Raw genomic sequence first — 103,709 nt, forward strand, 5'->3', positions numbered from 1 at the left:
AATCAGAGAGCAACACTGCTGAACAGAGAAGCCTTGGAAAGTATGACTAACCACACAAAGAACTCTTTATTAACAATTCAAAGGCAGACAGATGGCATCATTGCTAAAACCACATCCAAGGGCACACACAATATGAAAGTGCTTTGACATTCCTCAGTCTCATACAACGGGTGAAGGATTTATTTAATTCTGGGAACCATTCTTTTACTTGGTTTCATTAAATAAAGACAACACTTAGACAACAGATTGGAAGGAACATGGTCAGGGTTTACAGATTGTTTTTTTATCTACCTCATAAATCCTATCAATATTAATTTATCATTCATCATTTACGCAGAGTTCAGGCACTAATAGCAATAACCTCAGTTAAAGATTCAATGGGACTATTGATGAAAAACAATCCCACATACATACCAGTAGTCATGTGCTGCCATCTTTTCACTCGGAATGACTGGATAATCTGAGAATAATTTATAATCCTTCATAATGCGCGAAAAAAAGAGGAACATGAAAGTTACCAAAATGTTAAGCTGTTAAATCTCTGAAGGGACCCTGTTGTGAAAAACAAAAAGGAACATTAAGATTAGTTGCCCTTGGGAAAAGTTTGATTCTACTTAATACAGATAATTACAAAACTCTTGCCTAAACTGAATTCTATCTAACTGGACTCTACTTTCACACCTGGTGTTGGTAGAACAAAGTGGCTTGGATATGGACAGTCAGGTACACACTGCAGTCATCACACGAGAACACCAGAGGAGAAATTTCTAAAGAACCATTGAGCAACCCAGTTTACTGACAGGATGTAACCAAGGTTGAAAGTGATTGGAGAGGAAACAGAATGAATCCATATGGACAATGGATTTTAGTTCTACTGCTCGATTTGACAAGTAGCTCAATTGATCCACAGAGTCTGCTGATGAGTGGACTCCAGCACTCTGTACAGCAATGAGTGTAGTGAATGTGTACAGTATGGCTCAGTAGCAGTACAGTATTTACTGCCACTTTAAATAGTGTTCAGATCAAACTGTTTGGAATTAAAAGGACTAATAATAATAAATCTAAATGACAAAGGTCCTCAACCAACATGCCCTGCCACACGACACTGTCAGATTCCACACTGAGACTCTGGAGAACATACATCTTTTTCCATATCTCAGGAACCTGTGTGAACAGGTATCGATGATGCGGTTCACTACAACCTCTGGGGTACCAACATAACCTCCGGCTGATTATAAAGAATGTTCAAAGGCCTAGACCTCAAACCCTACACTAAGTGCATGGTAGTGTAGTGGTTAGCGTAATGCTTTACAGTGCCAGCGACCTGGGTTCAATTCTGGCCACTGTCTGTAAGGAGTTTGTACGTTCTCCCCATGTCTGCGTGGGTTTCCTCCGGGTGCTCCAGTTTCCTCCCACATTCCAAAGATGTACGGGTTAGGAAGTTGTGGGCATGCTACGTTGGCGCCAGATGCATGACGACACCTACGGACTGCCCCAGAACACTCTACGCAAAAAATGCATTTCATTGTGTGTTTTGATGCACATGTGACTAATAAAGATCTTATCTTAACTTATCTTCTCCTGAGCAGCAACGCTGCCTGCCTGTACAGAAACTTGGAAATGGAAAAATTGGAACAGGAGTAGGTCATTCAATATGATTGTGGCTGACCATCCAACTTCAATACCCATTTCCAGCTTTGTCCCCACATCCCTCCATTCCTCTAACCCTTAGAAAAATATCCAACTCCTTCCTGAATATATTTGATGATTTGGGTTCTTCTGCTTTCTGTGGTAGAGACTTCCACAGGTTCTCCACTTTCCGGGAGAAGAAATGTCTCCTCATCTCAGTCTTAAATTGCTCATCCTTTATCCTTAGACATGACCCCTGATCCTGGACTCCCTGATCATTGGGAACATCCTTCCTGCATTTGTTTGTCCATTCCTGTTAGAATGTTACAGTTTTCAATGAGATCCTCTCTCAGTCTTCTAAACTATGATGAATATGAACCTAATTGTCGCAATCGCTCTCATCTGTGGTATTGCCATCCCAGGGATCAGTCTGATGAACCTTCACTGAACTCCCTTCATAGCAAGAACATCCTTCCTCAGACAAGGAAGCCAAAACTGTGTACAACACTCAAGGTGCAGTCTGAGCACTGAATGATTCAGAGACATGGACAACCTACAATGGGCTCCTCAAAGCACTGGAGAAGTTCCATCAATACTGCCTCTGCAAATCCTCCAATCTATTGGCAGGATAAGTGAACCAGTTTTAGGATCTTCTCCTAAGCCAATATTCCCAATTTTGGAGGCTCTGATTATGCTCATCCACCTCCAGTGGGTAGGCTGCATTATCCACATGTCTGACACCTGACTGCCAATATACAGTAAGAGGGTTCCAGGAGGAAAAATTGAATGTTTCAAGGATGTTCACAAAGGTAATCTTGAAAAAATGTAACATCCTCGCCAGCTCATGGGAATCCCTGCCCTGTGACTGATCAAAATAAAGAGGGAGCACCTGGGAGGCACGAAACACCTTGAATCTCTTTGATGGAAGTGCATGGAGGTTGAGTGTATGCAGCAAATCAGATGCAGAGACTCCTAAACAACTCACCCGCCTGCAACACTTCTGGCAGAGCCGGTAGATCCTACACAGGCTACCTCAGTTCCTATACAACAGGAGTGGAAGTGTATCATCCTCAATCCCAAGGGACTACCTAAGAAGACATTCTGCAATGCTGACACCAGAGTACCACATTGAAAAGAGCAATTAATCAGCTACTTAAAGTGTCTGTGAGGCACAAAGGCTCCTTCTGCTGATGTTGGATTGGAAGATTGGCAGCTTACTGACTTCCACAGCTTGTCCTCAGTGCATCGACTTCCACAGCTTGTCCTCAGTGCACCGACTTCTGCAGTGTCCTCAGCGCACTGACTTCCACAGCTTGTCCTCAGTGCACCGACTTCTGCAGTGTCCTCAGCGCACCGACTTCCACAGCTTGTCCTCAGTGCACCGATTTCTGCAGTGTTCTCAGCGCACCGACTTCCACAGCTTGTCCTCAGTGCACCGACTTCTGCAGTGTCCTCAGTGCACCGACTTCCACAGCTTGTCCTCAGTGCACCGACTTCTGCAGTGTCCTCAGCCACACCGACTTCCACAGCTTGTCCTCAGTGCACCGACTTCCACAGCTTGTCCTCAGCGCACCGACTTCTGCAGTGTCCTCAGCGCACCGACTTCCACAGCTTGTCCTCAGTGCACCGATTTCTGCAGTGTTCTCAGCGCACCGACTTCCACAGCTTGTCCTCAGTGCACCGACTTCTGCAGTGTCCTCAGTGCACCGACTTCCACAGCTTGTCCTCAGTGCACCGACTTCTGCAGTGTCCTCAGCATACCGACTTCCACAGCTTGTCCTCAGTGCACCGACTTCCACAGCTTGTCCTCAGCGCACCGACTTCTGCAGTGTCCTCAGCGCACTGACTTCCACAGCTTGTCCTCAGTGCACCGACTTCTGCAGTGTTCTCAGCGCACTGACTTCCACAGCTTGTCCTCAGCACACCGACTTCTGCAGTGTCCTCAGCGCACCGACTTCTGCAGTGTCCTCAGTGCACCGACTTCTGCGGTGTCCTCAGCACGCCGACTTCCACAGCTTGTCCTCAGCGCACCGATTTCGACAGAGTGTCCGCAGCAGACCAACTTCTGCAGATTTTGCCTCTGAACTTTTGACAAAAGAAGGCCAACTCCATATCAAGGAAAGATTTAAGACTTTCCATTTTAAAGAGTTGGGGAGAATTATGCTTTGAGCTACCAACACCCAATCATACCAGGATGCAACATAATAAAACACTGAAAGACTGAGGGAGCTGTGGGGCATACTGCATGAAGACAACCTAATAAATCATCTCTATCCTGGAGGAAGCTGTATACATGCTCAGCATTATTTAAACTAAGTATTTATTCCCGATGACCAAAGAAATGGCTACGCTAGGCAACTGAATTCCAGCGCATGTCTTAGCAAAATATTCCTACAGTGCATTGTGATCAAAATACCACAATGTATGAATTTAATTCCTGTCTATTTGATTATTACCTCTCATCACAACTACAAGAAGCAAAGATTAAAGAGTGTTAGCCTGCTTAGAGAAATCCTTTTCTGTGCTCTGCAATGATTATTTTAAAGCATTATCATCTGGTCAGTTAAAGCAGCAGGCAGAGAATTAAACCCCCGGTGATGATAATGGTCCAGGATCAATTATTTGACTAAAGAGCCACAAGGTGGAGATTATCCAGTTCCCTTAGAGAAAAAATGCGTCTTTTTATAGCAATTTGTACATCCAAAATGGTTCACAATACATTAAACATGCAATGCTGTCTAATAGACAAAATGGAGAAGTCAGTTTGTACATTGCAAGATGCCACATTCAGCAGCCTCCCTGATCTTCTTTGAAATGTTGCCATGATACCTTTTTGATCCATCTGAAACCGCAGGGCGCTTCTTGTTGTCTAATGTTTATAACTCAACAATAATCATTAAAACACAGTCTGGTCTTTATTTCTTTTTTGGAAAACAAATGGGCATAAATTTTCTACATTTGTAATAGTGACTACATTTCAAATGTACCTCTTTGGCTGTCGAACTCTTTGGGAAGTTAAGGTTGTGAAAAACACTAGAAATGCTGCTGGAAATCTCAAATAAAAACAGTGGGTCAGGCAGCACCTGTGGAGAGAGAAAAAGAGTTAATGTTTCATGTCAAGGACCCTTCATCAGAACTAAGAAAGAGAAAACAAGTTGGTTTTAATTTGCAGAGAAGATGGGGAAATATAGATAGGAACAAGTTCTCTGATAGGGTGGGGCCAGGATTGCCATGGAGATAAGCCATTGATGAATCGATCTGGTTGATGGATTAATGAGGTCAGTTAGAGAGAGAGGAAACAAACAAAATGACACGTAAAAGCTGTGAGATGTAGGTCAGAGCTCCAGGAAACACTCATCAGATTAGGCAGAGAGAGAAAGAAACGGAGTATTAGAGGTGTATAACCAATGGCAGAATTGGCCAGCTCTGATACAAACAGAGAAAATGAGTAACATGAAATTGTTTTAATAGAGTCTTGAGCCTGCAACGTAACCACACAGAAGATAAATGCTGTTCCTCAAGTTTACATTGGGCTTTGCTGTGCAGGAAGCCACAGACAGTGTGGGAGTAGGAGGGAGAATTAAGGTGAGGAGCAACCAGAAGCTCAGGGTCACCCTGCAGGTTGAACGAAGGAGCTCTGCAAAGTGGTCACCCAATCTGCATTTGATTTCTCCATTGCAGAAGACCCCACAGTGTGTGCATGTAATGCAATGCAATAGATTGGAAGAAGTTGACTTGGATGTAGGTAGCAGAGGGTGGTCCTGTTTCTCGGAATGGAGGCCAGTGACTAGTGGTGTGCCGCAGGGGTTGGTGTTGGGACCCTTGTTATTCGTTATTTATATAAATGATTTGGATGCAAATGCACAAGGCTTGATCAGTAAGTTTGCGGATGACATGAAATTAGTTAATAGGGAAGAGGGTTATCGTAGATTACAGGGGGATCTTGATCAGTTAGGGAAGTGGGCCGAGGAGTGGCAAATGGATTTCAATATAGGCAAGTGTGAGGTGATGCATTTTGGAAAGTCAAACCAGCATAGGACTTGTACTATGAATGGTAGGGCACTAGGGAGTGTAGTGGAACAGAGGGACCCAGGAGTACAAGGGCATAGCTCGTTGAAAGCAGCATCACAGGTAGACAGGGGGGTGAAAAAGGCATTTAGCACGCTGGCCTTCATCAGTCAGGGCACTGAGTGCAGGAGTTGGGACATCAGGTTGCAGTTGTATAAGTCATTGATGAGGCCACACAGTACTCCATCTGTGTACAGTTTTGGCCACCCTGTTATAGGAAAGACATGGTTAAACTGGAAAGTGTGCAGAAAAGATTTATGAGGATGTTGCCAGGGCTAGAGGGCCTGAGTTATAGGGAGAGGTTGGCCAGGCTAGGTTATGGCTAGGGGCTTAAGAGGGATATAGGCCAAACGCAGGTTATTGGGACTAGTTGGGTGGGCACCATGGTTGGCATGGACTGTTTGGGCTGAAGGGCCTGTATCCGTGCTGTATTGCTCTGTGACTCTAAGTTAACTGCACTTCATTCAGTGAACCACGTGGTTTCCGTCTCCATTTCTCTTGTCATAGATGCTGCCTGACCTGCTGAGTGTTTCCAGCATTTTTTTGTTTTTGTACTTTCATTTAAACCCCAACCCATCAGGATATGTGAATATTTAATCCACAAACGTTATGGTAGAAGAGATTAATATTACCACGCAGTATTGATGATTTTGGCATCAAGTAACTAACAATGTATACACAAATTATTTTCAGCCAACCAACATCCAAATCTTGATTCTACATTTTCCAATGAACTCCTGCATTATTTCTGCATTCATGTGGCTTTATGTTCAGTGACTTTTCCCTGAACTTTCTTGAATTACAACTGAACACAAGTAGAAGCAGCCCTCGTGGCTCTGAGCCTGCTCTGCCATTCAATAAGATTATGGCTGACGTGATCTTGGCCTCAGTACCACTTTCCTACCTGATCCTCATAATCGTAGATTCCCCCAAATAGTCCAGGAAACTATACCTCAGCCTTGAATATAATAAGTGACCAAGTATCTCAGAGAAGAGAATTCAAATGACACGCTTTCATCAGGGGAAACATTCTCACTATCGATTCCCCTTTGAATCTGGTCTGTCTCAATAAGAATTGCCATGTAGTATTTTACACAGCTGAACGTTTAGTAAAAAATAATTTTGCTACATACAGTGTTACCCTTAATCAGAGACTGAGTGCAGGTCACTTTGCTGCACCACTGCATACATAATTTGAGAAATAGCTGCTTGGGTAACTGTCTATTTATTTCCTTGTTAAGCTATTTGCTGCTAAAAGCTTGACTGCATTAAAATTCATTTGTCATGTTATTGTAGCACAGGGTGACATAGGATTAATTCACTATTTACATCAAAAGGGTATTTGTTCAATAATAGAACACCAAACTGCAGCTGACAAACACACACTTAACAGCATTATTACAGGACCTGTAATTACTATGCTTCAACTGTTTAAGTATTTAAAATGATGTTCATTTTCCCTCATTGAAGAATAGTCTTAAAAAGGTACTAATGGATGGCTGTAAAACTGACAAGCAAACTAAGGAATAGATCAGAGTTGCATGAAATCATATAAGCTGCCAGGCTTAATTGAGCAATAAATCAACATTTAACAGATAACTGGTTTATCACTAATCAAGAAATGTGTTTTATTTAAGAAATTTTACACGAATAAATAAAATCGTATCAGTATCTTTTGCAATTACACTTGTTTGTAAATTATACATCCACATTATACCTTTTTTGCTAATAGTGGATCTTCTATCACTTTCACAGGAATTGATTTGTGTGTAGATTAAATTGTTTATCTGCAACTCAGTTTCTAAATGTAACATTTAAACTGAATGCCCATGGGATCCAAGATGACACTCTAAATTGGATTATTAATTGGCGAGCTAGTAGATAGCAGAGAACAGTTATCAATTCTATTAGTTTCAGTTGGGCAGCTGTAACCAGTAGTGTCCTCAAGGAACTGGCCTTCCAACCCCAAGCTACTCAATAAATTAATGTGTTTTAAAACAAAGTACAAAGCCGTAAATTCAAGGATGGTGCCAAGTTGTGGAAGCCGGATGCACAGAATATATATTAAGTTAGGTGGAAGAATTAAAAGCCATCAAATAATGGGTGGTTATAAGTGAAATTAGGTCTGTACTGGCATTAATAACAGAGTATTATTATTCACTCTGTAGACTAATTATTTCCTGCAGTTTGGGCAGTGTGCATCAAGATAAAACTCATGGGTGTGATTTTCAGCTTCACTGCTCCTGATACATGATAAATGCTGAACTTTGTCCGAAAAGCCCGGATACAGGCTCTGTGATCCCAGGACATTAGAGGTGTTTAAAATATAAGGAACATAGATATGACCAAGCTGATTGACTTATGACACAGACCTTCAGAGGACAGATTTAACATCTACAATCATTTTTGTTGCCTTGCTCCACAACAGTCAACAAGATCCCTGGGGAAAATAAGCAACCGATACCATTTCAATTAACTACTGCAGAAAGGAGGTGGAAAAGAAGTCTCACGGGGAATGGAAATGGCATTGTAAATATGGACTGAAATAGTGTTCAATCCAAGAAGATTTCTAAGATGCCAAGGGAAACATCATGGAAGGTACAAGCCTAGAGATGTTTAGTAGATATATTTTGAAAATGCTTTGACCATTAACTTTGAGAATCAGACAACAATTATTTCAAGGGATAGAGTTGTAGATATTCAGCACAGAAACAGGCCCTTCGACCAACCGTGTCCACACCAACCACTAACCATTCATTCACATTAGTCCCATTGTTTAAAATTCTCTCCACATTCTCATCAATTCCCCCCTGATTCTATCACACACCTACACAGTAGGGGCAATTTATAATGGCCAATTAACCTACAAACTCACACATCTCTGGGATGTGGGAGGAAACTAGAGTATCCAGAAGATTCCACATGGTCACAGGGAGAACATGCAAACTCCACACACGTAGCACCCGAGGTCAGGATTGAACCTGGGTCTCTGGCAGTGAGGCAGCAGCTTTACTAGCTGTGCCACGGTGTTGTCCTTGATGACGGCATGTAGAAAAAGGTTTCAAGAGTGCCCCCCAAAAAAAAGTAATTCACAAGTGTCATTGGGAAGGCCATCTGTTAATGTCGACACAGCCCTTAAATTGAAGGAATATTCCTCTCATGCAGTCCCTTGGGGATGACCTGCTTCCAGCTCAGAGGAGTGGAAGATGGCTGTATATGAAATATCTATCTACAACCACAATACTCTGACTGGAGTCACATGCAGACCACACAAGCAACTTATCTTTTGACAATCCATAAGTTATATTATCACTGTTACTGATTCTAGCTTTCTAATTCTGGATATTAATTTGAAATAATTGAACTGAAATCACCCCACAGACAGGCCAAAATTCTAATTCTTGTCTCTGGATCATTCATTCTTTGCGTTACTAGCCCAGTAAAGCTTATGCTGTTGAGGACAATTATTCAGATTATCATCACTGAATTGTTGCAGTTTTCACTGCTCACAAGAATAGTCGTTTCAATCCCGAACAGACTACAGCAAGCAAAGAGGCAACTCAGTAAAATAACTGGGAACACATTAGAGCTTACCTTTGTTAAGGTAACTTCCTGGGCATTTTCTTTTCATGGTAAACAGTTTGAAAGACAGGAGGAAGCCAGTCAGTCCCAAGTAAGAGGTTCAGGAATCTTCATTCCCCATGCAGTAAGGTCACCATCTACTGCCTGAAACATTTCTCTATGTACAGTTTTGGCCACCCTATTATAGAAAAGACGTGTTAAACTGGAAAGAGTGCGAAGAAGATTTATGAGGATGTCGCTGGGACCAAAGGGCCTGAGTTATAGGGAGAGGTTGGCCAGGCTAGGTCTTTATTCCTTGGAGTGTAGGAGAATGAGGGGCGACCTTATAGAGGTGCTTAAAACTATGAGAGGCATAGATGAGGTGGATGGTAACAGTCTTTTCCCCAGGGTAGGGGAGTCCAAAACTAGGGGGCATAGATTTAGGGTGAGAAGGGAAAGAATTAAAAGGGACCCAAGGGGCAACTTTTTCATGCAGAGGATGGCAAGTATATGGAACGAGCTGCCAGAGGAAGTGGGGTGAGGCAGGTACAATAATATCATTTAAGAAGCACTTGGATAGGTACATGGAGGGGCGGGGCTTTGGGGGATATAGCTGAACGCAGGAAATTGGGACCAGCTGGGTGGACACCGTGGTCGGTATGGACTGGTTGGGCCGAAGGGCCTGTATCCGTGCTGTATTGCTCTATGACGGAGTTATAAACTACAGATAGAATTCTTACAGTATGTCAATGCAGATTTCAGTGGAAATGCTTTACCACTGGATTACATAGAGGATGATCGAAGGCAACAGATATATTCACCCCAAGGTTATGATTGTTAATTCTGCTTTATGTGGTTTGTTTTACAATTGGATCTCTCCTCCTGTCAGGAAAGCAGCTTGACAATGAGAAGTCAATTATCTGTTTCCGACATGAGTAGAGTTCCTCCCTTTTCATTTCAGGCAGGTGCATTTTAATCCACTAATAATGATTAAAATGATGCTGATGGATTAGGCCCAGTGCATACATTTCTTACCAAAAATAACAACCTAAATATAGTAACTGTTGTTATACTTCATGTGGGGTGATCCTCTGCAATACAGCTGTAATATGATCTTCTATTATCATATCTAATCCTGAAATTTAACCCTCTACCTTGAACAGCTCAGCCTAATAGCTCTCAATCGTGCCAGTATCAAGGCCAACCCTGCCAATGAAGAACATTTTAACCAAATAAGCTTCATAAGATCTTCATCTCCAAATCAGAGGGTTAGTCGTTCTGTTGGCAAGGAAGTGATCACATTTATAAACACATCATAATTGCCAACTAATGCACACAATGCTAATTAATGACATTCTTTTATAAACTAAAAGTAAACATATGATCCATACATATAGTCATAAACGTATAGTCTCCAACCTGATGGTCTCAACATCGATTTCTCTAACTTCCGTTAACTCCATCCCTTTTTTTCTTCCCCCCACTCCTTAGTCTTCCCTTATTCCTATGGCTCCCTTTCCTTGCCTTGATGACCTACCCATCTCCTCTTCTCCCCTCCCCCATCCTTTATTCCATGGTCCACTGCCCTCTCCTACCGGATTCCTTCTTCTTCTTCAGCCCTTTGCCTCTTCTATCACCTCTCAGTTTATTGCATCTTCTCCCCCCCCTCACCTGAACTCACCTATCCCCTGCGTGTGCTCCTCCCCCTACCCCCCACCATCTTGTTCTGGCTTCTGCTCTCTTCCTTTCCAGTCCTGATGAAGGGTCTTGGCCCGGAACATCGACTGTTTATTTCCCTCCATGGATGCTGCCTGACCTGCTGAGTTCCTCCAGCACTTTTTGTGTATTGCTCCAGATTCCAGCATCTGCAGAATTTTTTGTGTCTCTCTCATATGAGCAGCAATTAGGATTTTGAATAGAGTCTTCCACCAGTGTTGATCCTCGTATTTTCCTGCCTGGTGCTAATTCCAACTAGTTGTTTCCTAAGTCACCATACCTTCCAACTAAAGATCGAAGACTTGATTATATTCTGCTGACGAGCCCCAACCAGGTTAGGATGAATATTTTAAACATTACAACCAAAGATTAATCCTTTGGAAACAAAAGAGTATTTCTCCACTCAAGATAAAATTGAACAGGATTATTTTTTATTTGGAGAATTGTGAGAATGATCCAATGGTTTATTATTCTGTAAACCTTGCTGCTGACCATTTAAGAATTTTTGTCATTCACAAAATACCAGCTTGTTTTTATTTGATATGAACTGTAGCACTTAAAACATGTAAAAGAAATTCAGTGTTAAAATTCAATGTTCATTCAGGCAAATCCTGTGTCTATGGATCACAATTACAATGTTCTTGACAGACGGTGATGAAACTTGTGTGAGTTGGTCTTTCTCACCTGCATCAGAACGGGAATTTCTCTGGTATGTTACTTCTACGTTCATGACCTTCGTAACCTATTACTTCTGAACACAATTCACCCCAAGTTCTAAAAAATAAACACCAAATTCCTGCTATGCATCAATGCAAATCACTACTGCTAATGTAACATCACATCAACTGTTGTTGTTCACACCTTTACAAAGCTGTTTAATCAAAACAAAAAATACATTTTTTTTACACTAAATATATTACAAACCAATTTTGTGCCACAGTACAGGTCTGGCTATTTAGGCCTGTGATACAAAGAAACTCCTTGCTGTGCATCTTTACAAATTTTGTGGATGCTCAGTCACTGAGTATATTGAAGAATGAGATCGAATGATCTTTGAACATGAAGCAAATCAAAGGATGAGGATCATGCAGGAATGTGTTTATGAAGCAAAAGATTATCTATGATTACTGTGAATTGTAGAAGAGGCACAAGAAGCCATTTGGTTGATACTGCTTCTGTTTCTTATATTCTTAATAAAAAGAAATAACCATTTATTTGGTGAGGCCATCAGAGGCAATTTTGTTTTACTAATTGTGCAAATTGTTTAAAATTAAAATAAACAATGCAACACGGACAGAGCTAAGGTCATGGTCCCTAAGGGAACATTTGAATTTGGTTTGATTCTCGTACAATGAAGAGGAAATACCATTATAACTGCTCTGCCCACAAACAGGAGAAATGGAACTTGCCCAAGGCAGACTGCCACTCCGTCCTTCAATGAAAAGGGCTTTGATGGAAGATTTTACCCCTGCCCCTCCAATACCAACTCACAGCTAAACATCACTGATCTCGACACACGTATTCAACAGCACGTTCCATTATTTTCTGAACATGCCCATTCAGAACACTTTTATTCAGAAACTCTGCAAAATGCAGTTTCTGTTTAACTGGGTTTAGTTTAGGGATTTCACTGTATTCAGACTATGCATATCAACATCAACCCTTGATCCCAAAATGATGTCTCAAAAATAGGAAAGGAACAGGAGTTGGAGGAAGACAACAAAACTGGCAAATCACCCGGCCACTGATACCCGTTTCTGGAACAGCAAGGAGATAGCTTCATTCTCAGGTGTCACCAATAGCATTGAATTTATGCTGACAGTTACTGCTACTGACCATGTACTGAACTTGATGCTGGAAATCTAATACAAAAACTGAAAATGCTGGAAATACCCAGCAGGATCAGGCTGTGGGAAGAGAAACAGAGTTGACGTTTCAGAAGACTGTTCATCAGAACTGGGAAGGACGGAAAAGAAGCTCATTAAATTGCAGGAAGGGTAGAGGAGGGGCGGATTCTCTGATGGAATAAAACTGGGTTAACCACGGGGGTTAGGCTGCAAACAAGGTTATCTGGGCAATGAGTGAATGGGGGCAGTTGGAGAAGAACATGAACAGAAGTATGTCGGAGTTGTGAAATGCAGAGCAGGAAGACATACCCAGCAGGTCAGGCTGGGCATCTCCTCCACTTCTAGAGGTGAAAAGAGAGGAAAAAAAGACAAACAAGCTGAGCCAATGTCACAGACTGAGAAATGAAGTTACCCGAAGTTGTATAATTCAGTATTGAGTCCAGAGGGCTGCAACATGCCCAGATGGAAGATGAAGCACTGCTCCTCAAGCTTGCATTGGGCTTCAGCGTAACTGTGCAGGAGGCCATGGCCTGATGGGTCAGAGTGGCAGGCAATAGGAAGCACAGGGTTGCCCCAGTGGGCTGCTCTTTAACAGAGAGGAGTCACAGGCAGTTCGTCTCCTCGTTAACAACAAACTCTGATTTATAGATTCTATACGCATTTATTCTAGTTTTCAAGGGGAGGTGGATTTATTTCTTCACAGAAACGGGAGGATTCACATGCATAAGGTACGCAAAGAAACAATGCAGGTCTGGTCTGCTTTGGTTATCTCATGTCTATTTGATAATTAATCGCACTAAAGCACTGTTGTCCTATTTTTCCGTGTAACTGTAAATAATGTGGAGTACGTAAGTACCAAGGTGTTTAAGGGAATACAAGGTAAACACTGAGGGAGTAAAGAATAGGTTATGTTGATGGGGTTAGATGAAATAGGGCTGTGGGAAACTTGTCTGGAGCATAAGCACAGTCAAAGGCCTACCTTTGTAATGTAAACATACAATTATATGCAGCTAGGTATAAGATTGTGCTCCTCAAATATTTTACTTGACTATACAAGTTCACTGTTTCTACCTGGCCAGTGTGAATGGAACAACCTTCTCACACTAGCACCGTATCCAATCATGACAACTTACTGGCAAAGCAGCATACGTAGAGGGATTTATGAGAAAGCAAGTGGTTCCAACAAGTTAATCAAAGCCTTAGTGAAAAGCTATAGAAAGCTAGTTTAAACATAAAGTGAAACCATTAGCAGCACAAAGAATGCAGCCAAGAGAAAGTGGCACGTGGTTTCTGAAACAAATGTACCGTGAATGCACAGCCACGTCAACTGCAATTTGACTCCTAATATCAGCTCAGTCATGACCTTCATAACATTCAGAACTGACAGCAGTTGTAGATCAAAGGCTGTATTATGTAACATAAAAATATGGCTGACCATAAACATCCCTGTTATAAACTGATCTCAATAAATTTGAATGTGATGAGTAGGACATTTGCTTCTTCCTTTCAAAAGATTTGATTCTCTCATGTATTTACATGGGGAATATTGAAGCTTACCTGATAGTCAGAAACTGTTAAAAGAGCCAAAACACCAAGAAACCATTTGACAAGTTAGTAAAAGGACCAAAAGGAAGGAAACCTCTCTCAAAATCTAGTGCAATACCTCAGATAACTGGTAAAAAAAAAACTGGTACAAGATTCCTGTACTAAAACAGAAATTAGGTAACAGCTGATCCATTTAAAGGTTACTGAAGCAAAACGGTAACAGGTTCCCTCTCCAGAGATGCTGACTGACCTGTTGCCTGTTTCTAGCACTTTTTACATAAGATACTGGACTGCCTTTGTTGTGAAATATTAAGCCCCTGTACATTTATACCCTGCTCTCACTTCACAGAATAAATGCAAAGCTCTGCAGATATTCAGAGGTCTAAGAAAAGTTGGCAAAGATAGAACCCCTTTGTATCCAAAAGAGAATAAATAAACCATGACCAGATGTAGATATTTTGAGTAATAAAAATGATACTATTTAAGACATTAATCAAAACATTACTTGTACATAAAGTGCTCAAACATATTTTACAATCATCTGCATTTACTCTACACTCCATGGACACAATTGGTGACTTTATGATAATTTAACAAATGAATGACAGTGTGGGAGTGAATGCTGCTAAAGGTGGAAAACAAAACTGAAGGTCTGGCAGCTAGAAGAAAATGAGTAAATTTCACTCACAGAGAGTTACAAACAGAAGTGTGAATCAAGGAGGAAGCAACATAAAACTTCAGAAAAACTGCTACGTTATTCACGTCTTAGTGGCACACACATATTCTTCAAAAATTATCCTTAATGCCCATAACATGCTCTTGGTAAATGTTTGTGTGTTCATGGATCTTATCCCATTTACATTCTCAGAACAAAGAGCAGAAGTTATTCTCAGGCACTACAAGTGAGATCGTGAGTAGGCATTATAATCTTGCGGATGCAAGGGAAATGGAGACAAATATTGCCACTAAGGGTGTGTGGTGATCAAAGGTGGGAGCTCCAGTTGAGATCAGAAATGTTAGCAGTGAGCAGCGAAGAGAGGGGGGTGCCAATAGATAGTGGAATGGTGGCTATTGCCGTTGTTACTGAAACAGTGAAGCTACTTTAAGTGAAAAATGAGATAACCATAATTAGCTGGAGGGAGGGGAGGTCATTATTAATGAGGTAAGGGAACAGTGTCTAAGTTCTGACATCTCCTGCATTCGGTTGTTAGCTGAAATGGGTGTCAAGAGTAATACATCATCTTCTACTTCATGGCAGCAATCTGGGATGCCAGGTTCTCCTGAAGGTAGTAGAGCAGATACAGTTCATAATGTTCACCGGATTCTGGGACTCGAATACTGTGCCGTTCTTGGGGATACACCTTAAAGGATTGAACAACATTAATTTCCAAATTATAAGAAAGTTCCAGCATCTTTAGTTGACAATCACACATAAAATTTCTGCAAATAACCAATTTAGAAGTTCCTATGTGTTGTCCGAACTCATGTGATTTCTCTAAAGTTACATCCGATATTTTTCTATTGATAATACATCACTAGCTTAGAGCTAGTCTGTTTATTGCAGTGATTTGTATCATGAAAAGGATTGTTATGTAAAATATTAAACAAAATAATAAAGAGGATTTTGCCCATGCCCAATAAATGAGTGCATTTTGGACCAAATCCTGTTTTTAGTTGGAGATAGTAGTTGATTTCGTTTGCAGTTTAATAGGTTACCTGCAAGTCGTACGGTCTCCCTGATCGAACGAGGAAGCTAAGGAGAACTGTGGTATGAGAAAAGTGGACGTTTTCATCAAGGAACCCATGCAGGAGCAGCAGGCGGTTTGGTCTATAGGTGTGAAGACAAAGAAAAGGTGATCACAATGTTTATCTGGAACAATTCACATTGAGCATGACAACAGTGTTCAGGCAGGCTGCAAAACTCCCTGCTATTATTTGTAACAGCCAGCAATGTTACTTCATGTATCTGTGACAAGAATCCAAGGCGATACCAACTTTAGTACTGGGCATATTCTTCTATTGACAACAAAATTATTGGAAAGCCAAATTTAAGTTCCAGTTGGAATACTGTTCAGACATGTATTGATCAGGGAGACTCTAATCACAGCTCACAATTCCATCAGTATCAGTGAGATATAGCATAGCACATTAATTATCTTATTCAGATCATCTTTCTCAAGCTAAATTACCAAACATTCTAGTGGATAAACTTGTTTGCATTGTATTCAGTCTTAATGATTGTCATTGCAAACTTCTGTTTTTTTAGGTTCTGAAAGGAAAAGATGATCACAATCACTTCTCTAATTACTATGTCAAAAAATGTTTTAGGCTAAAGATATCAAACTGACTTAAAATTCTTTTTCTAATTTCTACCTTGACAGACAATTATGCCAAGGTGACAGTTGTCTACTTTTCACAAAATGCTACGTATAAAAGAGATCATTTAAAGTTACTGAAGGAATGTCAAACCCCTGAGGTGACACATGACCACCAATATGCAATGCACCAGTATTGACTGCTTGATTTATCCTGCAATTTAAATGTGCTTTGAATTCTGAGTGTGCCTGGGGTTGGGATGCACTGAGAAACTACAACACACACCTGGGATTGCCAAATGGTGAAACTTACTCAAGAGGGAAGTGGTCCACTTGCATTGCTGCCGATCCAATATCATAACCACTCTCATTTTTATCTGGGAGACCCATGTAGCGTTCTGTGTATCCAGTATCATAGAAGATCCACAGTGTCACGGGGGCTCCAGCTATGGCTACCTGCATGAAACAAAGTTGTAAAACATAAAGTCCACAACTGGCAAGAAAAGCGCAGCTGCCGATAACCTGTTCATCTTCGAATATAAAAAAGGGATCAGGTGGCACTGCATAACTTCAGTTTGACTGAGCCACACTTAATGCCTCCTCAACTTGAGAACATGTAAACTATCACCCTGATGCAGGATCTCGTCCCAAAATGTCGACACATCCCTTTTGTCTCCGCAGATGCTGCTTGAACTGCCGAGCTCTCCCAGCAGTTTTATTTTTTTTGCTCCAGCTTCAAACATCTGCAGTATCGTGTTTCTCCCTGTAAACTATCATCCCTGGTCTTTGCCACAAACTCTGGACCACTGTCACTGCCTCAGGCCAAGTTTCATAACTTCAGCATCCTATGTAACCCCAACCTGAGCCTCTGATGTCATCATCAATGCAATCTCCTTCTACCACCATCATCCACTCTGGCCCATCTTCTGGTGAATGCCTCGTCTCTACCTTTGTCATCTCTTGACTTGGCTACTCTGATGCTTTCCTGGCTGGGCTCTTATTCTTCACCCTACATAGCTGAATCTCATCAAAAACTCTCCTGTTTTTATCCTTTTCCACATCAAACCCCACACATCCACCTGTTCAATGCGTTATGCTGACTCCTGGTGCCCCAAAGACTCAAAGTTAAACTTCACGTCCTCACTATTTATTCTCTCCCATTCTCTGTAATCTCTTCCAATCTCAAAACCAAATTCTCTAATGTCTTGACTCAGGCCTCTTGTGCAAGTCCTCCTCTCTTCATCCTAGTGTTGAGTGAAAACTCCTCTCTCACTCAGTTGAATTCTCTTACTGAATGCCCTTCCGCTTCTCCACCTCCGATTATTCTAAAGCTCCGTCCCTTTGACTGAGCTTTTGGACACACCTCTTAACTCTACTCATCTGGGCCAATTTGTTTTTTTTTCTTAAAATCACCCTGTCATGAAAGGAACAAAATTCTGAAAGGTTTTGATAGAGAGAAAATAATTCCTTTTGTGAGCAGTCAGTTTTGAAGGTGATTAACCCAAAACTGTCGTAACAGCACACATTAGAAGAGATTGGTTTACCGTGTACTGTTGAAGCACTTTGCTGGAGATCTCATTAGGATACAGATCTAAGGGGTGAAAGAGTGTGCTGAAGGACGAGCCTGCCGAAAGGGTGGATTCTGCTAGTGCTGTAAATATCTAAAGTGCTATATCACATTAGCAGCAGCCAGTGCTTTCTGATAGCTACAACTTTATCTTTAGTATGGTTAATAAGAACAATCAGAAGAAGGTGTACATGAACAGTGAGCTCAGCTTTAATAAGTATAAGAACACCATTGAGCATACACAAAATCAAAATGGAATAAAGGCAATTTTTGCATTTTAGTCACACTCTGACCTCAGGTGATTTGCAGATGTCCTCACTGACATCTGACACCCCATGTGGCTTTGTCAAGTTTTCTAAAGCCAAACTAATGATAGAACTGTGCAGGTGAATTCTCAGTAAGCACCTTAAATATATCTGGTCTCCTCACTAGGCCCATGAGGGATAGGTAACCTCCATACGACCAACCGTGAATTGCCACCCGTTCCAGGTCAATAAATCTGTACTTAGCAGCCAGATACTGTAGTCCTTCCACTTGGTCATCAATTTCTACTTGCCCCTGCATGAGAAATATACCCATTAGAACGTTAAATCCAATACAAATTCAATATAAATAATCACCGTACACAAAAAGCACAATTCTTATTCCTTCATGGGATGACATCAATGGGAATGCCAGCATTTATTGACCATACCTACTTGCCCCTGAACTGAAGAAGCAATTAAGAGTCAACCACATCTGGGCCAGACGTATGGGACAGATTTCATTTCCTGGAGGTCATTTGTGAACCAAAGAATCTAATGATTTCATAATTACTTTCACTGAAACTAGATTTTATTAAAGTACTAGATTTATTTATTTATTTGAATTTAAACTCAAATTATAGTCTCCAGATCAATAATCTAGATCTCTGGATACAAGTAACTTAACCTCTATGCCACTGTGCCCACAAATGTATAATTCATGAAAAATTTATCAACTTGCATGCCCCAGGCTACCACAGAACTAAGAATTTCAAATATAATTTCATTTGTATTTAAAATTAATACATATGTATAGAGTTGCCTCTTGCACTGTCTTTGAGGCACAGAGTGTTATAAGTAGAGTCCCTGGAGTGATTCCCTGCTCTTCCAAAGCATGTTATTTGCTAGCCTTCTCCAGCATGATCTGTAGAAATAAGTGAACCGACAAGTCATTAAGTTATTCATGAATTATTCTTACTGTCATAGAGCCAAAATATGTTATGCTTTGTTGCATGAGATGTAAATGAGATTTTAATAGTGTTTATTCGCAGAGTGTGGATATTGCTGGCAAGGCAAGCACTTATAATCCGTACTCTCTCCAAGAATACTTCCTCCCACCCTATCTCCTGAAAGAACTCCAGTCCATTCTCCAAGTTCTACCATCTCTGTCATTTTTGCTTCGACGTCAAGTCCTTCCACACAGGCACCTCTGAAACGTCTTCCTGAACCATAGCTTCTCCTCTACAATAGTTAACAGAGCCATTGACCGCATCTCATCTATTTCCCATGTTTCTTCTCTCACCCCCTCTCCACTTGGACAAAGCAAGGATGGAGTTCCCCTGGTCCTCACCTTCCACTACACCAGCCTCCCTATTCGATGGATCATCTTTTGCAATTTCTGCCAGCTTCAACAAGATTCTGCCACAAGACACATCCTTCACCTCCTCTCCCCTTTCAGCATTGCAAGAGGATCACTCCCTTCATGACTCTCTGGCCCACTCTTCCATCCTCATAAACTACTCTTACAACACTTTCTTGTGTAACTGCAGCAGACACAACACCTGTTCTTTCACCTCCTCCCTTCCCACCATGTAAGGACCCAAACAGTCTTTAAGGTGATGCAGTGATTCACTTACACTTCTTCCAATCTAGTGTACTGCATATGGTATTCACAATGTGGTCTACTCTACACTGAAATATCGCTTTAAATGGGGAGCAACAGATCTCCCTATTGCCTGACATTTTAGTTCTCCATCCTACTCAAACCCATCTATCTGTGGCCTTCTATGTCATTAAGTTTAAGGAACAGCACATCACCTCATCTTTTGTCTGGGTATTTTGCAACCTTACAGATTCACTAGCGAATTCAACAACTTTAGGTAACACTTTCTCAGACTATCAGAACTGCCCATTTCTGTGATATTGGCCCAGTTTTAACTATTAGCACAGACCTGCTGGACAGCCCTGTTTTTTGCATCTTTTCACATTCCTTTGTTTATATTCTTACCCTCTAACTGCCCTCACCTGATAGATTTTGTTCATTTTCTCTAACTGCTCTGATTAACTGTATAACCTCTACACCTATTCCCACAACAGCCCTGGCCTCATCCTTTCAGAGGTATTGCCTGTGTCCTGTTCACCTCTCCCCACTTTCTCTGTAACCTAAAACTTGATTTCTCACTTTCCAAGTTCTGATGAACAGTGTTGACCTGAAATATTAAATTTATTTCTCTTTCCACAGATGCTGCCTGACCTTCTGAGTATTTCAGCATTTTCTGTTTTCATTTCAGATTCCCAGCACCTGCAGTTCGATTTTCATTCAGCATTTATTGTCCATCCCTTATTACCCACTAAACTGAACAGCTTGCAAGATAATTTCTGGGGGCAATTAATACACACATTGGTGGGGTTGGAGCCACATGTAGGATTGATCTGGTATAGGGCAACAAATTTCCCCACATTATTAGTGAATTAAATGGGGTTTTATATAGTAATCCAACAGTTTCATGTTTACCATTACTGGTACTAGCTTTTTATTCCAGATTTATTTAGTTACTTGAATTTTAAATCCATGGGATTTGAACTCATTCCTCCAATTTAATATTCCAGGTCTCCAGATGCTGGTCCACCACCCAAACTCAAATTACCGCTTAACAATAGCTCCAGCATTAAAAACTAATTTTGTTTGGGTCAACTGTCATTTCCTCAAGCAGATATTTCCAATTTTTATATCAGTTTAAAATAATTTCCCTTTAAGGTTCATTTTATTTCAACTTCTACATTAATCTCATTATCATGTTCAGTTTTTATTTTGTACTCTAAAATGTTTAAAAGTTCTGCTTGTTACTCTCTGCCTTGCTGTCTCCAAGAAACGTTCAATATTACATGCTCAACCTACACGATGACCTCCCCCTCATAGATTAACACTAGAAAAGGTGAAATCTGCACCATAACATGCACAAGACCTTGAAAGCAGCCTTCTGCGAGATCAGTCGTAAGCTGCATCGCTTTGCCACCGATTGCAAAATTCAGACCACAGTCCAAAATACTGTAGAGACACACACACACAGAAATAATGCCTGTATAAGGAATTTCCACAGAGCAAATTCTGCCCTTGCTTCTGGACCTGTGCTCATGCTGAAGTTGTGCTTGCTGACAGGAGGTATACCAGCCAATCTTGATGATGGTTCCCCTTTTAAATAATCACAGCCAAAAGGTGATCAGACTTCTTCCATATCACTGCATCGGAGATGAGGAACTCAGCAAACAGGACTGCAGTAACTTGACTGTCTGATATGCGCGTACTCATTATGACATTGGAGGAGCCATCTGGCCCATTAAGCCCATGCTGGCTCCAAGTAGGACAGTCCCATCAGTGCAAATCCCCTTCAGTTTATCCCCTTGCTGCCCTACAACTGCTCTCTCCCCCATGTCCACCAATTTCCCCTTTGATTCATTAGTCACATGCCTACATTAAGGGATAGATTATAGCAGCCAATTAACCTGCTGGCACATGCTTTGGGATGTGGGAGGAAACCCATCTAGTTATTGGGAGAATGTGCAATCTCCACCCAAGGCAAGGATTGAATCTGGGTCCCTGGAGCTGTGAGGCAGCAGCACTAATTGACACATAATGATGTCAACAGTTAATTAATTGTTGCATCCTATTACTCGACTGAACCATGCTCTTATGGTCTGAATTAAAAAGAACTGCATTTACTGAAGTCAAAGAGGAGAACACTCTACCTACCATCTTGTATTTCAAGGCACCTTCAAACTTAAGGCCTCTGTGACAAGATCCCCTGGAATCTATAACAACCACAACATAGCCAAGCTCTGCCAGTGTATTCAGACGCAAGTATTTAACTCCCTTAAAGCGATTGTTCACCAACTGCACCTATGGGATTAAAAAAAAGAGCTTTGTCTCTTATGTAACATTTTTAACAACTCTTGGTCCAAATTGCTTTTACTGTATAATAAGTAATAAAGCAAAAACAGAGGTTTTATAAAAGGTTTTGAGAAAGTAAATACAGAGAGAATGTATCCAGGTGGGAAAGACATAAAGGCTATTGAGATGGTCACCAAGAAATCCAATAGGAAAATCAGAACTTCCTTACCCAAAAAGTGATGACATCATGGAACACAGTGATACAGTGTAATAAATACCATCGACACATTTAAAGGGAGGCTGGACACACATATTAAACACTATAATTAAATGTCATTTGCTCACAATCTTCCATTTACTGGACTAGTAAGCTCAGCATCAACTTCATTCTGAACAAGATCCTACATCTGACCATATGTTACTACTGGCATTCTCTTCCCCATCTAGAAGTCAACTTCCCATGAAATAGAGAGTCTACTGGGTGTGAATGGAATATGATAATTGGGAGCAATTAAAGGGAAAAAACAAAAGATATATAAACATCTTGTATGGGGGAATATGAACTCCTACAAAAACAAAGTCCTTCAGTGGAAATGTGTTTCTGTTTCGTTCAAAGTAGACGGCTGTACCGGAAAATGCGACAAAGAAAAGACGAGAGAAGAATCACAGAAATGGTTTCCTGCATGAGGAAATAAATAAACAATGAGCAAACTATTGGAAAAGGTGTACTACAGCAGGAGAGGGACATATCCCAACCACCTCAGAAGGGAATGGACTAGCCCACCAATTTTTACAAACATCATGCTAGGTCCATCAGCATCAACCATCCCAACAGGTGGAGTGCTGGTCCAACCCTACCAATGGAATGAGGGACCAGATCAATGGTTCACCCCTACTATCTAAACACTGAATTTTACTGAAAGCATTCTGTCTCAGGGCAGCAGGTCATGTATCATTACGTAGATCAAAAAGTAGTGAAAATAACGCAAATATAAAACAGATTTGTGAAAATTAGCTGGAAATATTCCTACCTGTGGGCCGCCATACGTGTAAAGGAGAGTGGGGTATTTTTTTCTGGGCTGTAGATTGTGTGGTTTGAACATCATTCCATGCAATATATAGCCAGACTTGCTGTGAAAGCTGAACATCTCTGGAGGAATGTACCCTTGAAGACAACCTGCAATACAGCCAATAGAATTGTAGGCAAAATAATTGTACCTGCTCTCATTTTGATAGCTAGGCTACTTATTTTGCACATCTAGAACTAGGCTAATCTACATGAACCTCAGAATATTACAGAAGGAGCCATTCAGCTAATGCAGTCCTTTCAAAGATGAGTCCAGTTTAACAGACTCCCAACCTCTTTCTTTATATCCCTGCATTTTGCCTTTTCCAGGTGTTTATCCAATTCTCTTTGACGGATACCGTTAATTATATGCAGCACACAATCATTATGTTCTAATTCCTAACTTTATGTCATCTCATGTTTTTTTTTACTGTGCATCTTAAATTGGTGCCATCTCTACTCACTCTTCAGCCTCCGGAAACAGTTTTTCTTTGAACCTTTTACAATTTAAAATAAACCTGTAATCTTCCTTACGTTAAGTAAAACAGCAGCAGCTTCTCCAGTCTAAATGCACAGCTGTGATCACTCATGTCTGGAACCTTTCCACTGTATGTGTTCTGTACCCTCTGCAAAGGCACCATCCTTGTTGGATATATTTGATGCCCCAATTCCAGTTGCAGACAACAGTTTATGTAGGTTTAGCACAACCTCCTGTATTTTGTACTCAATTTAGGATCCCATACATCTTATGCCCTGAAAATTTTGAAAAACAACTGCTAATGCGAGAAATTGGTGCTGCTTCTACTCACCCTTCAGCCTCTAGAAACATTTACTCTTTGAACCTTTCACAGTTAAAGAAACTCAAATCTTTATTCCAAGACAAAAACATCACCATCTATATTCTATACACACAAGCGTGATCACTCATGTCTGAGACCATTCTATCAAATACTTTCTGTATCCTCTACAAAGGCTGCTGAATGTTTCCAGTATTTTCTGTCTTTATGCCTTATTAATTGTTGTCAACTCTTCCAGTCATCCTAAAGGATTTGTGCACAAACATCCCCAAATCCCAATCTTCTTACACTCCTTTTAACCCTTTAACATTAAGAACATATTGCACTTCCTCATTCTTTTTGACATGGTAGCTGTACGCATCCTTTTATATCTGTGACTGCTCTGGTCTCCGTCTCCCTGAAAGTCTCTTGGTATTAAATTCTGACAAAGCCACTTGTACAGTCTCTTGAAGAGGACCTGCAGCTTCATAGGAACAAGAGGAAGATTTGCTGCATCAGGCTTAATCAATAGTCACAAAAATACCTGGTGACTCCAACATCGTGACCCAGAATTCTCTCCGTTTATGAAGCGGAGCTTCTTCTGATCCAGTTAAACGAAAGATGTGTACACAGTGCGGATGGTCCTGATTGCTGAACTTGGTTACAAACATATCAAAATTCTATAAGCAAATAGGAGAGAAAGAATAATAACTCTATTCCAGTGTAAATTATAAATATGTTCATTAAATCAATGCAGCAGTTCAACTATCTGCCCCATCACCAACAATCTATATGATGTATAAAAATATATATACTATTTATGGTTACCATATTTGTATAGCTTTATTCAACAACAGGTCTTCAAAATGAAGATCTCAATGAGAAGGGATGGAGTAATTAATGATGAGTTGTATCTATAATGTAACATCGATGCTGAGGAGTGGAAGCTTTACCTGGCTGACAAAACATTTGTGAGAGTAGCCTAATTGTGTCAGTCGCACAACCTCTGTGGGAATTTCATAGCTCACTACATAGAGATGGTGCTCCAATGGAGTGTCCTTAGTACCTTGAAAATAAACCAGGCGAGTAGCTTCATTCACCCATATCTGTCAAAAATGCACAGGTTGAGAAAACGTCAATCTAGATTGTTATTAAACATTAATGCAGAAACAAGATGCTATGTAAAGTGAAGCCTATTTATTAACAACATCAGACTGAGGGTTAAATGATGAGCTTACTGGCTATGTGCCAGTGAGCAGATTTCTACTCCCATTGTTCTATCGTTTAGGTCTGTTCTGCTTCATTCACCTTCTTGCTTACTCTTCAGTTGGGAGTCTAAGCAGTAAGTGTCGATGGGCTATTTAGGTGCAGTGCTCTTCAAGCGAAGTCTGACCAAGTTCTTATTTATTTTTCCACTTTCTAACAATCCAAAGCACAAATGTGACCATTTCCTCATCTCAAGCTGAAGTCATTAAGTGTATCACTTAACTTTACTAGTTGTCTGCCTAAAATCTAAAGGCAGGATTGTTTGGCATTAGTCTTTGCTTTTTATATATTTGGTGTACTTGTACAGATATGATTAGGACATTCCATAAACAATTGGAAATAAGGTCAATCTTTATGCCTGCTTCCCTGCAACCCCTCCACTTTTCTCATCTAAGCTTTCCACGCCAAATAGCAGGCAGGAGATGGACACCTGGCTACTAGGAAGGATGTAGATTTGGGCTCGTTCCACAGAGGGAAATCTATTGCATCAAGCAACTGGAAGCTTTAACAGTGGCAAATTCAGACATAGTCCCATATCCTACTAAAAGGACACACACCAGTGCTGATTGTGAATTCCAGGCAAGAATAAACTATTTATTCAGAAAGAACAGGTGAGTGCAGATAGTGCAGATAGAGTGCAGGTGGCCATTCAGCCCAGGTCCATGAAAGCTCTTCGCAGAACAATCCAGTCAGACCCACTCCCCTGCTCTATCCCTGCACCTCAGCAATTTCCTTTTGAAGTCATCGATCATTCCCACTTCCAACACCCTCCCAGAGTGGTCCAAGTCATTACCATAAAAATTTCCTCACATACCCTCCCTCTCCATCCCATCCTGTTCCATATCATTTGCCCAAAATCCTAAATCAGTGCCCAAGTCCTTGTACCATCAGCTAATGGGAATTCTTTTCCTTTGACTACCTTATCCAAACCTGCTATCACCTTGCACACTTTTGTCAAATCTTGCCACAACTTTCTTTGCTCCAAGGAAAACCACCCCAGCTTCTCTAACCCAATGTGGCCAGAATCCTTTGTACCATTACCGTTCTTGTAAATCTCTCAAAGGCATCTTCTCAAAGGCCTTCATATCCTTCCTAAAGTGCAATAATCTAATTGTGATCTAACCAAGACTATATAAAGATTCAGCATAACATCCCTCTTTATCTACACACATCTCAATTATAAAGATCATGACACTATATGCTTTACTAACTGCTCTCACAATATCCTACTAGTTTTGATCATCTACACATGCGAACCCCCCAGAAAACATTGTCCCTAGAAACCCTTAAGTATGCCATTAAGTGAATACTGCTTGTCCCCATACAAAAGTCACATCACGTTTCACTGTACTAAATGCCATTTGGCTATTCTGCTAGTCTACCTTTGCCCTGTTTAATTCACTGGTATCACTGACTGCCACACTAGGTTTGGAACCATGGACAAGATTATTGTCACTATCCTCCAGTGTGAGAAACAACCATTTACCACCACTTGCTGTTTTCTGACAAGCCAATTCTTTTATCGAAGATGACACTCGTGCCACTACTTCATGAGCTTCAATTATGTTACTTAGCACCCCATATGGTTATTTGTTAAACATTTTATTAATATCCATATAGAGGGCACCCATGACACTCCTTTCATTAATCTTCTGATACTTCCTCAGAAAATTCAGTAAGGTTAGTCAAATACAATCTGCTTTTTATAAATTTGCTATGACTCTCCATAATTAACTCAAACTTCTCCAAATGTTTGTTTCCTTTTCTCCTGATTTTTTTTTCCTGAAACTTTGTTCACCACTAACATTAACTGACCTGTAATTATTAGGAATTGCATCCTTTCTCGAACTTGGGCATCATTTTTGATGCTTTCAAATCTTCTGGCACCTCACCCACATTCTAGGGAAAATTGGAAGATTATGGCAGACCCTTCTCCACCAACTCCCCATCATCTTCGCTTACCAATTTAGACCAGGCAACTTATCCACCGCAAGCCTCATCAGCTTTACAAGTACTCCCTACCTATCAATTTTCCTCCTATTTATTACTTCTATACCACAATCATTTCCACAGAAATTTTATCAGCACCCTCTCCCTTAATCTGGCATCTGATTATTTGAAAATCCTGATGGTTGGGCATCCGGCTCACTCCTCAGTCTGGAATGCAAGACTGGGGTCCAGAGTATAAGCGGGACCTGTGGCCAGAGCTGGGCATCTGAACATTGGGCTGGGTGTGGCTGGAACACCATTTGGGGTCCAGAACACCAGGACTCAGGAATGTGGGTAGATCTGCAGCTGTGACTGGGATCTGGAGTTCTTCTATATCTCCCCACTTCCTTTAAACTTGTCAGGTTCACTGTAAAATTTATTATACTACAATGCAACATGTACAAAGTGTGTTTGGGTATTAATAGGAGTAACAACCAATGGTCCAGAATATTCCGCTGGTCCAGCAATACCGAAGTCCCAAGGGTGCTAGATTATCAAAGTTTTACTATTGGTGTTTATTGAGTGCCACCTTCTTTGCCCCCAAGTAAGTCCTACCCAGCCACTTACTATTTATATACTGGATAGAAGAATTTTTATTTTGTTTTTGGGTTAACGTACATTAATAGGATTTTTCCCAGCCTCACTATCCTCTTAATTTTCCCTCTCAGTGTACAGCCTGGTTCTCACTTGAACAGTTCACCTGGCTTCACATATGCTTATTTTTGGTTTCATCTATCTCCCATCATCTAAAGTTTGGTTCCAGACCTTCACCTCCCGTAGGAATGTCTCTACGTTACCCATAATATCTCCTTAAAGATCATTCATTGTTCCATTACAATTTTTCCTGTCAATCTTTGGTCGTATTTTATCCTGACAAGACCCTTCTCATCCCATTGGAGTTAGACCTCTTCCATTCTAGAAGTTCTATTTTGCTCCTTCTCAATTATTCATCTAAGTCTTATGAAACAATGAGCACTCCTACCCATGTGTTCTCCCACTGACACTTGGTCCACTTTCCCACTTCACTCCCTAGCACCAGATCCAGCCATGACATTATCTAGTTAGGCCGTGAACATATCAAAGGTGTTCTGAACACATTTAAGAAATTCTTCCCTCTCTAATCCCTTTAGTGTAATATTATCCCAATCAATATTTGTATAATTAAATCCCCCTCTTACAATTCTTGCACCTCTCTGTAATTTCCCTGCAAATTTGCTCCTCCACCTCCCTCTTAGAGGCACATTGTGTTCTTTTTTTCGTCAGCTCCAACCAATTAAATTCTCTTCTTGCCTCCTCAAGGACATCCTCTCGTTCCAACAACACGATACAGGCGACCCCCGCATTCAGGTAACAGAAATCACCCTTACATAATTCACAAATCACTACCCAAAAATTTGAGATACAGGATAAAATTTGCTCTTATGGAATTTATGTGAAAAAAGTAAGTAAATAAACTTAATTCTTTCTCTACAACTAAACAGCTGTAATTTTCCTGAAACACAATATATACGTACCGTAGACCCATGTCTCCCAAGCACTTCCCAATCTCCACTGGTCAAAGGTAACTCTTCTTTGATTGGACATTTAAAGTCATCTGAGAAAATAGTATGTATAATAATTAACCCTCATGTTATATTCGTGCACACCAGAACCTTTAAGAACAGACTTAAAATTTCTTTACATCTGGTTTTATTATTACTTGAAGTCCAAGCACAACCTGTTTGCAGAGAAAGCACACATTGCTCAAGAGATAACTGTGACTTTAGGCACACAGCAAAACGTCTAACTTGGGCACTTTGTTTACTGTGCATTCATCATCACTGGTCGAAGTCCTGGAATTCTCAACTTAGTACCAATGAGAGGTGTACCATCATCAGGAGTGCAGCTTCACAGGACTACCAGCTTCATTTGAACACCAGAAGGGAAAAAAAAATTAGGGTCTTCCCAGTCTCAAACACATCCCAAAACCTTAATGATTCTGGACTGAGATCAGGGAGTTAAGAAAAAGTGAACTGAAGGCACATTTCATTTCTTATTATCATGCTTACTATGTGAATACATTGGAATACAGATATCTATTGGCTGCATCTGGATTGTATAGCAAACCCTTTTTATTTACTCAAGGCAGTCATTCATCAATTCCAGAAAGCAGGAATCTGACAGAAATGGAAATTATCAGTTTAGCTGAAAATTTTAAGCAATTTCGTTAAAATACCAGATATGATGTAAAGTCATCCAGGAAGGAGTGCTGAGGGAACACAACATGGAAATCACCAACACAGTGAGGAAGATTTATAAAACACATTGGAGGCACCACTAGAGGATGACAGTTTCAAGCTATTGCAGAGCAGGCCAAATGTACATGAGGTTGCCTGGACTCCTGGCTCAGTAACTCACTCCCACCCCGGTCATTCTCTCCTCTCCTCCATCGGGCAAAAGCTTGAAAACTCATACTACCAGGTTCAAGGACAGCTTCTATCCCACTGTTATAATATTCCTGAACTGACCTCTTGTACAATAAAGATTGAACTCAACCTCATCATGGACCTTGCAACTTATTTGCCTACCTGCACTACAATTTCTCTGTAACTGTAACAATATATTCTACATTCTGCTATTGTTTACCTTTTTAATACTATCTCAATGTACTTATGTTTAGAATGATCTGTCTGTATGGCATGCAAAACTAAGTTTTTCATTGTATCTCAGTGTATGTAGCAATAATAAACCAATTATTTTTCCTTATACTGCTTGGCATTGATTTATTTGAGAATGGTCCAGTGAAATAAAAGTAGAATATAACTTTAACTTATTGTTACTAATGCAGTGGCAGCAGAGGAAGGACGAGGTAATCATAATAGCTTGAGTGAAGATTGAGACAAAATTTAATCTGTCAGCATTTATACAGCATCTGTAACACAGAAGATCCTAAGCAACTCATTGGCATTTCCACGAATAATTCATTCAGGATTAAATATTCATAATAGCATTAGAGGCACAGACTTCCATCCAATTATTACAGCAGTAAAAGAGTGCAAGATCATACAAAAACACGGAAGACCATCTGATCTAAGTATGAAAAGTAATAGAAACTCCTCCCCTTCATATAGCTCAGTCCAGTTCCCTCTTAAAGTTGATATTGAAATACCAAACTTGAATTCCATATATAACAGAAATTATTAGGATAACAGTTTTTGTTACATACAATATATTCTGAATAATGGAATATCTTAAAAGCCAAAATTTGTTTTGCTGACAAAATAAGAATAACGGTTCTAATAACTGCCAAAATACATGTTCTTTCAGGTTTTCTTTATCTTCTCATAAGAAAGGATTCTGTTTTCCAAAGTGTGCTTACCTGGAGCGGGGTAGTCCCCACCAGACCGTTTATACTTCGACTCCTCCAAGACAGTTGTAATTTTGTAGAGGTGCCGAAAACCAGTTTTACATTCAGAAGCAAAGATGAACTGAATCTCATCTTCTTTAGTCTGAGGAAGTATGTGAAGTATATCATGGATCTGCAGAGAAGAGGAGACAGCTTCATATTGAACTCAATGTACATTTGTTGCTTAGCCAGGTCCATTTCAAAAGGGTGAAAAGATCCACATTAATCTCTCAACCACAATATTGATTATGACAGCAGCTTGTTTATTAACTAAAGAGGTGGCAGGTACCTACGTTTATCCAAATGTCTGTTGTTTCCTCATATATGATCAATGGTGTTATGCTGTCAGGCACAGATTCCATAAGCTTCTGCCGTTCCACTGCATCACCCACCACTGGGATAAACAAAGTAGGGGGGATCAGAACGATCTGGAGCCTTGTTTGGGGCCGATCCAACAGGATGGCCCATGCACTATGAGAAAACCAGTATTTTATATATTCAGATATGTTGACAATATTTAGTTTGCTTTGTTTTTTAATAAACAGGGTTTATACAATTGAAAGAAAGGCAGTAATAAAAATTTATCTTGGATGAATTTTACCAGTCCCATAATCCTTGCATAAAAATTAACACAAGATATTAATGACAGAAAAATTCAGAATCCCAAGATGTATTTGTTGGAACACCGGGTCATATAGAGATAGGCCCACTCTCTGGAATTATTTATATAATGTTTAATATACGAATACCCAGTGCAGTGAATTAATATTCAAAAGCCTGGTATTCAATGCCTTACAACTAATGAATACCACTGTCTTTGTTCATGGATATTCCAGAAGCACAAAGACAGAATACACATTTTCTGAAAATACTTTGATGTGACAGGAATGAAACAATTACATTATCTGAAAGCAGGTTTTAGGGAGATACAGCAAGTAAGTAAACAGTAACCGAAGAAGTGTGCCTTCTTTAAACATCTAGGTCCTTAGCACATGGGTCTCAGAGGAACATCTGGTATCTTATTGCAGGAACCTCAGAATGGATCTCCAGCATCTCAATACAGGGATTTGAGACTGACCATGCAATGTTCCAAAACAGGGCAAATGATGTCATGGATCTCACAGATCCACAATTGCTGAACAGTATCTGAAATTAGATAATCTGTACTCTAAAAGACATACATTTCTTGGCTTTCTCATTTATGCTCATAATTGTAAACTAATCAGTAACATACGCACTATTTTCCTTCTCGCGTCCATCCAACCCGTGCAATGTACTCAGTTCCTTTAAAAAGAATCTCAAATGGTTGGACCAACTCCTTGTCAACAACACTTGCAATCTAAAGAAAAGAAACAACACCACTGTTAGTTTTTGTTGAAATTTTACAATTTTAAAATGTGAGAATTATAAACACTCACCCTTCCAATGGCATTTATTGTTACTTCCGACATCTTGAAAGTTATCTTTGGATTTAGAGTTCCTACATCATTGAAAAAAATGAATAAAACATAAGCCATCTGGAAAATTCAGTGTTCAATAATGATTAAGTTACAGAACTACATCTTCATTTCATATTTAATGATTGTCAAGTGAGAAAAGGGTTAATAAAAGGAAATGAATTAAACTGTCTGGAATAATTGAATTAAGTTAATCCACTGGAACTCTGTTATCACTTGTCTTTGAATTATTATCTGAAATGCTTATTCCTAGATTAATCTCCACAGTATTTACCGTGGACAAGGAATGACATTATTTGTAATTACTCTGTTAACAAATAGTCATAGTACTTATACCTAGAAAAGTTAGTGATCGTATTGATGCTATCTGTTGAGGATAAGCTTATACTGGGTTACAGCAAAAAGGGGAAGTGTAGCTTGTATCTCTGTAACATTCCATCTGTAAAAGGGCTTTGACAAAGGTGATATACCTTCATCTATACATGCAATTTATACTGAAGTACAATGGGCTGCATTTAAGCAGCACCTACATAAGTCAGTGATGACAGAGGCACACCTACTCCTCATTCTAATTAGCCTGCCAACTATTATGACTCTTGTGAGATTTCAACCTCTGTGCTGGAGAACAGTTAAAATTAATTGGTAAATTGGTTTATTATTGTCACATGTACTAAGGTACAGTGAAAAACTTGTCTTGCATACTGTCCATGCAGATCATTTCATTACAACAGTGCATTGAGGTAGTACAAGGTAAGACAATAACAGAATAAAGCATTACAGTTACAGAGAAAGTGCAGTGCTGGTCGACAATTAGGTGCAAGACCATAATGAGGTAGATTGTGAGGTCAAGAGTCCACCTTATTGTACTAGGGGACTGTTCAATAGTCTTATAATAGTGGGATAAAAGCGGTTCTTGAGCCTGGTGGTACGTGCTTTCAGTCTTTTGTATCTTCTGCCCGATGGTTGTGAGGGGGGCGGAGAGAAGAGAGGATGTCTGAGGTGGGTGGGGTCTTTGATTATGTTGGCTGCTTTACTGAGGCATCAAGAATTATAAATTAGATCAGTTAGGGCAGCAGTACAAGACCAGTCACCTTTAGACCTAGAGGCAAAGCTAAATTTGGAGTTTTATAGCTTCCTCTGGTGGAGGAACACTAAATCTCTGCTGGAAAATCTGGGCACAATTACAAACTGGTTTCAAAATGTTTTACTGCACTATTGATATGGACCTCAAGGGAATGTCACCAAGGAAGTGCTTAAATTGCACTTGTCGGCAAGCTTGAAAGACATCCCATTTCATTTGTTGCAGGGTAGAGGAGATGGTAAGGAAACCCTTAAGACAAACTATGTCTGAAGTCTGTAGTACTTCCACCAGATTAAACTTGAAGCCCAGAAGATCATACTTAGAGAGAGAGGACAAGAAGTTGCTTTGTTGCCTACTACAAATTGTGCAAAGACCTTACTGTTGCTCTTGGCACGACTTCAAACTGCGCTAACTCACAATCCAACTGCCATAGATGTCAGATGCAGGAAGATATTCGTTCATTACCTAGAAACTCATTGTTTCTGACGAGAGTTTACATAACAAGACTTTCTTAAATATAGGCTACTGAACTAATCATTTATTCCCCATCTGGAGTCAAGTCTAACCACTCAAACCACAATAGGAGGTTGGCCTTATATGTCAGTTCTTTAGTGACCAATCTCATAATTCTTGTGCTCCTGATTGGAATATTCATTTCCCAGATCCTAATCTAAACACAAGGCTTGTTCTGTTTTCCCTTGCATCAAGTCTTAAGAATATTCCTATTTTATTAGCACTGCTACCATGTAACCTACTTCTCACTTTACTGGCCTTGCCTTTATTTTGTGTTCATAACTGCGATTTGGCATTACTGGCATGTTGAGTCAATTTCTCAAACCAAAACAGTCCTTGTTCTAAAAACATTGCTACAGGACTGTTGAGCAGGGAGCTCCCGTCAATAAATAACATGTTTAAATAACAGAGACCAGATTAAGTAAAACTGTTGCCTTTACCCAAAGAACATTTGTGAACCAGGTGGGTTTTCATGATGATTTGGAATTTTCAGTCACCCTTACCAGATTACTTTTATGTCCCTGGCACCCATTGTGGGATTTGCATCATGTCTCCAGATATTAGTCCAGATCTCTGAACTACAAGTCCAATAAGATAGCCACTATGGTCCTAAACAAAGCTTTGTGTAAAGTTTGAAAACAGACAATGTGTAAAATGCAGTTCAATTTTTATGCTGGAGATCATAACATTTTTTCTAAGTTTGCTGTGATTCAAACACTCAAACAGGAGTTACGCCTGACTGCATTAGAGAACTTTCCTAGGGAAGGGAGAACTGATTTTTAGCTCCAAGTGAAGTCAGAATGCATTAACCACCAAGGGAAAAAAAAAACAACTTCCAGCTGAAGACTCAGTCAGGGCCATTGGAAAGGGAGAATCACAATGAAATGCAAAAAGGGTGAAGGATCTACAGCAGGAACATAATTCTTTGCAAACAGAAAAGATCTGGGTGGATAATTCATTGACTGTTTTCAGACTGTATACAACCTCAGCATACTAGACAACCTGAAGCAAAAATTCCGATTCTATACCTTTTCCAACATAAAGTCCACCTTCTGTTAGCTCAGTCTTTAAACTGCCCTTCTGTCTGTCATTCCCTATAAATTTCAGCTCAGTTAAAACTTTGCTTCCTATTCTGCACAAGCTATCACTTGCTCTTTAGCCTCAAGACCATTAATCCACCATGGCTCCTGGACTCCAAAATCCTCATCTTTGTAATTTCTCTAACTTTGTATTTGTCTGAGCTCTCTGCATGTCTCTAACACAGCCTTGTTTGTTCCAAAATCTCTTCATACCATTGAAGGTCACTTCAACTGTCAAGAAGCACTCCTTCTCAATGATTTTTTCTACTTTTCATCCCTTCTTTAAGACAATCCTTAAAATCCATTCTTTGATCGTGCTTTTAGTCACCCCTACAAAAGCAGGTTGGGACTTCATATAAAAAAAATTAAAAGGTACTTTGTGAATGCAATCAAAAGCAAAAAAATCTGTAGGTGGCTATAAACCTGAATTCAAACCAGAAAATGCTCAGCAGATCAGGTAGCATCTGTGGAGAGAGAAATAGAAGTAATGTTTCAGGTCGATGACCTTTCATCAGACAGAGGACAAGAAACTGCTATGGTGGGATTAATTCTTACTGAAAGACAAGATGCAAAGACTCAAATGTTGGTCTAGGTACAATGTCAAACTCCACTGAATCACAATAAAGCAGCCATGGATGTCACAAGCTGAGAAATAACATCTGTGTGTGTACTATCGAGTACAAACTGGTTGACTCTGACAAGAGTTTACACAAGATTTCTTCATGTCTAGGGATCCAATGAAAGTTCATCAACCTGAAATGCTAATTCTGTTCTTCTCTCTCCAACCTACTGAGTATTTTCTATTTTTATTACTCTATACATTCAAATCATTCTCATTTAGAAGATATAGATACCAATATATTTGATAAACAATCAATCTGTAGGATACTTCATGAAATGAAAGACAAGATTTCAGTGGAATCCAGACCACTTCATGATCTAAATATAAATTCACTGATTACGTTTCTGTACATTAACAATGGTACAATTCATAGCCTTTAAGGCAAGGAAGAAATATATTTTTCTTAAGCATTATTCAAGGGTGCACTCATCTGTGACTTTACTGAAAAGTAAGTAACTGATTACGAAAGGGAAGATACTGTAAATGCCAGAGCCAATTTAACCAGTATACAACTCTGTATTAACACTGGAAAACACTTACTTGTAAGCATAATGCCTTGCCAGCCAATGAAATATTGGAAATATGGCACTTCCATATTTGCTTATGACTTGGGAGACCATTTGGCCCATCAAATCTATGCTGGCTCTCAGAGCAATCTTATTGCCCTACTTATTTCCCTGTAATCTATTCTCTCTCATATGCCCATTTATTCTCCCTGATTCTCCCACTTTTGTCATGGGTTATTTACAGTAGCCAATTAACCTACCTACCAGCATGCTTTTGGGATGTGGAAGAAAACCTGAGCATCCAAGAGAAAACCATGCAATCAGTACCAGAGGCGAGGATCGAACCTGGGTCACTGAAACTACGGGGCAGCAGCCTGGACAGATTCTTCACCAAGGTATGCAAGGCAAAGATCCTAGAATTGGTGGGAAGTCCTACCTACAGAACACAGCAAAAAGTCTGTACTGAAATGAAATAAAATAAATGATAACTTGAGGCTGAAGTCTTTATGGAATAGAACAGTAATAATTCCCCTCACATATGCTCATGATTTCTCAAGGTGGGTCTGGCTCACTGGCTGCATTAGTGCATCTCCAGGAAATAAATTTGCTTACATAATGCTGGTTCCAATTCCAAGCAATTTATTTTACTCAGCGTACTTTCAGATCTTTGGAGAGATGTGATAAGGTCCTACACAAACACAAGTTCTTCTTTTTACTAAACAGAATTGATAACTAATGTTGATATTTTATTTTGGTACATATACTTTATATTGAACACATTTATCTACCCCAAGAGTAGTTGAAATAAATGACATATTAGGTATTCTGCTTTATATTACACAACATACATATTGACTGTGAAAAAAAAAACATTCTTCACAAGAAGAATATTACCTAATTGTTGAGAGATTGCAGAACTCTGAGATGGAGGAAACTGGGTACCCTAGTGGATGGTTGTCAAAATGCTAGTAGGCAAGTACAGCAAGTAATTTGGAAAGCCAACAGAACACTTTTATTGTAGGGAAATTAAATACAAAGACATGCTTCAGTTACTTAGGACCACATCTGGAATACTGTGTATGGTATTCATGTCCTTATTTAAGGATGGATGTAATGTTTTAGCAGTTCACAGAAGGTTTACAAGATTAATACGTAATCTGGACAAATTGTCTTCTGGCGGAAGTTTAGACAGGCTAGGCTGATATCCACTGGGGTTTAGAAAGATGTGACGATTGAAACGAATAGGATCCCGAGGGGTCTTGACACGGTGGATGCGGAGAGAATGCCTTCCTTTGTGGGAGAACTTAGAACACGGGAATCACTCTTTAAAAATAAGGGGCCACCCATTTAAGACAAAGATGAGACAAAACATTTTCTCTCAAAAGGACAGACTCTTTGGAACTCTTCCCCAAAGGGCGATAGATACAGAGTCTTTGAATATTTTTAAGGTAATGGTAGACACATACTTGATAAGCAAAGGGGTAACTTCATTTCAACCATTCCATAATTGATGCATAGCCTTTTTGTTTTGCTTTTTTCAACTGTGGTAGGAATGTAGTTGGATAATTCTGATTAATACAAGAACATAAGAAATAGGAGTAAGGAATTCAGCCTCTTGTGCCTGCTCTACCATTGTCTCACATAGCTACTCTTACACTTCAGTGACACTTCCTTGCATTAACCACATACCCCTTAATTTCCTTAATAGCCAAAACCCATCAATTTCTTTCGTGAATTTACTTTGTGAATGAGCCTCCAGAGCCCTCTTTAGTACAGAATTCCAAATATCTTATTTGAAGCTGTGGCCTTTGATTCTAGACACTGCAGCCAGGAGAAACACCAAATCCACCTCTGCCCCGTCAAGCCCTGCAAGGGATTTGCATGTTTATAATACAGCATCTCCTATTCAGGGGTACACATCAATTTGATACCTGGCATCACAAAGTACATTTACTAAATTAGTGAAATCCACATGCAGCAAACCAAATACCTTACCTGTTCGTGGGTACCTGTATGAATCACACCTTCGTGTCTCAAGCATGGGTGAAGTCACATGGATAATTTCGACATTTGACTCGTCATTCTCTTCATAAAGTATCCTGAAAATCTTTCCTCCATCTGGGGCTGGGAAAAGAATCCATCAATGAATCAACCAAATGTTAAAGTGATAAGTTTGAGTGTTTCACTTGTTTATGTGAAGAGGCGAGGCAAATCAAATCTTTATCTTTTTTTCCTGGGCTATTCAACTTGGCAAATAGATTAAGTAAATTTCAGGAAGCTCCAATAATACCAACTGTACACAACCCATTGGAAAGTGTGGACCTGGCTTCCTTTGAAGACAAGAGGTATTCCTACAGAGCTACAAAATTGTGCCCATTCTCAATTGCATCTGCAGAGTATAATTAATAGCATATTCCCTTTCACAGGACTTGTCAACTTGTCATGATTTGATACATAATAATGCAAGTACGAGTATTACAGGCGCAATTCTCTTCACCACATTATTGCAGAGAAATAGACATTGCACAGAAATAGAAATTGTACAGAGCTAAATAGACATAAGCTCAATACTATTACTCAAAGACAAAGTATATGCAGAATTCACTTTTGTTTCTGCACGACAGTCAAACTTATAGGTGTGTAGTTTTAACCTAAGCTATTGTTAACCAAATAAAACACTGCCATTTCATGAAATACTTTGATTGTCAGTAAGTCTAAGAATTCCCTTAAAGGTAGCCAGTGAGCTGTTTACAAATGCCTCTAGGGCCTCGCATCTCACCATCACTGCAGCTTCTTCAGCCCTACAACTCCTCAAGATCTCCACGTTCCTCCAAATCTTCCCTGTTGCACATTCTCAACTCTACCCACTCCTTCACCATCAGACATGCCTCAGCTGCCTGGGCACATCTCAATAGAATTCCCTCCTTCAACCTCCTGGCTTTTCTACATCTCTCTCCTCATCAAATTACTCCCATTAAAGTCTGTCTCTGAAAAAATATATGACCAATTGTCCTGATCGCTCCTTATGTGGCTCAGTCCTAATCTAGGAAGAGCCTTGGGACATTGTATTATACTAATGGAATTTGAAAAATGCATGTCACTATTGTCTAACACAACAATTACTTTTGCTGATTGCTTAATGGTCCAGAGTATAGCCTACTCAGGAGATGCTGAAATTATACAATATATTAGCAAAGATAATTGCTTTTTATCCATCTGTAGCTACACGAGTGATGGCAGCACTTCCATTATGTTATTCAAGTGCCCAGGACTTTTGTGTACTGTTAGACAATAACATTTTTAAATGAGGTCACTGGCTAAAGTGGAGGTGCATAGCTAACTCTCTCCCCTCCCTGTCAAGGAGCACTGAATCAGCTCTGGTATCAGCCACTTTAACGGAGCCTGCAAATTTAATCCAACATCTTTTGGGTACAATTGGCTAATTGGCATACAAGGTAATGGAAAGATGCTGACTTTAACATCATAAGAGGCTTGTTTAATTGAATACAAGCTGAAATATTTGCTAAATGGACACTTACTGTCCTCTGCAAAAGGACACCACCAGTAGCCTGTGTACCGGTCAAACTCTTCCTGGAGTACAAAACTGGAGATTCCTGCGGACTTAGGATCATCTTCTAAGTTTGGCAAACCTTCAGAACAGGAGAATGAGAAGGCAAATATTAAAATGTAGAAATTAAACAAAAACTGCAAATCTGAAATAAAAGCAGAAAAATTTGGGAAACTGCACAAGTGATTGTCTCTCCAAAGGCAATGAGTAACTTGTTTGTTGATAATATCTCCCAGCTGATTGTAAAGATTCTTCAAAGATCAATGAGGTAACATGCAATATACATTTTTAAAATTAAAAAAAGTCACAAAACGTTTGTTTACTTGAATTGTTGTATGGTTATTGTAGTTTTGACATACTTTGGCTGCAGATTGTAACACAGTGCTTTTATAAAGGTTGAATCAGAGTCTCTGGCACTTCAGCAAAATTCTGTGGATAATTCCAACTATTTTCTGGCAGATTTTAATCTATTTTGTTTCCTGCTGTTTGCTAAGTTGATCTTTTTCCTGTGTTTTATTTCAATCATTTTTCCACTTCTTTTCTATGTATTCTGCTTTCCCAGTTATACAGAATATATTGGTTTGCTTGTGGCTTTCAACTCCATCAAGGTCCCCACAAACTTCCTGTATCCCAAACAAAAATTTCCAATATCCTTTTCCCTCCTTCAAGTTATACTATGGACTAATTTTCCCTGTGCGAGCTATCATCCTATCACATCCTTTCTATCCATTCCTCTGACTCTGGACCACTGCCCATTTCTCATTCCTCTCCATCAAAGCTGATCTTTCCTTCTCTATAGCTCTTCTAAAACTCTTTCAAAACTACCTCACCATTACTATGGATTGCCTCATATTCCTTCTATTGCTACTCTCCATTGTGAAGGGCTCCAAGCCTTTGGTCTCTGTGAGAAATTCCACATTGCATGCTGACTCCACACATTTCAAGGTGCGGAGAAGTTCTGAATTTATACAGATTGCATCCTTTAGACTTCTGTAAGTCAGGAACTTTGATTGTGTCAACATCTGGAAGGAATTCCCCAAAAGGCTGAAAGTTATTGATGCTTTTGTGGGGACATCTTCCACAGGGAAGGTTTACTAATGTATTTAATTCCTATTCATAGACTTGTGGGAACAAGAGACAAGATTCTACAAAAACATTGGCTGTTTGGTCCTGTAGAGTATTTCTATTCATTATTGATCATTTACAATCAATGCACATTTCATACATCAAGCTGGTCGAAGCCAATCTTTGGCAATAAAACACTTCGGGAAACCATGAGGTTTTAAAAGGCACTGCAAGAATTCCAAGTCCAGATCCCATAGAACATAGAAAACCTACAGCACAATTCAGGCCCTTCAGCCCACAAAGCTGTGCCGAACATGTCCCCACCTTAGAAATTACCAGGCTTACCCATAGCCCTCTATTTTTCTAAGCTCCATGTACCTATCCAAAAGTCTCTTAAAAGACCCTACCGTATCCGCCTCTACGACCGTTGCCGGCAGCCCATTCCACGTACTCACCACTCTCTGAGTAAAATACTTACCCTGACATCTCCTCTGTTCCTACTCCCCAGCACCTTAAACCTGTGTTTAACTCCCATATGTTAACTTTGTACAGGATTATTGGAACAGATCCCATAAAAAGCTGTGGACTAAGTGCTATCAAAGAGAACTCAATTATCACTTTAAACAATTTACTTATGAGACAGGAGGAGAACATTTGGATAGTCTGGTCCATGCCAGTTCCAGGCAGAACAATTTCACGTCCCACTCTCCCTCTCTCCTCATTTCCCTACAGTCCTACAACTTATTCCTCTCACATGCCAATCAACTCCACTTTGATTTTTGTTTTGCCATCTATCGGCACTAAAGGATAATTTACAGTGGGCAATTAACTTACCAGCCTGATAATATGCTGTGGGAGAAAGCCAGAGCACATGGCAGAAACCCAAGCACTCACAGGGAGAACATGCAAACTGCACACACACAGCACCCGAGGTCAACGTTGAACTCGGGCTGCTGGAATTGTGAATTATTGGGAAAAATAAACACATTTCATGGTGGATAGAGGACAGTCAAGGTAGATTTGATATTATTGTGGCCACATGGTTATCAAGATGGATTCAACGTCACTGTGGATACAGGATTATCAGAGCAATTTCCATACTGTAAGTTGAAGGCTATTGGAACAGATCCCAAACACCACCAGGGATACAAGTTCAGGTCAATGCAACACTCTGTGAGACTCTCACTAATACCTTTATGTGCAAAAGTTAGTCGCCTTTCCTCTCCTGATTCAATATTAGAAATCCACAAATCATTGCTGTGGATGAATGAAATCCAAGATGAATCAGCAGGACAAATTTTGGGATCCATCCTGATGTTGGGGCAGCTGGTTTTCACTGGTGAAGGGTTTTTCGGCTCATTCTGTAAAATAAAACAGCCAGAGCATTTACTGATTCCTATCTACTGCTGCACCACCTTAAAGCACTTGAATAAATGATTTCCTTATTGCAGAATACACTGCTCAGCTGTGGAACACGACACCCTCCATCCTTTAATGGAGAGCTTCCAGTCTTTGTTCTCATTAAAAATCTCATTTCAGAGCACTCTTTACCTGATCTAGATTTCAACTAAACTCCGTACCACCATAGCAATACACATAACAAATTTCACTTGGTCGGTTCTATTCATCCAACACACAGTATCCATTCAAAGCAATCCTTGTTTTAGCTGCAAAGCTATTTTAATATCTAATTTAGTATCCCCAAGCTTTTAGTCACATGGAATCAAATCTCTGCCTATAAGAGAGTGACTTGCTTACAAATCTTCTTCAAATTCACATGTCAATGCTTTTGCACCATGAACCCTTATCTAATTTACCCAGCAACTCACAGAAGAAACCCTTTATCTAATATTCCTGCACGTTATGCAAGTCTGATCAAAGAAAGCTCATCCTTAAACTTTCTCATCCCTCCCTGGTCTTCAGCATCAGGGTATTGTGCAATTCTCTTTTAAATTTCTTCTTTGATTGGATGTGAGTGGAAAGTCTGTGTTTAATACCTACCCTTAACAGCTTAGATGGCAGTGAGCAGTACTTTAGAAGATACTCCCACAACGCTCTTGGGCAAGGAGTTCCAGAATTCTGACCCAGTAACAGAGAAGAAATGGCAATATACTTCCAATCAGAACAGAATAGAAAACAGCACTGTACCACTGGGTTTGGCCATTCATTAATTCTAACCCTGACACAGGTATCACAACTTTTAAGGCAATATAAAATTCCAGAAATACTAAGTGAATAGCACAATTCCCAAATGACATTATATGGGGAGTATTCTGCCAGAACGAGCCCACTAAGTATACACGTGTGAACCAGTCATCAGTTTAGAAGCTGTATGGGTAGATTACCAAGCAGATTAAATCCTATGTGACCTATTGAACAGATACCAATCAGTGTCTAGGTCAAACTGACAAGACAACATATGGATATTTAGCTCTAAAACAGATCAGACATTGCACATTAAACATGAATTTCACAAGATCATCAGGCTGTGGAATTTTGCAAAAAAACTTAAGACTCTGATACAGCAAAGTCACAAGCTTTCCTGCAGGGAAGTAACGCTAGCCAGTGAATCAACCCCTAGCAATATTACTACTTCAAAGTGAAATAAAGAAAGATTTGCATTTATATAATGTCTTTCAATTCACTTGCAGAACATCCCAAAGTACTTCATAGCCAAGGAACTATTTTTGAAGAGCTGTCATCATCATAATGTAGAACACAGCATGCTCCCTCAAACAAATAATGACCAGCTTATGTTTTTTCCAGTTACCCTGATTAGGTATCAATACTAGTCAGGACACTAAAATTATCTTTAACTAGGTTATCTGTCCTCTTATCCAAAGAACTATATTGGCACAGGGAATGTAAATGAGGAGAAAAGTAGCTCAAATTTGTAAAATGAGACTCACAGTGAACCCTGTGCTACTGCCGTCCACAGTGTAATAAATGTTGTTGCTCGCCTGGAACAGAAACATCCCACTTTCTTTGTGGAAATCGTACGAGGCAATGCCAATCGTTCCAATTCTTTTTCTTTCTCTTAGCAGCTCCTCTTCACGACAGTAAATTCCGTAATCAGGAATAGACTGGGTAATAAACAGGAAAAGCTCATTTAGTTTCCCTTATTTAACCACAAGTAAAATAAAAGACATCAGCATGATTCTCCTCACCTGAAAATAATCCAGCAGAGGATTCCACGGGAGTAACTGTGCAGCATCCTTGTTTATCATGTGGGGAATTTCCGAGTAGAACAATGTATTTTCCCTGTTTTCATTTGACATAGCTGGTAGAGAATCACATGTTCAAATCAATTATGCTCCAGAGCAAGTCACAGTAATATTACCAAGCAGAACTCTTCAAATCAACAACAGACAATAAATGACCGATTATAATACCTCTGGATGCAGCAAATATTCTCTAATGTAGTAAATGTCCAGAACTGCATAACCCTTAAAAAAATTTTGTATATTATGATAACTTTCCTTATATTGACATTTAGATCTCTGCCAGACATCAAAGCACTAGTAATGCCACAGCTGCAATATTAAACACAGGTTTGAAAACACTTGTATTAAAAAAGTAATAGTCATGAAAAGGTACAATGAAGATTGCCTTGGGTGGTGGCAAGATTACAGCAACAATGAAAGAATTGCAAAACCATGGCTTAATGCAATGAAGAAGTCTATCGGAAGTATTCAAATTTCTGGTAGACTTCATCATTGCATTAGGCCATGCAGCTTTAATGTCAGAGGATAAGAACTGAAACAATTGAAGTAATATGGACATTATGGAAGGTATTATGGACAGTTTAGATTTGTACTCGAGCATAAAGGGAGGAAGAAAGATGTTTGTACCTATAAAAGCTTCTTAACATATGGTATGTTTTACCATATATGATTATCAAACGAGTTAATCACAGGAACTAAGAAGGAATTAATAAATAGATGAATATAGCTGCAAGAGGCACAATAGATTTTAAAGTAGAGGACAATTGAATTACTAACACAAGCACCCTACAATGGATCAAATCATTATATTCAGTACTGAAATATTACATAATCAGTAAATGCACACGTTTTATACACCAATTTACCCATTACCTGCACTAATAAATGCAAAACTGCACATTCTCTCAAGTATACATATTAAACAGTCCCTGAAGTAAAATAATAAGCAACACATTCCCGATTTTATATTCAAATAACATTCAAACTTCATTGATTGATATACAAATATTTTCCTTTACTTTTAATACATTGAGGATCTGTTGCCGGCAGTTTAGGCTTTTCTGCTGATTCTTAGTTGCTCTCAATTTGGTAAAACCAAGCAGTATTTCACAGGGCAGCTAAGGAAGTTCTATTACTGTGGGACTAGAGTCATGTATAGCCAAGGCAATGTAAAGAAAGTGGCCTTCCTTTTCTCAAGAATGAGAGTTAACCAGCTGGTTCGCATGACAGTCCTGGAGATTTTCCAATGGTTTTTCTAAGACATCAGCTTTATATTTCAAAGTTTTGTTTTCAGCTGAATTAAAATTCTCACAATGACACTTTAGAATTTGAATTCATGTTCTCTGGACTATTAGTTCACTAAAAAAGTTGGAAAGCAAGATCTTCAAACAATGCCATATGTCAGTAAACATGAAGAAATATTTGCATTTTTAAAAGAAAGGTTTGCATGTATCTGCCTTTAAAGATCTCAGGATGTTCCAAAGTGGTTTAATCGCCAGTGAAGGACTTTTGAATGGTAATCACTGTGGTAATGTTGGAATAAGGTGCGTAAAAGTATCTATCAATGTCATTTTAACCATCTACTGGATATCGTTTACATTATTTATTATACTTTTACTGTTACATTTTCTTTGTCTTATTGTTTGTGCAGAAATGTCTTCCTTATTTTTAAAACACCTTTAAAGCATCTTTCAAACAAATTTGAAAAAAAGTTAATTAGTTTAAATGATATTTATAAATGGGTTTACTACTTTTGTTCTAAATACATCAAACAGCAATAAGGTTCAACACATTCCTCAGCTCAGCTTTCACTAAGCTTTTCCATCCAATTCCACGTCGACAGTCCCTGTGAGTCAGACTTAGTTTCCCAAAGCCTGCATTAACTCCTCTTTTGTTTCAAAGAAAACAATCTCATAACTAAAGTACCTCAAGTTCTCCCTGCCTGATAACACCCTTGTACATTTACTCTGTCCCCTCTCTAGGCTGTCACCTCCTTCCTACAATATGACAACCAGAACTTGTACGTTGGTGAGCATACAAGAGAAGACTTAAATGAAGGTGAGAGATTGGAGAGAAGAAAAAAAGTACAATACAGAAAAAAAGAGCAAGGATGTAGAATCCAGTACTCCAGCTAAGGCCCACCAATGCTCCCAGTTACTTTGAAACAGTAGATTCGCTGCTGTATGTGAAGTATGGACCTGGGTACTGGATATAGTATTGCCTATCAATGGGAGTGCAGGGTTCTCATACATACAAATTGCATCTCTGTGTATCTAGTACCTGGGTGAATGCAGCACTGTCCAACTTCAGAAACTTGAGCACTAATGGTCAAAAACTTTGCCAACACTTGCCATCTAGGGTCAAAATTGATGCTGGGGAGGGACAGAATTGATTACTGGAAAATTAATAGGAAAGTAAATTAATAATACCATGCTGTGCATTAAGGAATAAGCATGTAATTTACTGATGTAATTCCGGACAAAAATCAACTGCTATAAACATTACAAACAATGATCATAGAAATTTCCTATTAATACCAAGTAAAGAAACAGCTAAGTGGAATGGACTGTTAAGAGCAAGTTACTGAATATACCAGCCAGCAGTGGATACATCAAGACAAAAAACAGACTGAACCAGATGATTCTAATGTGACTACCAACCCTACGGAAAACAATGCAAATATAACCGATAAAACTGCAAGCCTGGTATTACTGAGGAACAGAAGCCACTCACCTAGATAATAGACTCTGTCTGAATAAAGTCCCTCTGGATCATTTTTCTTTACAAAATAAAAGTCATGAGGAGTTTTTGCCATCATGTGCCCATGCAGCTTCCTGCTGTCAGTGATTAACTTGCGCAGGCGGCTCCAGGAATGCCTCTCCACATAGTACGGCTCAAATGGCTCCAACTCTTCAATTTCCACAGCAGCATTTGCAGAGGCTGTTTCAAAAACCTCAATGTTTGGTTGCTCGGTTTCCATTGCTGCAGCCATCACCTCCCCTCCTGAAAGACAAGGACAGAGAATTAAATACAAAAATGCAGAGATACAACTACTGAAGTGTGCTACCTCAGCAACTGCAGCACTGCAGTGACTGACGTACACCTTCCTGTTACCCTTCACTCCACATGCAATATACAAAGCTTGAAGTAATCTAGCCCAGAAAACACTATCACACCTTTGATTTCCTGCAAGAAGCTCTCCCTCTTGCAATTACAAGCATGGTAGGTTCATAATACTAGCCAATCTCAATTTGAGATGGTTTTTTGGATCTGAAATATAGAAGCTGTGTGACTGATGGAATTGGGAACAGGAATGCATCTCCAGATGACCCAAGGAGGAATTCACAAGAGATTTTGCAGATGCTGGAATCTGGAGCAACACACACAAAATGCTGGAGGAACTCAGCAGGTCAGGCAGCATCTAAGGAGGAAAATGAATAGTCGACATTTCGGGTCGAGACCCTTCATCAGGACCCTGATGAGTCCTGATGAAGGGTCTCGACCCGAAACATCGACTGTTTATTTCCCTCCATAGATGCTGCTTGACCTGTTGAGTTCCTCCAGCATTTTATGTGTATTGCCAAGGAGGAATTGTTGCTTTTTATCTTTATTTGTCATGTGACCAGAAGCTCAACACATATACCTCATTGGTTCAGGTCAATTATCAACATTCGTCTAAATTCAGTTCTCATTCTGTGGAACTGAAAAGGTCAATGCTGCTTTCACTCTGGCAAACTCATTGATCCAGCAATGAAGAATCAGAAGAAAATACATTCAAAACCCCATTAAACTTTTAACTAGATGTGCATGTGTGTGCCCGACATGACAGCAGCACACCTCAAAAGCTCTTCATTTGTTCTAAAACACTTGGTGACATCACAAGATGTTAAAAAAATGGTGGTATGATTGCAATCCAATCAACAAATGTGCTGAGACACAAATTGGCACAATCTACTATTCAGAAACAACTCTACATAAAGCAGCAATGGTCATATTTTGCTGAGTTAAATAAGACAGAAGATGCAAGGACCAAGTTCTGAGGTTCTTTGATCATTTATTGGAAACCCCACATGATAATGCAGATGCAAAGAGAGAGAAAAAAATGCTGATTTTAAAGCTTTACTGGAAATTTATAAATATCAAACCAGACAGCCATGTTAAAAAATTAAGTGGCAATTCGGAACAAAATGTGCCATTTAAAAGCTTTTCACGTATTTTCTCCAAAGTACAATGCAGGCCATTCAACAAAAGACCAGTCCACAACTAGTCTGGAAGAGCTGACTTTGAGGAAAGGTTCCAGATTCCATCAGACGAAACCCTCAGGACTCCGTTGACGAGTTCAGGTCAGGATTGGGACAAACCACTCTTGGCAGTGATTTCCTGCGCTGTGTGTGTGGCCTGTGCACGTCTGCAGGGGGTTTTGTTGCCGCGAACGACGCCAGACCAGAGCAGATGGAGAATGTTCCAGGACAGCAGGATCCCTAAATTATTCCAACTGAGGGACGTTAAAGGTGCTAAATAAATTCATTTTAACTTGCAGAGATAGAATGCAATGCACACTGAGGAATGCACTGCTCCCTGTTATAAATCACAACAGGTACAGGATTTTATTAAACTGTAAATAAATAAAGTAACAGAACAATCGCAACAACATTTATTCAATCCTCACCCACACACTGCACCTCCCTCACTCTCTTCCGGGCTCTTCATGCACTTCCGCTTCCCACGCCAACGATACCAACACAAGAGGAGACGCGTTGCTTGTCCGCCCTCCTGCGGCAGAGCCGCCCGGAGCCGCAAGTGCCGGCGGACCTCCGCTGACAGCGCCGCCTGCGGCCGGCCTGCTCGGGCGACGAGCGCCGCTGCAGTTCATTGACCAGCGCCACCCAACGTTAACGCCGCGCTACATCTCCTGAAACATGAATGAAAATTTAAGGGGCCAAGCTAATCAGCATCTGAGAGTTGAGTCATGGAGTCATAAAGCACTACAGCACAGTTAAAGACGCAGTAGTGTAGCGGTTAGCATAACGCTATTACAGCCCCAGCAACCCGGGTTCAATTCCCACCACTGTCTGTAAGGAGTTTGTACGTTCTCCCCGTGTCTGCGTGGGTTTCCTCCGGGTGCTCCGGTTTCCTCCCACGTTCCAAAGACGTACGGGTTAGGAAGCTGTGGGCATGCTATGTTGGCGCCGGAAGTGTGGCGACACTTGCGGGCTGCCCCCAGAACACTCTACGCAAAAGATCTATTTCACTGTGTGTTTCGATGTACATGTGACTAATAAAGATATCTTAAGTAAAACTTTCACCTTTGAAGAACTTCTCAAATCAGTCTATGGCCAGTGTAATTTTGGGATATATTGAAAGATCCTTTAAACATGTTGAGTGTGAGTCTTCTAACTCCGATGGTAGTAACGTGAAGTAGGCATATCCCGGGTGGTGAGGGTCTTTAATGATGGATGCCGCCTTCTTGAGGCACCCCCTCCCCGCCATTGGGGACGTTTTCAAGGGAATAGAAACATCTGAACAGAAAACATCTGAATAGAAATCATCTGTGGGAAATAGAAACAGAGTTAATGTTTCTGGTTGAAGAATGAGTTCCAACGAAAGGCCTTTAACTTGAAATGTTGAATGTTTCCAGAACTTTCTGTTTTTATGTCAGCCGAGAATTTTGTGATTAAGTCTTTAGGATTGCTGGAATCTGTAGGTTACTCTTGCATTGAGCCTGCACAAACTCTTCACCATATGTCGCTAGCAAAATTTAAGAGGCATCTAAACAAGCAGATAAACGGACAGGGAATTGAGGGATATAGACAATGTGTGGGCAGATGTGCAATTTAAATTGGCATTGTGGTTGGCACAAACATAAGGGCTGTAGGGCCTGTTCCTGTGTTGTACTGTTCTATGTTCTATGTACGTCTTCTGTCCTTGCTGTCACCTTTCTGTTGTGATTCCGTTGGACTGAAAAACCTTCCTTGACAATGGACATAATATCATTTAATTCAATATGTTTTTGTTTAGTTTAGGATTTAGTTCTGCAGTAACTTTGTTATATGTTTTAAGTGATGGCAGTGAAACAGCCCACTGTCTCCTTTTGGATATTGTATAAAGTTAGGATATGATGAAATAGCTTTGCCTAAAACAATGATATGTCTGTTGCGTTTTCACAAACCAACAGGCCTGCTGATTTTTATAGCACTTTCTATTTGTGCTGTCATTTGCACAATTATTAGATCATAGTTGCAATGATTTTCCTTGACATTGCAATCCATTGCAATATCATTGATTTATTTACACAATCTTATTGCCCTTGGCATTTTTTATGGAAATGAACAAACATTTCAGTATCTGAATCAGTTCTCCGCATTCACAGAACTTTCAGCACAGAAACGAACCATTCAGCCTAAACTATCATCCCAAAGTAATGATAATTGAATTTAGATAAGCCTCAAAGACTTATGTTTCAAAAGTTAAACACAGGGATAATAGGAAGGAATGGGAACATTCACATGGTTGGGAGGCAAAGAGAACTGTGGGCACTGACATCCCCATTAATCATTAAAGATGCATGTGTAGATGTACAATGTACAGCTATTTAATATGGCCCCAAGAGCAGCCAAATATATGCTGCTGATAACAGGAGGTACATATTTTGCCCCTTAGCCTATTCTACCATTCATTGAGATTATGACTGATTTATTACCTAACTCCAAATACCCAGCATTGTCCTCTCTTTAATGCCTTTATAAAAACTTTCCTACCTTCATAAAACAATGAAACTTCCCTGCCATTGCATTATAAAGACAAAGTTGTCAACTCTTAAAACTGAGACAAGTATGAACCCCTAGTAAATAAGGTGAGCCAAATGCATTAACAACTTGGATTTCTTTTGCGTTATCTCTTGTTTTATTCTTTCCCTTTATTGCTTTAACTTATTGTGACAGTCACGATAACATGGCTATCTGATTTTTTAGACCCTTTATATGAGGCTGGTTATTTGTTTACTGCCTTATAACTTCCAAAGATCATTCAAAAAAAAATCACTTTCTGAACAGCTCACCAGCTCTTGAGTATTACTACACTGTGCAAGAAGTTCAAGCTAAATTATGTCATTGCTACTGCATTTATAACTTCTCAAACCTCCTTTGGCACTGATCTAGAAGGGACTATGTACATGTGAGAAAGCCATCAATGAGACAATTATTCTATGATGTACATACTTGAGTAATACTCTAGCATTGGCAATTGGCATGAATTTATTTATAGTTGCCCTGGGCATTTGACCAACTGTTTGAAAAAGCACAGCAAAAGATTTTGTTTGGGATAGATAAAGAATTTGAATTATAAAGGAACATTTAACTTATTGATTGTAATAATTTTCTTTGTTAGTAGTCCAATCTACATTTAATGTTTTATATGTCTACTAGATGATACATGAGGGGAGATGCTTCAGGATTGTACTGGGCAGAATGAAAGTGGAAACATCCCTGTTGCTTTGTGCTGCTAGTTCCACAGCAATATTATGGGTCAGTGGGGCCTCAGTTTGACACTTTTTGACTTCCTCTCCCCAATTCTGGGACCTTCATGTAAGACCAGCACAGAGCTGGCTGGAATTTGTCAGGAGCTACACTGGGATATCCAATTGGCACCTGCACCTCACTGTCCCAAATGCCAAATTTGCTTTGAACATAAGGTCCTCCTCCATATGCAACCTTCACTGGCTGCATGTAGTCCTGGACATGCCATTATCAGACACTCCTTCCTTCAACAATCCCACCCAATCAAATGGGCTCTTTATTCCTCCATCCCTAATATTCTCAGAACAATTAGGTGAATAAAAAGAAACAACACACATTCTTCCCAATGTTCCAGTGATGTTCCCCTAAGTTGCTCCTGCTAGTATTCAGCTATTAATGTTTAATTCCTGGTGTCTCCAGAGCAACCCAGACAGCCATTCCTCTCCCAACCTGCCGCCCATTTAGGATGACAGGCCTGTTTACTGCTTGCTGTGTGACATCCCTTATCATTGCAGACTTGGAAAACATGAAGTCTATCCTGCAGGGTCACCAATTTAAAGGGGAATCTACCCTAGTGAGGTGGAACTGTTTAAAATCTGTTGCTTTTGTTATGCTTGTCTGCCTTTTATAGTGATTAAAATGTTTTACCAAAAGAGGATTTTACTTTAGACAATCCTGGCCTGTAGAGAGTCAAAGTGATATGATAAGACTCTGTAGAGAGTCAAACTGATACATAGACAAATAAAGAGAATGCAAGAAGGCCAAATAATGAGAAATCCACTTAAAAATATATTTTGGCAATATTAAATCAACAGTCTAAATGATTCATTTGTGCCAAGAATACACAGAATATTTCAATGTGCTAGGAACTGGAGTCCATCAAAAGTATTTTTGTTTTTGGGTGGTATTATAAACACTCTCATCCATCTGTTAATGTTTCTATGGATAGTTTGGCCTATAACTCGCAGCCAATATTTTACAGTGCTTCTGACATACTGTAACAGCTCTCGCCATGAATTCTTTGTTGGTGAGGCGAAGGAGGAGGGTGGGAACGGGACAAATTGTGTATTACATAGAGCAACAGAGTTGATCCAGATCTCTGCACCTCTACCTGGGTGCCTCATTATCCCAGTCCTTGGTTTAATGTAAATAAATCAAAAATTCTTATCCTTGTAAATGAACCTCCGGATTCTCTCTTTCCAATCGTACAGTAACTGTTTCCGCACCTCCCCGGCTCCATTCAAGTGACTCGGGACTACAGTGGACTCTATTCCCTGCATACAAGCACTGATGGCCACGTCCACAATTGCCGACACTCCATGTTGTGGAATTCCCCCTTTGAACCCGGTGAGCAACTTCACACTGTGGAGCTCTTTGTAGACCGGGACCACACGGCTCCTCCATCCCGGCAACTGCGCCAAAGTCACGGCTAATTACTTAGGTTGCGTGCTCCTCATTACCAAGCGTGAAAGGGGGTCTTTTTTTTACTTTAGCACGGAAACAGGCTCTTCGGCCCACCGACTCCTGCTAACCATCAACTACCCATTTACACTAAAGCTACACTAATCTCATTTTATTCTCCCCACATTCCAATCAGCTGAGATCCTAGCCACTCAGCTACACACAATTTACGGTAACCAAGCGTCCTACCAGTCCGCGCGTATTTGGGGTGTGGGATGAAACAAAAGTCCCCAGAGGAAACCCCTTGTGCTCACAGAGAGAGTGCGAACTCCACACAACTGGTGCTGTGACAGTCAGAAGGGATCTTCTCACCGCATTACAGAGGGCGACAGTGCCTTAATGCAGCCAAGAATCCGAAGGACAATCGGTTACTGTGAAGGAGTTGGTGCAGGAAACGAACAATTGTTCTTTAGTGTCTGCTCCGTGAGTCACAGGACGGTCAGTGGCCACGGTGCACTGAACCCAAGGAAAGAAGTGTAAGTATCCTCCAGATTTTGGATGAGGTGGCTGGGGAGAGGATGTGCGACGTAAGACCTACATGGGCGTTCAGACCAGGAGAGAAATTCCAGGGGTGAGACACCACTGGCCCTAGAGAATGTAACTTCGGATTGACTTTTACCGATTTAACAACCCAGGACTTTGACATGTGACTTTACTTCCAACTGACATATTGTTTGTGGTCTTAAAACAGCCTTGTTTTCACTACTTTGCAGATAAACTAAATTGTAAGGTGCTGGAAATGTCCTTTGGCAAATCGGGGAATATCGAACCACACAACCTTTTGTTGAAAAAAAAACACCATGTCGTGTTTGATTTACAAGTTACAGCTTCAGCGGGATAGAATAGTGTTATGCAATTGGATTAATATTAGTCCATGTTGCTGTGTTAAGATTCTTAAGAGGGTGAGCACTAAATATATCTGGTTCCCTCTGCCTCCCGTTATGCATTTATATTGTTACAAATCTCCTCAATACTGACTCACTCCTTCTTAAATGCTGGTATGTTTTCAACCGCTATGTTAAGTTTGGCTGAGGGTGGATGTTTGAATTGCCGCAAGAGCCCGGTACATCCGTTCACATTTGTGCACCCCAGTGTCGTGTTTTTAAGCTGCAATTCTTCAGACCAACTGCACAGAAGGCCGCGTTATTCTTATCTGAAAAGAAATCCGAAAATCTTGGCTTTGTCAACGGCCTTAGCAACGAGATCTTGTATTGCTTTATGGACACGCTCATAAAAAGAATATTTTGTCATAAAGTTAAAGCTTTGACGCTGCCTGCACAATGCTCAACTTTTCCACTCTGCTTCCTGCTTGGTGACTGCAGGTTTTCCACCTCCTTGGAAATGAACTTTAGATTTGACACTTTGCATAAACAACAAAACTTTGTTTCATCTTTGTGAAACTAACTTCACTGCTTCATGCAGTCTGTTAGTGTTACACGTAAACGACAACTGGCATTTATGTAGCACAGTAGAGCACCCGAAGGCCCTTCTGCGGAGAAAAATTGACACAGGACAGGAACGTTCGGAATGTGGGATATGTCGCAACCATAATCTTAAAGAGAGAGATGCAGAGGAGGAGAGAGTTTCTTGGGGTTGGAGGGGGAAGTGAATTTCAGAGCTTTGGGGCTTAGATAAATGGAGCCAATGGTGAAATGAAGGAAACAGGTGTTGAGCAAGAGGCCAAATGCATTGGAGACCTCGGAGGGCAGGTGAACTCTCAGGTTAGGGAAAGCTGAGTAGAGAAAAGAAGATGGGGTGGGTCTGTATGAAAGAAGAGCAGGAGACTTGTCCTGCGGCCTGGCCAATATTCATCCCTCATTACTATATAGAGGTCACATCAGGGATATGGACGGAAATTGAAAGCCTTTTGGGGAGCGTGCACAAGCGTCAAGTATACAGAGGGAATATGTGCTCGCATTTCCATATCTTCTCCTTTATTGGATTTGACTTGAGGATGGGGAAGAGGGGTATTCCGGTTTGCTAGCGCCTCTGCGCCACTTTATAGTTTGTGGGGGCTTGCTGCGCCCAGACTACACGTTTCCTGCATGATGGACCGCGCTTCAAAACTCCTTCACTGACCGTAAAGCTTTTTTTGGGAAGTCAGAGAATAAAAATGCAATTAAAATAGAAAATGCTGGAATCGCTCAGGAGATCAGGCATGTGTGGGAAAAAGACAGAGAGTTAATGTTTCAGGTTGAAGCCCTTTCGTTAGGTGCTGCCTTACCTGTTGAGTTTTATCACCATTCTGTCTGTATTTCAGATTTCCAGCATCTGCAGTTTTTAAAGTAAAAATGCAAATTTTTTTATGCTGAACCGTGAAATCGTATTGTTTACTTTATCGTCAGTCTTCGCTGGTTAAACATTTGTAGTTGCAGCTAATTGTTGAGATTAGATTAATAGCCTCAGGAATTCTGGTTGTTCATTAAAATTCCAGTGCGGTCAATGACACAGTAGAAAAGTAATGGGGCCTTGACTCAGCACTGAAGGTTATTCGATTTAAAGCTCGAAATCACTACCAGCATAACACTTCCAAACTGAACATTTCATTTGAAGGGTTTTTCCAGAATTTTTTTTTAGGCAGAACATTTGTTGCAACTGAGACCTGACCTAATTAGAGAAAAAAACAATGTACTTAGTCTTTGCCAAGTGGCGTACCATAAAATTAAACGTCCCGGAAGTCATGCTATGGTGAAATCAGTGCAGCGTTTTATGAACATAATAAATTTGTGCATTTAAAAATATACTCAGTGAAAGGGCATGTTGCTTTTCAACCTCGGCACTGGGTCACATTCATTCGTGGGAACTTTTTTTTCTTGGACCTCCAGTCTCCTCCCTGTTGCAGCTGTACGCGTGGATAAATTGCTTTGGTGAGTTCAATGCAAAGTTTTCCGCTGACGGCACTTGTCTGGGGAGATACGTTGGCTTCCGTGGCACACTGCAACCTGCAGCTGATGTTCACCAACCGACCAGCAACAACAACAAAGGGGTGGGTTTGACGCCACTGTTTTGAAATTACTATTTAAAGTGGAGAACTGCAGGCTTGTGGCGATGTTTTGTGTGTGCATGTTGGGAAATGGGAGGTGGGTGTTGAGAGATCGAATGGTAATGAAATAATAAAACAGAAAATGTTGGAACACTCAGCAGGTCAGGCAGCATCTGTGGAGAGAGAGTCATGGTTAACGGTTCAGGTTTGAGACTCCTCTTTCCCAGTTCTGAAGAAGTTTCTGACATGAAACGTTAACCCTGATTCTCTCTCCACAGATGCTGCCTGAACTGCTAAGTGATTACATCACTTTCTGTTTTTGTTTCAGATTTCCAGCATCTGCAGGTTTTTTTTCATTTAAATATAATGACATATGGTAATGCCACTCATGGTTATTTGGGCCTAGGATGTAAGATCGGTGCTTACTTTTTTAAAAAAAAGATGGCCTAATAAATATGAAATGATGACCTTGGCTCTTCATTGCGATGGTACAGTCATCACACTTGGCTTCATCGGCCTTCTCAGTTGCCGCAGAACTGGCATGAAAGAAGTTACACCACGAACAACCATAGATGGAGTCATAGAGTTACACAGCAGGGAAACAGGCCATTCGGCCCAACTTGTCATGCTGACCAAAATGTCTATCTGAGCTGGTCCCATTTGCTTGCATTTGGCCCATATCCCTCTAAACCTTTTCCATCCATGTACGTGTTCACAAGGGACTGCATACGAAGATAGTTGGAACTATTAATAAACAGGTATACATTGACATAGCTTAGATGGTTGAAAGGGGATCAAAATACAAACAGTTTTCTCAACTTTCTGTGTTCATTACAAAAACATGGAAAGATGTAATACCATCTTCTATGGAAAAGAATTTTTTTTCTAAAGCAGTGGTTTGCTCAGAGCTGGAGCACTGTTCATTTCTATCCACCATTCCTTAGGGGAAAAATATGAAGATCCTTGTGAGTACACTAACTAAAATATCACCAGGGATGGGGAAGTGCTGCTGCTAAAACTAAAGAAACTGGGATTATTCCACATTGAGATGTGGTCAAGGTCATAAAGCCCCATGTTGTTGCGGTGTAGAATGTGCTCCCCTGAAGGGTGTTGAACAGAGACAACCACATTTCAAAGGGGAATTGGATATACTCTTAGAAATGGAAACAAAATGCAGAACTTCGTGGAAATTACAGGCGAGTGGGGTTAATTCGTAGTCTTCCAAATGGCAGTCTCAAGTTGAATTGCCTCAAATAAAACAAAGTGAGGAAAATACTCGGCATGTCAGGCAGCATCTGGGGAAAGAGAAAGTCAGTTGATTCACGTTGGAAAGAAGGGGGAGGGGTCGGATGTCTCCCTGCATTTTAACGCATGCTTCCTTTGTCACTTTTTCAGATCTGACGTTAACGATCAACCCTGATTCTTTCCCCAAAGATGTTGCCTGACCTGCCGAGTATTTCCAGTATTTTCTGTTTTTATTTGCTTTCCTTGATTTGAGGAATATTTCATTCTGGTTCTGCCCCTTCCCTAATTTTGTGGGCTGCCAAAGTCTAGCTCCCTGCTGGAAACACGACCCGCCAATGAGTTACTCTCCGCTAGGTTCGTGCCCGCTGGGGAACAAAACAACAAGCTCTTCTCTTTTTTTCTTCTATTTTCTCTTCCCACAGATGCGACCTGACCCGCTGAGTATTTCCACCATTTTCTGTTTTATTTTAGTTTTCCAGGACCTGCAGCTTTGTTTTTTTCATATTCCACCCCTAGTTCCTACCCACGACACCAAACAAGAAAGTCAATGCCCGTTCCAGTCTCATTCCATGTAGAAGCAGCCATAAGAGTGCCCAATATAACAGTGTGTCACAAAGCTGACCTTCGGTATGGTAAAAGATTTTTTGAGGGAGTTTGAAGGTTATGTGACCGCGGCATCGATGGTTTTACGGGTGTCATTCACCTTCTAGTTACAACGGGGTTGAAGGTCGCAGTTTTGACTTTGCTCCTATTGGTCTAACACAGTCAGTCGGCAGTCTACTAGCAATCTGATGCATGCTTTCCTGTCATCTGGGATCGACACTATATGACATACAAGGTAAGTCAATGAAAATGCAGTGGGGAAGTATAACTGACGTACTAATGTAAGAATACATCTATATGTTCCGAGGATGTATTTAATATCGATGTAACTTAAAATGTGCTAAAGAAGGAACTAGTTCCGTTTTATCGACGTGGGATATGAATTCTTTTACATACTTTGGCAGCGAATCTTGCTTGGGCTGCGATTAGCTGGAGGAAGTACTGTAAAACCACGGCAAATTGAGATGTTAAGGTACTATACTTATTCCATTGATAACGTGCAAGAACGCAGAACTCGTGTTTTTAAGACCACGGGATGACATTGGTGTGCAATTATCATTACAAAGATAAAACTAGTCTAATTTATTCAGGTCATTGAGAAGCTCACTTGTGTTACGCAGAGTGTGCGATCAATTAGTCTCTAAGAAATTAATTTAAGCATTCTATTTTTAAATACCGTTGAAGTGTGAGACAGAGATTTACAAAGACGACACCTGCACTGTGAAGCAACGTGATTCCAGGAGCTACTTTTATTGCTTTCTGCATGTCTAAATATCTCCGTTGCGGCAGCGTTTGCTCAAGGAAGAATGAAGCCAACTCCGGAGCAATTAATTTTAAAATGCCGCGGGGTATGTTCTGAGTTCAGGCAATACCCTGTAAATCTCTTGCTTCTTTAAGCAAAGCTTTGCTGTGTTTCACACGTTACATTAAACTTAATCACTCAGCGTTAATCTGAAATCTGGATTTTCTCCTGTGGAAACGGGAGCCGGGCAGTTAACTACAACAGAACGGTTGTCAGACATCACAAAGGACCTATTCTTCCCAGACATTATTCAAAGTAAACGTTCTTCCATCTAGATTTATGCGTATCATATTGTATCCAATGTTGGATTATTTTAGCCAATTATAGAAAACGCCGAATTTATGGATACTAATACTAAATGTGACTGTCACAAACCAGCAACAAAAGAAACACACTGAGCATGATTCAGTGTTAAAAACTATTTTATTAATCACTACTTATGATAATACGTAAAATAAAAGTAAAAAAAAATGTTAGTATGTTAGAATTCAAGAATGTTAAACCTCGAACGTTAACCCCAAAACTAAACTCTTCGTGTGTGTGTGTGACAAAGTCCAAAACTCCCAGTTCCGGAATGGTTCTTAAAGTTCAGTTCCGCAAGCCATAAGGTGAAATATGAGCAAGGGCTTCTTCAACAACCACCGTTGTCTGAAGATAAGATGTAGATGTAGAAAAACAGAGAGAGAGTACATACGAAATCCAAATGTTCCACGATGGAACCCAAACGACACTTCAGTGTTTACTCGGTAGTGACTTTCCTCACCCTGAAAAGCATCCGAACCGTGGTCGTCCACACACAAATACCTGTTTCCTTCTACAGGTCAGCAACAAAGTGAACTCCACCGGATTACTTCCAACTTCCATACATGGATTTCAGTGGCAAACACAGTTATTGTTTCTCATCCATCGATAGAGAAAACAAGCAGGCTGGTGTCTCTCTCCCTTCTCTCTCTCTCTCCTTCTTCTTCAACAACGTCATTACGTCCTTTATCTTCTATTGACGTAAGCACGCCCCACACACACATACACACACACTCTCTATCTTAAAGGGACTTTCACTGAGTCCGTAACACCTCCCACCTAAAAAAAAAATTTTCCCAAGAAAATTTTAACCGCGCATAGTTAGTAATGTTAATAATTATCATGCTACACAACTACAGACTATCAGATTAGTACAGATACATGTTTCCCATTTAACATCGGGAAAGACAATCAGCAATCACATTATCTTTGCCTTTAATGTGAGTTATCATGAGATCAAACTCTTGCAAAATTAAACTCCAGTTTAACAGCCTTCTGTTCTTGTTTTTGACTCGGCTCAGAAACACCAATGGGTTATGATCTGTATACACAGTCAATGGTTTCTGAGTGGTGCAAACATATACACTGAAATGTTGCAAGGCTAAAACAAGCGACAGTAATTCTTTCTCTATGGTGGAATAATTCTTTTGATGCTCATTAAATTTCTTTGAAAAGTAAGCTACAGGATGGTCAATATCATCAAGGTCACCCTTCTGCAACAACACAGCTCCTGCAGCTTCATCACTGGCATCTACTGCTAATGAAAATGGCTTTTCAAAGTCAGGTGTTCTGAGCACAGGATGGTAGCATAAAATGGCTTTCAGCTTCTTAAATGCTTCTTGACAAGAATCTGTCCAAACAAACTTTACTCCCTTCTTCAGAAGATTAGTTAGGGGAAGAGCAATATCAGCAAAATTTTTACAAAATTTTCGATAATATCCAACCATTCCCAAAAATCTTCTAACAGTCCTCGTACCTGTGGGAATAGGGAACTCAGATATTGCTTGAACTTTTGCCTGAACAGGAGCTTGCTTGCCTTGACCTACAACATAACCAAGATACGTCACAGTGGCATGGCCAAATTCACTTTTAGCCAAGTTAACTGTAAGGTTAGCCTTGTAGCAATCTTTATCAGATCATCCTTTTTCGCCACCTCCAATCCCTTTTGGGTTGGTGACTCCAAAAATGCCTTAATATCCATTGCTGCTGGTTTCCACACACACAAGCCAATTAAAAAGAATTTATCAGACCTCCCTCAAAAATCTTTGGATTGGATCCCGGACGAATCTCGTTAACCTTGGGAACTATCCCGGACGAGCCCCCAATTTTGTCACAAACCAGCAACAAAAGAAACACACTGAGCATGATTCAGTGTTAAAAACTATTTTATTAATCACTACTTATGATAATACGTAAAATAAAAGTAAAAAAAAAATGTTAGTATGTTAGAATTCAAGAATGTTAAACCTCGAACGTTAACCCCAAAACTAAACTCTTCGTGTGTGTGTGTGACAAAGTCCAAAACTCCCAGTTCCGGAATGGTTCTTAAAGTTCAGTTCCGCAAGCCATAAGGTGAAATATGAGCAAGGGCTTCTTCAACAACCACCGTTGTCTGAAGATAAGATGTAGATGTAGAAAAACAGAGAGAGAGTACATACGAAATCCAAATGTTCCACGATGGAACCCAAACGACACTTCAGTGTTTACTCGGTAGTGACTTCCTCACCCTGAAAAGCATCCGAACCGTGGTCGTCCACACACAAATACCTGTTTCCTTCTACAGGTCAGCAACAAAGTGAACTCCACCGGATTACTTCCAACTTCCATACATGGATTTCAGTGGCAAACACAGTTATTGTTTCTCATCCATCGATAGAGAAAACAAGCAGGCTGGTGTCTCTCTCCCTTCTCTCTCTCTCTCCTTCTTCTTCAACAACGTCATTACGTCCTTTATCTTCTATTGACGTAAGCACGCCCCACACACACATACACACACACTCTCTATCTTAAAGGGACTTTCACTGAGTCCGTAACAGTGACATTGGCGTTTATTTCAGAATTTAACTAATCTTTAAATGATTAAATATAAAAACTAAAAGTAAGTGCAAAATACAGGCCATTCAAAAGTCCAAATGCAACGTTTCCTCCTATCATGATCTATGTTTAAAATTTAAAAGAACTCAATGTAGCCAAATACATTCACTGTGTAATATATGACAACGTTTTGCGGAATTCATACTGTTACATGGAGTTATATAGAATCAGAATCAAAACAGGCCATTCTGTCCAATTGATCAATGTCAGAATTCACTCTGCAACCTCTCCCTACATTATCTAAGCTGCCAGCAAGTCTTTCTATACCTTTCTCCCTCATCTGCTTCGCCATAACTGCCCCAATGTTAGTTACCCGAACCACTCATGTCGTAATTAGTTCCACATTCTACCTATATTTTGGGGTAAGAATATGTGAATTCTTCCTTTTTATATTTTTATTGATTTGCTTATATTTCTAACTCCTGGCTTTGGACTCACCTGTCAAGTGGAAAGCTCTTTTAAGTCCACCTTAAGTTAAACTACTCTACAGTTTGAATTACTTGTATTACACCCTTTCACCCTGCACTTTTCTAGATGAAAAAGCTGCTGCCCTTTCATTCTTTCCTGAGGGCTTTAACCTGTCAGTTGTTGAACCTTGTAATCATGCACGTAATGAATTCTGAACCTGGGAAATACCACATTAGTTGGAATGCTGGTCAATCTTGATATGAAACTGAGTAAATCCACTCGATTTCTACACCAGGGAAACAAAATGGCTTAAAACCAGAAAATGCTGGAAACAGTCAGCAGGTAAGGTGGTACCTGTAGAAAGAGAAACAGATAACTTTTCAAGTTGAAGACCCTTGGTCAGAACATTAGCCATTTCTGATGAATGGTCTTAGACCCCAAACATTAACTCCGTGCCTTTTTCCACAGATATTGCCTGACCCACTTAGTGCTTCCAGCATTTTCTGTTTCTATTTCAGGGTTCCAGTGTCTATAGTTTTTTTAAGTTTTCATACAAAATGGTTGTTGATAGCTGTTTAGATTCATCTGAAAGCCATTCCATATATTGGCTTTCAACAGCTTGATAGCTTGTATTGTTGCTCCTTGTTTAATGTAATAATGGTCCCAAACCCTGATTGCTACATTATCTGGTGGTTACTGAATTCTGAATCTGTTCAAAGTCAGTAGTTAGTTCAGACTGGTACCTTTGTATCCGTGTGTTGTAAACAAAATGATAAGAACATTTCTAATTATTCTTTATATCTTTTCAAGAAGATTTCTTTAACTTATCAATATTGTTATCATAAGATTATAATGAATACTTGATTAGATTGTCCTGAAGTTAGAAATTGTAATACTACTATTGCTGAGTCTGAGCCTGTTATAAAAGAAACAATGAATTACATTTAAGGTACTATTGAGCCAACTGGCCAAGGTTAACTCTAGAGCAGTAGTCATTTTTGGGATGGAATAATAGACTAATTTGAATTGGAAAACTTTAATCATATGGTAATAAGTGTCAGAACAATTTGGTTTTGCAAAGGACAATATCTCGGTGCATGCCTTCCTTGGTTGTTACAAATGTTACAGAAACAAAGGTAGACTTTTAAGGGCTTCACTTGAAAGAGCAGGAATTATATGAACCATGTTTGAACAAATTGCGTTTGCTAACTTAATGGAAAAAGGAGTTCATGAGGTAAGGGATGGATCAATGAAATTCTTCTTGTATGGATTTAATGTAGAATTGTCATATAATGTCATATAATTGTCATATAATGTCATATAATGTAGAATGTCATATAAGACAATGAGAGAAATGATTTACAAACAGGCAAAAGTGATTGGATTCTAAGTTCCAACCCCAACCTGATGAGACTAACAATAAGTGTGACTATTTGTATTAAACTTCCAATATATGCGTAATGTAACATTAATGTTCAGGAGTTTTATTGAAAAACATTCACAAATACCTAAAGAAAGCCATTTGCCCCACCTTATTTTAGGTGTCTATAAAGATCATCCATTGAGTCTTTGATCATATGGCTCAATGGATGATCATATAATTGAGTCATGTGTCACCTTTGACTTATTCTTCAGGTAAGGAAGATAATTGTGAAATTAAGAAAAATATGTTAAGCCTTCATATCCAAGCGGTTCATCAAATTTATTTTAACAATATTCAGGTCACCATACTGCTTTTTTGAATTCTTTGATTAGTGAGTTCAGTTGCCTTGAGTTTCTATACATTCAACGTGAAACTTTTGGGAATTTTGCGATGAAACCATTTTTGCTTATGGTACACTGACTGCTGTAACTGACTTTAATAAATAATATCTTTAAGCAGCAAAGACTATTCATTTCAGAACTGTTGATAGAATGCTGGTGTGTTACGTAGACTAAAAACAACACAAGTTGTTGGCAAAAAAACAAACTACTTGACGAACTCAGCAGGTCAAACAGCATCTGTGGAGGCAGAGGGATAGTTGATGGTTTGGGTTGAAACCCTGCATCAGGATTGAGTGTAGATGGGAGATAGCCCAGTATAAAGAGTTGAAGGAGAGGGGTGAGGCAGGAGCTGGCAGGTAACAGATGGGACCAGGTGAGGAGGGGGATGATGGGCAGATTGATCCAAGCTGGAGGAGGGGAGAGTAGAGGCATAGACAGAAGTTAGAAGGTGAAAAGTGGAGACAACAAAGGCTGCTGATTCTGGAGTCTGATAAGGAAGTAAGGTCAATAAGTGGAACCAGATAAAGGAGAGACGATAAGCAGATGAAACCAGTAGGGGAGGAGATAGGAGACCCAGTGGGTTAAGTGTCTGGGTGATGATTCCTGCATCTCTCCCCCCCCACCCCCCACCCACCCGTGTTCCTTTCTCTCTCCTTCTGATCCACCCAGGTTCTCTAACCAACTCCTCCCCCCACCCCCTCCCCCTAGCACCAGACCCTCCCTTACCCAGCCCCTTTCCTCTCTCCCACCTGCCCATCACCAACATCATCTGCTAGCTACTGTCTCATCCCTCTCCTTCACCTCTCTATACTGGCTATGTCCTGTCTATACTCTTCATCCTGATACAGGGTCTTGTCTCAAAATGTCGACTGCCTCCACAGAAGCAGCCTGACCCACTGAGCTCCTCCAGTTGTTTGTTTTTTGCTCCAGATTCCAGCGGTGTCTTCATAATTTATTGACAGTTTATCTACAAGTAAATTATAGCATTTATCAATAAATTTTGGGAGCAATTCATTAGCTTAGTATGTTGTTGCTTGCCTAATGAATTTATCAGTTAGCTGTGACTTTGGATCCATCCCTTCATTATCTTGATTGAATCAATGTCCATGCTTAAGGAGATGATTTTCAGGATATGAGATTAAGATTCATTTTACCTCTGTTCCTATAGGTCTCATTTACGTTGGACCTTGGACATGCCTGCAACTGGAAGACAAAAAATGAGTGGTTTGGTGAAAGACCTTTTGGGTTGGTTCACTCTGTGTCTGCTACTGCAAGGTAATGACTGCTGTGAGGGAGAAAGTCTGCAACATTCAATAACAAAGTCTACCTCATATAGAAATGAAATCTTGTAGTTGCTTATGGGTGCAGAGGACATGGAGTAGAAGTAGGATATGTTTTGTAAGAGATAGATATGATTTTTCATGCATAAGTGTTGCACAGAAAGAAGCCATTTAGCCCATCTTGCTTTTGTCATCTTTGGAAGAACTTTCCATTTAATTCTGCTTTCCACTCTTTTTTCCAAGGACCCCCAAATTATTTTTCCTTGCAAGTTTATTTTTCTTTGGGATAACCTTTCAGACTACTGAGTGATAGGAGGACAAGCTGATGTGTGGAGAGAATTACAGAGGAGCAGGTATATTTTGGCTATTTGTTACAAAGTAATTACACCAATCCATTTTTAGAAAAGTTTTATTGTTGCCACATGAGAGGAACATAAGGCAAATTTTCCTCTTCAAGAAATTCCAAATCACTCATGTTTTTCCAATCAGAGTTAGTAAGCCAACCATTACACAACAGAAATTTCTCCCTCCTCAATCATTATGTTCACAAGTGCCTTGGAATATCTATTGCTGCTTTATTTTGTTTTCTGATAATGGGATCTGCTGGCTCCTTTGCACAACAGGAAAATCTTTATGGTGCTGCAAACTTGTCTCACTTTGTAACTCAGAGCTCCACTCCTGGAGAAGTTAATTTTCAATGTTGGCAAAGCGTGGGTGGGAGTTTCATTCTGCCATTGAAGAGAATTCATACAAAATATTGAACCTACTCAGAGTTTTTTTTCAAACCTTGCGGTATCCTGGAAATTTTTTTGAGCAGTCACTGTAAGCTTGGGGTGTGAGATTGGCTCTTCTGGTGATGGGAAATTCAAGTTCTCCTGGACTGGTTGGATGAATATTGTTTCCAGTTCAGATCCTGATCCTGAATCAAACAGTTATTTCAACACTGGGAACTGCTGTTCATTGAGGGAACAAAAATGACCATATAACCCCACCCTTTGAAAAGAGAGTTCAACAACCTCTCTAATGATGACATGAGCACAGCCTGTGATAGCAGTTAGCCTTTGGAACAGTTTAAAAAAAAATTTTTCAAAGACAAAACTGCATTGAAAACAATCCTGCTTCCTGTTTTATTGTATTTCTTCATTTCAATTCTTTTGATTAAAAATTGCGTTATAAATTTTTGTTTCCCCTTCTTTCCTTAATCTGCACAAATTCATTGGTATTACTGCTCTGCTGTTTCACAAAGATGTAGATGGAGTTGATCTGAGTATAATTCTTTATCCTCTGCTGAAGTTCTTGTCTTCACTAAGTGCAGTAACACTGAGAACTCAGCAGGCCAGTCAATCAGAGCCACAATCCACCTCGTTGGCTTGTGTGTTGGCACTTCAATGCCACCAACCTTTCTCTTTTTGTTGATGCCTCATGTTGCACATAATTATGGCTTAAAAAAAGCCAATTAACCTTAGATCAAGCCTTCACCTATGTTTCTCTGGAAGTGCCCTTGGAAGATATGGAAATAGTTTAGCTCACATGCCATTCCAGTTTTCCTGAAGAAAGGCATAACGTCAGCTTGGTGAGTTGCCATAATGCTACTGCTTAGATTGCTAACTCATGGCATGGGCCTGATACTCAGGCATTGGATTCCTTGAGGCCTCAGACTTTGCTTAGTCTATTGGTCAAAAGAAATGATTTAAAACTATAAACATCCAGTGTTGACACAACCATATTTGAAAAAAAATTAAACTGGCTGTTTGTATTCATCTTTTTAAAAAGGTGGAACAAACCATTAGTAAATACTTGTATGGTTTTTCATTTTGAAACCACCTTGATCCCTTGCACAACATATTGCCTCATCATTCTGCCATGTGGAAGATCCTGCCAAAATGGAGGCACATATCCGATATAACTGCTGAACAGAAAGGGAATTTATAAGAAGTAATGACACAGCCAGTGTAGAGTATCATTTCTAGGTTCTCAGTGCTCTGCAGTTTTCACGAGCACTAAAATCATGGCAGAGTTTCTCTCCATCACTTTTCCTTTTGTTTTCTTTCCCCAGACAGTCACCCCATTATAACTACATTGGAAGAAATGCCTGCTGTTTCTACCAATAGCTAGTGTCCTAATTCCAAGTGATGTTGGTGACATTAACCTTCTAATCCTTGTTGCTATCAAAATGTGAAATGCACAGACTTGTGTAGTCTTGGATCCATAATCACATGACTGCAGAAACTGAGTCCATTTCAGCAGGTAATGAAATACAAGACAATTAACAAAGTACAAATCAATGGATTTAGAAGACTAGTGTCTTTTGACAGCATTAGGTGTTGGTGCACCAGGGACTAGTTATCTTATACTTGACACATAACTGCTGGGGTGGGCAGGAAAAATGTGAGTTGCCTGGATTCTAAGTAGCAGCCATTAATATCGACAGATAATTTTTTGAAACTGAGAGGCTAAACTCTTGTCAAGCCATTTAAAGTTTATATTTTCAAAACAGCAATCACCAGTTTAGTGGAGAAAGTTGTCTGTGATCTCTGACACTCTACAAGTGTGAGAATATTGGCTGTCATTTCTGTTTATCTCAATAGCAACCAAAACTCCCGCATCCATTTGGTGCAATAAACCAGTGATTAATTTCTCCACCAAGTATATCTGAAATATTTATTATATTGAGCTATTGCCCAACATGGGATAAAATAAAATAGAATCTGTTTCCTCCCACTGCAGGATTTGAAGAGTTGTCACAATTTGGGTGGTTTTTGGTGCTGCTCTGTTCTAGCCATCAGGGATCCTCCATTATCAAGATTTGCAATTATTAGCTGAGTGTAGCTACAAAAATCAATGGATTTAACCAATTTCAAAAATATCCAAAACGGAAATGCAGAATGTTTTTCAAATGATAAGGGATTGAAAGTGAGACCTGAATGTCCTATAGAAATCACTGATAACCAATTAATTGCGGATCCTTCCCCATATTCTGGTCCCTTTCACTGTTCCAATGCCAGGGCGCTAGTTCTAGGAGTGGAATTCGAGGCTAGGATGGGAATGAGATTGCTCTGTGAGTCAGCATGGACATGATAGGTTAAATGGCCTCCTTCTATGTCCTAAGGAAAAATGGAAGATGTCATGACCTGGATTAACATTACTAGATCTTTTCAGAACCATTAATCATTTAGACCTAAGCCACTGCTTTAACACAAAACCACAAGAAAAAAGAGCAGATATAGGCTATCTGGCCCCTCAAGCCTCCTTCACCATTCAATATAGTCATGGCTGATCTGCCTTGGGCTCAGCTCCTCTTCTGTGCCGGTTCCACACAGCCCTCAGTTCCCCAGTATCTCCAGTAATCCAATCTCCAAAACCCTCTGGGATAGAGAATTCCAGAAATTCACCATCAGCGAGGAGAAATCCTATGGGCCTCAGTTATAAACAACCACCCTAGTATCTTGTAATCATGTCCTCCCAAATGAAACTCTCCCAAAGGAAACAGCTCAACATCTACACTATCTTGCTCCCTAGAATTTTATTTAAAGAATCTACCTATGCTTAAATTATTCCTCAATCTCAAATTATGCCGTTTCCATCATAAAGATAGCAACTCTTTTGACGTTTTTCTCGGAATGTTTGCAGGAGTTGACGTTTTTATAATAAAGAATGTTAATGATCAGTGCTTGGAAGCTTCTTTGGGAAGCAGCCGCGTGCTGACCAAGAAATGCAACCCTGGCTCACAGCTCCAAGAATGGAAGTGGAAACAAAACTGGCTTTACAATCAGGGGGCCAAAAGATGCCTTTCGGCAAATGAGACTTTCATCGTTCAGACTGCGGTTTGTGAAAATAGGATAAACCTAAGGTGGAATTGCCAGAACCACTTGCTCATCCACATGAATACGACTCAGTTTCTGACCAGCGATGGGATAGTGGTGTCGATTTCCAAAGAAAAAAGTAAAAAATCCAAATGGATTTCGACAAACAACACCAACATCTGCGAGAAGCAACTTCAGGGTAAGAACAAGAAAGCAGAAATGGATCTCAGGAATACAAAGAAACTTAAATCTTTTAGGAAAATGAATAGCCTGAGATACTGGAAATCAGAAATGAAAACATAAAGTGCGGGAAATACTTAGCAGGTCAGGTAATATTTGTGCAGAGAGAAACACAGTTAACCTTTCAGGTTGATGACTAATCTTCAGAACAGTTCCTCCTCAAAAATGATGCCTAATCTGTTTCTTAGCATTTTTCTGTTTCTTAACTATTTCTTAACTATTTGTTAAGATCTGTTTCTTAACTATTTCTCAGCAATTTCAGTTTAATTCAATTGCTATTTGTTGCACTGCCTGCAGTATAACTAGTTGATCAACTTTTAGGTACACTGATTGAAGACTGACCAAACGATCATGATTGGTACAGGATGTGAGTTAACCTTGCGTCATGCTGAAAGCAATAAGATTGAAGCCCTTTTAAAGTTGTTTTTGTAACATTTTCCAATCCACCAAGTTTTATAAACCATTCCCCTCACTGATCTGAAGAGATTTCAGAAGCTAAACATCTCAAACCAAATATGTTTGTAAAAAGTAGAAGGCAATTTTGAATTATAAAACAAGATTCATTTGAACCCCTAGGCTCCCTAACATACGCAAATGATGCCAGGAATAATGCAATCCCAGCATCTGGTTATCTGTTGTTCAAAACATTGATTTACTGCAGCCAATCAAAAGCAAGTCAAATCCTGATGGAACTGTTACATCTCAACAGCTTTAAGAACTGCAGAAACCCCTTTATTGCAAAAGGTGAATTGAAGCTTAGTTAAGCTAGTGGCAAATGTATTGCTTTTTAGCTTGGCCTGTAAACCGGTTATGCTTCGCAATTGTAAAGCAGCATACAAGGGATGGGACGCATTTCAGACCCACATTGGTTTGTCCTTCCATTTACCTCTCCTTTATTTCACTCTCTTCCAGCTCTGCTCCTGAAGATGTTGATTCTTGTTGCTGGCAAACAGAACCCTTAAATCTTTTCCAATTGACTACTTTTTGGAAAAAAAATGGGTTTGGACTGTGAATATTAGCATTTACTTATGCATCCTGTGTCGTTGTCACCCAAGGTTCCCCAACAAGGGAAACCAATGCTAGTTTGTGAATAGTAAGACCTCAGTGTGATAATGATCAGATAATCTATTTCAGTGACATTGTTTGAGGAATAGTTTTAAAGGCATTTGGACAAGTACATGAGATTTAGAGGGATATGGGCCAAACACGTCAAATGGGATTATGGAGATAGACATCTTGGCTGGCATGGACAAGTTGGGATGAAGGGCCTGTTTACATGCTGTATAACTGTATGAATCTATGATAAAAATTGGGCAGGACACCAATAAGAACTCCCTTGCTCCTCTTTGAAATTGTAGAAATGGAGGCTTTTATTTGGAGAGGGCAATCAGACTTTGGTTTAACTTTCCATCTGAACATGGCAGCTCTGACATGACTGCCCTCATCTGTACTGCACTGTATTGTCAGCCTAAGTTTTGTGCTCTAGTTTTGAGAGTGGAGCTTGAATGCACAAACTTCTAACTCGGATACATGAGGTCATCCAGTGTACCAACACAAGGATTTAACTGGTTTGCAACACTGGTTGTGGCTTTGAGACTGTACAAATATAAAATCCTGATGCATATTTTCTTGTATGTCATTTCACTGAAAAGACAACCCACAGGTAACATCAGCAACATTGAACAAAACCCGTAATAGAATTGGTGTTGAGAATCACAATAAGACTCAAAAGGAAAAAACTACTTTAGCACAACAATCACATGCAATAGAAGATCGTAAGTGTACTTGAACTTTTTTTTATATTTTGTGTATCATTTACTTTAAAAGTGTATGATTGTGTGGTCAGGACTTGCACATTAAAAGATCTTGAATGACATAATGTTACATTTATAGTGGCTCAGATCTTTCAAGGTCAGTTGTAAAATTAATTGAGGGAATTTCCTGGAGGGGATTTTCTTTCAATTCAGCTGATATTATTTACAGTTTCTAAAACTCCACTGTTAAGAGGCGTTTTTATATCAGTAATGACTTCATCTGGGGGTGACCCAGAGGCAGCTGATCTGATGGCTTTGGATCAGTGCAAATGGGTCTCTGCAAACAAGTTCCTGGATACATTTGGACAAATGAACATTGGTTAATCTTCAGAATCAGCAAACCAATACAGTTGTTCCAGCTAACAGCAAAAACATTTCCAAATTAAGAGCTTTTTACTCTCAGATTTTATTCAGAAAAAGAAAAGAGGCAAGTCCATAATACATGTATGTCCAGCAATTTCCCCTTCCCATCCTCACCACAACCCAACATCTTCTCTCCCACTTCCAAATCCAGGACCTATTCTGCTAAGACTGTGTTCTCTTCAGCAGCGGAACTTCCCTTTTCTGAGAGAGGTAGTCAGAATCTTTTTTCCTATGGTAGGGCTATCAAAATCAAACAGGCATAGGTTAAGGTGAGAGGAAGGAGTTTTAAAGCGGATTTGATGTGTAAGTTTTTTTTAACCACAGAGTGGTTGATACCTGGAACTCGCTGCCAGAGGAGGTGGTGAAATCAGATACAATCACTGCATTTAAGAGACATTTAAACAGACACTTAAACAAGTTAGGTGTAGAAAGGTACGGACCTAATGTGGGCATATGGGATTGGTGTAGATGGTTAAAAAGGTCGGCATGGATGTGGTGGGCTGAAGTACTGTACGACTCGATGAGAGTGGATATGACTGGCAGACTTTCCATAGGCAGCATTAGTGAGGAGGTTTCAACAGCTGGCTGAAATGGAAACTCAGCAGACAATTCAACATTTCCAAAGGGAAAGAAAATGTTAAACCCCTCGTCAGAATCATTGACCTTTTCACATTTCCTGCATTTCATATCATAGAAATGTTCTGGCAGCCACTTGGGCCATTGAGTGTATAACAGCTTCCAGAAGACTGATTCCCATCAGTCTCATTCCCCCACACTTTTCCCATGGCACTGCAAGTTATCCTCTCTCAGGTACCTGTCCAATTCCCCTTTGAATGCACAGATTGATTCTGTTTTCACCACCCTTAATGGCAGTGAATTGAAGGTCATAACCATTCCCTGGGTTTTCCTTTAATAAGGTTTCTCCATGTACAAAATTTGAACCTGTGTTTCCCAGTCCTTGAACCATTTATGAATAGGAACAGTTTTTGTTTCCATCTACCCTAACTAAAGCCATGATGATCAGGCACGGTAGTGCAGCGGTTAGCATAACGCTTTACAGCGCCAGCGACCCGGGTTCAAATCCGGCCACTGTCTGTAAGGAGTTTGTACGTTCTCCCCACGTCTGCGTGGGTTTCCTCCGTGTGCTCCAGTTTCCTCCCACATTCCAAAGACGTACAGGTTAGGAAGTTGTAGGCATTCTATGTTGGCGCTGCCCTCAGAACACTATGCAAAAAGATGTATTTCACTGTTTCGATGTACATGTGACTAATAAGGATATCTTATTTCTGTAGCAGATCTCCTTTCAAGGAGAACAATGCTGGCTTCTCCAGTCTAACACCATAAGTTTTTAAAATGCAAAATTCTACTACTTATTATTGATCAACGTTGTTCAGGATTGTAAACTTTTGTTCATTCTGAGTACATTCAGTGATATTTCTCAAATACATGTTCAATGGTATTTTATAGAGCGTTCCATACAAGCTTCCAATGATATTTACTGCAGAATTTTCCCATCTGCCTGCTGCTTACTGATCTATTCAGTTCCAAGATAAGTAAAACACTTCCATTTCAGTTGGAAGTATCACACTTTCAAAGAAGATTTCACATGAAATTATTCACAGAATTGTACAAATGTTAATTAAAACACGTAAGATTTGTGAGTTGAGGAATGTATGTTTAAAAACTATAATTGAAGATACAACAAATGATTTGCTGGAGGAACTCAGCAGTCGAGTAGCATCTATGGGGGGGGGGGGGTGGAGGAATTATCAATGTTTTAGGTCAAAACCCTGCATGAGGACCAAAGTTCCATTAAGTTCCTGATGAAGGCTTTCAAACCATAATGTTGACAATTCTTTTCCTCCCACAGATGCTGCTCGACCTACTGAGTTCCTCCGCAGATTGTCTGTTGCTCCAGCTTCCAGCATCTGCAGTCTCTTGTGTCTCTATAACTGATAGCAGAAACCAGTCAAGGGAAAATGAGTTGGAGACACAAGTGACTACAGATGCTGAAGCAAAAAATAAACTGCTGGAAAGCTCAGTCGGTCAGGCAGCATCTGTGGAGGCAAAGGGATGGTCGATGTTTTGGGTTGAGACTCTGCCTCAGGACCCTGCATGAGGGGGGAATGAGTTGCCTAGAATAGCCTTTGAAGTGGAGGTATAAATGACATGGCTGTGGAGGTATCTCCACTAAAATGAGATTGTCAGAATTTTATCTGTTCTCAAAATGAGGCTGTAACTCACAAGGCCAGTGTTTATTGTCCTTACTGCCCTGAGAACGTGATGTTGGTCTGTTTCTGGAAACCTTTTGGAAGGCAGTTGAGAGCAGCATCATTTAAGGCAGTGGTTTCTTTCCCTAAAGGATGCTGATGAACCAGATGAAGCTTTTACAACCTGATAACTTCAATTTTATTAATTCTAGCTTTTTATTTCCAAATATTACTTTTGAACAATTCAAATTCTCAAACTACTTTGGTGGGATTTAAATTTACTTTCTATTATCAATCCAGGCCTCAGATTACTAATGCAACAGTATTATCACCAATCTACCGTATCAGGTACCTGAAAAGTAAAAGAAAATTCTGCAGGTGCTGGAAATCTGAGATAAAAAACAATAAAAAATTGGAGACACTCTGCAGGTCAGACAGCATCTAAAGAGAGAGAAACAGAGGTAACTTCATAAAATATGTCAAAATATTCTGGGTCAATGGCTTTCCATTTTGATAAAAGGTCATTGACCTGAAACATTAACTCTGTTTCCCTCCCACAGATGCTGCCTGACCTGCTGAATACTTCCAACATTTTCTGTTTCTGTCAGGTAGATAGGATTCTATTAAAGTAAAAGATTTGTTGAACCATATGACCTTTTTGTATTCCTAAAACCTTTTGGGTAAGATCATGCTGTTCCTGGCCCACTACTCAGAGCCTCTGCCTTAGTGGTCAAATGACCAGAGTTTCTCTAAATGTGCACAGTTGAAACAGCACCTGAGTTGTCGGAGCAGACTAGGGCTCAGCCAGTACACTGGTAGCCTCATCCTGCAGATGAGTGAAAGAAAATTCTTACGGTCACATTTCAATTAAGATCCCTCTACAGTTATCTCATTCAAACTTTTGTTTCAATGGCCGTGCTAAGCAATACATTCTGCCCTGACTGATTCCTCTTATCAACAACCATCTGATAGCAAGAGAGTTTTAAAAACTATTCCCATTGATAAAAATAATTTTTTAATCTAATTCAAATTTAATTAAAAACATAACCAAAACAGTTTTAATTACTAACAATGTAAATTTAAATAAAATTCTTCAAAACTTAGCTATGTCTATCTTTATCCCCAGGATTCCACTCAAATAAATGGGATCAACATTTGTATGCCAGTCCTACCTGATATGCAGTAGAGGGGCCTGATGCAAAGTGCATCCATACCCCTTTTTCAGCTGGGCTCAATGGTGAGTCCAGTGACAGAGCAAAAATGTCAGATGTGCCAGCATCTGACCTCCAGGTTGTCCTGGGTCTTCACAATTGGCCAAGCATGTTCACTAAGGGACCACAGACTGTCCGTCAGCTAAATTCAGCCCTTAATTTTCTTGCTTTGCAAATACTGCTGTAAATATCATTGGTAATATGAGGTGCATGGGTCTCTGCAAATCCATTGTATCAGAATTCAGCCTTTTGATAATCTTAGAAATGCATAGCAGGTTCATGAGAGAGAGGACAAGTTAATGGCTGGATAGATGTGGTGGTGAGCACCATAAGCAACAATTAATGATTTCAGTTCACAATTATGCTTGTATAAACTGCTTAAAATTCATTTTATTTCTTGCAGCCACTAACTGGAACTATTCCATATTAGCACTTGCATTTGTGACACTGTTTCTGGCATTCCTCATCCTGGCATTAAGCTCCAGGGCTAACAAGTAAGTCAGACCACACTGATTTCCTTCATACGTTTTGATAGTTTGCAAAAAAAATCTTGTATTTCTTCTCCCTGCAACAAATTACAGTTAAAGCTGAAAGATCATGTTGAATATAATGGTTGTATATTGTAAAGAATCCTCTTTTACACTAGAGAAGCAGATCATGTTGAATGTAACGGTTGTATATTGTAAAGAATCCTCTTTTACACTAGAGAAGCAGATCATGTTGAATGTAACGGTTGTATATTGTAAAGAATCCTCTTTTACACTAGAGAAGCAGATCATGTTGAATGTAATGGTTGTATATTGTAAAGAATCCTCTTTTACACTAGAGAAGTGTCACAAAGTTGCATTAATCAAATTCCCCAGTAAACTTCCCTATTTATTTCATTCATTTCCCTCCCATCTCACCATTAGTATAAGAATGTTGATATCAGAACCTACCATATATACACAAAGAGGTAGCTAAGAAGCCTAAACAAAGGATACAACTGTTTAGTAGATTTTTTTAATGATTAGGAGAAAGGCCAGAATTAGAAAACACATTAAGTCAAAACAATAAATGCTACAGTGGTTGTTAGAGATGGGAAGAAAAAGCTGCTGTGATTAAATTGTAATTTAAGGTTATTATTGTAAGATCTGTTCACCAGCTGCAAAAATATTTCTTTAATAAGTAAGTGATTTGGACTCTGACCTCACAATCAACCTTGCTGTGACCTTGCACCTAATTGCACTGCACTTCCTCTGTAGCCGTGACATTTTACTCTGTACTGTTATTGTTTTTACCTGTACTACATCAATGGACTCTGTACTAACCCAATGTAACTGCACTGTGTATTGAATTGACCTGTATGATCAGTATGCAAGACAAGTTTTTCACTGTACCTCGGTACAAGTGACAATAATAAACCAATACCAATGATGCCTTGGCACTGTTGCTGAGCAGAATCAGATATTGGTTAAAAATCTGTTTAGTTCCTGATCCATTGAGTGAGGCTCTGGTTTCCTGCAGCGATGGGAAACAGAACACAGGGAAGAAATGGACCACCTTCCCCCAGCCAATGAAGAAGGCTGACACAAGAGACTGCAGATGCTGGAATCAAGAGAATCTGAATCTGATCTGGAAGTCGGGCAGCATCTGTGGAAGCAGAGGGACAGTCGACATTTCGGACTGAGACCCTGCATCAGGACTAAGGCTGAACCAGGCTGTTTGCAATGCCAACATCCTATTCAATATGAGGCAGTACAGTGACACAGCTTGTAGACCTGCTGCCTCAGAGCTCCAGTGATCTGGGTTCATTCCTGACTTCTGGTACCTGGAGTTTCCTTTGAAGATACTCCTTAAAATGTTCCCCTCATAACATCTCTTCGGTCACTGTCCATTTCTCTGCGAACCACATTGGGACATTTTTCTACAGTTAATTTACTATATAAATCAATTTGTTGAAAAAAATGGGGGTAAAGCAAACAATTACAAGGAGCTGATTATAAGACAGAAATTGGTTCTAAGCATAAGATCTACAAATTGACTTTCATTATAAAAACAAGGGTGGTGTGAACAAAACCTGTTTTCAAAATAATGAAGATTAGATGGATTGAAGTATTTTGTGTTGATATAGCATTGGAGAAGTTGGGAATGGCAATTATAACACTAAGATAATATGAAGACTTGTTGGGTTATCGTCTAGTGAGTGATTCTGATAGATAAAAGGGGAGGGCACTTGGACCATGCTCGCTCATCCAGTCAGAACGTGAGGACCTTTTCTCTTTCCGTCACATCCTCTGGTGGAGTCCTGAATGAGTCGAAAAGGAAGACATTTTCTCATTGGCTGGAAGTAGTGAACAACATACAGCTGCTGCCTTGTTGGTTTACTGACTGAAAGGCAATCTCACTTTCTCTGTAAAAGCATTCAAAGGGTCATTATCCTTTTCATGAAGAAGTGCTTCCCAATATTTGGCCTAATCTCCCCTTTCACCAGCTTAATCAGGTCTATTCTATGAAGCCATTGATTGGCTCAATAGTATTTATATAATATTACCATCTTTTCCATCAGTACAAGTCCCCCTCTCAGTCTCCTCCTGACCAGGCTAAAGAGCCACAGCTTCCTTCGTCAGTTGATTTGTGTAAAAGGAAACCAGAGAGAGATCTTATTGATTAGACAATGCAGAGAAAACTGGAAAATTGTTCATTTTAGACCTGTAAATGGGAGGGACTTTCTCATTTCTCTGTTATGCGCTCGGACCATCATTCACCATTCTCTCCCATCCTTTTGCTATTGCAGGCGACGAAAGATTAAGGCACTCAATGAAGCAAAGGAGAAGAATGAAACAGAGACGGACTTGACCCAGAAGGCAATGATACAATATGTTGTTGAAGTTGACAATATTACCGAGACAGACCTGATGTTACAGAGCAAGCAGGACTATAATTCCTTGTACCCAGTGCCACAGACTTCATCTCCAAAGGTCTCACCAAAACCTGGACAGATCTTGGTTGAATGGAAGGATGGAAATATAAGTTCCCTCTTCACAGACGGAAAGGAAGATAATGTGTAGCACCCCTCAGTTACTGGACTGTGTTTGGCTTAAATAATTTAATTACAAGAATTATTGACTTTTATCTTAAAGTATTTCCAATAAATAAAAGGAAAATTGGGTAGCAATTTGGCTACAAAAGGGGGAAAGGTGAGTGAAGATTTGGGGTAGGAATATGCCACTTGGGTTATTGCTGGGAATACTATCATTCAAAATTTACTCAGGGCTTAGAAATAAAATTTAAAAATTTGAAAAAAAACACCAAAATGAGGGCAATGTTTAATTCCAAGGAGGACTGTGACTAGTGCATTGATAAATCTAAAATAAAGCAGAAAATATTGGAAATCCTCAGCAGATCAGGCACTGATGAACGATCATTGACCTGAAGCACTGACCCTGTTTTCCTCTACACAGATGCTGCCTGACCTACTGAGTAATTTCTATTTCATTTCCAATTTGCCTTGTAGCATTTTGTTTTTGCATTAATGACTGAATTGGAAACTAATTTTAATTTGCCAAGTGTGAGGTATTATCTTCAATAGAAAGATACACTGTTTGGAAAATGAGAGTCTAAACTGGCTAAACAAAGGAAAGGAATACATACAGTATACCCAAACTAAACCCACACGTTAACAAGATCACAAGAAGGCAAGGGCAGAACTGGAGTTTAACCCTTTAGCAATAGAATGCAAAAGCAGAGAAGGATATGTTAAGTTTCTTCTTAAGCAGTCCCTCAGGTTTGAGGATGACTTACTTCCAATCCAGTTTTGTGGATTCTGGCCTCTTTAACTACCTCAGTGTGGGAACCATAGACTCTTCCACAGATGGGGCAGGTGGTGGCCTACTGGGCAGGTGGGCTGCTTACACAAAAGCCTCTGTGTATTCCTGATAGCATCCCAAATGCTCCATTTCCACTTTCAGGGGTCATAGGATAGAGATTTCCTGTGGCGATATTGAATTTGCTTTGAGCATATCCCTGAACCATTTCCTCTATCCCCCGTCAAGCACTTCCCATGACTGACCTGGGACTAGAATGTCTGTTTCAGTGGTCTGGTGTTGGTCATGTGATTAACATGGCCTGCCCAACATAGCCAACTGTGTATTACATCTTGGTTAAACTACACATCAAAGTTATGAAGGAGTACAATAGCATAGATGAACAAATCCAACAAAAGCATTCAGGGGAAAATTCTTGAAGAGTGGTAAGTGTGTGGAACTTGCTACTACAAGTAAAATTTGAGAAAAACAGCTGCAGAGTTGGTTTGTAGGTTCCTTGTATCTGGTGGTTCTGTATCTGGCCTATGTTAACAAGTATGTCTTACTATCTCTGTATGTGACTAGTGCTTGTACTTTTGTCCAATCTATCTGGCAAAATAACAATGTGACTGTGACACACAATGCTATTATGCAAATCGGCATTCATATTGAATGATTGGGGGTGGGGGGGGAATGGTTAAGAGGCACATGTTAGTTGGAGTCTTTGGAATTTGCTGGCTGATTACCAGTGATATGGTATTCACTTTGCACAAGTGTCATCTCACTCTCCCTTAGCTTCTGCAATGCTTTGGAGAACACAGTAAGTATGCATATCAATTGTTCATAGAACTTGCTGCAGAATGCTAATCTGGTGATTAAGGATCCAAATACCTTTTAGCAAAATGATAACTGCCATTACAATTATCTGGCCCCAGATGGCAGCAATTTAAATTGCCCAATCTCATTTTCAACATCCAGTCAACTCAGAGAGTTTAAAAGTGACATATGATTAAATCTTTTCTCTTACTTTCCCTTTCAGTCATTCTTTTCAATTAGAGTCATAGTGTCATTCAGCACGGAAACAGGCCCTTCAGCCCAACTGGTCCATGCCAACCAAGATTCCCATCTAAGCTAGTCCCATCTGGCCTATATCCCTCTAAACCTTTCCTATCCATGTACCTATCCAAATGCCTTTTAAATATTGTTATTGTACCTGCCTCAACCCCTTCCTCTGGCAGCTCATTCCACAAATAAACCACCCTCTGGGTGAAAAAGTTGCTCCTCAGGTTCCTATTAAATCTCTCCCCTCTCACCTTAAACCTGTGTCATCTAGTTCTTGATTCCACAGCCCTGGGAAAAAGACTGTGTGCATTCACCCTAACTATGCCACCAGCGACTTTATACACAGTTGGCCACCGTTCTTGCCTCCAAGCCAGAAGGTTCAAGAGCTCCCCCCCCCCCCCAAGATACTTGAGCACAAATCTCACAACATGTTCCAGATTAATAAGAGAGTGCTTCATTGTCAACAGTGCCATCTTTAAACTAAGACCCTCTCTGCTCTCTCAGGTGGACACGAAAGGTCCCATGGTCCTATTTAAGGAGCAGAGGATTTACCTCCAGCCACATAACTAAAACAGAATATCTGGTAAAGATGACATTGCTGTTTGTGGGAGCTTGCTATGCATTAATTGGCTGTTGTGCTTCCTTATTACAAAAGTAAGTGCACTTCCTACCCTGTGCCATCAGCAAGAAGGTTGCTATAAAAATGCAAGCCTTTCTCTTTCTTTCATTTCATTATTCCAAGATTTGCTTTCCTTTCCCTATTTCTCATCCATTAGCTGCTTTGGTTCAAATTTATGCATGTCCAGAGTTTCTTTCTTGAATCTCATTGATTAAGGAGATATCCTGATCATGCCATCCATTAAGATGCCTCACTACTTCACTGAGTCGTTAATGGCTCTCACTCCCAACAAGTCCAGGTGCAAATATTGACTATAAGCTGAAGGGTCCAGAAAATTTCTTGCCTACCAATGCCATGGGATGGCCAACCCATTGTACTTATTGGTCCATTGTTGTCTAATACATGCAGAATTATTTGATTGTATTAATGTTGGAACATTATTCAACAACATGCATAGCTATGAAAAAGGAAAACCTGAAAGATGTTTTAACCCAAAATATTCCTTTTCTCTCCAGATTCAAAAGTAAAGGAATGGGTTCTGGATAGTTGAAAAATGGTTTAGTATGTTTTTGTCAGATTATCAAAATAAAGGGCTTTTATAACTTGTAGTGATAAAATACTTTTGATTCTTTTTGGAAGTTAAATCAATAACATCACTTAAACCATCTGTTACTTTTAGATTTTTTTCTGCCTGTATTCTGTTTTATTCAAGTGAAGAGCTTAGTGGGAATATCCCAAGAAAGCATCATTCACATTTGTGGCAGTTGATTCTTCGACTAATCTGGGGGCCAGCCGAGAACCTCCAGTGCCAAACTATTTCAGTATTAGTTGTGCTGCCAAGCACCCACTTAAATTAGTAAGTTGTAACTTGCTCTTTAGCCTGGTCTCACATAAATTGTCATAGAAATGAAGTCTCCTTCTGAAATCTGTATAAAGTGGCAAAGTCCTTAAAGGGTGGAGTGTAACTGACTAATTACTCGTATTATACTGTATCAAAACAATTCAAAAAGATGAGCCACACAATCTTGCCATTTTGTACTTTGTATTTACAAATTTCTAGCATAACTTTGATACTTTTCTTTGTACTGGAAACAGTTTTAATTTAAGTAAAATTATATCAACAATTTTTGTTGAACTAAAAAATATTGTGTAGTTGCCTTTTTTTTAACTACTTGAGTTCTAGTTAGATATATGACACTTACTGGAGCTATTCTGAATAGAAGTTCTTTTCTTTGTGTCTGTTGCTGTCAATCATGGAGATATCAAGGGGCCAAGGTCAAGGAGGGATATGCATTCATAAGTAGGTAGATTAAGGAAATGCCATTTGCAGCTTTATGTGCAACAAATGCAAAATCAATGCATATTGGTGCAATGCAGGCAAATAGTGGAGACACAAACGACTGCAGATGCTGAAATCTGGAGCAAGTAACAAACTGCTGGAGGAAGTCAGCAGCAACATATGTCGAGGGAAATGGACAGTGGATATTTCAAGCCAAGACCTTTCATCTGGGCTGGCAAATAGTGCATTGATCTGGTTATAAAAAGGCAAATCAACCCTGAGATGTCCTACGTATTTTGAGACAGCAGGCTTTGCTTGTAGGGGGATCTTCATGAACTTTTACCCTGAACAACTGGCTCCACTGCTTCAATAGATATGGTGAGGTACTTTGTGCCAAAACAGTGGACATAATTTTGAAAACTAAAACAGCCAATTCAATTGTTCACTGAAGTGCTCTTATATACAGGTTTAATAATGATGCAAAGCAGCATTGATTTTGCACCTTCACCTAAATTCTTATGTTGTTTCAGAGGATTTGGGTCATCATTGCGTTCCAAAAGGGAATCATTTGAAATCCCTGTAAGAGGATCATTTTATGCCACTGTAAACTGGACGAGCATCTTCCTGCTCTTACCGCAAGTTAACAAAGATTCCCAGCTAACTTGTTCCAACCTCAGTTTGTGATCCTTCCATGTTCATGCTCCTTCTCCACCCCTTCCCAATCCAGGAGTTTTGGGGCCTTAAACTTAACCCAAAAAGGAGAGCAGTGCATGCAACTAAGAGATGGTGAGCAGATTTCATATCTGTGCCACAAAATGGATACCACCAGGCTGGAATCAGGATTGCAAAGTGTCCTACAATTATCACTGCAGAGAGAACATGTCAATGAGCAGTACAGCTGTATGGGAGGATATACACATTATAAAGGCAGATCTTTGTTATTGTTGGACCAGGCATACTTGTCAATCTATTTAATGCATTTGTATGTAATTGAAATTTAACTTCTGTGTCTAAATGCAGGGCAGGCATGGTAGTGTAGCAGTTAGCGTAACGCTAATTGCAGCGCCAGCGACCCAGGTTCAATTCTGGCTGTTGTCTGTAAGGAATTTGTACGCTTTCCCTGTGACCGCATGGGCTTCCTCCGGGTGCTCCAGTTTCCTCCCACATTCCAAAGACAGACAGGATAGGAAGTTGTGGGCATGCTATGTTGGCACCAGAAGCGTAGCGACACTTGCGGGCAGCCCCCAGAACTTTCTGTGCAAAGGTGCATTTCACTGTGTGTTTCGATATACATGTGACTAATAAAGAAATCTTATCTTAAATGTCTACTAATTCTATAATCCACACAAAAGCAGTAGATTACTTCCACAAAGAGTTCCTTAATTGTGTTTCTGTGCAGGAACCTGGTTATGCCCAACCAACAGTATTTGCCTCAGATACCCCAAATCCACCTGGCTGAATGCGTTACCAAGTCTGAAATCCATCTTTGAGCTGCTCAGCTGGTGGTGACTGAAATGGTCAGCGTTGGCAGATTTCAATTCTTCAAAGAACTTGCCCAAGAGGGTGGCTTGACCTTCACTCCAGACCCCCATGCACTGTCGTCAATGAACTACTGTGGAGGTGCAGCCTATCTTTGAGCATACAACACATGACAAGGATGCACATAAGTAAAGGCTGAACTCAACCATCACGCGATTGAAGAGAGAGTGCAATGTTAATGTTGTTAAATTACAGAATAGACACCCACCTGTTGCAGTGGACTGAGATTCCATGCTTTTAGAAAGGAAATGGACCAACTGTTGTAACAGGGAATGATCGAGTGGCACAAGGGAGAGCTAAACTGGTCAGTGTGAGTTCTGAGAGAATATTAAGTTATGAAGAAAGAACAATCTTCTGTTTCTAGAGCGTGTTCAAGGACATGTTGCTATGTTGCCATTAATCAATAACTCCACTTACATTAGTTTATTAATAACTTACTCCAAGCCCTATTTTTTTCCAAGGTTCACTCTGACCTCAGTCAATCTCTTGGGTTAGTAATCAAATATGGGAACTCAAATTGATATCCCTTCCTTCCGGTCTTGGAAACTGAAACTTGTTAGAGCTTCCTTGCATTGCTCTGTGACTCCTGAGGCCAGTGATTGAATTCTGAACCCTCTCAATCCATATGGACGAGTACTTAGCTGCTTAGTAATATAAATGGGCATATTTAAGGAGGAGAGAAGTTATCTTTGATTTGATTCATCAGCTCATGGGACACAGATGTTTAATTTTGCATGTTGTTTCTGGGATTGGAACTCCAATTTGCTTTGACACACAGCAATATTTCTCTTCAGTATTTGTCATGAGGTGTAGACATTGTTGGAAATGCTAGTTTTGATTGTCCATCCCTAATTACCCCCAAGCTAAAGAGACAGGAGGCAGTGAAAGTCAACTGCACTGATGGTGTTGACTCACTAACAAGCCAGACTAGGTAAGGATGCCAGATTACCTTGTCAGCAGGCTATCAGTGAAACAGACATTTTTACAATTGTGTAACTTCATGGCTCCTGTTTTAAATCCATAGTTGTTTAATTACATGAATTTAAATTCTCCAGCTCCCCTGCTGGGATTCTAACTTGTGTCTTTGGATCAATAGTTCAGAAGTCTGAATGGACATTCTCTCTTCTCCCAGCTCCCATCGGGCAGAAGATACAAAAGTCTGAAAGCATGTACTACCAGGCCAAGGACAGCTTCTATCCCATTGTTTTAAGACTATTGAATGGTTCTCTAGTGTGATAAGATGAACTCTTGACCTCAGAATCCACTTCATTATGGCCTTGCACTTTATTGTCTGCCTGCACTGCACTTCCTCTTTAAATATAACACTTTTTTCTGCAATCTGTTATTGTTTTCTCTTGAACTACCTCAATCCATTGATCTGATAAAGTGACCTGTATCAATGGCATGCAAAACGAAGCATTTCACTGTATCTCAGTACATGTGACAATAATAAACCAATTTACGTTTGTCCAGTAATTTAATCATTACACTATCACACCCTGCCGTACCTCAGATTGAGTTTGTCTGATCTCTGAATTGTGGGTATTGTTTATGATTTCTATTCCCCATTACTTACAGCCTCTAGTACACTAGTTTAGGGCATTTCTTCAACAGAAGACAAGTTATTGTTGGCTTCTGTTGGTGAACTATTGATATAGGAAGTGATGATAAGTCATGGTTGAGAAAAGATGTGAAATTTAGGCTAAAGTACAAAGAAGCAAGAATACACCCAGAAGAGAATAAAAAGCCCACAAAATAATACTCTGGATGTTTATTAATCCAATGTCATCATGTAAAATTTTGTTTCTCTTTCATATTATTCAGAGAACAATTGAAGATAACTTTTGAAATATAGTTGTTCTGCTAATAAGCAGCTTGAATATTCAAATATACTGTAAATAAAATATATGATTGAAGAAATGATTGTGCTGTTTTACTTTTACAGTCATAGAGCAATACAGCACAAACACTTCATGGATGAAAGATAGTTAACAGACATCTGGTGCCATGTGTTGAATACTGTAACAACAGTGGAAACTATTTAGTGGGGATTACAAGCTGAAATATTTTGATTGGTCAATTGTTGTGGTTGTTTGACAAAGGATACCAGAAATAATTTTCTTAATTCTATCTTCAAAATCAACACCTGTTACATGCAGGCCAAATAAAAGTTGTGAAGTTGTCTGATCCAAACTTACAACCCAGTGCAGTAATATGAACAATTATTTTCTCTGAATGACCTTATGACCTTGAAGTGAGTTTGTTACTTAACAATTATCAAATTATGAGCAGTGTTAGTCTGTAAACACACGTCTACTGGGAAATCCATATGTACTTTTTCAAATTGTTAACTCCAAGTTCCCAGTCAAGTTATATAACATCCTGACTTGGAAATATTTCATGGGTCCTTCACCTTTACAGGATTGAAGTGCTGGAACTTTCTTCCTGTCAGCATAGTGGGCCAACATACACCACAAGGTCTGCACTGGTTCAAAAAGACTTCTCACATGACCTCTGAGGGATGTTAACAACACTGACTTCATTCTATCTTCAGCAACAAATAAAAAGTACAGCTCGTAGCCTGATAGGCAACAGATACTGGTTACATTTGTGAATTTATTGATCTTCTGTGTATCTTCTTCATTATTAAAGTAGCAAAATATGATTATTTCTTGAATGATTAATTTTGAAAAATAAATATAATTTTCAATGCCAATCCTTGAAAAGCTTGTTCCACTGCCCTTATTACCACAGCATCACGTTTACCTCTGATAAAGTATCCTTGACTTCCCCTTATCATCTCGTCTGCACAGGGTTATTTGCTTCAGATTACTGCGTAGATGCCACATTCTTTCCTTCATGGAGTGAATTCCTGCAGCAAATGCTGCAACAAAAAATTCTTCACTCTAATTATTTTTTTCCTAAAAGAACTGGCAACTAACAAAAACAGACACACGTGACCATTGTAGGCCATTTACTCATTCCTACATCCATAAGTCCTTAAGCAAAGATGACATCAATGCCAGAAGAATGGTGCACAGTTACTTTGGTTGATATCATAAAGGTTTGTGACAGTTTTAGTTCCACATACGCTAACCATAGAACAAGATGTATGACCTGCCTAGTTGATAAGAGCTGGTTACATTGAGCTTTGCTATTCAATGTGGTGGTTAACATTTTTAAAATATCTTGAATCCTTTAAGCAAAGTTAGTGTAGGAGTCCTCCGCTTGCTTTGAGCTCTTGCTGACTTCACGGTGACAAGTTTAGCTGAAGTGATGGTGGGAATTTCCTTGTAGGTGGCAGTGGAGAGTCGCTGTGTTCCAAATGCAGGTGGGTGGTGTTTAACAGCATGGGCAAAAGCAGGTGGGTGGGGAATGCCCAACACGGGCTTTTCTTCAGAAATAAAGAGGGGCCTGACGGGAAGGTGGCGCTCCATCTCTCGTCTCACCTCACGTACTAACTCATGGAACACATGCTGTACAGGTTCAAAGTCCAAACAGGCAGAGACTTCATAAAACGAGCAGTTATATTTGGATGCCAGTGAGAGTCCATCAGATTTGCTTACTTGTCTGTAAACACAGAGCAGATATTCTTGTTCAAGATTCATTAGCACTGCAAGTTAATAAACGACAAATACCTAAGAGACTATGAAACATCAAAGCAATCTAAAATAAGGATCTTCAAATGTAGATTGTTTTAAATAAATGTAGTACTCTCCGGAACTATACAGTGCTTTGATCATTTCTGATACTGCACTTAAGATAGGAAGTTTTAATGTTACTGTGTACAGAACATAACCAAAAACTTGCATTCTAAAAATCTGAAGCAGGGGAAAGCATACAGCCTTCTCCAACCTTTTCTACCATTCAATATCATGGCTAATCCCATACTACCCCTCCTATCCTATTCCTGAGACTACAACATTGGCATGGCAACTGCTCTGCCCGAGACTGCAAGAAACCACAGAAAGTTGTGGAGACAGCTTGGCACATCATGAAACCCAGCCTCCCTGCCATGGACTCTGTCTACACTTCTCACTGACTTGGTAAAGCAGCCAACATAATCAAAGACCCCTCCCACCCCAGACATTCTCTCTTCTCCCCCCTCCCATCGGGCAGAAGCTACAAAAGCTTGAGAACATGTACCACCAGGCTCAAGGACAGTGTCTATCCCGGTGTTATAAGACTATTGAATGGACCTCTTGTACGATAAGATGGACTCTTGACCTCACAATCTACCTGGTTATGGCCTTGCACCTTATTGTCTGCCTGTACAGTACATTCTCTGTAACTGTAACATTATATTCTTCATTCTGTTGTTTTCCCTTGTACTCCCTTGACGTACTGATGTGATTCAATGATCTGTAATGGCTTGCAGGCAAAGTTTTTCACTGTATCTCAATACATGTGGCAATAGTAAACCATTTCCAATCCCCCCCAATCCTCAAATTTTTTGATATACACAGCATGCGAAAATCTTTCAATCTCAGCCTAGAATGTATTTAACGACCGAGCATCCACAGCTCTCTGAGGTAACAGACGTAAAGATTTACCACCATTTGCATGAAGAGCTTTTGGGGCTTTAAAAGTCCAGGCAGACAGTACAGATTTATAGAAATCCTGATGAAACTTTATAAAACACTAATAGGGCAACAGTTGGTGTACTGGAATATTGAGTTCTGGGTGCCGCACTTTAAAGGGTTTAAAGATTTTAGAGATTTACAAAAATTATTCCAGGGACTTTGATTATTTGGATGGACTGGAGAAGTTAAGGTTGTTCTTCTTGGAATAGAAGAGGTGTGAGAGGCTCTGGCAGGAGGTATTTAAAACACTGAATAGCACAGAGTGAGTAGATAGCGAGGTACCTGTTCCACTGGCAGTACAGTCAAGAACTGGGGCCATTGAATGAAAGCATCTGGCAAACAAAAATTGTGACATGAAAAACAATTTTTACCCAGTGAGAGGTAGGATCTGCAATGCATTGTCAGTGGAGGCAGATTAACTGTAGTGTTCAAAAGGGTGCAAACATTTTAAGACCTTTATGGAGAGAGTGGGACAACCTGGATTCTTTTGCTTAGAGCTGGTATGAATTCAACAGGCCAAATGGCCTCTTTCCTTGTTGTAACACTTCTGTAATTCTAACCTCAGTCCTCAAACTCCAGTGTCCTATCCTGTGACTATACCCCTTCATTAAAGACCCTCCAGCTAGAGGAAACAGCTTCTCAATCCCTCTCAGAACTTTATATCTGTCAATGAGATCACCTCTCATTCTTCTAAACTTCAGTGAGTGTAGGATAACCTTACTCAGTCTCTCCTTATACAACAATCCCTTCATCCTCAGAATCAATCTGTTGATTCTGTTGTGTACCAACTTCACAACAGGTATCAGCCCCGTAGGTGCAGGGATGAAAATTGCACACCGTACACCAAACAATGTCGTACCATAGTCCTGTACAACTGCAGAAGACGTCCCTATTTATGTACTTCTGTCCCTTTGACCGACGTACCATTTGTCTTCCTAATTACTTGCTGTACCTGCATGTTTACATGGTGTCTCATAAATCAACACACTGATTTACACTAGTTCTTCGCCATTCCAAAAATTTCTATTTTCCTATTTTGTTGCCAAGGTGAATATGTTTTCATTTTCTCATATTAAACCCCATTTGCCACCTTCTTGCCCATTCTCCTATCCTGTCTACTTTGACAGACTCATCACACATCAGTTTTCCACTTAGCTTTGCATCATTATTACGGACAAACTCTTGAATTCAAATACATTTCCTGCTGGGTTGGAAGAGCAGCTCTAACCACTCTTGCAACATAAATATAGAAAAATTTCAAGACCCAATTCAAATTCCTTTCAGAGAATGATTGTCCAACAGAGCTGTGCTGTAAAGAAAAATTAAAATGAATCATAAATGGGAGAATAACTGTCACTGGTGACTGTTCAAGTCTGACTGCATTATAGAGACATGAGGTAGGCAACTGGTTACAGTGACATCACAGACTGTGGATTAATCACCTAACATTCTGCTTGGTGAGGAATCATATCTGGTTCCTAGATGACCAACATAGAAGGCAATGAAATATTAATAGATCTGGGTGCAGCCCTCAAGGGCATTTTGTTTTATAGTCATCCATATTTATGCACCTTCTGAGTCTTTTGTTTAGGTTATGAGTGCAGTGAAATCTAATACTTGTAGAGTAAGGTTTGCAATATCAAAGCCATGTGTTGTCAACTTCATAGGACAAGGTTGCAATTCATGTTTTACTTTTTCATTTTAACTTGGTTCCATCTCTGACAAACGTGAGAGGACTGGAGACCACGTTATTCCCTGGGACCAACCTTCCTGATGTTGCTCTAAAAACAATATAAGGAGGCAAAACAAAACTCAAAGAAAAACACAGATATAGAGGCCAGTTTGCTCTTCACAAGCTTATACCTCATCTGAGGTTTCAGTGCCTGTGACTCAACTAACTGACCAGACTCCAAAGAAGCAGATCATTTTTGGAAGTGTTGCATATTCATGTGGAGGGTTAGATGTGACACACTTTTCTTACTTGAGGCGGTGTTTAGGGCATGATATGTTAAACTGGAAGGTGTCAGTAAAGAGGATATTTACACATTTTGAAACCTATAGAATTTCAACAGGACCCAACAGTAGATATGAGGATGCTGTTTCCACTGGGAGGCGTCTCAAACCAGGGTTCACACTCAGTTATCAATGAAAATGTCAACATGTAGACCATTACTCACTGGATGGATGGCCCTTTAAATTCCTGTGTTTCTCAGTTATGAGTTTTATTTTAAATTACATCTCTTACCTGTACCTCTCCATGTCCAGTTTATTCCCCAGCAGGATGATCGGATAGTCGTGTGGTAGTCCTTTAGCATGGCTAGAAATTATATCCAGATAATCCAGGCACCCTTCAAAGCTCTTCCTATTGTCAATGCTGTAGACAACTATGAATGCATTTGCCCAGTTCAGGTAACGTTCAGAGTTCATTGGTTTGTTCTAGTTTTCAAAATATGAATGTTTGTTCGTCATTATATAGGCATAGCATGACTAAAGCAAAGAAATACATGATAGATACTTGTGACAGCACAGTGGCACAGCAGGTAATGCTACTGCCCACAGCTCCAGCGACCTGGATTCAATCCTGATCTCCAGTGCTGTCCATGTGGAGTTCGCACATTCTCCCTTCAATCACGTAGGGTCTCCTGGGTGGCCCACTTCCCAGAGTTGTTAGGTTAACTAGCTACTGTAAACTACTCATGGAGTAGATGGGCGGCAGGACAATCAGGGGAGTTATTGGTTATATGAGAGAGAATAATTTACAGGGAAAATAAGTGGGATTCTAGGATTGAGGGAATTTCCCTGAGACCCAGCATAGACTCAAAGGCCCAAGTGGTTTCCTTCTATGGTGCAAGAAAATATGAAGAGCACATGCAAATGCTTGCATGCACACACGCGCACACACACGTACAGACTCGCACACACATGGATGCACACACAGACACACACATGCACACGCGCACACAAACACACGCACGCACACATACTCACACACAGACAGATGAACACACACGAACGCACGCGCGCACACGTGCATGCAAAATAGAGTTAATTAACATTTCTTCAGATGTGAAGAAAGGAGTGAAGGGAAGAAAAACAGTCTGCAAATGTCTGGAAGGCAGGAAAGATGAGATAAACAAGGAGTAAAGAAAGGTAATTATGGGACAAGTACAGTAACAAATGAACATGCTCCCTCTGGATCTATATCCTTTTGAGTTTAGAAGAATGAAGAATGATCTTACTGAAACATGCAAGATCTGAAGGAGGTGTGAAAGGGTAGATGGGGTGTTTTCAGTAATGGGTCAGTCTCAGACAAGGGGATAGAGTCACAAAAGAAGGGAGCTGTCATTTAAAATGGAGGTGTATAGGAATTTCTTTTCACAGAGGGTTGTGAATCTCTGGGATTCTCTACCCTTGAGGGTTGTGGAGGTATTAAAGTGGAGGTAGATAAGTTTTTAAAAGGTCAGGGAACGAGGGCTATGTGGATGTGTCACTGAAATGGAGCAGAGGCTTGGGCAGATCAGCCATGATCATTTTGAATACCAGGGCAGTCTAGAGGGTCAGAGTGGTCTAGTCCTGCTCCTATTTTCTTGTGTTCTTGGAGGAGGAAAAGGTGCAAAGTAATGATTTAATTGTTACCAGAGGAATTTAGAGTGGAGATTGAAAATCTATAATATAAATAACAGAAGTGCTGATTGTCTCAAATTGTTGAATTCAGTGTTGAGTCGGGAAAACAAATGTGCACCATCAGAAGACGTGGTGTTGTTCCTCAAGCTTATACTGAGCTGCACTGTAACAGTGTAGGAAGTCATGGAGAAATCAGAGTGGGGGTGGAATGGAGAATTAAACTGCCAAGTAACGAGAAGCTCAGGGTCACACTTACAGACTGAACAGAATTGGTCACACAATCTGCATTTGATCTCCCCAGTGTTAATGAAGTACAGTCTACCAATTTGAAAGACATGCAATCATTGGTTCACATGAAGATAATGTAGTCCATTCCACCATGGTTGACAGAGCCTTAACCATGTCTACTCCATTTCCCCCTTCTTCCCACTTCCAGACCCAGAATTAGAATGTCCTCACTTTCCTTCCATCAGCCTTCACTTTCAACATGATATTATTACCAAACACACCTTCTGGTTCACTCCCCCAGCCTTACCAAATCACTTCTCTTCCCATGGCACCTACCCATGCAACCAGTTACAATTCCTGCCCTTACACTTTCCACTAACTGGGCCTCCAAACATTCTCTCCAGGTAATTGCAAAGCACTCACAATGTGTTTAAATGCTCTTTGACTACACAAGATCAGTACCCAGAGTTCTTTCTTCTATTTTGTGTGGATTTAAAAACTATCCAATCTATCAAGGATGATTTAAAAGTGAGAAACTTAAAATTGTTTTCCTCTCCAACATAGTGCATATAAATTTAATTTTTAGAAAAAAGTCGTAAAAGGGGTACAGAGGTGTTGAAAAGAATGTCAGCAAACGAGCTCAGGAAACTTAAAATATACAAGTAGATTCAGTAAACAACAGGAAAATCCCAAGGAAATTTGAAAATCAATGGTCTTCCTAAAACTTCAAAGGCTTTTATTTTATCATAATAATTTATCTGTTTATAACAAAATTTGTGTTATAAACATTAGTTTAATATCCACAAAATGACTGCTGGCTGCAGATTATAACAAAGCCTAATTTCACTTGGAAAACACCCATGACATAGTTGTCTATTATAACCTTTGTTAAATGGCACCCGAGCTGAAAGAGCTTATTGTTTAATTGTTTTGAAGAAGAAAAGGATAACTGGAAGGGATGTAACTTTCTTTTAAAGTTATATTAGATTAGAGGGTGTGAGCTATAAGGAAAGGTTGAGCAAACTTAGGTTGTTCTCCCTGGAGCGTCAGAGGCTGAGGGGAGACCTGATAGAGGTTTTTAAAATTATGAGAGGCATAGATAGGGTAGACAGTCAGAATCATTTCCCCAGGGTAGAAATGGGAAACACCAGAGGACATGCTTTTAAGGTTGGCGGGGTGGGGGGGTGAAGTTTAAAGGAAACGTGAGGGGCAAGTTTTTTTTATGCAGAGAGTGGTTGGTGCCTGGAATAGGTTATCGGGGTAGTAGTGGAAGCAGGCAGTTTGGTGGAGTTTAAGAGGCTTTTAAATACACACATGAATATGAAGGGATTGGAGGGATATGGATGATACACAGGAGGTGGATATTTCGTATAAATTGACATCAAGATCGGCACAACATCATGGGTCAAATGGACTGTCCAGTGTTGTACTGTTCTATGTGTAACACCACTTAAAAAACGTATATGAAGAAAACAATGCTTCAGCAGTCATGTAGATGGGAAAAAATTTTACTTTTCCTTCTGAACTGGAAATGCTGACAGCTCTTAGAAAAATATCATCATGTCATCCTGTCGATGTAGTTGGTTTTAATTGTGTTTTGTATAAGTTCAATTGCAAGGGCAAAAGTGTAGACTTATGGTTATGTCTGCTGGCTTTAAATTAATTAAACCAGCAAAAATTAAGGACTTCAAATGTTCAATAAGTCACTCTATTGTTTACTTAAACATTGTTTCTTTAGCCCTATGGAGCCCAGTAAATGAATGGTTTGGTTATTTGAATCTGTAGAATGAAGTGGCTAAATCTCTGTTTGGTTTATTCGTGTGGTTACAAGGTCTGCTTCTGCTATATTACCTGATCGGCTGTATCCATTATTTTCAAGAGAACTGACTGGTGGTCCACAATTTCTTCCGTACTGTAGGTATCCTCTGCAACAGCATATCATCAGCCCTTGTCAGTCATCAGATCATTGTGTAATTGAAACAGAACAAACTCACAAAATGGAAGAATGAATTTGTGAATGGCACAAAATGGTTGATCTGTGTTTTAATTTAGAACGCAAAAGAAGTCTTTTCTGAGAAACGTTCATGCAGAAATAATTTATCTTAATAATGTGAAAAAGTCTTGGAGTTACACTAAATACAGAAAAAAATCCTCTGTTCCTTCTCCCCACACTTCCTCTTAAAGAAAATAAACATCTGGTTCGTCAATCGATAGGGTGGTGTTGCAAACTGATGCCTTCGCATTACTAAACTACTCTTAAGGAAATGAGTGGTGAAATGAAATTGACCAGCAGCATGTTAATACAAGCATGGATATCACCAACTATTTCTTATATACAGCAACTACTTATATACAAGTGGACCTTTCAGTAATTTACTGGCAGAGTTATATTTGAAGTGAGGTATTACAGAATATGTAACCAGTTTTATTTTTCCAAAACTAATGGAATCTTGGATAGACTATTAACTGCAACCAAATGTTTTAGCTGTGGCATGTTTGCCCACTAAAGAAAATGTGCTGAAGCGTTTGTGTTGTCGAGATCGTCTCACTGATAATGCCCATGACAATTGCTGCTTGAGATATATCAGAGCAACACGGGACCTGCAGCGGCTGGTCCACGCCCTGTACCCTCCCACTCTGATTACTTCTCCCTCAGCTGTACATCCTCTCGTCTTAATTGCAACACCGCTGACCGCCTCAATGCACGCAGCAGCATTCCCACCACGTGAGAAAACTGGGGAATCAGGTGAAGTCAAAAAGCCAAATGTTGCTGCAACTCTGAAATAGAACAGAAAGTGCGGGACCCCAACCAGCGGGTCAGGCAGCATCTATAGTGGGGAAAACAGGGTCAAAGCATCAGACAAATTTTCATCAACAAACTGACCTGTGGAACATTTCTGTCTCCAGAGTCAGTGCCCGGCTGCATTCCTTGCTCTCGTTTCAGATGAATTTGTTCAACTGCCCACTTAATCACTCGTTTCCACAAAAGAAAATGTTTAGACTCGGCGGGGAACCGACACAAGCCAAATGGAAAATGTTAAGAAACACCGTCACAGCTGCAAGGCTGAACGGGTCCAAAACTTATTCGGTGCCGAGGAACACTTGCCGACCGTACCCCGCTAGTCCGAGGGCTCCTTTGCTCCCGGACCGCCGCCCTGAAACTGCAGCTGCAGAGTAGTGGACACATTGCGGTCGGCCGTACCTTCTTGATGCATTAGAGGTTTTCTTCGAAGCTTTGCACTTGTTCTAACCTGGGATGTCTTTGTCCTGGGAATGTGTGAGGAAAGCTACCTCTGTATCCTCAAGATGTAACTTGCTAAAGATCTCCCAAGGTTAACTTTTCCAAGTGGACACATTAAAATATAAGTTTATAAATGTTTGAGGAAAATCGGTGGCACTTACCCAAGTAAGGATCATACTCGCTTATGAATCGTTTAGTGAGAAACTTCACGGTCAGAGCTGAAAGATCAGAACGTCAGTGTTTAATCTCACTTGCAGTGGTGTGGGACATTGCTATAAACTTAAATGGCGTAGATCAGGTACGGAAAGGCGTTCGCTCGCAGCTCCCAATATTGCAAAACAGAGACAACAAATTCTGCAGATGTTGGAATCTGGAGGAACGCACACAAAATGCTGGAGGAACTCAGCGGGTCAGGCAGCATCCGTGGAAGGAAATAAACAGTCGACGTTTCGGGCCGAGACCCTTCATCAGGACTGGAAAGGAAGAGGGCAGAAACTGCTTCGGGTCGAAACCCTGCATCAGATCCCGAAACGTCGACAATTCCTTTCCTCCCACCCCCCACAGATGCTGCTCGACTCGTTGCACTCCTCCAGCAGACTGTTGGCCCAGATTCCAGCATCTGGTGTCTCCACTGCAAGGACGGTCGCTGAAACTTCCTCTGACCACCGATATTCCCATTCTTGCCAAGTACCTGGTTTACAGGAAATGGGTCCCAAAGAGGTCAGACCCCTCCCGCCCTGTCCTGTCCCGGGTTTGCAGTGGGATTTGGAAATGCCCGCACACCGGTGGGAGAACGGTGGTCAGAACTCACCAGATTTGCCGGATCCAGCGCAGCCCAGGATCACGATGCTACAGTCCGGAGTGAGAGGCTGGACAGCCCTGTCCCGGTCCCGGTCCGGGGCGGCGGGCAAAGTGACCACTCGGACTTTCCCAAACATCGAGGACATTCTCTCCCCGTCTAACACATGGTAACTCTCAATTGCCTGCAGTCCAGCACAGCTCCCCACACACCCCCGCCTCACCGTCCCTGAGTGACGCCCCGCTGGGCTCGGAGACCCGGGCCACAGCAAGGGTGTTTGCAAGCTTTGCGGAGGGCGCCGACGCTTTGAACCGCAGCCGCACTCCTTGTAAGGAAGTCCCCACTTTCGCCTTTACGTGAACATCTGCACAGAACCGCCTGGACTTGTAGCTGTGGGTTGTGCAGCTGGGCTGGAAAGGAAGCTGCTCGGAGATCAGAGCCTGCTTTCGTGGTCAGGGCATGAATTCAGGGGCAAGAGCTCCCAAATCTCACGCATTCCAATAGAGAAGATCCCTCCCTCTGCAGCCCCGGCACCTCGATTCTTCCCAACAACTTCATGAGAATATCTCCGCCCACCCCGATTCATTCCCCGCACAAGACTGCGCCAAGGAGCGGCTAACGTGGACTGTGGCAACACAAAAAAGCGCTGGCGGAACCCAGCGGGTCAGACTGCATACAATTTCCCTCCGTAGATGCTGCCTGACCCGCTGAGTTCCTCCAGCGCTTTGTGTGTGTTGCTCCAGATTCCAGTATCTGCAGAATCTCTTGTGTCTCTATTGTGGATTGTAGTCATTTCTTAATCCAGCATCTTTCCCATCTTCATATTGTTACGTACCAACAACAATAGAATCACAACGAACCATGTATGTGTTAGAAACTATTTTTTTAATAACTACTTGTAATAATAAGAAAAGTAAAAACGTTAGATATTAAACATTGACCCGAAAACTAAACTCGAAGTGTGTGTGTGTGGCAAATTCCCAAACCCCAAGTCTAGGAATAGTTCTCAGAGTTCAGTTCAGCAAGTTATAAGGTGAAACCTGAGCAAAGGCTTTTGCAAAACCACTGTTGACTGAAGAGAAAATGTAGAGAGAATGTAGAGAGAATTTACAAAATCCACATGTTCCACGATGGAACCCATACGACACCTCAATCTCCGATGATCTCCACTGCTTTGTTCCGAAGTATCTGCCACCCCGGAGGCATTCGAGACGTGGCTGCCCACAGTAATACCTGCTTCCCACTACAGGTTAAAGACAAAGTGGACTCCAAAAATCCATACATGGATTTCAGTGACAGACACAGCTATTGTCCTTCATCCATCGATACAAAGACCAGCAGTCAGTGTCTCTCTCTCTCTCTCTCTCTCTTCCCCTCTCTCTCTCTCTCTCTCTCTGACTCTCTATGCAAAACAACCAGCATGCTCCAGTTATAGTCTTGTTGTCTTGTAGATAACACCACACACACACTACTACTCTACTGTCCAGGTGTCTTAAAGGAACATTCACCAAGTAGCAACCTGGCTCGTAACAATACACCCGCTGCCAAGTTGTCCTATCCCCATCTTATTCCATCTCTCTGCAGCTCAGGAATTATTGAACATTCAGATTTCGGATCACCTTTTAAGCAGCATCAAAAGTGGCAGTTAATTTCCCTTCTGTGGTATCACAAAATAATAATGTCCTAAATTAAATCCATTCATATAACCATAACCCTCTGACTCAAATGTTACTACCTTCTTACTGGAAATACTCAGCAGGTCAGCTGCAGCTGTGGGAAGAGAAACATTTTTTTGTTTTTCACTTACTGTTCTCAAGTTCAGGTTTATTGTTGTTGCCACAGGCACACACACACGGGATAAATGCCGTGAAAATTAGCTCTTTGCAGCAACAGCGCAGTACATTACAAGACGAGGACAAACATTAGTTAACATGAACTTAACGTAAATTATACATAAATTATACTTGTGCAAAATAAAAAACAAAATAAACATAGTGACACTTTGCAAGAATGAGAGAGAGAGAAAAAAAACTTCTGAGGTAGTATTAAGGATTTTCAGGTGGGTTCAAGAACCTGACGGCAGTGGGGAAGAAGCTGTTGTTGAACCTTGAGCTGTGGGTCTTCAGGGTCCTGTACCTCCTCCCTGATGGCAGCATCAAGAAGTGGGCATGGCCCGGGTGGTGGGGGTCACCAATGATGAATGGCTTAATAGCAATTTATATGCCACACAGCATGGGTCGAACAGCAAACAATGGGCTGGAGGATAAGATAAGATACCTCTATTAGTCACATGTACATCGAAACACACAGTGAAATGCATTTTTTGCGTAGGGTGCTCTGGGGGAAGCCCACAAGTGTCGCCACGCTTCTGGTGCCAACATAGCATGCCCACAACTTCCTAACCCATATGTCTTTGGAATGTTGGAGGAAACCAGAGCACCCGGAGGAAACCCACGCAGACACGGGGAGAATGTACAGACAGTGGCTGGAATTGAACCCGGGTCACTGGTGCTGTAATAACGTTACGCTAACCGCTACACTACCTTGCCTGCCCACCTACACTACCATGCCTGCCCACCTACACTACCATGCCTGCCCACCTACACTAACCGTGCTTGCCCACTCAGCTGGTCAAGAGTTCCTCCAGCAGATGTTGCTCCAGATTCCAGCATCTGCACTCTCTTGTGTCACCATGGGTAGAAGCTAGAATTATGCAGTGCAGGAGCCATTCGGCCAATCAAGCCCATAATGGATCTTTGAAAGCTGCTGGACTGGTCCCACAGCCCTGCAATACTTTTCATTTTCAACCAGGGCCATGTGCTTGGGCAGAGGTGGGCAGGGGCAAATGGTCATTCAGCACAAGTGCAGAATGTGCGTGGGTTTAATATCACCCGTCCCCCCCAAATGTGGCCAGTCACATACTAAGAACATAGAACAGTACAGCACAGGAACAGGCTCTATGTCCCATGGTGTCTGTGCTGAGCACGATGCCAAATTAAACTAACCCTTTCTGCCTGCACATGATCCAGGTCCCTCCATTCCCTCCATATTCATGTGCCTGTCTAAAAGCCTCTTGAACACCACTATTGTATCTGGTTTCACCACCACTCCTGGCAGCACGTTCCAGGCACCTACCAATCTCTGTGTAAAAAACTTGCCCGGCACATCCCCTTTAAACTTTCCTCCTCTAAGGCTATGCCCTATAGTACTTACAGTCCCTTTTGAAAGTTGCTGTTTTCAGGCATTGCAGATCACGTGCAGCCTGCGACATTTCTGCTTATCTCCTCTCTGCTTCTTTTGCCGATTAACCTTCTGGTTACAGAGCCCTCTGGAGTGGAAAGAATCCCACCGTATTGTTTTTCAACAAGGTGATAGAGAACCTTGTTCTACTGGGTGAAGTTAGTCACATAGAAAACATTACATGCAATAAAGAAAATGCCGGAGGAACTCATCAGGTCAGGCAGTACCTGTGGAGGGAAATGGATATGGATTTACCCTCAATGTTGCCTGTCCATTCCCCTCCACAGATGCTGCCTGACCTGATGAGTTCCTCAGCATTTTGTTTTTTTTTGCTCCAGATTCCAGCATTTGCAGCCTCTTGTGGATCTATTATATGAACACATGACAGGTTTACATTTGTGAATACATTGCAGAATATATATATATTTTATAAATGAGTAAGATAGATTCCTCACTGAATATATTTAATAAGTGGATAGATTTCTCACTAAATATATTTCAGTAGATTTATAAGTACTAAGAGTATTGAGGGGTATGAGAGAGAGTGGGAATATAGTACTGAGATGAAGGATCAGCCATCATTGTATTGAATGAGATAAGATATCTTTATTAGTCACATATACATCGAAACACACAGTGAGATGCATCTTTTGCGTAGAGTGTTCTGGGGGCAGCCCGCAAGTGTCGCCACGCTTCCAGCGCCAACATAGCATGCCCACAACTTCCTAACCCGTACGTCTTTGGAACGTGGGAGGAAACTGGAGCACCCGGAGGAAACCCACACAGACACGGGGAGAATGTATAAACTCTTTACAGCCAGCGGCCAGAATTGAACCTGGGTCGCTGGCACTGTAATAGCGTTACACTAACCACTACGCTACCAAATGGCAGAACAGCCTCAAAGGGCCAACCCCTGCTCCTATTATTCTATATTTCTATGTGATGGAACAGTTCAAAGGAACCGTTGGAATTTAACTGTTAAAGTTGTGATTATCTTCATTTTATATGGATGGAAGTGATGTAGGCTCAAAACTTTTCGTTTCTAAATCTCCAGCTGGAAAGCTGCCAGTTACATAAAATAAGGACATAAAATGCTTGGTCGGGCAGCATTTGTAGAAAGAGAAACAGTGTGAATGTTTCAAGTTCAACACCCCGGTGTAATGGCATGGTTATTTCCGCCTCTTGCTCTGGTTTCCTCTCACATCCTATTGATATGCGGATTGGCGGGTTAAATGACCACTGTAAATTGTCCCTGAAGTTTAGATGAGTGTAGAGTTTGGGGGTCATTGTTAACAATGAAAGGATAATAAAGTAGGATTATTGTGGGTGGGTGCTTGATGGCAGGCATGGATTCAGTGGGCCGAATGGTCTTTTTCATACTTTACGGCCCTTCAGCTTGAAATGTTAACACCGTTCCACAGATGATGCCTGAACTACATTATCCCTTTATGGATCAGATTTTGAGCATTCTGCAATACTTTGCTTTTCAATTATTTAGAATCTCTGGTGCTCCTACAAACTTGGATTGAGAGCACTTAAATTGGCAATAAACTTGCATTTTTTACTTTATTGGCCCTCAGTGAGAGTTATTGAAATAAATATCCATACACTACATTGAATAGGGAGGGATTGATGTTCAGCAGTTTTACTGAGATAGAATGATAAATGTCAGTCTCCTTTATTTATTTAAATTCAGCCTTGTTGAGATTAATTTATTCAAATAATCTCAAGTAACACTATAATATTAGAATCATAACACATATAAAAATGCATTTTAGATCATTGGATTAAATTCAGGGACAATATTTATCAATCCATTGCAGATATTCATTGAAACTGCAACAAAAAGAAAATTCTAACATCACTTCCAAAGTTACCTGCTACTAGTTTGAACTAGTCACTCTTGTTGTTTCCCCGTAATTGAAAATGTATTTTAAATGAACATTTTCTGCTAATACATGCCTCTTTATAATCATCTCTTAGACAATTCATTTCAAGACATGTCTCTTCAGTTTACTGTTATGCAGCCCCTGTCTCTGCACTGCATCTAGTGATTGATCATCTCTCTCATATCTCAGGGCCCAGAAGATGGACATCAGAATCCGAATCAGAATCGCAAGACAGGTCAAGACATAAAGACATTAAAAAATTACTGTAAGTTACAAAAATAAACAAATAGTGCAAAAGAGGAATAACAAGGTAGTGTTCATGGGTTCATGGACCATTCAGAAATCTAAAGGCAGAGGGGAAGAAGCTGTTCCTGAAATATTGAGTATGGGTCTTCAGGCTTCTGTACATGGTAATCCTGGACATGGTACTCCAAGACCAATCTGAGCAGGGACTATTCACTTTGATTAATATTTGTATTCAGAATAGTACTCTCTTAACTATGTGGGTTAATTTCTTCAGTGCATTATCTGAAAATACCTAGTGCTGAGTCTACAAGGCACCAATCCCTGGGGCAACACACTCAGTGTTTCTTCCCACCCTCTGATTACAGCTCTAATCTGTCTCTGTTGCACTCTAATCTTAATCCAAAAATATCCAAGATTTGAACAATCCCCATTGCTTTGATTTTAATCTGCTTTTGGTAGAATTTGATCAAATGCCATTTGGAAATCTAAGTATATAATGCCACAAGGTCTTATGCTGACTTCAGTTGACAGTTCCTGAGGGAAAAAACAGGGAATTTAGCCATTTTAGGCAGGATGACTGCTTAACTCTAGGGATAAATACCACTTAACTCTGGAGGATTGAATTGTGACCTTTCATTTTGCCTTGTCTTTAACCTCATTTTTATCTATGTCCTGAATTTTGTCCTAACTCTCTTTTTGGGGGAGGCTTTGAGACATACTGAGGAGCTAATCATCCTCTCTTTTAAACTTATTGCATCGCCTAATGTTCTCACCTCTATCTGTGCCACTGACATACAGAAAGAATGTCCTATATTTGTTCTCTAGTGATGCTTTATGCCGTCCTCTCTTTGTCTGTTACATAACAACTCTAACTTGTTTCCATGTAATCCTGCACTAATCTCAGAGATCCCTTTTCCTTTGTCCCTGCAGAATTTGTAAACACCATTCATTGAAAGGTACAGAAAATTATATTGTGATGGCTTTAATACTGCCTGGAGTTTTTTTGTTCAAAACTTGCTCAAGCTCTCAACACTTCACAGATTTTGGCCAGCAACATTCCACACACAGATGAAAAAGCAAAATAATCACGTATCTGGCATTCTTGAATCCAGCCTCAGCAATGATCAATTGGTGAAAATACTTGATGAAAAATGCAAAATATTTTTCTAAACAGGGGGATGTGCAGGAATTCATGCTTAAAATGATTGCATTCTTACAGCAAGGCTGTTTGATCCATTGAGACTCCACAGTTTTTTTGTAGAGCAATCTTGTCAGACCTGGTTCCCTTCTCTTTCCCCAAAGCCCCGCAAATTAAATTACCTTTTCAATTCCCTTTTGAAAGCCCAAATTGGCTCTTTTTCCAATGTCCCTACTGGTAGTAATCACAACTATTCTCTGTGTAAGAATTTTTTCCGTCATGACTTACCTTTTGCCCATCACTTTAAATCCCCTGATGCTTGATCCATTAATGAGAATTACCTTCTCTATTTACCCTCTCTAAACTGTTCTTGATCTTATCCACCTCTACTAAATCTCCTCTCAACCTTCTCTGCTCCAACTTGAACAGCCCCAGCTTCTCCACTCTAACCTTGTAGCTGAAATCTACATTCCAGTGGATCTCTCCTGCATCTTTCTATGGGGTCTTCACGTTTTCCCTGAAGTGTAGTGACCAGAGGCAACTCTTTCATTGTGGAGTCACCAGTGTTTTATAGAGGTTCAACATCTGTCTTTGAATTCTTTGCTTCTATTCATGAAACCCAGGATCCCATATACTGTACTAAATGCCCTCTCAACACATCCTACCACATTCAAAGATATGTACAGTATATATGTACAGTATTTACATCCAGGTTCCTCAGTTTGTGCATATCCTTTAGAACTGTACCAATCTATCTGTAATGACCATTAAGTTGCAAAGTCCATTAACCACTGTTCAATTGCTAATCACATCAAGTAACATGTCTTCTTTTGTATACTCGTGACCCAGACTGGAAAGTGTCACTCAATGACCTTTAATATTTCTGTTGTTAAGTTCTTGCCTTCAATGGGAAAGTGCTACTATAACAAATCAGGTTTTTCTTGACTTAGAAAAATTAATTGAACATTATATTTTCAAACACACACTTACAATTTTTAAAATTAATATTTGGCTGGATTGCCATTTTCTCTGTGCATTGAGTAAATGGGTAAGTTCCCACATGAATCAAGGGAAACATCGGAATAGTAGAACCGCCAGTTCAACTACTTGCCCAACCTGAACACCATTTACTTCACGAAAGCAGGGAAACAGACTCGTTCGATGCATTTGCATCAGCAGTTTAATCTTGTTACAAAATAATTACAGTTTTGCATGTATTAAACACAGGTAACTCTGGAGCGAGGCCAAATGATGAAGTGAGGCAGTGTGGGACTTCCTGAGAGAATAGTTGCTTCTTACCATTTAAGTGTAGATCTGACATCAAATCAGAGTGCAGAGGAGTGGATAGGGAGTCCATTGAATTCATTGGTCTCTCTGTAAGCCAACCTAATATTAATTAAGGGAGAAGAAATTCTTTCATTCTGCTCTCTACATATTTTTGTTGCTAATATTCAGGTTTGAACTCTTCTCTGTTATGCATCCAGGCACTGGCAGTGCTCCTTTCTAAAGCAGACAGTGAAAACCCCATTCAAGCAAACACCCAGCAACATGAACAGGATTCTGCCTGGTTGGAAACTGAAGTGTGAATGCAAATCTGATAGTTGGATGTACTGAGATCACCTTCATACAGAAACCCACACACACATACACACACACACACACACACACACACACACACACACACACGCGCACACACACACACACGCACACACACATGCATGCACACACATGCACGTACATGCACACACACTCATACACATACATGCGCACACGCATGTGCACACACACGCGCATGCACAAGGACGTGCACACACATGCATTGGCACAGACACACACATGCACACACATGCGCGTGCACACACACA

General features: G+C 40.2%; 3 protein-coding genes across 3 annotated transcripts; 1 reads left to right on the plus strand and 2 right to left on the minus strand.

Annotated features, from left to right (window-relative positions):
* Positions 1-11,383: 11,383 nt before the first annotated feature.
* On the minus strand, positions 11,384-48,712 carry LOC127584054 (dipeptidyl peptidase 8-like). The gene is made up of 20 exons (XM_052040590.1): positions 48,646-48,712; positions 46,710-46,979; positions 43,920-44,032; positions 43,662-43,835; positions 41,945-42,113; positions 39,659-39,769; positions 38,115-38,243; positions 32,280-32,341; positions 32,100-32,200; positions 31,155-31,332; positions 30,835-30,994; positions 28,991-29,070; positions 25,175-25,327; positions 24,766-24,901; positions 23,411-23,556; positions 22,242-22,388; positions 18,654-18,806; positions 16,995-17,137; positions 16,083-16,194; positions 11,384-15,727 (listed from the first exon to the last, which is right to left on the minus strand). The coding sequence occupies exons 2-20, from the start codon at positions 46,966-46,968 to the stop codon at positions 15,611-15,613; spliced, it is 2,643 nt and encodes an 880-aa protein (XP_051896550.1). The 5' UTR covers positions 46,969-46,979; positions 48,646-48,712; the 3' UTR covers positions 11,384-15,610.
* A 7,115-nt stretch (positions 48,713-55,827) lies between these two features.
* On the plus strand, positions 55,828-81,169 carry LOC127583889 (organic solute transporter subunit beta-like). The gene is made up of 5 exons (XM_052040279.1): positions 55,828-55,937; positions 64,820-64,926; positions 70,627-70,749; positions 74,976-75,066; positions 77,349-81,169. Exons 1-5 carry the CDS (start codon positions 55,828-55,830, stop codon positions 77,620-77,622), a joined length of 705 nt encoding a protein of 234 aa, XP_051896239.1. The 3' UTR covers positions 77,623-81,169.
* A 3,431-nt stretch (positions 81,170-84,600) lies between these two features.
* rasl12 (RAS-like, family 12) lies at positions 84,601-95,932 on the minus strand. The gene is made up of 5 exons (XM_052040566.1): positions 95,344-95,932; positions 94,694-94,750; positions 93,143-93,216; positions 89,685-89,875; positions 84,601-86,426 (listed from the first exon to the last, which is right to left on the minus strand). The coding sequence occupies exons 1-5, from the start codon at positions 95,477-95,479 to the stop codon at positions 86,036-86,038; spliced, it is 849 nt and encodes a 282-aa protein (XP_051896526.1). The 5' UTR covers positions 95,480-95,932; the 3' UTR covers positions 84,601-86,035.
* Between the last annotated feature and the right edge of the window lie 7,777 nt (positions 95,933-103,709).

This window comes from Pristis pectinata, chromosome 28 (genome assembly GCF_009764475.1).
Source record: "Pristis pectinata isolate sPriPec2 chromosome 28, sPriPec2.1.pri, whole genome shotgun sequence".
Taxonomy (NCBI): Eukaryota; Metazoa; Chordata; class Chondrichthyes; order Rhinopristiformes; family Pristidae; genus Pristis; species Pristis pectinata.

Coding starts and splice junctions, on each gene's coding strand:
- rasl12 (XM_052040566.1), bottom strand. CDS start 95,479: ATGTCCTCGATGTTTGGGAAAGTCCGAGTGGTCACTTTGCCCGCCGCC. Junction 94,751..95,343: donor CGCTGGATCCGGCAAATCTG/GTGAGTTCTGAC, acceptor CTGATCTTTCAG/CTCTGACCGTGAAGTTTCTC. Junction 89,876..93,142: donor TAATGGATACAGCCGATCAG/GTAATATAGCAG, acceptor TTTGAAAACTAG/AACAAACCAATGAACTCTGA.
- LOC127583889 (XM_052040279.1), top strand. CDS start 55,828: ATGCAAAGTTTTCCGCTGACGGCACTTGTCTGGGGAGATACGTTGGCT. Junction 64,927..70,626: donor TCTGTGTCTGCTACTGCAAG/GTAATGACTGCT, acceptor TTCACTGAAAAG/ACAACCCACAGGTAACATCA. Junction 75,067..77,348: donor TTAAGCTCCAGGGCTAACAA/GTAAGTCAGACC, acceptor TTGCTATTGCAG/GCGACGAAAGATTAAGGCAC.
- LOC127584054 (XM_052040590.1), bottom strand. CDS start 46,968: ATGGCTGCAGCAATGGAAACCGAGCAACCAAACATTGAGGTTTTTGAA. Junction 32,342..38,114: donor ATACAGGTACCCACGAACAG/GTAAGGTATTTG, acceptor TCAATGATGTAG/GAACTCTAAATCCAAAGATA. Junction 24,902..25,174: donor ACAAATGTTTTGTCAGCCAG/GTAAAGCTTCCA, acceptor ATTTGCTTATAG/AATTTTGATATGTTTGTAAC.